Source organism: Melanerpes formicivorus, unplaced genomic scaffold (genome assembly GCF_026170545.1).
Source record: "Melanerpes formicivorus ecotype bairdi unplaced genomic scaffold, bMelFor1.0.p_v2 SCAF_181, whole genome shotgun sequence".
NCBI lineage: Eukaryota > Metazoa > Chordata > Aves > Piciformes > Picidae > Melanerpes > Melanerpes formicivorus.
In genome coordinates this window covers 2,566-142,220 of record NW_027142533.1, presented here as the reverse complement: position 1 = coordinate 142,220, position 139,655 = coordinate 2,566, and the positions used below count along the sequence as shown (strand labels likewise).

The window sequence follows — 139,655 nt, the reverse complement described above, 5'->3', positions numbered from 1 at the left end:
TATCTCCAGAATAAAGTGGGGGGAGAGGCTGAATGCAGATCAAAGGTTTGCCCTCTGGTTGGTTTTAAATATAGCATGAAGCACATCTCTCGATAAATTTAGCCAAAGCTCTTGCTTCTAAACTCCTGGCACTTTTCTCTCAGGGACAATAGTGCAGATGAAGCCCACCTGGGTCAGGCTAACCACCTCTAAGCATCACTGCCCCAGGTGGCAGGGAGGTTGGAGCTGGGTGATCTCCAAGGTCCTGTCCGACACGAATCATTCTATGGCTCTATCAATCTGTGTCCCTGCCCATGGCAGGGGGGGTGGAATTAGATGATCCTCAAGGTCCTGTCCAACACAAATCACTCTATGATTCTATGAATCTGTGCCCCTCCTCACTGCAGGGGGGGAGGGGTTGGACGAGATGACCTTTGAAGGTCCCTTCCAACCTGCTGCGTTCGGTGACTCCCCTGAGCCCCTGCTTGTGTGATTCTACGATCCTGTGCTTGCCTTGTGTCCTGAACAAGCAGAGCTGGAACAAAAATAGAGCCTGGCCAAACGTGCACAGCAATAACCCCACCCCTGAAAGCAAGCTGCAAAGCCAGAGAGGAGCCAGCCTGCAAGCTGCAGACACAAAGAGCGGAGCGGAGGAGATAACTGCCTGGTGAGCGGCGAGGGAGAAATACCCTGAAATCCTTCTGAGCTCATTCATCACCCCGGCTTCACTGATCATCTTAGCAATAAATTCCCTTATCATCCAATTGGAATTTGACATTAATGACCTGCCTGCTATTTCAGAGGGGAAGATGGACTGTAACCAGTGGGTAATTGGAAGGAAGAAATTGCTGGTTGTAGCAAAGATCGGGTAGCAGCGGAGTAGTTACACCAGCAAAGGAGGAGATTAGGGAGCTCTGTTTATGACAAGGGGCTTATTCATCCTGAAAAAACACCCCACATTAGCTGCCCAGAGCCTTCCTCTTACAGCCTCGCTCCCCTTCTGAGGCATCTCAACATCAGCACTAACAGTTTTATCTCAGTGACGCTGGGAGCACGGGCAAGCTGGGGAGAGGCAGCTTCCAAGGGCACACAGCAATAGGGTGAGGGGCAATGGTTTGAAACTGGATTTAGGTTGGACATTAGGATAGGATAGGATAGGATAGGATAGGATAGGATAGGATAGGATAGGATAGGATAGGATAGGATAGGATAGGATGGAATAGGAGTAGGATAGGATTGGATAGGATAGGATAGGATAGGATGGAATAGGAGTAGGATAGGATTGGATAGGATAGGATGGAATAGGAGTAGGATAGGATAGGATAGGATAGGATAGGATAGGATAGGATAGGATAGGATAGGATAGGATAGGATAGGATAGGATGGAATAGGAGTAGGATGGGATAGGAGTAGAATGGAATGGAATGGAATGGAATGGAATGGAATGGAATGGAATGGAATGGAATGGAATGGAATGGAATGGAATGGAATAGAATGGAATGGAATAGAATAGAATAGAATAGAATGGAATGGAATAGATCAGATCAGACCAGGCTGGAAGAGACCTTTGAGATCATCAAGTCCAACCTATCACCCAGCACCATCTGATCAACTAAACCATGGCACCAAGCACTCCATCCAGTCTCTTCCTAAACACCTCCAGTGATGGTGACTCAGCTCTGCACAAGGAGGGTGGTGGAACACCCAGAAAGGTTGCTCAGGGAGGTGGTCAAGCCCCATCCCTGGAGACATTCAAGGTCAGGCTTGATGGGGCCCTGAGCACCCTGATCTAGTTAAAGATGTCCCTGACTCACTGCAGTGGGGTTGGACAGGATGACCTTCAAGGGTCCCCTCCAACCCATTCTGTGGCTCTGTGCCTCTTGTGAGCTTCTATGAGGCCGTTTATAACAGAGCTTTGTGGGTAGTAAAACATCATAGCAAAACATCTGCCCTGCCTGCCCAGCTCTGACTGTAACTTCCCTTCCTGCCCTGCACCTTTCTGGGAAGAACTGGGGATGGTGGTGGGGAAATTGCTTCACCAAGCCAAAGGGTGAAGTTTCACAATCCCCTTCACTGGAGCCAGGGCTGCTTTTAACCCTATGTATTCCCCATCTCTCTGGGCTCCCCACCACTGCAAGGAAGTGATGGAGGAATAGAAATGCTTCCTTTCCAGCCAAATTCTCCCTGGAGGGTCCACAGGAGATGGAGATGGCCCCAAAGCCCTCCTCTGAAGCAGACTGGTTTGCTCTGCAGGGGAAAAAAAATCATCTTGCAGGCTCTGCAAGATGTGTCAGTGTGGAGGTGTGTGCAAGAGGCTCTGCTCTGTGTCCTCTGTGCATGGCAGGGAAATGATCTGCTGCTTGTCCTTGATATCACCACAGGATGCTGTGATTTGGTGACAAGGTCCATGGCAGCAAGATCCCTCTGAAGCAGCAAAACTACCCAGAGAGAAGGATTAGCTGGAGCTCTCCTCTTTAAAAGAGAGGTTTGAAATCAGGCTTGAGGCAGAGATGGAGAGTCAGCCCCACAAAGAGGGAGCAGAGCTTGGAGGGACAGATGGAAATTCTGAGCTTCACTCTGGTAGCATCTGAAAAAAGTAGGATGCAACAGACCTGAGGCAGCAGATGGTGGCCCAGGGCTGATCCATCCCCTCTGATGGCTTTAGCAGCAGCTGAGAGTCAGTTCCCACATCTCTGGTGCCAGCCAGAGGGGAAGTTGCAGGTATAGAGCTGTGGCCATGCTTCTCCTGGAGATGACCACACCAGAGACCCAGGGGCTGGGTTTCTGTCCTAAAGCCATATAAGGACTGCTGTGGCAGGAACTCAGCCTGTGAATCCCAGCTCCTTTTCCCAGGAAGCTCTTCGTGCTGAAAGCCACCAGCAGGATGAATCAAATGCTGCTGTGGTGGCCACCTTCCCACGTGCTCCTTCTGCTCTTCCACTTGCCTCACCAATACAGAAGCCAAGATATGTTGTGGAGGCTGTTTTGAACACACTCTGATCAATTGAATCTCTAGGCAGAGCCCTCCCACCCCACTTGCTGGACATTCCCCCAGGGATGCATTTAATCCCTGCTTCCCCTGGGTCAGTGGGGATGATGTTCCCCCCCAGCCTGTTCCCTATTGGCCATGGCACCATGCCCAGGGGGAGGCTGCTTGCTGCTGGTCTTCAAGGCCAGGCACAAGAATGAATACGTTGGTGACAGCCTGGGACAAGCCTCAATTCCTCCTTGCCTTGTTGAAAGGCCTTTTATTCACCACAGACAAATTGGAGATGAAGCCACCAGGAGAGTCCAGTGGGTTCATAAAGCAAACCTCTGAACAATAGCAGTGAGAAAGAGGTTGGGGTTTTTTTCATCTTGCTTTCTTTTGGTGCTTTTCTCTCTCTCCACTCCCATCTTGGATTAATCACTACCAGACCAGCAGCCTTCAAACAGCTTTGTTTGGAGTCTTGGCATCAGCTTGTGGTAGCTGAAGCCTCCTTGCTTTGCCTACAAAAAAAAAACCCTCAGAGCCCATTTGGAGGGGAAGGAGAGCTCCAGAGCTCAGCTCAGAACCTAAACAGCACACGCTGCAAACAAGATGAGAAGCAGAAAGCTGCCAAAAACTCCATCTCTGGCCCCTTCCCTGCACATCTCCAGCAGAACTCCCTCCCCTTCAGCCTGTGGCTGCTGAGTTGCAAAGCTGCAGGGCTGAGCCCGGCAGCCTCCTGTGGTTTGTTCTTTACATGCTGCTGAGGTGGCTTCCAAAAGGAGTTTGAAGGCTGTCAGTCTTCTCCCAGACAGCCCCAGGCAGTGGTGTGTCTGGGGCTGTGTGAAAGCCTGGGGGGTCCATCTGCACCCAGCAACAGATTTAGCAGCTCTCCCCCCGGGCTCCTTGCCTGGCTTCTTGCCCCCAGTGATGGAAAACGGGGTGCTGGGAGGCAGGCTCCCTGGGATCCAGAGCAAAAAGAGGTTGAGTGGCTCCTGAAAGATGGTGAGAGAGATCCTTCAAGGGCTGCTGTGCTCTGGAGGAGCTGAGCAGCCCCTCAGGCTGGGGGAAATGGTCTCTGCTGACCAGAGCTGAAGCACAACTGGGACTATGTTTTGGGATGGGGTTGACAATCATGGCACTGACCTGAGGACCAAACTCTTGCCAAGATCATAGGATGGGTTGGGCTGAAAGGGATCTTGAAGATCACCTAGTCCCCAGGGGCAGGGGCACCTCCCACGAGCCCAGGTTGCTCAAGGAGTCATCCAACCTGGCCTTGAACACCTCCAGGGAGGAGACATCCACAGCCTCCCTGGGAGACCTGTTCCAGTGTCTCCCCACCTTCACTGTAAGATGCAGGAGACCACAGTGTAAGGTGCAGGGGATCTTTAGCTGAGGATGGGAAGAACCTTCCTGCTCAAAGGTGGAAACTGAGGATTTTAGCATCCTCCTCAGCTGGACATTTCAGCCAGTGGCAAAACCAATGGAAAGCCCCTCAAAACCCCTAAAAACTCCATCCCAAGGGGCTGTCCCTTTGGCCAGAGGCAAGGATGATGCCTGGGCAGGGAATGTGTTGTCCCTATGAGTCTGGGAGTCACAGAATCCCCAAGGTTGGAAGAGACCTCAAAGATCACCAAGTCCAACCTGTCACCACAGACCTCATGACTAAACCATGGCACCAAGTGCCACATCCAATCCCCTCTTGAACACCTCCAGGGATGGGGACTCCACCACCTCCCTGGGCAGCACATTCCAATGGCTAACAATTCTCTCAGTGAAGAGCTTTCTCCTGGTTGTGAGCAACACACTAGTCCAGAGTTGTCTCATGTGTACATCAAGGCACATACATGTAAGTGTGCTCTTCTCAATCTTTCTCTTTACCTGAACCTTCTCTTGTGGCTTTCCAGTGACTGAAGGGGCCCACAAGAAAGCTAGGGAGGGACTTTTGAGGGTGTCAGGGAGTGATAGGACTGGGGGGGAATGGAGCAAAAATAGAAATGGGTAGGTTCATATTGGATGTCAGGAAGAAGCTCTTCCCCAGGAGGGTGGTGAGAGCCTGGCACAGGTTGCCCAGGGAGGTGGTGGAAGCCTCATAGTATAGTATCAGTCAGGGTTGGAAGGGACCACAAGGATCATCTAGTTCCAACCCCCCTGCCATGGGCAGGGACACCCCACACTACATCAGCCTGGCCAGAGCCTCAGCCAGCCTGGGCTTAAACAACTCCAGGGATGGGGCCTCAACCACCTCCCTGGACAACCCATTCCAGGGCTTCACCACTCTCATGGTGGAGAACTTCCTCCTCACCTCCAGCCTGAATCTGCCCACCTCCAGCTTCATTCCATTCCCCCTAGTCCTATCACTACCTGATATCCTAAGAAATCCCTCCCCAGCCTTCTTGTAGCCCACTTCAGATCCTGGAAGGCCACAATTAGGTCACCTCGGAGCCTTCTCTTCTTCTTCTCTCATCCCTGGAGGTGTTTGCAGCCAGGCTGGATGTGGCTGTGAGCAACCTGCTGTAGTGTGAGGTGTCCCTGCCCATGGCAGGGGGGTTGGAACTGGCTGAGCCTTGAGCTCCCTTCCAGCCCTGACAATTCCATGATTCTCTGAATCTTTCTCTTGGATGGTCCCAGCAAGCATCCAAGCTGCTGACTCTCTGAGGAGGATGACGCAGCGAGCCCAAATGTTCTAGCAAGAAAGAGAGAAACGGGATCAGCATGTGTTTTGATGGGGTGTTTTTTTGTTTCTTCTGGGAAAAACATCAAGTTTTCCCTTGTCACACAATGAATGTGTTGGAAAGCAGCTTGTAAAACTCAAGGGCTGATTTAAGCACTCATTTGTCATGGGGCTGTCACCTACGCTCCTTCTGAAGGGGGCCTGCAAGAAAGCTGGGGAGGGCCCAGCAGTGATGGGATGAGGGACGGTGGTTTGGGATGGAAGAGATGAGATTGAAACTGCAGATTAGGAAGAAAGTGAAGGTGGGGAGACACTGGGACAGGTTGCCCAGGGAGGTTGTGGCTGTGCCCTCCCTGGAAGTGTTCAAGGCCAGGTTGGATGAAGCCTTGAGCATCCTGGGCTGGTGTGAGGTGTCCCTGCCCATGGCTAGGGGGTTGGAGCTGGATGAGCTTGAAGGTCCCTTCCAACCCATTCTGTGATTCATGAGGGCTCCTCAACCCTCTGCCCCAAAGGAAAGATTGCTGCTGCTCTTTGCCTGATGGTTTGATGGAAGAGCAAATCCTAGAGAAGGAAGTGAGAGGAAGGGGCAAGTGACTGGAGAAGCCTTCACAGAATCACAGAACCACCAAGGTTGGAAGAGACCTCAAAGATCATCAAGTCCAACCCGTCACCACAGACCTCACATTGGTCCTGACACTCCTTCCTCCTTACCCTCTTCCTCTGCTCCAGCATGAAGTGCTATACATAGCAGACAGTCCTCCACAAGTATCTCCAGTATGAGTCCTTCTCACAGGCTGCACTTCAAGAACTGCTCCCCTGTGGCTCCCTTACACTGGGTGTAGTACTTCAGGAACAGACTGCTCCAGTTTAGGTCCCTCATGGGATCACAAATCTTGCCCCCAAATCCACTCCAGTGTGGGCTCCTCTCTGTGGGGTCATAGGTTCTGCCAAGAGCCTACTCCGACTCAGTCTTCCATGAGGGCAAAACCTCTTTCAGGGGCATCCACCTGCTCCAGTGTGGGGTACTCCATGGGCTGTAGGCAGATATGTGCATAGGCTTCAGAGGAACAGTCAACTTCACCATGGTCTTTGCCATGGCACTGCAGAGGAATTTCTGCTCTGGAACCTCAAGTAGCTGCTTGGCCTCCTTCGCTAACCTTGGTATCTTCAGGTCTGTTTCTCTTGCATATCGCAGGGTGAGGAAGGTTTATGGAATACAGAACCACCCTCCACTTGTTGCAGAGCTGCTTTCAAGGAGGTTGGGAGCATGGTGAGAAATGACTCTCAGAAAGCCTGGGGCTTCATCTTTGCTGAGGGACAGGCTGCTGGTGTCTGTCCCAGCGCTGCAAACCTGACTTTCCGCTCACATTCCTGCTTCTAAATCAGCAGTAAATGCACTTCTGCTGACAAGCCCAGCTTCCCCTTGGATGTCACTCGGGATGCACATGCTCCTTCCACCACAGGTGATTGGATGTGATGAAGAAAGCACCGAGTGAGGTCCTCGGGTGGCTGTCAGCAGGAGCTGCAGCTCCGTGAGCGCTGTGCTGCCTTTTGCCCTCAGCCCTTCTGACTCTGCTGCTGAAGCCGATGAGAGATGCCAGCAGAGACTGTGGCCCAGAGGAGACCCAGCTGCTGGGGGATCCTCTGTCTGCAGAGAATCCTTGAGACTGTAAAAACTGGCTCGGAAATCTCTGAAGAGGGGCTTTTTTTGACTGATGTGAATTGCATTTTGGGTGTGTGAGTGTGTGTGTAGCAGAATAAAGCTTTGGTTTGTGCCCACGGCCCCGTGAGGTTTGTTCACTCTGAGCTTGCTTTGCTAACTGTGCTCAGCTCTTCCTTTTTTGCTTTCATTTAACAGAACATCCCAGTGCCTCTATTCCTTCTTGCTCTCTACTACTAACTGAAGGGAAGTCGTAGCCAGGTGGGGGTTGGTCTCTTCTCCCAGGCCACCAGCACCAGAACAAGAGGACACAGTCTCAAGCTGCACCAGGGGAGGTTTAGGCTGGATGTCAGGAAGAAGTTCTTCGTAGAAAGAGAGATTGGCCATGGGAATGTGCTGCCCAGGGAGGTGGTGGAGTCCCCATCCCTGGAGGTGCTTAGGAAGAGACTGGATGGGGTGCTTAGTGCTATGGTTTAGTTGATTAGGTGGTGTTGGATGATAGGTTGGACTTGATGATCTCAAAGGTCTTTTCCAACCTGGTTAATTCTTCCCTTCCCTTCCCTTCCCTTCCCTTCCCTTCCCTTCCCTTCCCTTCCCTTCCCTTCCCTTCCCTTCCCTTCCCTTCCCTTCCCTTCCCTTCCCTTCCCTTCCCTTCCCTTCCCTTCCCTTCCCTTCCCTTCCCTTCCCTTCCCTTCCCTTCCCTTCCCTTCCCTTCCCTTCCCTTCCCTTCCCTTCTCCTCTCTTTTCCATTCCCATTCCTATTCTATTCTATTCTATTCTATTCTATTCTATTCTATTCTATTCTATTCTATTCTATTCTATTCCATTCCATTCCATTCCATCCCATTCCATCCCATTCCATCCCTTCCCATTCCATCCCATCCCTTCCCATTCCATTCCATTCCATTCCATTCCATTCCATTCCATTCCATTCCATTCCCTCCCATCCCATCCCCACACAAGCCAAGGCCTGAGCCTGCCAACCAGAGCCACCCAAACACAACCCAAGCTGTAAGGAGGAGGAGGTGAGCGCTGCAGGCAGGCTCCTGCCAGCTACAGGAAAGGACTCCCTTGGAAACTGGGGCAAAAGCTGAACCAGGATTTCATTCTATCTGGATTGATTCATCTGTCCCTCATTAATAATAGCTTCCCAGGGCATGATGTAAGAATATGGAGAAGGTCTTTAAATGAATAACTCTCAGCCAGGATGAAGCATGGCCACTCTCAGGCAGCTCTTTTTATATGCCAATAGAGATTCGTGCAGTCAAGGATGAAAAATAGATGAGATCCCACAGCTGAGAGCTCAAGCCTTTGGAGTATGGATCCTCTCTTCTCCCCCATTTATTGTGGAAAAAAAAAAAAAAACAGTCACTTTTGCACAGCCCCTGCTTTAATATCTGCATTTTGTTTTGCTGAGCTCCCTTAAGCTCCCCAAAGTGCACGATGCGTGATGCTGCGCTGGGGGATACCACACAGGAACGGTCCCTGATGGTTCTGGGAGTCCCCAGCCCAGCTGGCAGAGAGCTGGGCTCTTGAATGACACTTCAACAAAAGAAATGAAGCAATTACTTTGATTAGAAATCCGTAGTTTCCCAGCTTTTCATGGCCATGATGGGAAGCTGGGCCACAGGCTGGCCTCTCTCGCCTCTTGATGCACAGTCCTTGCCTCTTCCCTGTCACTCCTTTATAGTATCATAGTATCAGTCAGGGTTGGAAGGGACCACAAGGATCATCTAGTTCCAACCCCCCTGCCATGGGCAGGGACACCCCACACTAGATCAGCCTGGCCAGAGCCTCATCCAGCCTGGGCTTAAATACCTCCAGGGATGGGGCCTCAGCCACCTCCCTGGACAACCCATTCCAGGGCTTCACCACTCTCATGGTGAAGAACTTCCTCCTCCCCTCCAGCCTGAATCTCCCCACCTCCAGCTTCATTCCATTCCCCCTAGTCCTATCACTACCTGAGATCCTGAGAAGTCCCTCCCCAGCCTTCCTGTAGCCCCCTTCAGATACTGGAAGGCCACAGTCATAACCATATCCTAGTCATAACTCCTTGCACCATTCCACACCTCACTCCCTTGTGCTCACACCACTGAACTCCTCCAGTGCTGCTCTGCTGTCCATTTCTCAAAGTCACCTCTCTGAGCCCATCTATACCTCCAGGCTCTAAGTCTTCCTCCTAAACCAATCCCTTCTGGGCCCTGACCACTTTCTGACTATTTCCATGAGCTGTGCAATCATAGAATCATAGAATTTTAATGGTTGGAAGAGACCTCAAGGATCAGACAGTTTCAACCCCCCCTGCTATGGGCAGGGACACCTCACACTACAGCAGGTTGCTCACAGCCACATCCAGCCTGGCTGCAAACACCTCCAGGGATGAGGCTTCCACCCCACCCCAGGCAACCTGTGCCAGTGTCTCACCACCCTCCCGGGGAAGAACTTCTTCCTAACACCCAATCTGATTCTACCCATCTCATTTCTCCTCCTCTAGGATCAATAAAGGTCTAGAAGCCAAGAGCAGAGTGAGAGGAGGAGGAAGAGGTTCCCAGGTTCAGTTTGTAACTGAAGCAAAAGCTGAGGCTGGGGGATGCTGTGGATGGTCCTCGCCGAGGAGGTGAAGAACCAGGGCATGACTCGTGGAGCAGATGGTGATTCTGGACTGCAGATGAGCACTAAATTACTGTGTTCAAATCACATCTTTGATACACTTCCAGCTTCTATCAGATGGTTCCACTCAATGTCTGGCACAGCTGATGTGAAGGGAAGGCCAGGAGAGGAATCAAACAGCGTCAGCAGCTGAAGCAGCCCAGAGCAGGAGAAGGGCCCCATCCCCAGGGTGCTCTGGTCCTTCCCCACCTCCCAGGCAGCAGCACGCTGAAGTGAGGACTCCCTTGACTTCTCCCACTCTTCCAGCACCTGCAGAGCTGTGATATTTACCCCTAGATGCAAAACCCCTCCCAGCTGATCACAGGCCGTGCAGGCTCTGCTCCCTCCTGCCACATCACTTCACGTTGCGAGCAGCTCGCCCAGGCGAGGAGGATCCAAGACAAAATATCTGAGAGGATTGATGGCTTGTGAGCAATTTCTCAGAGCTGAAAGACTCTCTTCCTTGGGCTTTGGCTTTGGATGACCCATGCTCCTAATTCACTCCTCACTTAGTTCACCCCTGCCAGTGCAAATGCTCTTATTTATGAGGTCAGTAACCACTTTCTATCAGCATGCTCTGAAAAGCTGCTCATGCTGCAGGACTTTCCTCCAAGTCAATCCTTCCCCATGGATCTCCTCAATACCAGCCAAGTCCCAGGGCCTGCTCAGGACATAGGAGAGGGCTTTCAAAGGACTGCCACTGAGTTCAGTTGGCTCAGGCCCCAGGAGAAGACACAAAGCTCTGCAGGCACTTCAGGAGGAGCCTGAAGTTGACATAAGATCTTGTTGAGTGAGTTGAAGAAGTGGGAGACTTTGTGCTGAACTCATGAATCTCCTGGGTTAAAGAAGGGCTCCTGCTCAGCTCTGCACCTTGGGGTTGACCAGTGCAGGAGGCTTTTCTGTCCCAGAGGGTGCAGAGGTGTTGCTATGGGCAGGTAGACTTCTCTCCTGCCACGGCTGCTGAGAAGTGTGGACTCCATCCCCATTGCTGTCTTCTGCCACTGCTGCAGCAGCCTCTGGAGGAGGTGCTGACTGCTGGATGTTTCATGGGCAGCCAAGTCTTTGCTGCTAAGCCCTGGCACACAAATGTCTCCAAGCAGAGTCTCCTGGCTATCAGCACTTGTTCCAACCCTACTTGGAACAGCCCCAGATGCTCTGGAGGGTCATGGCAGCAATGAAATCCAGTGGCTGTTCTGGTGGGGCTGTCAGAGGGCAGCAAAGCTCCTGCAGCTCTCACTGTGTTTGGAAAGCACAGTGCCCTCAGATGACCCTGGCATGCTCTCATCTGTCTCTGCCCTCCTTTCCCTCTGAAAGCACAGGGATGGATGGAAGGGTGGGTCTGGGTCTGGTGGATCAGGTCAGAGCATGTTTCCTCCAGGCTTGCAGCAGCTGGCAGCTGCAGGAGGTATGAGCTGCCTGTGGGCTGAGCCCTGCACGGAGCTCCCCACCAAATCCCTGCACCTCTGAGAGCAGACTCAGAACGCTGATAGCTCCAGGTAAGGTTCTGCCCAGTGCTGAGGACAGCAAAACCTTCTCCAGCACTGAAATCTCTTTTAAAGTCATCAGGCAGTGGGCTTGTCAGCACTGCCTGCTGTGACATGATGATCTGAGGGCTGGAGCACAAAGATGGTCAGAGGGCTGGAGCACAAAGGTGGTCAGAGGGCTGGAGCACAAAGGTGGTCAGAGGGTTGGAGCAGAAAGGTGGTCAGGGGGCTGGAGCACAAACGTGGTCAGAGGGATGGAGCAGAAAGGTGGTCAGGGGGCTGGAGCACAAACGTGGTCAGAGGGATGGAGCAGAAAGGTGGTCAGGGGGCTGGAGCACAAAGGTGGTCAGAGGGCTGGAGTAGAAAGGTGGTCAGAGGGCTGGAGCAGAAAGGTGGTCAGAGGGCTGGAGTAGAAAGGTGGTCAGAGGGCTGGAGTAGAAAGGTGGTCAGAGGGCTGGAGCAGAAAGGTGGTCAGAGGGCTGGAGTAGAAAGGTGGTCAGAGGGCTGGAGCAGAAAGGTGGTCAGAGGGCTGGAGCAGAAAGGTGGTCAGAGGGCTGGAGCACAAAGGTGGTCAGAGGGCTGGAGCAGAAAGGTGGTCAGAGGGCTGGAGCAGAAAGGTGGTCAGAGGGCTGGAGCACAAAGGTGGTCAGAGGGCTGGAGTAGAAAGATGGTCAGAGGGCTGGAGCACCTCTCCTGTGAAGACAGTTTGAGGGAATTTGGTCTATTCAGCCTGGAGAAGAGAAGGCTCCAGGAAGACCTTAGAGCAACCTTCCAGTATCTGGAGGGGGCTACAGGAGAGCTGGGGAGGGACGTTTGTAAGGGCCTGCAGTGGTAAGACAGGGGGAAATGGCTTGAAACTAGAGCAGGAGAGGTTTAGATTGGCCATGAAGAAGTTCTTCTTTACTATGAAGGTGGTGAGACACTGGAACAGGTTGCCCAGAGGACACCTGGAGGTGTTGAAGGCCAGGCTGGATGAGGCTTTGAGCAACCTGGGCTAGTGGAAGGTGTCCCTGGCCACGGCAGGGGGTTTGGAACTGGATGATCTTGAAGATCCCTTCCAACTCAGGCCATTCAGTGGGTGGTTGTCACTGCACAGCAGCAGCTGCTCACCAAGCCTGTGTGGAGCTGCTGCTGTGGGGTGGTTTCCTTAAAGAAAACTGCACTCATTTCAAGACAGGCTTGCAAAAAAATGGGGAGACCATCACACTAATCCACCTATGATGGATTGCTTGGGCTAGGAGGACCTTTGCTTGGCCAGGGCTGACAGCCAAGTGCCTTGGGAAGGTCAGGGCTTGGCTGCAGCTCTGCCTCCAGCCCATGTTTTGAGAAGGTAGATCACGTTCCCTGGGGACTGGGCTGATCTCAGCATGCCACGTCCCTCTCTGGTACCTCCAGGGTGGACTAAGCAGTGGCCCAGGGGCTGAGGGCTCACCCCAGTAAGACAGCCCATGATAAAGAATCACAGATGTTTAATATTTCTGATCCCTGCTCCAAGGAGAGGGAGAGAGGAGCTGCAGAAAACACAGCAACATCTTTTCAATACATTCCATATGTTTCCTCCATAAGTCAAGATTAAACTGTGGTGCTGGTGGAATAGCAATCAGCCTGCCTGCTGCTCTGCTGCCTTTGGAGGATCAATGAGCCCTAGCACGGGCTCTGACCCGGCTCAGGAAGGCATTTCCACGGGGACAAGTGGCTTTGGCATACCCACTGTCACCACTCTTGCCTTTGCCCCTCTCATTTTGGCCCAGCAGCTTGGAGGCCCTGCACTGTCCTCATGCTGCAGCCCAGTGTGGCACTCCCAGGCAACCTGTGACGCCCTCCAGATCCCCCAGCCCAGTGGGCAGGCACAAAGGTGGCATAATGGCCCCTTGGCACCCTCAGCCAGCTGGCCCAAGCCCTTGGTTATCCACCCTCCCACAAGCACACACCAGGGCCACAAACTACCTTTTCTTGCCCCCCTGCTTCTTTCTATTTCTGTCATAGAATCACAGAATCATTGCAGTTGGAAGAGACCTTCAAGCTCACAGAGTCCAACCTTCAACCCACCACCACCAGGGCTGCTAAACCATGTCCCCTGTGCCATGCCTACATGTCTTTTGAACACCTCCAGGGATGGGGACTCCACCACCTCCCTGGGCAGCCTGTCCCAATCCCTGACCACCCTTTCCCTAATCCCCTTCTGAAGCCCATCCTGGAAGAGATGCCAGGCAAGCATCTTACCAGGAGCTCCTCCCTCACCCAGATGCAGTGTTCCTCTGGAGGAAGGAGAGGCCATGGCCCATGAAGGTTCTCATAGTCTCATTCCTGAGCTTTGTAGCCTTCAGAGGGGACTGAGACCAGGTGGAAGCAGTCTTGCCAGTGGTGAGCCACTACCCAGCACTCCAATCCCTCAGCAGCCTCCTGCAAAACTCGGAGCAGGGAGTGACCACAGCAGATGCAGCTCTGTGTTGCTAAGGGACAGGATGGAAATAAAGGCATGGTGCTACCACAGCCCTTTCCTTGGAACACAGGGAGCCTGTTTGCTCTATTTTCCCTTTTTCTTAATGCCCTTTCTATTTGGCTTCTCCCTCTGCTCCGGGAAGCCAAATTAGCTCATGGTCTGAGGCTCCAGAGCTGAACAGAAGCAGAAACAAGATGACATTGGCCTGAAATAGAAGCAGCAATGGAGCTGTTTACCATCCTGTTTCACTTTGACACTTGGAGGGAGTAGGAAATAATCTCAGGGCATGGGCACTCACACACCAGCCACCAAAAATACATCTGCAAGGGTGATTGTTTGCCAGGCAGCAGCTGCTTTATGGCTGCTGCTTATAGCCACTCTGAAATGCTACGGGGAAGGACATCACCTACAGAATACAGAATCCAGAATTAACCAGGTTGGAAAAGACCTTTGAGATCAATGAGTCCAACCTACCACCCAACACCACCCAACTGACTAAACCATGGCACCAAGTGCCTCATCCAGGCTCTTCCTAAACACCTTTAAGGATGGGGACTCCACTTCTTCCCAGCATGCAGCCTAAACCTCCCCTGATCTCCAGAGGTCCCTTCCAACCCCAAGGACTCTATAATTCTAGCTTTCAGACCATTTGTGTAGCTTAAGATCCCCAGTCCTGAGTCCAGGACTGCCAACATCAGGAAGAGTTTCTATACCCAGCGTCCACAAAACCCTCCAAAGGGAACTGCTGTCACGCAGGAATGACTGCCCCAGGGGGACTCCATGTGGCCACTAAGTCTTCCTGTTGGAAAATCAGCTTGCTCTGATCCAAGCCATGCTGGCAGCAGCCTAAGGTTGCAGCAAGTTTGCTGCTGTGGGCAGGACAAGTTTCCTAATGGTGAGAACAAATCCAACCTAGGAGCAATTTACTCTGCCTGTAGCAAAGCATCAGGACCTCAGTCAGCCATGCTGCAGGGAGCTGTCAGAGCACAACCCCCACCCTGGTTACTGAAGGCATCACTGCAATGAGTGCTGGCACTCAGCTTGATCTGGAAATCAAGTTACCCAACAGCCCTCTTATTTGAACTTGGTGAGCAGACCACAAGTTGAGTCTGCAGTTTCCATCCCCACACCATCAGCTTAAGGGTTTTTAGCATCTGCACCACTCAGCTGCTCGTGAAAGCTTGAGGGAAGAGGAGCTCACCACCAGGCACAGCTCTACTGAACACCTCTACAACGATTTGCCTCTCGAATGCAGACCCAGTCAACAGCCAGGGGTAATTTTACTGGGCTGAAACCCTTTGGACTCCTCTAAGAACAAAAAGAAGTGACATTTGGGTGGAGATGTAGAGAAAAACAGACTCTGGAGTGCTTGGGTCCAAAATTGCTTCTGCCAAGCTCTGTTTCTCCTGCAGAAGAACCTGGTGATGGTGGGGGTAGGAGAGCTGGCTCAGCACTGCAGAAAACAGGTTTCCAAATGGCCACTTTCTGAGCTGGTGACCTAAACAAAAGGGAAAGGAAAGGAGACACTGGCTGAGATGTGATGGAGTTCAAATTCAATCCTAAAAGGGCTTGAAGGAGCAAAATCAGAGGAGCTTCTTGTCCAGGGAGGTGGTTGGGGCCCCGTCCCTGGGGGTGTTTAAGACCAGGCTGGATGAGGCTCTGGCCAGGCTGATCTAGTGTGGGATGTCCCTGCCCATGGCAGGGGGGTTGGAACTAGATGATCCTTGTGGTCCCTTTCAACCCTGAATGATACTGTGATACTATGACACCTGGCAGAGGCTTCCATGACCAAGAGCATTAAAAAGATTACAGGGGGAGAAAAATGAGAGCTTTTGTGCCTTTCAAACCCTTCTGGTTGGTTTGCTTTGATGGCTCTTTCTTTTCAAGACCTGCTGCACCCCATGGATGTGGAAGCAGCATGGAGCAGAGGATGGCCTTGAGCACCTGGGACGACTCCACATGGCAGCCTCCTCTGGGGAGCTGCTGGGACTGGGCAAAGCTAAGGGGAACCAGAAGCTTGCAAAAAGTGGGTGGGAGGAAGGGTTGGAGGTACAGCAAAGTGGTTTGCATGCAGATTGCAGGAACATTTAATGACTCAGTGTGTGTGCTGAATTCTGAGCTAGGGATGTTGTCAGCCCCTTAATGGTTTCTCCATCCATGGGCCCACTGTGATGGGACTGATGTGCTTAAGCCATGAGTCACTACTGCAGCCCTTAAAAGGCAAAGAAACACAGAGGGAAAAGCTGAGATGGAGCCTTGTTACATCTGTGGATCACTAACCTCAGGAACCCTCTGTGTCCTCTGAAGGTTGTCATTCCAAACCAGTATGGGAACCCTCCCACTGCCACACCACAAGGGTGACTGGGCAGGCTGTGCCACAGACAAGCTTTATTTTTGGCTGTGGGTCCTACTTTTGAGGGCCATGATCCCTGCCTTCCATCTGCTGGCAGCATCCTAGGCTCCTTCCAGCCTGGGACCATCCCTGTTCCTTGGAGGAGAGCTCATTTCAAAAGCAGACAAAGCTTCCCACAGCTATTGTCCTGTGGCTGTCTGCATATTTCAGCCCTTCACTACCCCTGCTCCCAGCAAGCATCTGACCAGAAGCTCTGATCTTCATCTGAGAGCACACAAGCTAAACTTTGAACTAAAGAAGATGACACACATCACCCCCTAACCCCTCCCTCCCCTCCTCCTTCCCCCTTCTCCCCATCCCAACCTTTACTGAAATAACTCTTTAAAAAACAATTCCTTATATATTCTAAGCTCCAAACCATCTGGGTTTCCAAGCCTCAGGAAATTACAGCTCCCATTCTGGAAATAAAATACATGCTTGGCCATACATCACATTAATTAAGCCCCATAAGATGGGAAGAGGGCAGCAAAATGCTTTCCTGATGGCTGGCAGATTTGCATGTCACTTACTGGTAATAAGGCTAATAATAGCTCTGATAATGCCACTAATAGTAATGATAGTCATAATAATAATGATTGTTGTTGTTGCTGCTGTTGAGTGTAGCTCTGAAGAAAGGGACTTGGAGGTGTTGGTTGGTGAGAAGCTCACCATGAGCTGGCTGTGCCTTCACGCAGCCCAGAAGGCAAATCCTCTCCTGGGCTCCATCCAGAGGAGTGTGGGGCAGCAGGGCAAGAGAAGGGATTCTGCCCCTTGAGTCTCCTCTCCTGAGACCCCCACCTCCAATCCTGCCTCCAGTGTCCCCAGCAGAAGAAGGACACAGAGTTGTTGGAGTGAGGCCAAAGGAGGTCACAAGGATGATCCAAGGGCTGGAGCAGCTTTGCTGTGAGGACAGGCTGAGGGAGCTGGGGCTGTGCAGCCTGGAGAAGAGAAGACTCTGGGGGGACCTCAGAGCTGCCTGCCAGGACCTGAAGGGATCCTGCAGGAAGGCTGCAGAGAGACTTCTCATGAGGGTGTCTAGAGACAAGCCAAGGGGGAATGGTTTGAAGCTGAGGTAGAGCAGGGTCAGACTGGAGCTGAGGAAGAAGTTCTTCAGTAGGAGGGTGGTGAGACTCTGGCACAGGCTGCCCAGGGAGGTTGTGGCTGCCTCCTCCCTGGGGGTGTTGAAGACCAGGTTGGATGAGGCATTGAGCAGCTGAGTCTAGCTGAGAGGTGTCCCTGCCCATGTGGGGAGGTTGGAATAGATGCTCTCTGAGGTCCCTTCCAACCGGAGCCATTCTAGGCTTCTATCACCATCATCACCATCACCACCATCATCATCATCATCATCTTTTCCTTCATGTCAGCTGTGTGCAGAAAGATGCTGTGTTCTTTGGTGAGCAAGTAAGAAGAGTGTTTGCTCTCAGAGTGACCTGATCACTATTTGTCTGCCTTGTCCCACACTGGGCAATCCCAAAGCCTTGAAGCTGTGTCAGCTCCTCGACTGTGGGATGTGATCTTTAGCAAGGAAGAAGACTCAAAGCTGAGTTATGACACTAGCCATTCACAAAACCAAGCTCTGACAGGCTGAGGCAGGCTGCAGAACTGCCCTCCACTGGAAGAGCTTTGGTTCTGTTCCTCAACTTCTGCCTCAAAGACAACCTCCCATCTGCCTCTGTGGACGGGGAAAGCCCTCGGAGCTGAAGCGCGCTGGGTGCCACCGGTCCCGCTCCCGAGCCATGCTCCTGCAGCCTGTGAGTGGGATGGGAGGAAATGCCACATCAGAAACATTCCAGCTACTGGGGAAGATGATTTGGGGACTGGGAAAACTGCAGACTTCAGTTGTTCTTTGTGGCTTGTGCATTCTTTCCTGCTGAGGTACAGGGCATGGAAAGCCACCGTGGACTATGTGGTCACAGGTTCTTTTTTTCACCCAAAGCAGAGCAGTTGCACATTGTTAAATTATTCTTAGCTCTGCTGCCACTGGGAAGGTTCTCTCAGCCTTCTCCAGCAGGACTGAAGCAAACACCCATGGGTTGCAGGAGCTCTGGTGCTAGTATGGATGCACAGCACCCCCACAGCGTGCCCTGTCTCCCATCTGCCCCCTCAGCCTCTGCCCTTTCTCCCCCCCCCCAGCAGCCAGAGGAGAGAAGTCCATGCCTTGGTCAGGGGGAATGCTTTGCAAAGAGATGGGTTGGACCTGTGGATTCTGAGCAGGGTCCAGATTGTCTCAGACTTCAATGCATGCCTTCATTCCCCTCTTGTGTCAGCCCATCTGAAGCTGAGGAAGTGGCTGCCAAAGGAAATCTGGAGACAAGCTTTGCATTCCAACCTCTGAAGCTGGCAATATTTGTGTGAAGAAAGCTGACACATTTAGGAAAGACTCATGGCTAATTTCTGGTTGTTTTTATTTCTGCCTGGACAGAGCTCATGCCATTCAGCTGTGCCAACATCAATACCAGCTCTGTGATGTATTTCTGATGGCATTTTGCTGTCACAGGGGAAAAGGCATCACTTTATCTGCAGAAAGACCACGCAGCAAGGCCAGCTTCTCATCCTCATCCAAGGGGCATCCATTAGAATAGAGTTTGAACTAGAAGCAGCCCTGAGTCTCATCCTGAGCCTGGAGTGACCATCCTGCTGTCAAAGGAGGAGGATTCAAAGTCCTGCTGAAGGGAGTCTGCCAAGAAACGTGGCAGTCTGCACCAGTAATCTCCCTGCCATGAAGATCTGCTGCTGAGACAGCTGGTACCAGTGTGTTCCCTCACCAGTCCTGGGATGGGAATGTGTCCTGCAGCCCAGCCTCAGTTCGTTGACCTCCCCAGAGCTCCTCAGCCTGTGCAAGGAGCTTAGGGCTTCCAACTCCCTCGGCAGCCCAGGCAGGCTTCACTCCCTGCAATTACCAGCAAGGTTATTGTCAGCCAAGTAACTTTACACCCCGTGTGTGATGTGCAGGAGATCTGGTGACAGCTCCCTCACCTCACAGAGCAGGGGATGTAGAACGAGACAAAACATCCCATTCCCTCTCCTCCCTTGCTCAGATGAATGTCATAGGCTGTGATCAGCTTCTGTGTACATGAACGAAGCCAGCAGGAGAAAATCAAACATCAAAAGGGGGGGGGGAGGAAAAGAAAGAAAGAAAGAAATCCACCCTCACAGGATATTGACATCAAGAGGAGCTGTGTGAATGGAGATGAAATGGAAAACCGAGTTGCAGTTTGGCTGAGGGAAGCTAAAGATGCTGTTAACCCCCGAGCAGATCTGCTGCTGACAGGAAAGGGAGGAGGGCTGTGAAGTCCCAGGGCTCCTTGTTCCTACACAGGCACCTGGGATGGGGTTTTCCTCAGGAAATCTGGAGGGAATTTGCCACCCAAATCCCTTGGAGAGTTAGACACACATAGCCACAGACTCCTTGGACCACTGCTACAGACCCAACACATCAATGGGGAGAAAAACAGTTCCCCTCATTATGGCTTTTTTTTTTTGCTTGCAATAATTTCCCCCTTGGCCAGCACTGAATAAACTCCCAAGGGAGGTGGTGGATTCCCCTGCAGTGGATAGTTTCAAAGCCCAGCTTGCCAGGGTGCTGGGCTAGCTCACTTGAATGTGTCCAGAGATGGGCAACAAGGCTGGTGAGAAGCCTTAAGCACAAGCCCTGTGAGGAGAGGCTGAGGGAGCTGAGATTGTTTAGCCTGGAGAGGAGGAGGCTCAGGGGAGACCTCATTGCTCTCTACAACTACCTGAAGGGAGGTTGTATCCAGGAAGGGGTTGGTCTCTCCTCTCTAGCAACCAGCACCAGAACAAGAGGACACAGTCTCAAGCTGTGCCAGGGGAAGTTTAGGCTGGAGGTGAGGAGAAAGTTCTTCCCAGAAAGAGAGGTTGGCCACTGGAATTTGCTGCCCAGGGAGGTGGTGGAGTCCCCATCCCTGGAGGTGTTCCAGAGGGGACTGGATGTGGCACTTGGTGCCATGGTCTAGTCATGAGGTCTGTGGTGACAGGTTGGACTTGATGATCTTTGAGGTCTCTTCCACCCTTGGTGATACTGTGATATTCTTACCCTGGAAGCTTGGATTAGAGGATCCTTGAGGTCCCTTCGAAGCTGTGCGTCTGTGAGGGGGCACAAAAAAAGGGTGGCAAAGGAGAAAGAGAGGGAAGATGCAGGGCAAGATTTTTCTGCCTGTTTTGTTTTAGTTTGGGTGAGAAATCCAAGAGAGAGAACTCAAAGACCCTCCTGATGATGAATTCCTAGCAGCATTAATGTCACAACCCCTGACCTTTGACCACCTCAAGCATAAAGCTCCTGCAGACACCCTGACGCGTTCCCAGCGCCGTGGGCTGGACTCAGCCACCCTTGCCAGGAGGAAAGCTCAGTTTGGGAAATCAGACCTCCCCCCCCAAAAAAAAACCCAGTTCTGAGGAGTCAAGAATTCAACTTCACTCCCCCCCCTGGCTTGGACATCCCAGCTCTGACCCCTACCCAGAGGCCGTGCCCTGAAGGGCTGTGTGTGGATTCGTTTGCACCCCTTAGGAAATTCCATTTATTCCCTTAACATCTTCTTATTTGTTTACTTTAAGAACTAGCCAGACTTGGAGGTTGCACTAAGGACTGCCTGCTCTTGCCCATTTTTTATCTGAGAGGACAAAGGGATTTGTTTCTGCAGTGAAGGAAGAGCCAAACTACTTGGGAAGGCACGCTCTAATTCCATCCATTGGAAGCTGGTTCCCAGCTCTGCAGCAGCCCCAGATAGCTTAAGAAGCTGAAGGCCAGGAGGGATTTTTATCTGGCTGCCTGGGAAAGCATCTCCATGACTTTATCAGTCTCATCTCCACACAAAGCTGTTGGTTAAACAAGAGGAAGTGGGAGCAGTTGTTCCAGGATTTGGGATGAAAGCCTGGCTGTTTGCTGGAGGACCTCCTTTCCCCACAAGAGATCCATCCCCCAGGCTTCTGTGGCATGGGTGAACGTGGGAGAGATGCACAAGACCTGCTGTTTTGATGGGAATGGGCACCACCACTTCAAGGGACCTCAGCTGTGATGGAAGGAAGCAGAATAACTCCATGCTGAGGTTTCCAGGACCCTGGCAGAGTGAGCAGGTCCCACCCTGGACACAGTCAGGCACCTCCCCCACCAGGGTAATGGATATAAACTACAGCACAGGAGGCTGCAACCTCAACATGAGGAAGAACTTGACTGTGAGGGTCACAGAGGACTGGAACAGCGTCCCCAGAGAGGCTGTGGAGTCTCCTTCTCTGGAGCCTTGCAAGACCCATCTGGATGTGTTCCTGTGCGACCTGTGCTGGATTCTGTGATCCTGCTCAGGCAGAGGGGTTGGCCTGGATGATCTTCAGAGGTCCCTTCCAGCCTCTGACATCCTGTGATCCTGTGCCCCGGCTTTGACTCTCAATTCCTCTGTCTGCTCTGAGGATGCCAGCTGCTAACCAGCACCATTTGCTTGGCCCGAGCTGACCCAGCTGGTACCTGGAAGCAATGAAGTGGAGAGGCCACGAAAGCAAAGGGGCTTCTTATCTGATGTGTTTCAAGCCCCGAGCAATGCACCCATCAGCAGGCCCCCGGCGTGGTGGCACTCAGGAGGAGGCAGGGGCAATCTTGCAGCATCACTCTGAGCGCTGTCACTCAGCAGCTCCTGGGGTGATGAACCCGTGGAGCCCAAAGGCTGAAGCTCCGGTCCCTGTGCCCCGTGCAGAGGTGCCTTCAGGGCTTGCCGTTGCTAAACTTCAGGGGGTTTAGCTCCCATTTACATCTCCTCTTTTATAGAAACAGCCTTAATTATTCCCTGTTGCAGCAGGGTTAGGACAGAGTCGCTGGGCTGCAGGTTCTCCTGCACACAAGCTCAGGCTGAAAGCAACTCCCACCCCTGTGGTGCTGCAGCCCTGGGTCACAGCAAGCACAGCAACTGAGCTTGGCACTTGAGCTCCACTTGAGACAGACCTTTGAGGGCAAGATGTGCAAGAAGGGGCAGACAGGAGGCTGTGGGTGCTCATCTCCCAGCGGGGTTGGGCAAAGGCTGAGTCACCAGCCCAGCTCTGCCCTTTGGAGCTGGGCTCCTGGCCGTGTGGTATCTCACAGAGGTGATGACACAGGACATATGGAGCTGTGTGTTTCAACATCCATCTCCAAAAAGCTATTTAAGACATTCCTTTGCCTCCAGTAATGCCTTGGAAAGGAGCCAGGCTTGGGGATGTTTCTATAAACACATCATCTCTTGCTGCCCTTCAGCCTAACTTCTGCTGGGAGCTGAAGGATGTGGTGTTTCCCCCTCCTCCCCCCCAACCTCTTGCTGTGCAAACCTTGGATGGTGCTGAAGAGCTCTCTGGCCCATTAAAGGCTGATCTTTCCTTCTTGCCCAGCTATCAAGGCAGGCAAGCCCACATCAGAACACCTCACAGCCTGTCACGTTTCATACAGTCTGTGCCTGCAGGAGATGATTTCCTAGAAGCAGCCTTCTCCTTCTCCAGCTATGAAAACACTCCCAATACATCCTGGATGTGGAGATGATGATACACAGCCCACACCTGTCCCCTTCCCCCCCTCCCCCAGCCCATCATCAGCTTTTTGGGGTGTTTCTAGGTGTTTGAATTGCTACTGGAGCGAGGTGACATCCCCTCACACAGCTTTCTCAAGCAGAAAATCCAAGCTGCAAGACACTGGAGGGCTTTGAAAATGTGCATTTAAGGGAGGGTGGGGGGGGGAAGGTAAAGATTTGAAGCTGTTTTGCCTCAGAAAGTTGCTAGCAACACGTTGAAGATCTCCATTTCCATGGATCAGATCTCTCTGGGGTTGGTTGGTTTTTTTTTTCCCCCCCTCCCCATAGGACACCAGCAAGCACAGCTCTGTGAGCTGCTGGAAACATCCAATCTGCTAGAGTGGGATGTTTCCCTTTGAGAAGAGCAAATCTTTTCGAAGCTTGGGCTCAAACCTGGCTGCTTTGTTCAAACCCAGGCAAGATGTGCCTGGGTTTCTCCGGGGGACACCATGGGACACAGTTATCCATGGGACAGCAATGTGCTCTGGTGGCCAAGAAGGCCAATGGGAAGCTGGGGTGCAATAAGAAGAGTTTTCCCAGCAGATCAAGGGAGGTTCTCCTTCCCCTCTGCTGTGCCCTGGTGAGACCTCATCTTGGAGAAGAGGAGGCTCAGGGGAGACCTTATTGCTGTCTACAGCTCCCTGAAGGGAGGTTGTAGCCAGGTGGGGGTTGGGCTCTTCTCCCAGGCAAGCAGCACCAGAACAAGAGGACACAGTCTCAAGCTGTGCCAGGAGAGGTTTAGGCTGGTTTAGGACTGTGCTGCCCAGGGAGGTGGTGGAGTCCCCATCCCTGGAGGTGTTCAAGAGGGGATTGGATGTGGCACTGGGTGCCATGGTGTAGTAGTCAGGAGGTGTTGGGTGACAGGTTGGACTTGATGATCTTTGAGGTCTTTTCCAACCTTATTGGTTCTATGATTCTATGATGTTACAGATCTTGAAGGTCTTTTCCAACCTGGTTAATTCTATTCCATTCTTTATGACGTGGAGCCAGTAGTGTGGGGTGGGAAAGGTGACCCAAAGCAGCTCTATTTTCTGTGACCCTCCTGTGGCCTCTGCTCCAGAAACAAAGCCACCCAAACAACCATACTTGGCATCCCTAAGGAGCAGGGCTTTGATTGAAGGACGTTTTAATTTGGGGCACATTAAAGCAGCCTGTTTCCCATCAGCCATCTCAGCACAGCCAGGGAAGAGGAGGCTCACAAGCCGCTCTCCAGCTCCAGAGTCCCAACGTGTGCCCCAGATGCCATCAGGACATCTCTGCTAGGCAAGGCCAGTTGATTTAAAGGAGGGCAGGGGGTGGGCTTAATTGAAACCATTGTGTTGTGATAAGCAAATGTCCTCCAGCTTCTGCCTCTTCTCCCATAGATGGGCAATGCATGCTGAAAGCAAGGAATAAGAATGCTATGTCCGTTTGCAGGCAGAGATCAAAGGATCTCCTGGAAAGAGGAACTCTCTTGTCCCTTGAATGCAGCTGGGCTGCAGACAGCCTCTGGAAAAGCTGATTGCCTTCCTTCAGGAGGCAGAGGAATGCAGACTGGATGCTTTGAAAAGCGCAGGGGCTGCTGGAGGGAGGCAAAGGCTCTGTGTCATAATGGGAGCTGGGGGGTGGGGGGGACTGCAGCCTGGCTTTTGTGGCCAGACAGGACCAGGTCATAGCACCCTGGAATCCTTCTGAAGAGACCTTTAAGATGCATAGAGTCCAGCTGGTAACCCCACACTGCCAGGTCACCATGGCCCTCAGCACCACATCTACACAGCTATGAAACTCCTTCAGGGAGGGGAATGCTACCTCTGCCCTGGGCTTGGCAACCCTCTGGGGGAAGAAATTGTTCCTCATGTCCAACCTAAACCTCCTCTAGTGCAACCTGAGGCCATTTCTCTTGTCCCATCCTTCTTCCTTAGGAGAAGAGCTCAACCCCCACCTGGCTCCAGCCTCCTTTCAGGGAGTGGTAGAGAAGGTCTCTCCTTTTTGTGGCTCTCATGTTCTTGGCAGAAATTTATCCCTTCACCCAGACCATGGCCTCAGAGGCAGCTCTGCCTCCCCCTACCCCCCTTGCTTTCAGCTTGGATTTGAACTGGAGTTGGTGAATGCAGTGAAGCTTTCTCTGCAGCTAAGGAGATGCTGTCCAGATGAATCAGAATCATCCCAGCCCTGGCAGAGGCAAAAAGCAGGCGGCCTTTGCCTCTTGGGATCGCCCTGACACGTTCCTCTGCAGAACATCTGCTCCTGCACACCCCAGCTGCTGCTGCTGCTGCTCCTGCTGGGGCTGGTGCTCACCTTCCCTGCTCCTGGTGCTCCTGCCTGACCCAACAGCTCCCTACGTCCAGGAATCACTCCTGTAGTGGCTTTTGGCACTGAACCAGGGAGAGATCTTCTCCATTTACAACTGATCACTGGTGCTGCAGGAAGGCAAATGGCAGTGCTGGAGAATGATATGGTCTGAAGAGGTTTAGGCTGGAAGTGAAGGAGAAAGTTCTTCACTGAGAGAGTCATTCACCATTGGGATGTGCTGCCCAGGGAGGTGGTGGAGTCCCCATCCCTGGAGGTGCTCAAGAGGGGATTGGATGTGGCACTTGGTGCCATGGTTTATTCACGGGGTCTGTGGTGACAGGTTGGACCTGATGATCTTTGAGGTCTCTTCCAACCTTGGTGATTCTGTGAAGGCTCTGGGGTGACCTTATAGTGACATTCCAGTACCTGAAGGGGAGCCTACAAGGAAGCTGGGAAGGGACTTTTGACAAGGGCTTGTAGTGATAGGAGGAGAAGGAATGGATTAAAGCTTGAGGAGGGCAGATTTAGACTGGAGATGAAGAAATTCTTTACAGGAAGGGTGGTGAGACTCTGGAACAAGATGTCCAAGCAGGTTGTGGAGGCTCTCTCCCTGAAGGTGTTCAAGACCAGGCTGGATGAAGGCTTCAGCAGTTTGGGCCAGTGGGAAGTGTCCCTGCCCATGGCAGGGGGTTGGAGCTGGATGATCTTTAGGGTCCCTTCCAACCCAAACCCTTCACGAATCTATGAACCTTGCTGTGCTCCAGAAGGGTTGGACCTGCTTCCTGCTCCCAGAAAGGCAAAGAACCATCAGTGTAGCTGCAAATGAAGCTCAGGCGACCTGAGGCCTCTTTCCCTGCTGTAACCATGGGATCATCCAGCCTCAGCACAGGATGAATTAATGACCTGTACATAATTAGTGCAAATGAGAAACAGAATATGGAGGGGAAAGGAGAGGTGATGTGTTCCTCTGCTGCAATCCGGCCATGCTCTGGCTGGCTCCAAGGACACCTCTGTCCTTTGCTCAGGAAGAGATTCCTGAGGAAATAAGGGGTGGGTTTGGCTGCTTTTGCCTTGCACCAGATGGTCAAGAGATATTTTCTTCTTCCTCCTGGGAGGATGCCCTGTGAGTCACCCCACAGAGCTTTATTGCTTTCTGCTGCATCCCCTGGCAAATTTCTAGAGTGCAAAACCTGGTGTTTTGTTTGCATTTATAATGAGGCCTTTGGAAACATCTGCCAGCAGCTCAGCTTCCCAAGCAGACTAGAAACCCAACCCCCCCCCAAACACACTTTCATTTAGGGGGCTTTTAAACAGCAATTAAAATCCCAGCCCATCTCCTTCTCCTCCTCCTCACACTTCCACAAGCCTCTATGAACTCCTGGCTCACTGGGAGCAGAACTTGCTTGCCTCTGTCTCCTCCAGCCTCATCCTGAAGCCCTGAAGGACAACACAACAGCAGCAGAGCCTGATTGAATGCACACCACCGAGGGGATGGCTCTGCTAAACATTTATGAGGTATTGGAAAATTCAGCTCCATGTTTCATCAGCTGCAGCTAAATGCCTCAGTACAGATGGACAGAGCCCAGATGGCAACCTTGGCTGTGGAATTTGTCTCTGCTCTGGACCATATGCTGCTCACAAGTGAAAAAAAAAAGGCAAGAACAAGAGCTGGCTTTGAAGCCTGGGGCTGTGGTGCTCCGTGGGTGCCACATGGGGACTCAGAGCTCCTCATCTGCATGTGACCCACCTCTGAACTGAGCCCTGGTGACATGGCAGTGCCATCAGCATGCACCCCTGGGAGCAAGAGGTGTCCCAGGGGGCCAGGGACATTCATGTTGGGACTTGGTGAGCCCAGGGGAGTTGCAAAGATGCTGAGGGACCTCCCCTCTGTGAGGAGCAAAGGCTGAAAGCCCCTGGGGCTGAGAACCTGGAGAAGAGCAGCCCCAGAGGGGATCAATGCTTAGACAAGAGGTCAAGTCTGGGGGGCAAGCAGATGGGGCCAGATTCTGCTCAGTGGTGCTCAGTGACAGGACAAGGGGCAGTGGGCACAAACTGGAACCCAGGAAGTTCCACCTCAACACGAGAAGGAACTTCTCTTGAGGGTGCTGGAGGCCTGGAGCAGGCTGCTCAGAGAGGTTGTGGAATCTCCTCTGTGGAGAGCTTCCAACCCCCCCTGGCCATTGTGCTCCTGGGCAAGCTGCTGTGGGTCACCCTGCCTGAGCAAGGGGTTTGGGCTGGGTGGTCTCCAGAGGTGGCTTGCAACTCCCACCCTGCTGGGAGACTTGGTTCTGTGACAGTGAATAAGACAGCTGAGGAGGAGGAGGTCATCAGGGCTTGTGGGATGGTGTCAACAGAGTGGGAAAGTTTGGATAGTTTGGGGCATCCCCTTAGGAGCAGGGAGTCCTTTGTGGAGAGGGAGAGAGCTGAGCAAGCATCTTCAGCAAGAGTCTGTGCAAGTCTGCAGCTGAGTTTTTTTCCCCTTCCTCCCTGAAGTGCTGCTCTCTGCCTGCAGAAATCAGCCTCCTTCATGTCTCCCCCACTCCCTGCCACACTCTGCTGAAGGTGCCAAGCTTCAGATGAGTGGCATTCCCCAACTGTGCATCGGGTTTTGTCAACACCTGATTAGCCAACCAGCAGAATCAGAGTGAGGGGAGGAGGAGGAGGGGGGCTCCCAGACATGTGCCTAATTGCTAAGGCTCACTTTTCATCCTCAAGCCTTGGTGCAGAGTGACAGACTGGGGACAGGGCTGGCTTGCTGCAGCACGCAGGCACAGTTCTAATGAGCTGCTCACTCAGCCTCCAGATCAGGAAAATGGTTTGGGGGATGACAAGATGCAAGAAGCTGCTTGAGAGAGGCACTAAATGGCTGGTGGAGAAGCCATGAGAAGGGGTTGGAACTAGAGGATCTTCAAAGCCCCTTCCACCCCAAACCATTCTATGATTCTATCATCCTGTGAATAGATTTAATCCAGCTGTGGTTTCTCATCAGGATTTGCTCTGACTGGGGAGGCCACACCTCAAATACTGGGTTCAGGTTTGGGCTCCTCACGCCAAGAAGGACATTGAGGTGCTGGAGCAGGTCCACAGAAGGGCAATGAAGCTGGAGAAGGGTCTGGAGAACAGGGCTGGGGAGGAGCAGCTGAGGAAACTCTGGGGTTGTTCAGCCTGGAGAGGAAGGGGCTGAGGGGAGACCTTATTGTTGGTCTCTTCTCACATCCATTTACCTTTGCTCTTGGGCATGGGGTACAGCTCATGGCACACTCCAGGTGACCTTCTCCATCAGCACTATCTCCATCACACTGCTGCCCTTGCAAAGAGGAGAGCAGGACAGCAGAGTGGCCTCCATCCAACCCTGAGCCACGATTCCCTGAGCACCAACTCCCTTCCATGAGCAAGGACCAGACAAGACCCTCAGCGTGTCCTGGCCAGTGCTCACGTTTCAGAGAGAGAGTTTTAAAGGCAGCAGATGTTTGAGAATGCCCTTTGCCAATTCTCACTGCTCTGGGAGCCTTTTCCTCACTCATTACCTCTGAAAGCAGGAACATGGTGTCAGCCTGCCTGGAGCTGCAGTTTACTGAGCTTTCCAAGCAGCTTCACACAGAATCACACAATCACCAAGGGTGGAAGAGACCTCAAAGATCATCAAGTCCAAGCTGTCACCACAGACCTCATGACTAAACCATGGCATCAAGTGCCACATCCAATCCCTTCCTGAACACCTCCAGTGATGGTGACTCCACCACCTCCCTGGGCAGCACAGCCCAACAGCGAACAACTCTGGTCTGAATCTTCCTCTTTCAGTTTCAAACCGCCCCCCCTTGTCCTGCCACAACAGGCTCTGCTCAAAACTCTGCCCCCAGCTTTCTGATCAGCCCCTGAAGCACTGCAAGGCCACCAGTAAGTCTCCCTGGAGCCTTCTCTTCTCCAGGCTGAACAACCCCAACTCTTTCAGCCTGGCCCTTAGAGCAGAGGGCTCTTCCAGCCCTCCCAGCATTGCTTGGGCTTCTTCTGCACCTGCTCCAACAAGCTCAGGAGGGGAGTCTCACATCTGCTCCCACCCTACCTTCAGAAGCAGTGGAGGCAGAAGCCCTGGGTTCAGGTGGCTGCTGCTCAGCAGGGCTTGGTGGCCTTGTCTGCTCTCTCTTTTATTATTGTTGCTATTTTCCTGAGGCACTCAGGCTTTGGCATGTCCAGCACTGCAGGTGCAAGGCTGGAGAGGAGCTCTTGCTGCTAAAAGACCACAAGCTCTGCAGATGGGACCTGAGTGTTTCACCCATCAGGCTTCCAAGATCACAGCAGCTGAACGTGCAAAGAGCAGAGCGCTCCCCAGACCCCCAGGGATGGCCAGAGCCTGATGCTCTCCTGCATCAGCTGCTGTGATCAGGGAGCCAAGCCTGCCTGTCCCTGTCCCCCACCCTCTCACACCCCTCCACTGCCAGAGCCTTCCCTCCAGGGCATGTGTCAAAAAGCCTCCTTCATTTTCCTGACGTGCTTTTCCTGCTCCCAGGGCGAAATTAACACTGACTGAGACCAGGATTCCTCTGTAATTAAGGGCCTCTGCTCCACACCAGCCTGGTACTGGAGATCCTCCTCCATCACAAGGAAGTTTGCCTGTTGCTTCTCCTTCACCTCACCCAACCCCAACTCTCCCAGCTCCCTCTTTTCCTTTACACCTCCTGGTCCTATTCCCCTGGGCTGCAGCTTCCTGTTCCCCTTTCCACTGGCAGCAAGGGCTGTGAGCACAGGGGGCTGCTGGGTTTCTCCCACTGCTTTCCCTGTTCTTGGAACTGAGTGTTTTTTTATAGAATCATGGAATTGGTTTGGCTGGAAAAGCCCTCCAGGATCACCCAGTCCAACCAGCAACCCAACCCCACCATGGCCATCAAGCCACGGCCCCAAGTGCCATGGCCACAGGTTTCTTGGACCCCTCCAGGGCTGGGGACTCCACCACCTCCCTGGGCAACCTCTGCCAATCCCTGACCACTCTTGCAGCAAGGAAAGAAATTGTTCCTGATCTCCAACCTAACCCTCCCCTGGCACAGCTTGAGGCCATTCCCTTTCATCCATTTTCATGACTCTGAAAGCAACTTAGAACAGAATAGAATTAACCAGGTTGGAAGAGACCTTTGAGATCATGGAGTCCAACCTATCACCCAACACCATCTGATCAACTAGACCATGGCACCAAGCACCCCATCAAGCCTCTTCCTAAACACCTCCAGGGATGGGGACTCCACCACCTCCCTGGGCAGCACATCCCAATGGCCAATCTCTCTCTCTCTATGAAGAGCTTCTTCCTGACATTCAGCCTAAACCTCCCCTGGCACAGCTTCAGACTGTGGCCTCTTGTTCTGGGGCTGCTTGCCTGGGAGAAGAGACCAACCCCCACCTGGCTACAACCTCCCTGCAGGGAGTTGGAGAGAGCAAGAAGGTCTCCCCTGAGCCTCCTCTTCTCCAGGCTAAGCAACCCCAGCTCCCTCAGCCTCTGCTCCCAGGGCTGTGCCCCAGACCCCTCCCCAGCTTTGTTGCCCTTCTCTGGACACGTTGAATCTCCTCTGCATTGCTTCTTCATGTGAGATTTCCTGAATAGAATAGAACAGAATTAACCAGGTTGAAAGAGAACTCAGAGATCATCCAGTCCAACCTATCACCCAGTACCATCTGATCAACTCAACCATGGCACCAAGTGCCTCATCCAGGCTCTTCCTAAACACCTCCAGGGATGGTGACTCCACCACCTCCCTGGGCAGCACATCCCAATGGCTAACAACTCTTGCTGGGAAGGATTTCTTCCTCCCATCCAGCCTGAACCTCCCCTGGCACAGCTTGAGACTGTGTCCTCTTGTTCTGGTGCTGCTTGCCTGGCAGAAGAGACCAACCCCCACCTGGCTACAGCCTCCCTGCAGGGAGTTGGAGAGAGCAAGAAGGTCTCCCCTGAGCCTCCTCTTCTCCAGGCTGAGCAACCCCAGCTCCCTCAGCCTCTCCCCCCAGGGCTGTGCTTGAAGCCCTGTGGATAAAAATAGCCCCAAGAACCAAACTGCCCAGAACAACCTGGAAACAAAAAAGGCTTGGCCAAGGTCAGAAATATTTGTTTTCCCTGTTCCCATGCAAGTTTGACTTCTTTCCAGCCTTGTCATCTCCCACTCTCTCCAGCTACCAAGGCTTGAGGAATCTCAGGGAAGGGTTGAGCCCACAGAGGCCCAAAGTGAAAAACTTCCCCAGCAAGCTCATGTGCAAGAGAATGCTTCCCCATCCCTCTGCTTTATGCACTTTGTGGCAGGACTGGGGTTTGCCTCCTCCTCTTTAGCTCCCTGGCTCCCATGGAGGCACCACTGGACAGCCCAGGCCAAGCAGCACGCCAGAAACTTGACCTCCTCATGAACTTTGGGGCTCTTTTCTAGTCTGCCCCCAGCTCTTTGCAGGCAGAGCTGTCTGGCCAGTGGATTCTGGCCCTTTTGCATGGAAAATGAGATGTGTCAGCCTGCATGGACGGGTGGCTTGCCAGCTGTGTCCCTAGCAGCACTTCCCAGCCTCCTCCTGCTCCTCCCTGCCTTGTTCAACAAGTTGCCTTGGCTCACATTCACTTTGTGGCTGCAAGGGTCTGCAAGGAGGGGACCTGGCAGCAGGTCCTTGGGGGGGCTCAGCTGGCTGACCCCCAGCTTTCCCACTGCAGCCACCAGAATGCTCCTTGACTCAACAGAAGTTAATGCAGGACACTTTCCCCAACCCCCCCTTCTCCCTTCCTCTTCCCAGACTTCATCTCTCCCCTTTTCCCAGTGCAGGAGAAGGGATGAGCCTTACCCTCTGCCCTCACAGCAGTTGAATCTTCACTTCCCAAGGCCCAGCTTGTGCTGGAGCTAAACCCAGCAGCACTCCAGACTCAAACCCATGTTTTCCAGCCCAGCTTATGCTGATATTCACATGGAGACATCAGGTTCCAGCACTAAGGATCTGCCTGGAGCTCAGTGCTCAGGACTTCAGTTGGCTTTCAGAGCAACCTCTGCTTCCTTCCCTGGGCCACCAACATTTGCAGGGGCTCCCATATCTCACCAGGCAAACCTTTGCCTCCCTCAGTGATCAGGGACAACCTCAGTACTCCCAGCCCTCTTCCTTGCTCCTTCTGCACTTACATCAGGAGGACATCCTTACTTAAGTGGTTAACTGACATTTCCAAGCCAGCTGGAACTATTTCCCCCCCCCCCCCCCCCTCTGCATTTACCACCATGAAACTTAAGCACAGTGGAGAAGATGCAGTCTTTTCCTCTCTGCTCTTTATGACATTTGCCTTGTGCTGCCCAGGGAGGTGGTGGAGTCACCACCCCTGGAGGTGTTCAGGAGGGGATTGGATGTGGCACTTGGAGCTATGGTTTAGCAGTCATGAGGGCTTGGGTGACAGGTTGGAGTTGATTAGCCTTGAGGTCTTTTCCAACCTGATTGATTCTGTGATTCTCACTTTCCAACCTGCCCCTTCCTGAAGGCTTCCTGTTCAGAGGTGGTTGAGGTCTCCAGCACAAGCCCTGTGAGGAGAGGCTGAGGGAGCTGAGGTTGCTTAGCATGGAGAAGAGGAGGCTCAGGGGAGACCTTCTTGCTATCTACAACTCCCTGAAGGGAGGTTGTAGCCAGGTGGGGGTTGGTCTCTTCTCCCAGGCAAGCAGCACCAGCACAAGAGGACACAGTCTCAAGCTGTGCCAGGGGAGGTTCAGGCTGGAGGTGAGGAAGAAGTCCTTCACAGAACAAGACATTGGTCATTAGGATGTGCTGCCCAGGGAGGTGCTGGAGTCACCATCCCTGGAGGTGCTCAAAAAAGGCTTGGATGTGGCACTTGGAGCCACGGTTTAGTTGTCAGGAGGTGTTGGGTACTAGCTAATAGGTTGGGCTTGATGATCTCTGAGGTCTTTTCCAACCTGGTTGATTCTATAAATGAGAGGGACCAGGGAGTTCTGATTGACAGCTGATTAAATATGAGTCAGCAGTGTGCCCAGGTGGCCAAAAAAGCCAGTGGCATCCCAGCTTAGAGCATGGTTTAGTTAGTCAGGAGGTGTTAGGTAAGAGGTTGGACTTGATCTCTGAGGTGTTTTCCAACCTTATTGATTCTGTGATTCACAGGGAGGTGGTCATCCCCCTGTGCTCAGCACTGGTGAGGCCACACTTGGATTACTGTGCTCAGTTCTGGGCTCCTCACTAGAGGAAGGACATTGAGGCTCTGGAGCATGTTCAGGGAAGGACAACAAGACTCATGAATGGCCCTGGAGCAGATGGACTATGAGGAGAGCCTGAGGGAGCTGGGATTGCTCAGTCTGGAGGAGAAGAGGCTGAGGAGAAGCCTCATTACTCTCTACAACTACTTGAAGGGAGGCTGGAGTGAGGAGGGGGTCATGCTCTTCTCCTTGGTGTCAAGCAACAGGGCTAGAGGAAATGGTTTCAACAAGCTGAACCAGGGGAGGTTCAGGCTGGGTGCTACAGAATACTTCACAGAGTGTGTTGTCAAACATTGGGATGGGCTGCCCAGGGCAGTGGTGCAGTCACCATCCCTGGAGGGGTTTAAGCAGCATGTGGAGCTGGTGCTTAGGGACGTGGTTTAGTATTGACCCTCCAGTGCTGGGTCAAAGGCTGGGCTGGATGAGCTTGGAGGTCTCTCCCAAGCAGATGTTTGCTGTGTTTCTCTGGCTGCATTTTCCAGATCTGCTTTATTTTAACTCTTTCTTTCCTTCTTTCTGAAAGGCAGAGGGAAGAAATGGTCTGTAAGTGAGGCACAAAAGCAGAGATTGGTTGGAGGATGAGAGCAGCCCCCAGGGGCCTCCAGGTCAAAGCAATTTAGTTAGCATCATATCCTATGAGCAAACAGCTCCTGCTCCACCACCACCACTCCTGCAGCCAGCCCAGAGCCAGGGGCAAGACCCTCACCAGCCAAGACACCACCCAGAGGAGCTCAGCCCCAGTGAGGAGCCCCAGCCATGGAGGATATTGGAGGAGTCATCAATCAGAGCCCTAACAACCGGGGGGCCACCAGGCCCCCCGGCCTTTGTAGTCACCACCACCATCACCCAGTGTGCACCAGGGGCACTCACCAGCGATGAGAGGAGGATCCTCCAGCCCAGATGGGCTCAGCTTGGGGCTCCTGCCCTTCCTGGAGGGGATTAAATAGGGGAGTGGGTGGGGAGGGCCAGGTGGCCACACCTGGGGTGGGAGGAGACTCCAGCAGAGCCCAGGTGCTCTGGGTTTGAGGGGAAAAGCTAGAAATGGGGCAGGGGAGGGACTGCTGGAGTGTCAGGGAGATAGGACTGGGGGGAATGGGGAAAATTAAGAGATGGCTAGATTCAGCTTGGATGTTAGGAAGGAATTCTTCCCCATGAGGGTGGTGAGAGCCTGGCACAGGTTGCCCAGGGAGGTGGTGGAAGCCTCCTGCCTGGAGGTGTTTGCAGCCAGGCTGGATGTGGCTGTGAGCAACCTGCTGTAGTGTGAGGTGTCCCTGCCCATGGTAGGGGGGTTGGAGCTGGCTGAGCCTTGAGCTCCCTTCCAACCCTAACAATTCTATGATTCTGAACCAGTTTTGCAGTTCAGGCTGGATGTGAGGAAGCAATTCTTCCCAGAGAGGTTGACCTTTGGAATGTGCTGCCCAGGGAGGTGGTGGAGTCCCCATCCCTGGAGGTGTTTAAAATAGGACTGGATGAGGCACCTGGAGCCATGGTTTAGTTGATAGATGGTGTTGGGGGATAGGTTGGACTTGCTGATCTCAAAGGTCTTTTCCAACCTGGTTAATTCTCTGAGTCACCCTATTCATGAGCTTTTTCTTTGTCTCCCCAGCCACCCCATTAATGAGCCTTTTAATTAGTATCTGTTTGTTTTGCTAATTGCTACAGTGTCAGATCCACCTGGGAGATGCTAATGAACTGGAAGCAGGATGGTGCAGAGGAGTGGAGGAGCTGCACACTGCTGCTAACTCCTTCTGACAGGCTGCATTAGGAGGAGCAGTGACAGCCCTGGGCAGGCACCTACCTGCTGGGGGTTGCCCAGTTTCCTCCTCCACCACCCACCTGCCCAGCAGCCCCTCTGCCTGCCATGCCACACTGACAGCTCCCAGGCAGCTGCCTGCTGCCTCCTTTGCTGCTAAATTCACATCACTGACCTGGAAAGACATTGTGCAAGGGAGTGGAGTCGTTTGAGCTGCAGGACTGAGGATGCATTTTGCTTGCAGGAACCACTGCTGTAGGCAGGGGACAGGTGAAGGCACAGAAGGATCTGCAGAGATCCTTACCATTAGGGGCAAGGGCTTGAAAGTGGAGAAGGGCAGATTTAGGATGGACATCAGGAGGAGCTCTTCACAATGAGGGTGGTGGAACACTGGAACAGGTTGCCCAGAGATGGTGGAGACCTCATCCCTGGAGACACTCAAGGTCAAACCTGAAGCCCTGAGCAACCTGTCCTGGTTGAAGATGTTCCTGGCTGGCTGCAGGGGAGTTGGGCAAGATGACCTTGGAGGGTCCCTTCCAACCTGCTGCAATCTGTGACCCTATGATTGCAGCTTTGTGTGCTCTTAACCCTCTCTGAAGTCCAGCATGGAGGTGCAGCCATCCCTGCTCCAGAGGAGCCAAGGTCTACAAAAGGGCTTCCCAGGCAGCACCTGGGCTCTCCAGCTCAAGCTGCAGGGCTCAGCCTGCTGCTGCAGCCTGTTAAAGCTTGCAAGGAAAAGCAGGAGGAGGGATCTGAAAGCCCAAGGAGGAGCTGGGGCTGGCAGTGCTGCTTGCAGGTAAAGATCTCTTTGGGAAACTTCCAGCTCAGCTGAACTCAGCTGGTGCACAATAAATGAGGACCTTTGTAGCAGTGCTTTAAGAGCACATTTTCCCCAGCACCATGACCGATGTTTCCTTTGTCAACACAGCAAGTTCCCCACGAATCCACAGCTCCCTTCCTTCTCCCTGAGGCAGCATCCACGTGGCCATCAGCCCTGCTTGCTTGCTTGCTTGCTGCTGCTGCCTTTCATCCTCTGCATCCCCCAGCAGAGCTCACAAGCGATGCTTTGTGCCAAAGCTGGGAGGAAAAAAATGAGAGACCTGTGCTCTACCACACAAAAGAAAGGGAAAACAAACAAACAAGCAACAACAACCAAGTTCTCATCCCTGGCCTGGTGTTTTTCCTGGAAGTGTCACTGTGCAATGCATCAAACGATCAGAATCCCTTCTCCCCTCTTGTTTGCCTTGGCCCTCCCGGCTCACGTGGAGCATGCCAACGTAAACCTGCCTGCACCACAGGAATTTGGGGCACAGCCTCAGTGCTGGGCTCTGAGAGGGGAAGGGCTCCCAAACCCCATCCCCCTGGCTCTGCTTTGTGGGTCCCAGCTAAGCCCTGGGTGCAGCTGGTCCCCGGCCTGCAGAGCATCCAGGAGCGTGCCGGCCACTGTCCTCCTCCTGCTCCGTTGTGAGGCTTGGCCACACCTCTCCATCTGCTAATATGCACTGCCAGAGGCCTGCCTGGAAGAAAACCTTTTGGCCCTGGCATCAAGGAGAAGAAAAGCAGGAAATATGTTGGGATGTGTGGGAGATTTCAGCTGGGAGCAGCCCGGGCTGAGGAGCTGGCAGAGGTACATGGGAGAGGTGTGGGATGCACCCAGCCTGCAGCACATGGCAGCTGCTGCTCCCCTTCTCCTTGCACAGATGCTGCTGACTCTTTCATTTTGGCTGTCTTTGCCCCCAGGTACAGATCAGAGCCTGGGTTGGCACTGGAGGGTGAAAGGCTCACAGGGAAACCCCTGATGCTGACTGCTGGGGAGGAGAAGGTGCAGCTGATGTTCATTTTTGGTGCCAGAATTGTGGCAGCCCCCCCAAAAAAAAGTCTAAGTGAGATTCTCATGGCTCAGAGGGCAGAGATCCCCCTGAATTCCTGATGGGACATGGAATGAGTTGCTTTGTGTTTGGAACTGGGAGTGTGGAGGAAGGTTCCATCTCCTCTGGGTACTGTGGAGGTGGTGATAGAGAAACCATAGGTGGTGTTCCACCAGTCTGAGTTGCTCAACATCCCTTTGGCATCCAGTGTGCCAGCCATGATGATGCAGGTAGGTGGATGGAGGGAGGGAAGGAGGGAGGGAGGGATGGATGGAGTGATGCAGCTAGGGAGGGAAGGTTGGATGGATGGATTGAGGGAGGGAGGGATGGATGGATGGATGGATGGATGCAGGGAGGGAAGGATGGATGGATTCATGGATGGATTGAGGGAGGGATGGATGGATGCAGGGAGGGAGGGAAGGATGGATGGATTCATGGATGGATGGATTGAGGGAGGGAGGGATGGATGGATGGATGGATGCAGGGAGGGAAGGATGGATGGATTCATGGATGGATTGAGGGAGGGAAGGATGGATGGATTCATGGATGGATTGAGGGAGGGATGGATGGATGCAGGGAGGGAGGGAAGGATGGATGGATTCATGGATGGATGGATTGAGGGAGGGAGGGATGGATGGATTCATGGATGGATGGATGCAGGGAGGGAGGGAAGGATGGATGGATTCATGGATGGATGGATGCAGGGAGGGTTGGAGGGTTGGATGGCTGCATGGATGGATGGATTGAGGAAGGGAGGGAAGGATGGATGGATGCATGGAGGGAGTGAGGGTTGGAGGGAGGGATGCATGGAGGGAGGGAGGGATGAACTGATGGATGGGTGGATGGGTGGGTGGATGGATGGACAGCAGAGCCAGTAAGAGACACAGGGAGGAGCAGCCAAGGGCAGCAGCTTGGGCCCTGCATGCTGAGCTCCTGCCTGCTCCCAGCAGTGGCTGTGGTGGCAGGTTAAATACCTGTCTAGAGATGGTTAAAGACATTTCTTGAGGGCTAGCTGTGCTGTAGGTAGAGACCCTGCTCAGATTTGCTGAGTTTCAGCAGGTCTGTTTCCTCTTTTAAAGAAATGAATAAACCCTCTGCTGCTAAACCCAGCCCCTCTCATTAGGAGACATTAACTGCATGCTCAGGAGCAGATGTCTCTAATAGCAGAAGCAAAGGAAGGTAGTACAGAAGGGATCTCTCCTGGAATGCATGCAGTCATCATCCCAATTATTGGCTGTCATCAAGCATCCACTAATGAAGTAAAGGAAATCCTCTCATTAGTCACTTTGCACCAAGAAACAAAGACAAATAGAGGCAAGAAATAGGAGCAAGGGAGGTGGTGAAGGGCCTTGAGCACAGGTCTGAGGAGGAACAGCTGAAGGGACCTGGAGTGGTTTAGTCTTCAGAAGAGGAGGCTAAGGGAAAACTTCATCACCTTAGAATCATAGAATCAATAAGGTTGGAAAAGACCTCAAAGATCATCAAGTCCAACCTGTCACCCAACACCTCCTGACTACTACACCATGGCACCAAGTGCCACAGCCAATCTCCTCTTGAACATCTCCAGGGATGGGGGCTCCACCACCTCCCTGGGCAGCACATCCCAATGGCTAACAACTCTCTCTGGGAAGAACTTTCTCCTCACCTCCAGCCTAAACCTCCCCTGGCACAGCTTGAGACTGAGTCCTCTTGTTCTGGTGCTGGGTGCCTGTGAGAAGAGACCAACCCCCACCTGGCTACAACCTCCCTTCAGGGAGTTGGAGAGAGCAAGAAGGTCTCCTCTGAGCCTCCTCTTCTCCAAGATAAGGTCTCACCAGTAGAGGGGGAGGAGAACCTCCCTTGATCTGCTGGGCACACTCTTCTTATTGCACCCCAGCTTCCCATTGGCCTTCTTGGCCACCAGAGCACATTGCTGTCCCATGGATAACTGTGTCCCATGGTTCTACAACTACCTGAAAGGAGGTTGCAATGAGGTAGGAGTTGGGCTCTCCTCACTTGCCACAAGTGACAGGACAAAAGGAAGTGGCCTCAAGTTGCACCACAGAATCGTACAATCAGTCAGGGTTGGAAGGGACCACAAGGATCATCCAGTTCATGGGCAGGGACACCCCACACTAGATCAGGCTGGCCAGAGCCTCATCCAGCCTGGAGTTAAACACCTCCAGGGACAGACCCTCAACCCCCTCCCTGGACAACCCATTCCAGGGCTTCCCCAGGGGAGGTTTAGGTTGGAGATTGGGCAAAATCTCATCCCACCAAGGGCACTGGGAGGCACTGGAACAGGCTGCCTAGGGAAGTGGTGGAGCCTCCATTCCTGGAGGTATTGAACAGACTGATGGATGTGCTGCTGAGGGTTCCCATCTGCTGCAGAGTCCAGCCTGGGACTTCCCCAGTGCCTGCCCCCAGCATCAGTGGTGCCAGCGGTGATCTCACTGCCACCGTGGGCTGGGCTCCGTATCCATTTGTGTCTCTCTGGTTCATTTTGCTGCTCTGATTTCCATCCCAGCTGGTTTACTTTCTTTCTCAACCCATCTGTCTCCTTCCCTTTTCCCCTTTCCCTTTCATTTGGAAGCAGAGGGCTTCACAGAGAGCCTCTGGCACTTTAGTAGCCAGCCCAACTCTGCCCCTTGACAGGAAGCTGTGCAAACACTTTTGGTCTTGCTCCTGATTCCTGGTGATTATCTTCCCTTGAAAGACTCAGACTGGAAAACTCCCTTGCTGCTGCTGCCATGGCAGAGCTATACTGGGAGTGTGTGTGTGTGTGTGCAGAGCTGCATCCACCTCCTGCTTTATTCATCACAGAGGCACCAACTCTGCCTTTCACCCTGTGGGATTGTCCAAGCTCTTGGTGAGAAGAGCTGCTGTGCTTGCCAAAAGGTTTTTTGGTCAGAGAACACAACCAGCTCAGCTCAGTCCTGCTCCCAGAGACCTGGGCAAGGCTCTTAAATGTTAGCCAGGGAGTTATTTTCACCCAGGAGGAGAGAAGCTGGCCCCAGCTGCGTGCTTCTGCCTAATGATCTTCACAGCACTTTGTTCACCTCTGCTCTTCCTCCTCCCTGCACCACCCTGAAACACACACAGAAAATAAAAGCTGGAAATAGGTCAGCCTCTTCCTACAGTGAGCACAATTAAACTTTGGAACAGGTTCCCCAGGGATAGAATTGCATCCTCAATTGCTTGGAGAATCTGGAGCAAGCCTGGAGCTGGAGAGGTTGGCTCGCTCAGAGCAAACTGCATGCTATGGGCTCCCCCTGTGGGACTCACCATTGGGGCCTGGGGGCTCTCAGCTGGCTCTCACTGGGGCCTGGGGGCTCTCAACTGGCTCTCACTGGGGCCTGGGGGCTCTCAACTGGCTCTCACTGGGGTCTGGGGGCTCTCAGCTGGCTCTCATTGGGGTCTGGGGGCTCTCAACTGGCTCTCATTGGGGTCTGGGGGCTCTCAACTGGCTCTCACTGGGGTCTGGGGGCTCTCAGCTGGCTCTCACTGGGGCCTGGAGGCTCTCAACCGGCTCTCACTGGGGTTTTGGCAGCTCTTTGGACACCACCACACTCAACTGCTTGGTTTGGCTTCCAATGTAATGACTCAAACAGAATACAGAATTAACCAGGTTGGAAAAGACCTTCAGGATCATTGAGTCCAGCCCAGCACCATCTGATCAACTAAAGCATGGCACCAAGGGCCTCATCCAGGCTCTTCCTGAACACCTCCAGGGATGGGGACTCCACCACCTCCCTGGGCAGCACGTTCCCATGGCCAAGCTCTCTTTCTGGGAGGAATTTCTTTCTACCATCCAGCCTGAACCTCCCCTGGCACAGCTTGAGACTGTGTCCTCTTGTTCTGGTGCTGCTTGCCTGGGAGAAGAGCCCAACCCCCACCTGGCTCCAACCTCCCTTCAGGGAGTTGTAGACAGCAATAAGGTCTTCCCTGAGCCTTGTAGGGTTGGGAGCTGGAGCAGAGCCTTCTGCTTCCACAGCAACTTCTGCAGAGTAAAAGTTGTTACAGAAGGACAGGGAACTGCTTGAGAAGGACCTCTGGGGGTCACCCAGTCCAATCCCCCCTGCTAAAGCAGTGGTACCCCCAGCAGCTTGCCCAGGAGCACAATGGCCAGGTGGGGTTGGGATCTCTGCAGAGAAGGAGCCTCCACAACCTCTCTGGGCAGCCTGCTCCAGGGCTCCAGCACCCTCACACCAAGGAACTTTCTCCTCCTGTTCAGATGGAACCTCCTGGATTAAAGTTTGTGCCACTACTCCTTGTCCTGTCACTGAGCACCACCAGAATGAGTCTGGCCCCAGCCTCTTGTCCACCACCCTTTAGCTCAGATCCCCTCTGGGGCTGCTCTTCTCCAGGCTCAACATCCCAAGGTCTCTCTGCATTTCCTCCTCACAGAGATGCTGCAGGCCCTCTCAGCATCTTTGTAACCTCTGCTGGACTCTCTCCAGCAGTTCCCTGTCTCTCTTGAACTGGGGAACCCAGAGCTGGACCCAGTACTCCAGCTGTGGCCTGACCAGGGCCATAATAATTTGTTTGAGTGCACAAGATGCTAAGAGGTGCTCTCTGAACCCTGCTCCTTTGAGATCTCTTTAAGAAGCAACCAAAACCACCAAAGGAAACCCATCCTTCCCCCCATCCCAGCCCCTCACTGAGCACAGTGCCAGCGACCCCACTTCAGACTCCCATCAATCCCAGCTCCTTGGTCAGGAATCGGTGCTCTGGGTGACCCCAGAAGAGGGCCAGCTGGATCCAACCCTTTCAGAGCCACTTTAGACCCTGCAGCAGGGGGATTGTTTGTTGATCCTCCAGCCCTCTGATGGGGTGGTGTGTCAGCTCAAGCTGCTTCTCTGCTTCAACATCCCTCTGAGCTGAACAGAAGTCACCCTTCCTGCAGCCACAGGAGCCAGGGGGAGCGGTGCTGCTTTGTCACATCTCATCTCAGACAGCTCTTCTCCTCAAGCTCCTCATGAACAAGTTGAGGATAAATGGAACACATAACTCCTTTGGAAAATGATTCTCCCACCCTGAGCCCTCATCTGCTGCTGTCTGAGGCACTTTGCTCAGCAGGATGCCAGCTCTGGCTCAAAAACTCCACAGGAGCTGCAGCCACGGAACTGGATGTGATTTGCATTCATCCTGCTGGCTCTGAGAGCTGTCACAGGGGCTGGATTCTGCTCTCTCTGGCTGCCACTGATGTCTGCTGAGGAATCCCATGTTATCACTGCTGTCACCTTCCAAGCTGCCTGCTAGATGGAGAAGGAAAGCTGCCAGGTTGCTCTGCGAGCCAGCAGGTATTCTTGGAGACAACAACCTGAGCCTGGTCCCAAAGCTGTTGTTGAAGCTTGACTTGGGTTTTGTTTCCTTCAGAGTTGGACTCTTCTTTCCTTCTGTCAGCTCACAAACCTGCAGCCTGGGTCAGGCCAGCTGTGTTCTGCCTTTCAAACCAAGGACCTGCTCCAGAGCTCAGCAGAGCCAGAGAACCAGCTCCTGTTGTCAGTTGCCTCTCTTCAACTGGACCCAGTACTCCAGAGGCCTCGAGATGTGGCCCTTTCCCACTGCTTATTCCCAGGGAATGGGTGCACAGCCCCCTGTTCCCTTCAGCCAACACCCCCCAGCAGCCAGGTCTGGAGCTGGGGCACTGCCATGCTTTGCTCTCAGCACATCCCAGCTCCCCAGAGGTACCTCCTCTGTCCTGCTCTGCTGGGCTGCACAACCTGATCTGCTGTAGCAAGGGAAGGTCTTCACCTGCAGGTGACTCCTCTGTTCTTCTCCCTTAGGAATTGAAATTGGAGCACATCTTGTGGAGCCACAGTCAGAAAGAGCTGCTGGCCCCACATTAGAAGTGAGTTAGACAAGTGAGATAAGGAGAGGCAGAAGAGAGACTTGGAGAGGCAAAGGAGAGACTTGGCTGGAAGGTGTCCAGAGAAGGGCAAGAAAGCTGGGGAGGGGTCTGGAGCACAGCCCTGGGAGGAGAGGCTGAGGGAGCTGGGGTTGCTTAGCCTGGAGAAGAGGAGGCTCAGGGGAGATCTCATTGCTGTCTACAACTCCCTGAAGGGAGGTTGGAGCCAGGTGGGGGTTGGTCTCTTCTCCCAGGCAAGCAGCACCAGAACAAGAGGACACAATCTCAGGCTGTGCCAGGGGAGGTTTGGGCTGGAGGTGAGGAAGAAATTCTTCACAGAGAGAGTGATTTACATTGGAATGTGCTGCCAGGGAGGTGGTGGAGTCCCCATCCCTGGAGGTCTTCAAGGAAAGCCTGGATGAGGCACTTGGTGCCATGGTTTAGTTGATTAGATGGTGTTGGGTGAGAGGTTGGACTCCATGATTTCAAAGGTCTTTTCCTACCTGGTCTGGTCTGGTCTGGTCTGGTCTGGTCTGGTCTATTCTATTCTATTCTATTCTATTCTATTCTATTCTATTCTCTTAGCTCTTTTGCAGCCAAACAGCCCCAGCACAGAGCAATTACACAGCTTGACAGAGGTCATGCAAAGAACAGGTGGCAGAGCTGAGATGGAATCCAGGTCTGAGCTTTTCCCCAAGTGGCTGCTCTCCTGCACAAGTCCTAAGTGCTCCTGAGCCTTGTCCTGATCCCAAGTGGAATCATAAAAGTTGATGGGTGACATTCATGCCCCAGTCCTGGAGAAGGCACCTGTGTGCCCCTGGGACAGCAAACAGCAGGGCTGAAGCCTCCACACTCATCTCCCTCAGCCAGAGTAACTTCTCCAGGCTGGAGGACTGAGAGCTGGACAGATGTCTGTCTGATGTGAGCTCCAGGGGAAGACAGAGGTTGGACAAGCGTGAAGAGGACTGATGTGATCATCACAGCACTTGCTGTGGCTGGGCAGAGCAGGAGGTGCAGCCCAAGGTGCCAGGCAGGCTCTGAACCCATCTCTGAGGACAGGCTCCACCTTCACATCTCACCTACGTCAAGGATGACCTCATGTCCATAACTCCAGCACTTTCCAGCTGGTTCAGCCAAGACTTTAGCTGCTAAATTAAAGTTTCTACCTCTCCCTGGAGAGTTATTTCCCCTCCTTTCTTTTTATTAATACATTAGTAAGAATGTTCTGTGTTGGAGAGACACAGTGGCCCCTGGTCCAAGCACGGCAGAGAGGCTCAAACGTGAACATCAGCTTGTTTGTAAGCACTGCTGCCTGCAGGGCTTGGGGAGCAGGCACCAAATCCTCTGCTTAGGACTTGACAGAGCAACTGAAAGGTGTGGTGGATGTTTTCATGGGAAGGAAGCCTCCTTCTTTCTGCACACACCGTGGCTAAGCTCATCCGAGCAGGCAGCCCAGTCCTGCCCCCATGGTGGGGTCTGATGCCTGCCTCTTTTTCCCCAGCCTTTGGGTGATTTACAAGGACCACAAGGTGACTCCACAAAGGCTTTCTGGGTTCTTTTAACATTAGATTCATAGAATGGTTTAGGTTGGAAGGGACCTTAAAAGTTATCTAGTTCCAACCCCCCTGCCATGGGCAGGGACACCTCCCCCCAGCCCAGCTTGCCCAAGGCTTGATCCAACCTGGCCTTGAACACCTCCAGGGATGGGACATCCACAACCCCCCTGAGCAACCTGTTCCAGTATCTCCCCATCCTCACTGTCAAGGATTTCTTCCTTAGCTCCAGTCTAAATCTGTCCTTCTCAAGGTTAAAGCTGAGCCTGAAAGCCATCTTTGGACCTGAAAGCCATGCCATCATGGACCTGAAAGCCATTGTGGACCTGAAAGTCATCTTTGGACCTGAAAGCCATCATGGACCTGAAAGCCATCTTTGGACCTGAAAGTCATCATGGACCTGAAAGCCATCATGGACCTGAAAGTCATCTTTGGACCTGAAACCTATCATGGACCTGAAAGCTATCATGGACCTGGAAGTCATTATGGACCTGAAAGCCATCATGGACCTGAAAGCTATCATGGACCTGAAAGCTATCATGGACCTGGAAGTCATCTTTGGACCTGAAAGCCATCATGGACCTGAAAGTCATCTTTAGACCTGAAAGTCATGGACCTGAAAGTCATCTTTGGACCTGAAAGCCATCTTTGGACCTGAAAGTCATCTTTGGACCTGAAAGCCATCTTTGGACCTGAAAGCCATCATGGACCTGAAATCCATCAGGGATCTGAAGCCATCACTGGGCTGGGCTGCAGCAGGGGTTTAGTGATGAGAGGCAGAATGGATGAATGCTAAAACCTGGCAGAAGGGAAGGGAAGGGAAGGGAAGGGAAGTGCAAAGGATCAGACACTCCTTGAACCTGTGAAGCTGTGACAGAGGCAGCTCTGGAGCTGCTCTGCCCTGGAATGGCAGCCCATGATGAATTATGAATGTGGTGTTAGAGGGAGGCACTTGCCATCAGGTGGCTGGGGATCAGACACAATTCATTTACACTGCAGTGGGAGTTTGGGGCTGCAGAAGCTGCATCCCTGATGTGAGATGCAGGAAGCCAGCCAGCAAAGTGGTGGCTGACACCTTTGCTCACCCTGACAGCACAGGAGTGCCTGGCTGGGAGCAGTTCCCTTTCATTTCCCAGCAAGACACCTGCAGCACAGCATCTGTTTGCCTGCTCCAGGGCACTCAGGACAAGTCCCATGGCACATTATCCTGTCCTGCTGGCAAAGGTCTGGGCTCTGCACAGGGCTGCTGTGCAAGTCTTGCCCTGCTAGGGCATTGCCACCTCTTAGCAATGATTGGCAGCTTCTCCTCCAAGATGAGCTGAGTTTTGTAGGCTGCAGAGCTGGCAGTTGCAGCTTTCTCCCCAGCTTCCTCTTGCCTTCTTTTTGTGTGTGCTTCCATTCATGTGCAGGTGAGAAGCTCTTGTCAGCTCATGCTGCTTGTGCAGGCACACTGAGGTGCACTCACGTTCCCCCTCCAGTTAGAGCAATGCAGGAGCCCTGAGTCCAATCTGCTCCTCTTAAGTGCCTGACATCTGAGAAGCTTCTTCTCTTCACCCACACCAAAGCATAAGGTCATCTCCTACTTGGAGGTGCTCACTCAGTACTTCTTTTCAGCCTGTAAGTCCAAGCTGGTTTGAAAGGGGAAATGATGGAACAGTGGAGTTCTGAGCTCTGGTTTTAAGGGGAAGGAGATGGAATAGTGGAGTTCTGAGCTCTGGTTTTAAGGGGGAGATGGAAAAGGGGAGTTCTGAGCTCTGGTTTTAAGGGGAAGATGGAATAGTGGAGTTCTGAGCTCTGGTTTTAAGGGGAAGGAGATGGAATAGTGGAGTTCTGAGCTCTGGTTTTAAGAGGAAGATGGAAAAGGGGAGTTCTGAGCTCTGGTTTTAAGGGGAAGATGGAACAGTGGAGTTCTGAGCTCTGGTTTTGAGGGGAATATGGAATAGTGGAGTTCTGAGCTCTGGTTTTAAGGGGAAGGTGGAACAGTGGAGTTCTGAGCTCTGCTTTTAAGGGGAAGGAGATGGAATAGTGGAGTTCTGAGCTCTGGTTTTAAGAGGAAGATGGAAAAGGGGAGTTCTGAGCTCTGGTTTTAAGGGGAAGATGGAATAGTGGAGTTCTGAGCTCTGGTTTTAAGGGGAAGATGGAATAGTGGAGTTCTGAGCTCTGATTTTAAGGGGAAGGAGATGGAATAGTGGAGTTCTGAGCTCTGGTTTTAAGGGGAAGGAGATGGAATAGTGGAGTTCTGAGCTCTGGTTTTAAGAGGAAGATGGAAAAGGGGAGTTCTGAGCTCTGATTTTAAGGGGAAGATGGAATAGTGGAGTTCTGAGCTCTGATTTTAAGGGGGAGATGGAATAGTGGAGTTCTGAGCTCTGGTTTTAAGAGGAAGAAGAGGGAACAGTGAGGCTTTGACCTCTGGGAAGACTTCCCAATCCCTGAGGCAGCACAGGGAGGTGGTTGGGTGTCTGCTAGGCAGCCAGGGAGGTGAGGCTGGTGGGCCCAGCACTGCTGTGTGCAGTGAAAAATGCTAATGAAAGGAAACAGGGTGACATTACTTGCAGCCTGCCTGATATTGTTGGCCAAAAAAGGCTCCTGAAAGTGGTGCTAAAAGCCTGGGGAAACTAATTGAGAAGTTATGGGGGGAAATGTGAAGCCAGTGGAAAATGTGCAGTTGAAAAGCACTTCCTGCAGTACTGCTAAATAGGTGGAAATGGAGCTGTGGTGTCAGGTGGAGCTGCTGCTTGTCAGGAGGCTCTCTGGGTGTGTGGCTGCTGTGCCAGTGCCTGGGCTTGCAGCAGGGTTCTGCCTGGGCTTGCAGAAGTCAAACCCACTGAAGTCTGCTGGATCCATCGCCCTGGTAGAGTCCTGCTGGGCTCTGGCCCTCTGCAGCCAACTCAAGTGGGAGATCTGGCAGTTCTTGGGGGTTTTTCCAGGCTCTGTGCCCAGAGCAGGGTGGCCTGGGGTGTGTGCACGGTGGGCAGGGAAGAAATGCTGCAGAAGTGGGGGTGACACTAGAAATGGGGCTGGTTGCTGGTGCAGGACAGCAGGTCCACCCAGGCTGGGGAGAAGGAGGGGTTTTGACCTGCTAGGAGCAAGGAGGGAAGGTGAAAGGATGGGCTGCCAGGGAAGGTGAAAGGAAGGGCTGCTCTGGGTCCAAAATCCTGTCCAGGCTACAGCCCTACCCTCTGAGCTTTTGCCTTTCTCTGCTTCCTATCTCCTGTAAGATGAGAATTGCAGATTTCTGCTGCTTTTTCACTGGGAAGTTGTTTTTTTCTGTCCAGGACTTTGGGGTCAGGTCCTGACCCATGAAGTGTAGCTGAAGTCACACCATGCACTTCATGTCAGGCAGAGCTTTCCTCACCCAGCCAGCCTCCCCCCCCACTCCCTGCAGTGTTCCCTTTCCCTTTGGCTGATTCACAAGGACCACAAGGTGACTCCACAAAGGCTTTCTGGGTTCTTTTGACAATAGATTCATAGAATGGTTGAGGTTGGGAGGGACCTTCAAAATCATCCAGTTCCAAGCCCCTGCCATGGGCAGGGACACCTCCCACCAGCCCAGCTTGCTCAAGGCTTCATCCAACCTGGCCTTGAACACCTCCAGGGAGGGGACATCCACGACCTCTCTGGGCAACCTGTTCCAACATCAAAAAGCAGGAGCAGGGTTTTGAAACCCCACCTTTAGATCCCACCACAGCTTGCAGAAGTGTCCCCTTGTAGTCTGCAGCCAAGAGAGAGAAGAATGTGGGCAGCTGAGAGCAAAAACCCCACTGGGGCAGCTCCTCAGCTCAGGCTGGTGGTTCCCAGCCCCATGTGTTTGCCATCTCTGAAGCTGCTGAGAGCATGCTCCTGGATCTCTGTTCTCCCAGTGTCAGCTCTTTCCACTGTGTGTGGGGAGCTTGGGATGTGTGTCCTCTCCCTCCCCAGAAGGAGAGAACCAAGTGAAAGCAGCCACAGCAGGCACTCTCTAGACCCTGCCAGTGGAATGGAAGAACTAATCAATCTGTCCTGCCTTGCTTGTTTAATGTTCCTCCTCTGCAGAGAAGTGAGACAGTTACTTACACTTTCCAACACGCTGGGACACTCTTTTGGCCTCAAAATGCTCCAGAATAATGAAACAGTCTATTTACAGTAGCAAAAAAAAGAAACCCCACAACCCCTCAGTCTGTTACCTCTTGGGAGTAATTTATCACAGTGGGATTTCTGAGGAGGCTGTTTCCTGTCTTGAAAAGGAGAGGGCCTGGGCAGCTCCTCACTAATGCCAGGTATTAAGTTCTCACAGAGGCACCACCTGAGTGATTTCCTGGAGATTTGTGGCACCTTTCTTCAGGCAGAAGGGGTGAGGAAACAAAAAAACCCCAAACCCCTCTGTTCTCCTGAGGTGACAAGAGCAGCAGAGCTGCTGTGGGGCTGCAAAGACATCTGGAGGAGCTAAGAGCCCTTTGGGCTGCAAACACATCTGGAGCAGCTAAGAGCCCTTTGGGCTGCAAAGACATCTGAAGCAGCTAAGAGCTCTTTGGGCTGCAGACACATCTGGAGCAGCTAAGAGCTCTTTGGGCTGCAAAGACATCTGAAGCAGCTAAGAGCCCTTTGGGCTGCAAACACATCTGAAGCAGCTAAGAGCCCTTTGGGCTGCAGACACATCTGAAGCAGCTAAGAGCTCTTTGGGCTGCAGACACATCTGGAGCAGCTAAGAGCCCTTTGGGCTGCAAACACATCTGGAGCAGCTAAGAGCTCTTTGGGCTGCAAACACATCTGGAGGAGCTAAGAGCCCTTTGGGCTGCAAACACATCTGGAGCAGCTAAGAGCCCTTTGGGCTGCAAACACATCTGGAGGAGCTAAGAGCCCTTTTGGGCTGCAAACACATCTGGAGCAGCTAAGAGCTCTTTGGGCTGCAGACACATCTGAAGCAGCTAAGAGCTCTTTGGGCTGCAAAGACATCTGAAGCAGCTAAGAGCTCTTTGGGCTGCAAAGACATCTGCAGCAGCTAAGAGCTCTTTGGGCTGCAAAGACATCTGAAGCAGCTAAGAGCCCTTCAGCTGGGGCTGGAAGCATTTGTGGAAGGGTCAAGCTGTGGCAGAGCTGCCCAAACCCTCCTTGCCCAAAGGCCACTTGGTGTTAGCAGCCTGATGGTGAAGCTCTCCATCCAGCCGTGTGCAGCAGGCAAGGGCAGCCCCAGCCCTGGGGCTGGAGCCAGCGTAGCCACAGCAATCCTCCAGCTTTGCTTGGCTTGATGGCTGGCCAACCTTTCTGGGAGCCAGGTTTAGCCCAGCAGCTCCTGGGCCACTCTCCTTTGGAAGTTCCCTGCTGTTCAGGCTGCCTCAGGGAGGTGGGAACATGGCATTTTGCAGGGCTGCTTGCTCTTGAGAAGTTTGCTGCTGCTGGCAGTCCTGTGCCTCAGGTTGTGCAGGTGAAAAACTGCCACAACCCTGGCCAGGGAAGGCTCTTCAGGAGCAGCAGACCCTTGTGGGGGGAAATTGACCTGTGGAGGGTGTTGGAAACATCCCAGGAGGTGGTGAAGCTGTTCTTTGTTGAGGTGGTTGGATACTGTGTAATACCAGAGGGCTGGAACTCCTTCCCTTTGAGGACAGGCTGAGAGACTTCAGGTTGGTCAGCCTGGAGAAGGCTTCAGGAGACCTCCTTGTGGCCTCTCAGGACCTAAAGGAACTGAGAAGAAAGCTGGGGACAGACATTGTGACAGCACAAGGGGTGATGAGTTTAAACTAAGAGAGAGATTTAGACTTAGAAGGAAGAAAATCTTGACAGTGAGAGTGGTGAGAGCCCGGCCCAGGTTGCCCAGAGAGGTGGGAGATGCTCCATCCCTGGAACCATCCCAGGGCAGGTCTGGGGCTCTGAGCAACCTGCTCTAGTTGCAGATGTCCCTGCTGACTGCAGGGGGGTTGGATTAGATGAGCTTTAAAGGTCTCTTCCAAGCCCAACCATTCCACAAGGGCAAGGTCTTGCATGATCTTGTCTCAAGTTTTTGGTGGCTAAGGGATGAGGACAGCCCTGTGAGCTCCAGACACATCCTATTCCCTGAGACTGCTTCAGTTTGTCCCTTTTGGAAGCTGCTGGGTTTATTACAGTTATTGTTTTGCTATGGAGGAGGACTAGGGGAGGATCTGGCACTCAACTGCATCCCCGCTCAGCGTAGCACTGACCTGTGCTCTTTGCTGCCCTGACCTGCAGGCTGTATTTATTCTTCTGCAAAGTGGTGTCTGGAGGAGGGCTGCAAAGGAGGCAGAGCTACCTTTGACTCATCCCACACTCACTTGCTGTGGATGTGGGGAGCTGAGGTTCAGCCCAAGCCTGGCAGCTCGTCCTGCTGTAGCCCCATTCCTACCACAGAAGGCTGCTGTTCGCTGGTGAGAAACGATGAAAGCCAACCAACCACTAAACCAAAAGAAGCACAAAAATGTCCTTCTCCTCAGGCATTCCTCTCACTCTGGATGCAGGCTGTGACCTTTTCCCATCTTTGGCTCCCTGGGCTTCTTCCCTCCCTCACTGCTGGTGCCTCCCCACACCGGCAGCTTCGCTCGTGGCCTGACGTTCTTCGAACCAAAACTGGGCTGGGAGCTGCTGCTGCAGCTTTGATTCACCAAGCTCCAGGCTGCTGCTGCTGCAGGCAGTTAGGAAAACAAAAGCAGGGGAGCAATGAAAAAGCCAGCTGTGGAGTGGTGTGGAAGAAGCACTGGGAGTTTGCTATTCCAGCTCACAAGTGGGATTTCACTTCCCCATCGCGGTGCCAGTTGTTGGTACAGCAACTCCCTGGCCTACCCAGAGGGGTTATGAGTTTCATTCCTTGCAGCCTATAGATCCTGGAGGAAGACAGCTGATTTTCCATTACTGAGAAGCCCTCTGGATCCCAGAGGCTCCCTGAACTTAATTATTCCTAAAGCTGACCAGCTCATAAATTTCCCCTTGCGTTAAATCCCTTGCTCTCCTTTGAAAAACAACATCCCAGCTGCTCCTGCTGTCCACCCTCAGCCTAGCAAGGGGAAAAACTCAGCTTTGTCCAACAGCCCCAAGGACTGCAGCTTTTTCCACAGGAGATCTCCTCAAGCACTGAAGGGCTGCTAGACTCATTATGGTGTCTTCGAGCTGCAGGGTGTGTTTGGCTGAAAGAAATCCCTTTCCCCCCTCACCCCCTCCTCTGCTTGCATCAAAAGCAAGCCATGGGATGTTGGAGAACTGCAAATAGCTTGGCTCCTTCTGGAATGCAGCAGCTAAGAGGATGGCCTGCATCCCACAGAGTGGGATCAAGCCTGGGCCCTGCTTCTTCACGCCCTGTGTGCTGTCAGCTGTGCCTGCACTGCTGTCAAAACCTCTGGACAGAGTAAGTGGTGAACGTGGTCAAGCCAGAAGCAGTTCAGCTCCTAGGAGGAGGCTGCTGCACTGTGCTGGTCTTCCCCTTCCAAGAGATTCATTTTCTGCTAAATATCCTGCAAGTGTTCATAGAATCCTAGGATGGCTCAGGTTGGAAGGGACCTTAGAGATCATCTCCTCCAACCTCCCCACCATGGGCAGGGACACCTCTCAACTGGACTCAGCTGCTCAAGGCTTCAGCCAACCTGGCCCTGAACACCCCACAGGGAACAGGCAGCCACAGCCTCCCTGGGCAGCCTGTGCCAGAGTCTCACCACCTTCCTACTGAAGAACCTCTTCCTTGGCTCCAGTCTAACCCTGCTCTGCCTCAGCTTCAAACCATTCCCCCTTGGCCTGGCTCTAGACACCCTCAGGAAGTCTCTCTGCAGCCTTCCTGGAGGATCCCTTCAGTTATTGGGATGCTGCTCTAATGTCTCTCTTGAGTCTTCCCTTCTCCAGGCTGAACACCCCCAGCTCCCCCAGCCTGACCTATTAGCAGAGTTGCTGCAGCCCTTGGATCATCTTTGTGTCCTCCTCTGGCCTCACTCCAACAGCTCTGCCTCCTTCTTCTGCTGGTGAAACCAGACCTGGGTGCAGTATTTGACCTGGGTGCAGTATTTGAGGTGTGTGTGGGGGGTGTCTCACGCTTAACTGTCTCCTGGGTGCATTGCACACAGCTGCTCCTTCCTGCATGTTGCCAGCTCATCACAGAATCATAGAGGTTGGAAAAGACCTCTAGGAGCATCAAAGCCAGCCACCAGCCCAGCACCAGCTGCCTCACTAAACCATGTCTCCAAGTGACACCAATTTTACCTTCAGATTCCAAATGAACAAGCAGGGTGTGAGCAGGAGAAGGCTCAGGAGAAGGAAAAAAACACCTTTGGGATGGCACTTCCCTGATTTCACTTCCCTGATGGTAATTTCCTGATGGCACTTCCCTGATGGCACTTCCCTGATGTCAGTTTCCTGATGGCACTTCCTTGATGGCACTTTCCTGATGGCACTTTCTTGATGGCACTTTTCTGATGGCACTTCCCTGATGGCACTTCCCTGATGTCAGTTTCCTGATGGCACTTCCTTGATGGCACTTTCCTGATGGCACTTTCTTGATGTCAATTTCCTGATGGCACTTCCCTGATGTCAATTTCCTGATGGCACTTCCCTGATGTCAATTTCCTTGATGGCACTTCCTTGAAGGCACTTCCCTGATGTCAATTTCCTGATGGCACTTCCCTGATGTCAATTTCCTGATGGCACTTCCCTGATGTCAATTTCCTTGATGGCACTTCCTTGAAGGCACTTCCCTGATGTCAATTTCCTGATGGCACTTCCCTGATGTCAATTTCCTTGATGGCACTTCCTTGAAGGCACTTCCCTGATGGCATTTCCTTGATGGCACTTCCCTGATGTCAATTTCCTGATGGCACTTCCTTGATGTCAATTTCCTTGATGGCACTTTCCTGATAGCACTTCCCTGATGGCACTCCCTGATGGCACTTGGTGTCACTTCCCTGATGTCAATTTCCTGATGGCACTTACCTGATGGCACTTCCCTGAGGGCAACTTCCTGATGGCACTTCCTTGATGGCACTTCCCTGATGTCAATTTCTTGATGGCACTTTCCTGATGGCACTTTCCTGATGGCACTCCCTGATGGCACTTGATGTCACTTCCCTGATGACAATTTCCTGATGGCACTTCCCTGATAGCACTTCCTTGATGGCACTTCCCTCTTCTTTCCACCTCATCCCTGAAGAGCAGCAGCAGTTTTGTGTCTCACCTCTGAGCCCCAAGATGCTTCCATCCTGATCCCAGTGCATGCTGGCAAGAAGGTTACAGCATAAAGAGGCAACCCCAGGCCATGGTGGCAAGAAACTTGCCTTTACTTCAGGGTCTGTGGCAGTGATGGTTGGCATGGGGGTGTTGGTGCCACTGGCACAGATGTGCTCCTCAGCTGCTGATGTAAACTGGAAATGGTTCCCCCTAAGGCTGTTGCAGTCACTGTGGCAGGTGGACCTGGGAAAGAGGGGGAGGAAACACTGGAGCAATGTCTCTGGAAGGAACAAACGGTGAGTGGCCCAGAGGGACAATGTGTCTGGAGAGGGCCATTTGACAGCCTCGGAGCAGGGGGGGTTTGGCACAGATGCTGACAGAATTATCAAAAGCCATAGAAAGATGGAGCTCTGCAGCCTTTCCTCTCTCACAAAGCCCACAGATTATCTCCTCTTTGTGTTACTGTGCTCCAAAAGAGGAGATGGCAGGGCTGGCTCCAGAGAGCAGCTCTTTCCCTCATCCCCAGGGCGACTGATGCCGACGCAGCGGTCAGGGGAACAACAGAGCTCCTGTTCCAACTAATAATGTTAGCTCCATGCCACAGCAAAGCCAGCAAAGGAGGCATGAATAACCCTGGGCACTTCATTGCCATTCAGCTTAAGCACAGTGCTGAAAACATGCTGCTTATGTTGAGTGACCTTTAGTGTGCAGGAGAAGTGATAGCGGTGCTTGGTCCTGGGGCAGGGTGCTGATAGCTGGAGCCTTGCAAGGGAAGGGGAAAGGTGCTTAGGAATGTCACAGTATCAGTCAGGGTTGGAAGGGACCACAAGGATCATCCAGTTCCAACCCCCCTGCCATGGGCAGGGACACCTCACACTAGATCAGCCTGGCCAGAGCCTCATCCAACCTGGGCTTAAACACCTCCAGGGACAGGGCCCCAACCACCTCCCTGGACAACCCATTCCAGGGCTTCACCACTCTCATGGGGAAGAACTTCCTCCTCACCTCCAGCCTGAATCTCCCCACCTCCAGCTTCATTCCATTCCCCCTAGTCCTATCACTCCCTGAGATCCTGAGCAGTCCCTCCCCAGCCTTCTTGTAGCCCCCTTCAGATCCTGGAAGGCCACAATTAGGTCACCTCAGAGCCTTCTCTTCTCCAGACTCTTCTCCTCCTCCTGCTGGGAGGAGAGCCACAAAGAGAGGGTTGTGATGGCCGTGGTGTGGTTTGCCCTGCCCAATTGGCCTGCATGCAAGGTGCAACTATCTGAGGGGAGGTTGTAGCCAGGTAGGGGTTGGTCTCGTCTCTCAGGCAAGCAGCACCAGAACAAGAGGCCACAGTCTCAAGCTGTGCCAGGGGAGGTTTAGGCTGGAGGTGAAGAGAAAGTTCTTCCCAGAAAGAGGAATTGGCCATTGGGATGTGCTGCCCAGGGAGGTGGTGAAGTCACCATCCCTGGAGATCTTCAAGGAAAGCCTGGATGAGGCACTTGGAGCCATGCTCTAGTTGATTGGGTAGGGCTGGGTGATTGGTTGGACTGGATGAGCTTGGAGGTCTCTTCCAACCTGGCTGATTCTATGAGTCTCTGATTCTATGAATCCAGAGCTGCAACTGAGCTTGCCTGCCTTTGCACCCTGGGGGCTTGTGTTGGGGGTCAGAATAACTTTTGCAGTGGCCTCTAGACAGGATACTTTCCTCAACCTGCTTCCAACCTGTCTGAGGAATTTGCTCAGTCCACGCTCAAGCTGCAGGGCTCAGGCACAGAGCTCTTCAGAGGGATTTGGTTGCTCATTTGGGGATGCAAAAATGCAGGCTGGAAGGGTCACCCACAGAGTGTTCCTGGGAAAGGCTGGAGCCAGCAGTCTACAACTCCCTGAAGGAAGCTTGTAGCCAGGTGGGGGTTGGTCTCTTCTCTCAAGCAAGCAGCACCAGAACAAGAGGACACAGCCTCAAGCTGTGTCAGAGGAAGTTTAGGCTGGAGGTGAGGAGAAAGTTCTTCACAGAGAGAGTTGTTGGCCATTGGAATGTGCTGCCCAGGGAGGTGGTGGAGTCCTCATCCCTGGAGGTGCTCAAGAGGGGATTGGATGTGGCACTTGGAGCCATGCTTTAGTTGTCAGGAGGGGTTGGGTGCCAGGTTGGACTTGATGATCTCTGAGGTCTTTTCCAACCCAGTTGATTCTATGTTTAGTTTTGCAGCCAGGGCAGGGGTTGCTGTTGGACTTCAGTGACTGATTCACCAAAAAAAGAAATGACAGGAGGAGCTGGGAAACACTTTGAGCCTTCTTCCCCATGCCAGTGACTCAGGCAAAAGGCTCTTTCCTCTGGCTCTGGTGGGGAGCAGCCCATTCAGGCAGGAGCTGTGCACATCCTACTGCTGCCGCTGGAAGTCCTCAGCCTGCTCCCTGCTGATGTCTCTTGGTGTCTTAGAGGCTAGACTGCTTCCTGCTGCCTCAAGACAAATTAGCAGAGGATGTGGGAGAGAATGGGCTGGTTGGGGTCCCTGCCTCTGCTGCAAAGGCACTTTGCTGGGAGCATGCAGCTCGTGTGAGCGGGACAGGTGCTGCTCCCGCAGGCTGCTCCCTGCTTCCTTTCCTTGTCCTCTGCAAAGCCGATTTCCTCCACTCCCACATCTGCTTTCCACATTTGCTGCCTCCTGCTCCAGCAAGGGGCTGACAGAGCTGCTGGGTGAGATCTCAACTCCCTTCCACCCTCCGTGGAGGCTCAGCCAGCTGAGATGCTCCAGCGCCTGATGGGGGAAAGCGAGGACTGCATTGTCTGCTGCTAACCGCCTGAAATGGGCAGGGGGGGGATGCAGGACTGGGATCCTGCTTTGCCATGAGTGGCTGTTCTCACACAGAGCCCAGACCTCAGCACCTGGGCCTTTGTGCAGGAAAAAAAGCCCTCACTGAAGTCAAAATGTTAGGGCAGCAGAACTGCTTTGGCTGTGCTTCTACTGACAGGGAATCACAGAATGGCTGAGGCTGAAGAGGACCTCAGTGGAGATAGAGTAGAAATAGGGTAGGGTAGGGTAGGGTAGGGTAGGATAGGATAGGATAGGATAGGATAGGATAGGATAGGATAGGATAGGATAGGATAGGATAGGATAGGATAGGATAGGATAGGATTAACCAGGTTGGAAAAGACCTCAGAGATCATCAAGACCAAACTACCAGCCAGCACCATCTGATCAACTAAACCATGACACCAAGTGCCTCATCCAGGCTCTTCCTAAACACCTCCAGGGATGGGGACTCCACCACCTCCCTGGGCAGCACATCCCAAGGGCCAATCTCTCTTGCTGGGAAGAATTTCTTCCTAACATCAGCCTGAACCTCCCCTAGCACAGCTTGAGACTGTGTCCTCTTGTTCTGTTGATGGCTGCCTGGGAGAAGAGACCAACCCCCTCCTGGCTACAACCTCCCTGCAGGGAGTTGGAGAGAGCAAGAAGGTCTCCCCTGAGCCTCCTCTTCTCCAGGCTAAGCAACCCCAGCTCCCTCAGCCTCTCCTCCCAGGGCTGTGCTCCAGACCCCTCCCCAGCTTTGTTGCCCTTCTCTGGACACCTTCCAGCATCTCAACATCTCATCTCCTCCAACCTCCCCACCATGGGGCAGGGACACCTCTCAACTAGACTCAGCTGCTCCTGGCCTCATCCAGCCTAACCTTCAACACCTGCAGGGAGATGGTAGCCACACCCTCCCCAGGCAACCTATTTCAGAGCCCCATCACCCTCAGCCTGGCTCCTAGGAGCCAGTCTGACCTTTCTCTCTCTCAGCTTCAGACCATTCCCCCTTGGTCTATTGCTAGATACCCTCAGGAAAAGTCTCTCTGGAGCCTTCCTGTAAGCTTTCTTCTGCAAGGTAAGGCACAAGGTCTCAAAGATGAGCATTGATAATTGATTAGCATTGATAATTGGTTTTAAGCTGTTTTGGGGGAGTTTTAGTGGTGGACTTACTGCTGGCTTTGTTGTCTTTGGGTGCCTCTGGTGTGTTCAGGTGCTTGGACATGCTCTTGGAGAGCTCAGAGGGAAAGGGTGCTCAAGCCCTGGACCAGGCTGCCCAGGGCAGTGGTGGTGCCCCCGTGGCTGAAGGGGTTTCAAAGCTGTGCAGAGGTGGTGCTGAGGGCTATGGCTCTGTGGTGCCCTGGCAGTGCTGGGTTAATGGTTGGACCTGAAAGGCCTCTTCCAACGAAAATGTTTCTCTGGTTCCATCCTGTGAAAGCAGCAGCTTGTAAATTCACCATGGAGCTGTTCCCTGAAGCTCACAGTTTCCAGTGGCCTGCTGAAAGTGAAATGTTAGCTTGCAAAAGCAGCACTTTGGGGGCTCAGCCAGCAGAGAAGAAAACCCAAACCAAAACACAGCCACCAACAAACCCTCCTGCAAGTCACTCCTTGCTGAGCAGAGGCAGGCAAGAAAATGCTGGCAGGTGAAGCTGTTTGGCTGCTGAAGTGCCCTTGCAATTGAGTCTGACTTAGGGAATGGTTTGCCTGAGTCATTTGTCTTGAGGAGCTGAGCATCTCTCCCCCACTTCTCTGTTACATGTGGACAGGCTTTTCATTTGCAGTTAATGCAGCTCCAGTGGTGCAGCATGGAGGTCAGGAACGCAGGGATGGCCACAGCCCTGTGCATGAGGGGTCTGGAGCACAGCCCTGGGAGGAGAGGCTGAGGGAGCTGGGGTTGCTTAGCCTGCAGAAGAGGAGGCTCAGGGGAGACCTTCTTGCTCTCTGCAACTCCCTGCAGGGAGGTTGTAGCCAGGTGGGGGTTGGTCTCTTCTCCCAGGCAAGCAGCACCAGAACAAGAGGCCACAGTCTCAAGCTGTGCCAGGGGAGGTTTAGGCTGGAGGTGAGGAGAAAGTTGTTCACAGAGAGAGTTGTTGGCCCTTGGGATGTGCTGCCCAGGGAGGTGGTGGAGTTCCCATCCCGGGAGATGTTTAGGAAGAGCCTGGCTGAGACACTTGGTGCCATGGTTGAGTTGATGGTGTTGGATAAGTTGGACTTGATGATCTCAAAGGTCTCTTCCAGCCTGGTCTATTCTGTTCTCCTCAGTTATTAGTGTGGGAAGCATTGAAGGGGGGGAGGGAGAATAAATGTGGTAGCTGGACCCCTGCACCTTGGAGCCCAGCTTGCAGCACCTGCTTGTTAAAAGCTGGCAGGACCTGCTGTCGTGGGTTTCTTAAAGGCACAGCCTCAAACAGTCACACCTGCAGGAACTGTGTGGCTGTGGTTCCTGAGAGCTGGACTTCTGCAAGGCTGTCCCTAATTAATGAGACTGAGGGAGTTGGGGCTGTGCAGTCTGGAGAAGGGAAGGCTCTGAGGAGACTTAATTGTGGCCTTCCAGGATCTGCAGGGGGCTGCAAGAAAGCTGGGGAGGGACTTTTGAGGGTGTCAGGGAGGGATAGGACTTGGGGGGGATGGAGCAAAACTAGAAATGGGGAGATTGAGATTGGCTGTGAGGAAGAAGTTGTTCCCCAGGAGGGTGGTGAGAGCCTGGCACAGGTTGCCCAGGGAGGTGGTGGCAGCCTCCTGCCTGGAGGTGTTTGCAGCCAGGCTGGAGGTGGCTGTGAGCATCCTGCTGTAGTGTGAGGTGTCCCTGCCCATGGCAGGGGGGTTGGAACTGGCTGAGCCTTGAGGTCCCTTCCAACCCTAACAGTTCTATGAGGGTCTCCTGGACAGGCTAACACTTGCAGTTGTGAGCTTTCCAACACCCTAGAGCCTAAATTAGAATTTGCTTCCTCCCAAGACCTTTAAATGCCAAAGGAAATAACCTTCTGCTGTGCCTCTGTTCCCTTTGGAGGGAAAATGCAATTCCAGAGGTGTGAGAAGTGCAAAAAAAACCCCACCAGTAATGAAGAATCCAAGAGGGGATGGAGGGAAGAACACTTCCATGACATAATGTCACTGCTGTGACCTGCCAGTCCAAACTTGGCTGGTAGATTGATGCACTGAGCTGTACCTGGAAGTGTTTAAGAAGAGCCTGGATGAGGCACTTGGTGCCATGGTTTGGTTGAATAGATGGTGTTGGGTGAGAGGTTGGACTTGGTGATCTCAAAGGTCTTTTCCAACCTGGTTGATTCTATTCTAGCTGCTGGGTAAGCAAATGGTGTCACCCTTTTCCTGGAATCAATAAGGTTGGAAAAGAGCTCAGAGATCATCAAGTCCAACCTGTCACCCAACACCTCATGACTACTAAACCATGGCACCAAGTGCCACATCCAGTCCCCTCTTGAACACCTCCAGGGATGGGGACTCCACCACCTCCCTGGGCAGCACATCCCAATGGCCAACAACTCTCTCTGTGAAGAACTTTCTCCTCACCTCCAGCCTAAACCTCCCCTGGTGCAGCTTGAGACTGTGTCCTCTTGTTCTGGTGCTGCTTGCCTGGGAGAAGAGCCCAACCCCCACCTGGCTACAACCTCCCTGCAGGGAGTTGGAGAGAGCAAGAAGGTCTCTCCTGAGCCTCCTCTTCTCCAGGCTAAGCAACCCCAGCTCCCTCAGCCTCTGCTCCCAGGGCAGTGCTCCAGACCCCTCCCCAGCCTCATTGCCCTTCTCTGGACACCTTCAAGTGTCTCAATGTCCTTCTTAAATAGAAGAGCCCAGAACTGGACACAGGGCTCAAGGTGTGGCCTGACCAATGCTTTTCCCAGCTGCCAGCCAGCCTCCTTGAAGTGCAGGCAGAAGCTCCTGATCCTCCTGGCAGCAAACCCATCCCTCTCCCAACATGAGAGACGACACAAGCTCCTTTGGTTCCTCCTAATTGCCTTTCAGTGTCTGTGGCCCTGTGGTGCCATTTCTGCAGAGGTTCAGCCCTTTTGGTTGCTGGCTTCCTCTCCTTGCTGACCTACAAATACCACTTTTCAAGGGAAGATTTATGAGCAGCATGAAATTACCATCTTGTAGGAGCACAAATCCCTGCTATAAATAGGGGGGAGGGGCTGGAATATGCACAGGAACCTCCCCCCCACCACCACCATCACCACCAGGGACCAGCTGCCTCTTGCTTTGTGTCTGCAGGACAGCCCTGTTACCCCAGGTCGAGGAGGAGCCTGGTGCTTTGACTCTTGTAGGCTGGCAGAGGGCCAACCAACCTTCCCCCTCCCCCACAGCCTTGCAAGGGATGGGAATAACATCTGGCTGGACTGACAGTAGTCAGGCTTCAGAGGAGCTGAGAGCTCTGGGAAGTGAACCTCCTCAAAGCCTGGGGTGCATTTATCTTCCTTTCCAGAACATTAGTAGGCAGAGTTTGTGCTCAGTGAGTTGTTTAGCAGAGAGAGGGATTAGACCTTGGGCTAGCATTGATTAACCCCTGCATGTTGAGTTGTTTAACAGCATAATGGATTAGTCATGTCTGCTGGTGACCTCTGTCAGCTGAATCCTTCATCTGAGGACTCCTCTGTCTTGCTAAGCACACAGATCCTTCCAAGTGGAATCCAGGGCTGAAAGCATCCCTTGAGTGGGTCAGCAGAGCACAGGGTTGGGGTGAATGGGTCCCAGAGTGTCTGAGCTGGGGTTGCAGGAGTTAAGTCATGGAACAGTAAGATTGGAAAAGACCTCTGAGAGAGAGTTATAGAACTGTTTTGGTTGGAAAAGGCCTCTAGGATGGAGTCCAATTGTTGACCTCACACCACCATGGCACTCCCAAAGGGCCATGTCCACAGCATCAAGTCCAACCATCAATGTGCCCACCAAGCCTGAAGTGCCCACACATTTCTTGGGCACATCCAGGGATGGTAACTCCCCAGCCTCCCTGGGCAGCCTGTTCCAAGTCCTGGGAGCCCCCTGACACAGAATCAGAGTGTTAGGGGTTAGAAGGGACCTCCACAGATCATAGGATGGTCTGGGTTGGAGGGCAGCTCCAAAGGTCATCCAGTCCAGCCTCCCCTGCACTAAGCAGGGGCATCCTCAGCTAGATCAGGCTGCCCACATTGAGTCCAGCCCCAGTGTGTTGGCTGCCTGGCACTGCCCATCAGTGAGTGTGGGAAATCCACTGTGAGAGCTGGGAAGAAATTGTTTTCTGGTGGAAAGGAACTTCTGGGCAAGGATTGAGCTTTCTGTGGGGCTTGGGAGGTGGTAGAATGAGAGTCCAGTTAGCAGTAAGATTCAGGATCACCTGAGAGTCATGCTTGGTGATGCAGGGACTGGCTTTGGAAAGGAAGGTAGGAGGGCAGAGGTGCTGTGAACATAAAGGTGGGGGAACCTCCCTGCCTTGGGAGCTGAGTCAGCTTCAATCAGAGCATCTGATCTGGAGAACACCAGATGTTTGTGCTGCTGAGATGTGCTTGTGCTGCTGAAGCCAGGCACCAAGGAGAGGGGGAAAAGCTGCTCAGTGGGCACCAAACATGACCCCAAGGAAAGCAGCCAGTTCTGGGCCCCTCAGTTTAAGAAGGACATTGAGACACTTGAAGGTGTCCAGAGAAGGGCAACAAGGCTGGGGAGGGGTCTAGAGCACAGCCCTGGGAGGAGAGGCTGAGGGAGCTGGGGTTGCTTAGCCTGGGGAAGAGGAGGCTCAGGGGAGACCTTCTTGCTCTCTGCAACTCCCTGCAGGGAGGTTGTAGCCAGGTGGGGGTTGGTCTCTTCTCCCAGGCAACCAGCACCAGAACAAGAGGACACAGTCTCAAGCTGTGCCAGGGGAGGTTTAGGCTGGAGGTGAGGAGAAAGTTCTTCCCAGAGAGAGTTGTTAGCCATTGGGATGTGCTGCCCAGGGAGGTGGTGGAGTCCCCATCCCTGGAGGTGTTCAAGAGGATTGTATGTGGCACTTGGACTCGATGATCTTTGAGGTCTCTTCCACCCTTGGTGATACTGTGTGGTACTTGGTGCCATGGTTTAGTCACGAGGTCTGTGGTGCCAGGTTGGACTTGATGCTCTTTGAGGTCTCTTCCACCCTTGGTGATTCTGTGATCTCCAACACCCAGGAGGCACTGCTGGCAATGTAAGAGCTGCCAGCAGGGTATGAAAGGCTCTTAGAGAAACCAGCTTTGGATGCAGCAGAATGTGTCTGAGATGAGGATGTCTCTCCTCAGATGTTCCATGCTCTCAGCTGTGCCATGAAGAAGCTGCTGGGCTTGCCTAGGGAGCAAAACACCTCCCTGCTGCCTCCAGGAGCTCTTTCTGGGCTCATTGTGCTGTGCTACAAGCCAGGTCAAGAAGTTTGCTTGGCTTGCTGTAAAGGATACTCTAGTTCAAACAAGACTTAATTCACTGAAGCCCCTTGGCCTCTGTGAAACATGAGCCCCTCTGGCCTCATGATTTATGAATACAAAGGCAAGGGGAAGCCTTGCTGGAGGGAAAAACAGGCTGTAAGATAGGTGAGTAAAAGGCAGCAGGGTGGGAAAGGGTTAAAGACAGCCATAAAGTGGAAGCCACACAGCTGGGAAGTGTAATGAGCTGTCAAGTGCTCTGCTCTCCCAGAGAGGTTTGGTTTCTGTGGCAGTGGGAGCTGCTGGGGGTGGTGTGGAGGAGGTGACCCTGCTTTAGGAGAGGGTTTGGGACAGGTCTGCTGTATGATTTGATTGCATAGAATCCTGGAGTGTTTGGGGTTGGGAGGGACCTCTAAGAATCCTCCAGTCCAGCCCTCAGATCTCAATAGATTCACAGAATGGTTTGGGTAGGAAGGGACCTTCATCTGACTCCAACCTAGACTTGAGAAGAGAACAAATCCATAGCAGCCTGCTGAGGTCTCTTTTGTGATATTCAGAGGTGAAAGAGTTCCTGCAGGAAGGCTGCAGAGAGACTTCTCCTGAGGGGGTCTGGAGCCAGGCCAAGGGGGAATGGTTTGAAGCTGAGGCAGAGCAGGGTCAGAGTGGAGCTGAGGAAGAAGTTCTTCAGTAGGAGGATGCTGAGTCTCTGGCACAGGCTGCCCAGGGAGGCTGTGGATATCTCCTCCCTGGGGGTGTTGAAGGCCAGGTTGGCTGAAGCCTTGAGCAGCTGAGTGTAGTTGAGAGGTGTCCCTGCCCATGGTGGGGAGGTTGAAGCAGAACAGGGTAGGAGGCCATCAGGAAAGAGGCAAGACCCAGCTGAGCCTTCCTGGCTCTGAGGTGCAGCAGCCATAGTCCTATTAGCAATTCCATGCCCTCCTTATTCCATGTTCCTACTCCTGGGTTGCCCAGCAGTAAAAGCACCCTGCTAAAAATGAAAAGCTGGCCCCCATCCCAACCACCTGAATCTCCCTGCCAGCCCTAAGCTCCCCCAGATGTTCATTCTTGCAGATGTCACAGAATCACCAAGGTTGGAAGAGACCTTCTGAACATTCAGCTGTCTATGGGCAGTAAGATACTTGGGGATTTCTCTCTCTATATGTCTACAGCACCCCTGCTGAACACAGTGGCTGCCTCTCAGGGCTGAAAAACCCCCAAGGAGTGACAAAGCTGTGGCTGCAACTCAAGCTGGGGATGATGATGCAAACCCTTTTAACCCAAGGAGATAGCTATAACCTACAGGGCAAGTGTAGAGGCATGGAATAGAATAGAATTAACCAGGTTGGAAAAGACCTCAGAGATCAAGTCCAACCTATCACCCAACACCATCTGATTAACTAAACCATGGCACCAAGTGCCTCAGCCAGGCTCTTCCTAAACACCTCCAGGGATGGGGACTCCACCACCTCCCTGGGCAGCACATCCCAATGGCCAATTACTCTTGCTGGGAAGGATTTCTTCCTCACCTTGAGCCTAAACCTCCCCTGGCACAGCTTGGGACTGTGTCCTCTTGTTCTGGTGCTGCTTGCCTGGGAGAAGAGACCAACCCCCACCTGGCTACAACCTCCCTTCAGGGAGTTGTAGAGAGCAAGAAGGTCTCCCCTGAGCCTCCTCTTCTCCAGGCTAAGCAACCCCAGCTCCCTCAGCCTCTCCTCCCAGGGCTGTGCTCCAGACCCCTCCCCAGCTTTGTTGCCCTTCTCTGGACACCTTCCAGCATCTCAACATCTTTCCTAACCTGAGGAGCCCAGAACTGGAGAGATCTCCCCATGCTCTGGGGAGGGGGCTAAAGGCAATGAAAACACAAGCTGGGGTGCATGAAGGCAGAGGTCAGCAGTTTGTTTCCTGGAAGAGAACAGTTGAGGTGGGATTCCAAGCTAGGAAGCACAGCAGAGCATAGTTTGCTGCCTCTTCCAGGACCAAGCTGCCTTCTAATGGCTCAGCAAAGAACAATTAGAGCTGGTTTGAGGTGTTCTGGGGGTGGTTTTGCTGGATCAGTTTCTAGAAGGGAAGTGGAGTGTGTTGCCCTTCTGATCTTAGGGATGTGTGGGCAAAACTGCTTGGGCTTCCTCAAAAGTGTCTGAGAAATGCCACAAACACTCCCCAAAACCAAACAGAAAGCAAGCAAAAAGCAACAAACCCAAGCAAACAAACACTTCCCAAACCCCAGACTAAACAGAACCAAACATACAAGGGGGGGTGGAAAAAAGCCAAGCAAAACAGTAACCAAACAAAATACCCCAAACAAAACCCCTCAAACCAAAGAAAGGCAAATAAAAGCTCCCCAAACCCCAAATAAAAGCCCAGAAGCCCCCAAAACAAACAACCAAAACCCCAAAGGAACAAAAGCCAAACAAAACAGAAACCAAAGCAAATGCAAGGCAGAAATGGTGCCACAGCCAGCTGGAGGCCAGGCACTGGTGGTGTTCCCCCCCAGGGATCAGTGCTGGGCCCCATCCTGTTCAATATCTCTATTGATGATCTGGAGGAGGGGATGGAGTCCATCACCAGTTTGCAGATGACTCCAAGTTGGGAGCTGGAGTTGATCTGTTAGAGGGTAGAAGGGCTCTGCAGAGGGACCTTGCCAGGCTGGGCAGATGGGCAGAGGCCAACAGGATGGCATTCAACAAGTCCAAGTGCCAGGGGCTGCACTTTGGTCACAACAACCCCATGCAGGGCTACAGGCTGGGGTCAGAGTGGCTGAGAGCAGCCAGGCAGAGAGGGACCTGGGCGTACTGGATGATGGTAGGCTGAACATGAGCCTGCAGTGTGCCCAGGTGGCCAAGAAGGCCAAGGGCATCCTGGCCTGCAGCAGGAGCAGGGAGCTCATCCTGCCCTGTGCTCAGCACTGGTTAGGCCACACCTTGAGTCCTGTGTCCAGTTCTGGGCTCCTCAGTTCAGGAAAGATGTTGAGCTGCTGGAAGGTGTCCAGAGAAGGGCAAGAAAGCTGGGGAGGGGTCTGGAGCACAGCCCTGGGAGGAGAGGCTGAGGGAGCTGGGGTTGTTTAGCCTGCAGAAGAGGAGGCTCAGGGGAGACCTTCTTGCTGTCTCCAACTCCCTGCAGGGAGGTTGTAGCCAGGTGGGGGCTGGTCTCTTCTTCCAGGCAGGCAAGCAGCACCAGAACAAGAGGACACAGTCTCAAGCTGTGCCAGGGGAGGTTTAGGCTGGATGTCAGGAAGAAGTTGTGGAGGTGGGGTCTCAGCAGAGCAGGGCAAAGGGGCAGAATCTTCTCTTGCCCTGCTGGCTGCACTCCTCTTGCTGCAGCCTAGGATAGGATTTGCCTTCTGGGCTGGGTCTTGCACCCTGGAAACCCAACTGAAAGGAGAGGCTGGAGCAGGAACCAGAGCTGGGAGGTGGTGGAGTGTTTCAGGGGGGGCATATTGGAGGTACAAACACTGTGAGTGTAGTTACTAATCATCTGGCACCTCCTTTTGGCCAAGGTCTGTGTCTTTGGCCTTGCTGTCTGCCTCTCCCCAGAGCTCCCCAAGCTGGAAAGCTCATCAGTGGGGAGAGAAGGGTAAATGTGGGGACTTATGGAAAGGTGCTGGTGTGCCTGAGAAGGTGGCTTACTGGAAACACTGAACAGCCAGGAGTAAAAATTAGTCATGGTGGAGCCCACTTGGTAGCTGGATGGGATTCCTTGAGTGATTCATCCCCAAGAGTGACTCCTGTGCTTGATGTTTTCTTTCCCCTCTCTGTTTAGAAAGCAGCTAAGGCTCAGAGGCTGTTGCCTGAGTTGCCTTTTGGTAGCTGGGTGGTGCACAGAGCATCCCTGTGTTCTCATCACTTCTGAAGCACCACTTCAAGGGGAAGAAAGGACAACAAAATGAAAGGGTTGGGCAGTCCAGAAGCCCTCAGTGGAAGGGAGCTGTCATCTCAGGAGCTCCAAGGGGAATCTGTGGAATGTGCCATTTTGGGTGTAGGGAACACAGCAGAGTGATGAATGGAAAGAGCTGCCTGGGAACTGGGTGATGTGGCTGATGGAGAGAGGTCCTGGGTGCAGGAGGGGCTGAGAGGAGCTCTGAAGAATGAGGCCTGGGGGTGTTGATGGATGAGAAGCTCACTGTGAGCTGGCAGTGAGCTCATCCAGCCTGGAAGGCGAATCCTGTCCTGGGCTGCATCAAGAGGAGCATGGCCAGCAGGGCAAGAGAGGGGATTCTGCCCCTCTGAGCAGCCTGATCTAGTTGGGAATGTCCCTGCTCACTGTAGGGGGAGAGGATAAGATCATCTTTAGAGCTCCCTTCCCATCCAGTGCATCCTATGACCTTGTGATGTTCTATGGCTGCACTCAATGATCTCAAAGGTCTTTCCTAGCCTGATTCCTTGATTTCCAGCAACTTCTGGTTTGGATTCAGGGCTTTCCTGGGCAGGATCCTAGCACCTCTCTCATTAGGAAAGAGCTCTGCACAAAGAAGCTAATTGTAGCTGAACAGGGCAGGAGGAAATGAGTTGGTTTTTGCTTGGTGCAGCCCCACATGATGCTTGGGCTTGGAAGGTACCAAAGATGATCTTTCCTGAGAGCAAATAACTGTGCATGGAGCCATTTGGCAAGAGGGGCATGGAGATTGCCTGGAGAAGCAAGTCATGAGGGAAGGTTGCTGGGGATGAGCACAGCTGGCATCTGTTCTGCTCATTAAGACTGTGGGGGGGAAGAGAGTGACCTCACTTCCCAAAACTGCTCATCTGCATTCTTGGAATAGCAGAAGGAGGAGGTGAGAAAGCCTCCAACTTGACAACTGCTGGGGGGGGTGGGTGAAAAAATGGCTTGTGGAGTGTTAAGTAAACTTGTGGTCACCACTGAGGGGGAATGGAGCTTGAGGAGGGGAGGTTGAGGCTGGAGATGAGGAAGAAATTCTTTCCAGTGAGGGTGGGGAGATGCTGGAACAGGTTGCCCTGGGAGGTTGTGGGTGCCCCCTCCCTGGAGGTGTTTAAGGCCAGGCTGGATGAGGCCTTGAGCAAGCTGGGCTGGTGGAAGGTGGGCTTGATGATCTCAGAGGTCTCTTCCAGCCTCAGTGATTCTGTGTCCCTGCCTGTGGTGGGGATTGGAACTGGCTGATCTTTCAGATCCATTCCATGACTCCAAAATGGGAAGTGCAGGGGGAGCTGTCATCTGTCTGTTGCCCATCCCTGTGCATCTCTGGGGAAGGGCAGTGTGATTAAAAGCTTTCCCTGCGGATAGGCTTGAAAATGAGCACCCCAGTGGTCTGCAGGAAAACATTCTTGACAGGCACCCAACCTCAGCCCCCGGAGCCAGATGTTGGCTGATGTTATGGACCTGCCCATAAGCTTTGTGGTCAGGCCTCACCTTTTAATCTTCAGACATGATTAGGATGGACAAAGTGGAGCTAGAAAACGAACTCTGCACTCACTGAAGCCTTCATTGAGGTCAGTGGGAGTTTAACCCAAGTCACTTAGGAGAGGCTTCATCTTCTGACCCTTGTAAAGATGACAGGGTAGGTCCCAGGTCCCTGTTTGCAGGCAGCCTGGTGGTTTAACATAACACTTTCTGTAGCACCAAGGATTATCCCCCTGAAGTCTAGACAGATTATATAGGGTTTAGCCTGGGCTTTTTGACCACAGATCATAGGGCATGAGCAAATAAAGCACAGGGAGGTGAAGAGGGAATGGCAGCTCCTATCAGGCTCTTCCCAGCTCCCACTAGGCAAGGAGAGGAACCAGATGAAAGGAGAAAGAAGGTGAACTGAGTTCATCCTTCTCAAGAGGCAGCATGGTGAAATTGGCTCTCCTGCATTTAATGGATCAGTGTGGCTCAAACACATACAAGGCTTGGAGTCATTAATGTGGAGCTGGAGAGAGGGCAACAACCCTGGAAAAAGAGGAGGAGTGGAAAGTCTGCTCCCTTTATAATGCAATTTCCTCTCTTCAACAAACCTCTTTGTGTGTTTCAGTGTTTCACAGGCGAAAAAAACAAGCCCCACCTTGTGCTGGCTGCTCTTTCCAACCGATGGGGCTTGTCCTGGTGCCACCTCATGGCAAAAAGCAGCGTTGAGTTTCCACCAGAGCAGCTGGGATCTGCTGGGGGAGCTGGCTGGCCAGCTCCTAGCACCGCTGTAGCTGTTTTGTGAGGGAGCTGGCCTGCAAAGCTAAAGCAGGTGCTTAACCACGGGGGCAGTGGTGGTGCCTTTAGCTCTGTGCCTTGGTGGTGGCTTTTAATAGGAGAAACAACAAAACTAACTCCTCCAGTTGTGCATTTCTCCCTTGGGAGCTACCTGCTGAAGCTGTTCACCCTGTCACCCAGCCAGCCCTGAATCAAACTGGAGGTGTTTAGGGAGAGCCTGGATGAGGCACTTGGTGCCATGGTGTAGTTGATTAGGTGGTGCTGGGTGATAGGTTGGACTTGGTGATCTCAAAGGTCTTTTCCAACCTGGTTGATTCTGTTCTGCAGAGAACATCACAGGATCTGCTCTGCAGGGTTGCTATCTCCTGGTAGTTTGCAGGGCAGCAGAGTCAGAGGTGATGTGCTGCTACCTGTCACCATGTTCTGGAAAGCAGCTCTGTGGAGGAGGGCCTGGGAGTCCTGCTGGACAGCACACTCATCATGAGCTAGCAGTGTGCTGTTGTAGACAAGCAGGCAAATAATCTCCTGGAGTGTGTTAGGAAGAGTGCAGCTAGCAGGTCAAGGAAGGTTCTCCTCCTCCTCCTCTACTCTGCCCTAGTGAGGTCACATCTGGAGCACTGTGTCCAGTTCTGGGCTCTCCAGCTCAAGAAACACTGATGGAGTTCAGCAGAGGCTACACAGATGCTGAGGGGCCTGGAGCATCTCTGTGAGGAGGGAAGGCTGAGAGCCCTGGGGCTGTTGAGCCTGGAGAAGAGCAGCCCCAGAGGGGAGCTGAGCAATGCTCAGCATGAGCTAAAGGCTGGGGGGCAAGAGGCTGGGGCCAGGCTCTGCTCAGTGGTACCCAGCGACAGGCCAAAGGGCAATGGGCACAAACTGGAAGCTAGGAGGTTCCATCTGAACAGGAGGAGAAACTTCTTTGGTGTGAGGCTGCTGGAGCCCTGGAGCAGGCTGCCCAGGGAGGTTGTGGAGTCTCCTCCTGTGGAGAGATTCCAAACCCAGCTGGGCATTGTGATCCTGGACAAGGGGCTGTGTGTGCCCTGCCTTAGCAGGGGGGTTGGACTGGGTGATCTCCAGGGGTCTCCTCCAGGCTGGGATGAACACAAAGGGTCCTGGCTACAGCAGTAAGCCCTTTGCTCAGAGGGCAGACCACACAGAGCACTGAGGCTCGAGGCAGTGTCCAACTTTGAGACACCAGCTGTGGTGCTTCCTCTGTGGAGAAACAGCTTTATTTGTCAAGTCTCAACCCACAGTGTCTCATTAGCTGTAAAAATCTTTCTTTTTCCCTTTTGTTTTTCTCTTATTCCCTCCTTGATCTGAATTTGAGAGCAGTCACTGCCATGGCAACCAGTGTGAGATCACAAGTCAGGACTGTGACTTCAGCAGGAGGCAACTCATAACATTTGAGTCATGGAGTCACAGAATCAGAATTGTCAGGGTTGGAAGGGAGCTCAAGGCTCAGCCAGTTCCAACCCCCCTGCCATGGCCAGGGACACCTCACACTGGATCAGGTTGCTCACAGCCACCTCCAGCCTGGCCTCGAAAGCCTCCAGGGATGGGTCAAGGGTGGGGATGCAACTGGTTAACATTTGCAAAGAGTCAAAGCAGGCAAACAATATTGCAGTGGAAAGTGGCCCTTTGTAGATGTGTGGCCACCAGAAAGAGCAATTAAAATCCCCCTTGATGATTCATGCATCAGCTCAGGTGTAACTCTGAAGTCTCATCTTCAGCTGGTCAGAAGGTGTCTCTCTGGTTATCAGCAACACCCAGGGCTGCTTTCTGATTATCCCAATCCTTACTTTCAGGCTACAGAACAACAGCCTTTGGGGTTTTTTGACTCAATCCTCATTAGAGTAGAATCAACCAGGTTGGAACAGACCTTTGAGATCACCAAGTCCAACCTATCAACCAGCACCATCTGATCAACTAAAGCATGGCACCAAGTGCCTCATCCAAGCTCTTCCTAAACACCTCCAGGGATGGGGACTCCACCACCTCCCTGGGCAGCACATCCCAATGGCCAATCTCTTTCTTCTTGTGCTTCATGATTTTCATGTACTTCCAATGTATCTGGAATGACTTGGAGTTTTTAGCCCAGCTGGTTCTTCAAGCTCAGAAGTGTTTTGAAAGGGAATGGTTCCACTTTGGAATATCATAGAATCAATCAGGTTGGTAAAGACCTCAGACATCATCCAGTCCAACTTATCACCCAACACCTGACTAACTAAACCATGGCACCAAGTGCCATGTCCAGTCCCTTTTTTAACACCTCCAAGGATGGGGACTCCACCACCTCCCCGGGCAGCACATTCCAATGGCCACCAACTCTCTCTGTGAAGAACTTTCTCCTCACCTCCAGCCTAAACCTCCCTTGGTGCAGCTTGAGGCTGCATCCTCTTGTTCTGGTGCTGCTTGCCTGGGAGAAGAGACCAACCCCCATCTGGCTCCAACCTCCCTTCAGGGAGTTGTAGAGCAAGAAGGTCTCCTCTGAGCCTCCTCTTCTTCAGGCTAATGTGCTCATGCCTGGTTTCACAGCCTATAAGTGGTGTAAGTTTTGGGGGGGTTTCTTCTTTGCTCAACCTATCACTCTCAAGTCCCTTCGGACAGCTCATAAACGTGTCCTCCATCCCATAAACAACACCCAACTGGGCTCAAGGTACATTTAGCCCTGAAAACACTTCCATACAGCGCTGTTCCTTCAAGACCTCTGGCCACCTGCCAGGGCTGCACGGCGTTCTGCTGGCTGCTCAGATGTTCCTTACCTCCGCTGGCTGCTGGAGGGCTTTGGCGCTGGCGGCGGCCAGCCCAGCTCGTGCAAAGCGCACTTGGAGCTTGCCCCACCAGATGATCTGGCACCCTCCAGCTCGGAGGTTGGCCCCTCTTACACTTGGCATGCAGATGCTGGAATTTTCCAGTTTGCCATTACAAGCTCATTTCTGTCCTGCTGCTCCTCTCCAGGAGGGGCGAACAGGTCTGTGCAAGCTTCGGAGTCACCTGGAAGCTCAGCCTTGCTGCTCAGCAGGAAGCTGCCTGGGCCAAGCTCTCAACTGGTGCAAAGCAAAGTTTCAGCAAGCTGGAGCTGAGAGCCCCTGGAAAATGGGTGGTGTGTTGCTCCCAGCTGCTTTCATTTCCTTGTCTGCAGTGCTTGGGATGCTTTAGATATCCCCCTTGCTGGAGCTGGATGCCTCTGGAAGGGCAGGGAATGTCAACACTTGGGTTACAGCATTCAGGTGTCAGTGGGATTTCCCCACCACCACCCTTGCAGCTGGAGAAGACAAAACTGGGTCTCATTCCAAAACAATGAGCTGTTTGTATGACCAGAAATGCCACTCTGGGATGAGGAGACCCAGGGTCTTGGCATCTGAGCAACTGGGGCTGAAACTGGATGCCATCTCTGCCATTGAGTCTGGGGAGGGATGCTCTTAGGGGGTCAGGGAGTGATAGGGCTGGGGGGGAATGGAACCAAACTAGAGATGGGTAGGTTCAGATTGGATGTTAGAAGTTCTTCCCCATGAAGGTGGTGAGAGCCTGGCACAGGCTGCCCAGGGAGGTGGTGAAAGCCTCCTGCCTGGAGGTGTTTGCAGCCAGACTGGAGGTGGCTGTGAGCAACCTGCTGCAGTGTGAGGTGTCCCTGGCCATGACAGGGGAGTTGGGACTGGCTGAGCCTTGAGCTCCCTTCCAACCCTGACAGTTCTGTGATTCTGTGAAGAGCCTCTCTGAAGGGGTGATGAGGTGTCCACAGAAATACTGTGGAGCAAATTGTTGCTTGGTTGTGGTAATAAATAGGAAAGGGGAGAGCCTTGGCAACCCCCAGGGTCTGGAGGAGCCTTTGGGTGTCCTAGTTCCTTTACCTGCATGCCTGAGGTGCTTGACTGTCCAAAGAAAAGGAGGGAAGAGGAAGCATCTCCATCACACAGAGCTCCTGTGGGCTGGGGAATAGCTCCTCTGCTCCACACCAGAGGCAGCTGGTGGAAAGGGCTGCTGTCAGCAGTGGGATGCTTTAAGCAGGAGGGAGGTACATGGACAGCATGGTGGCTGGGCTGCCTCCAGTGGGCGCTCTGCAGGGCTGTGCAGGTGTTGCTGGTACTGGAAGTTCTTGCCTCCAGGCTCCTCCTGGATATGGAGCATCACTTAATTTGTCTGGCCAGCCTCTAGTCATCTGGTTACTCATGAAAGGCAACAAATGGAAGGGGCTTTCATCTGAGAGATTTGCCTGGGAGTGCCACTGGCACCGTACCCACCCTCCACGTGTCTGCAGCCAGCACATGCATGCTGTGTGCCTCCCCTCCCAGCTCAGGGGCTTGCAGCCAATCTGCCTTTCACCTCTCTCTCTCTGGTGAAAGGCTCTTTCAGCAGAGAATCTCTTCTTGTGTGTGGCTCATGCTCCAGCCTTTCCATTTTCACAGGGAGCCTGGTGGGAGGGAGAAGGCATCTCAGCAGGTTCAGAGGTAAAGAGAGACATTTCCTACAGCTCTTTTCCACTGAACCATTGGATAACTCCTTCATTAGGCTACAAGCTGAGCAGACTGGCAACACCCCTCTCCTCTTGCTTGGTCTGGTAGGATTTGGCTTCCTGTGCTTGTGGGTTTTGCTGTGCCAGCTTGAGATCAATTACTCAGCTAAGAAACTTCCATTGCAGGAGATTTCTGCTGGCTGAGTAGCTAAAGCTCAACATAAGTCCCTGTTCTGCTGAGTTCTTCCATCAGAAAGCCCAAAGCAGGGGCAGGATGAGTGACCTCTGACTCATCCCCTGCCCCCTTGCATGTGAGAAATGGCCAGTGGCTGCCCAGGTTCTTGCAGAGCTGAGTGACCAAGAGACTGGGATGCAGGGGAAGCTGTGTGGGAGTGCTGGTGATGGCAATGTGGTTTCTCCTGTGGAGGATGGTGGCCTTAAGGGTGCTGCTGTGCAAGGATTAGGGTGGGCTGGGATGCTCAGGGTATGAGTCTAATGGTTGGGCTTGATCTACAGGTGAAATGGCTGCTCCATGAATATCAGTACACCTCCAACCACTAAAGTCCCAGGAGCTGGGGCTGTCACCTGGGTGTGTGCTAACAATGGTGTTCAGACCTTTGATGGCACTGCCAAAGCAACTGTTGGTACCAGCAAGTGTCTTCAAAGCATTCCAGTGAAGGCAGAGGGCTCCATGTGGTTATTCTTCCTTCTCTGGTCTCCAGATGGCCTGACCTTGGTTTTGTTGAGGGGTGTGCAGCATTGTGTATCACCTAGTCCCACAGGGTGAGATCCATCCTCTTCTGGCACCTGCAGGAGGACACTGCTGGAGGAAAGGATCTGCTAGGGGGAAGCCACAACAGCTTTTATGGTTGGTTTATCTCACTGCTGTTGTAATATTGCTGCTACAGAATGCCAGAACAAGCACAATCACTTGAATTTGATGTTCATTAGTGTCATGAACCCACCAGTGTGCAAAGGTGATGGGTGCTCAGTGGTGCAGAGGGAGGAAGAGTGATGGATAGAGCCCAGGATGAGGGGGAATAGAAACATCTGGAGGATTGTGTTCAGTTCTGGGCTTCCCAGTTCAGGAGGGACAGAGAACTGTGGGACAAAGTCCCACAGCAGAGGGTCAATGAGGATGCTGAGGGGCCTGGAGCACCTCTGTGAGGAGGAAAGTCCTCTGAGAGCCCTGGGGCTGTTTAGACTGGAGAAGACCCAGAAGCAATCTGCTCAATGCTCAGAGCTTAAGGGTATGGAGGTAGAAGATGGGATGAGGCTCTTGTCAGTGGTGCCCAGCAACAGGCCAAGGGGCAATGGGCACAAACTGGAAGCTAGGAAGTTCCATCTGAACAGGAGGAGAAACTTCTTTGGTGTGAGGCTGCTGGAGCCCTGGAGCAGGCTTCCTAGAGAGGTTGTGGAGTCTCCTCCTATGGAGAGATTCCAACCCCAGCTGGGCATTGTGATCCTGGGCAAGGGGCTGTGGGTGTCCTGCTGTAGCAGGGGGGTTGCACTGGGTGATCTCCAGAGGTCCCTTCTGCCCCTCACCATGCTGGGGTTCTGTGGGAGCAGTGCAGGGCTGTGTGTGCAGCTCCCATCCCTCACCGCCCTCCTTGCTGCCCTTCCAGAGCAGGGTTTCACCAGCCCAGCTCCCATCTAGCCCATTCCCTTTCTCCTCCTTGCACTTTTACCCTTTACACCTTCTGCAGCAGCTTCACTTTTTCACTCTTTCATGGTTTTTGCCAAATCCTTGCATTCCCTTCCCCCCTCCACACCTCCCCCAAACCCCCCACCCCGGTCCCCAAATGCTTCTGCGACCCCCAGGCCCTATCTCCTTGAGGATCTGGAAGGAGCAGGGAAAAGGGAGAGGAAAAGGAAACAAATCCCTGGCTGGTGCTAACTTTTGGGGGGGTAACCCCCACCTCCTGCTTTCGGGGTGGGGGGGGGGGCCGGGGCGACCTCGCTGCCTCAGCCCTGCGAGGTTCGAACTTGCCGCGGGGCCGGGCCGGGAGTGGGGCGGGTTTTTGGGGGGGGGGGGGGAAGTTTGGAGGGAAGAAGGGGGGTGTGTGTAGGGGAGTGGGGGGGCCGGGCCGTTGTCCTGATTTGCTGCACGGCTCCGAGATTGACAAAGTTTTGCCTTGGGTTTAAAAGAAAGCGAAGGAGGGGGAGGGAAAAAAAAAAAAAGGAAAGGGGAAAAAAATAAAAGAAAAAGTAAAAAGCGGCGAGAGAGGGAGGGGGGAAGGGGGTGGGGGGGGGGGGGGGGAGTGAAAGAAAAGTTTTTTTCCGCTGCAGGAGCAGGCAGGGGCCGGGAGTGAGCGCAGCGGAGCCCCCGGCAGCCCTCCGCCCGCCCCATGGCTTTATAAAGCGGCTGCACTCCCGGGGGGGGCTGGCGGGGGGGGTCTGAGCTGCTTTTCTTCGCTTGTGTACATATATATATATATATATAAAATAATAATAATTATTATTAATTAATTTTTTTCTTTTTGCCCCACTCGAGTTTCTCCCCAGCCGTGGTCTCCTGTTTTGGTGTTTTGGGGTTGGTTTTTTTTTTCCCTTCCTCTTTTTTTTCTTTGACTTGTTGGACCATGGATACGCACACGCGGTGGAAAAGGAGAAGTTGGATACGAAATTGGTCGGGACCCGTCGCCTTGGTGCTGTTGGGTGCTTTGTGCCTTGGGCAGGCAGGTAGGTGACCCCCTCCCCCCCCCTCCTCTTCCTCCCCTTTCTTCTTCCTCACCCCCCCCCCCCCCCAAAAAAAAAAACCGTTCCCTTCCTTACCCTCCTCATCCTCGGGGCTGCGCGTCCCGGTGGGTGCGGGAGGGACGCGGGGTGTCAAGCCGGCGAGAGGGGGGCCGGGGCGAGGGGTAGCCGGGGGAAGGTGGCTTTTTGTGAGGGGCAAAACGTTTGCCTTGTTCCTTCCTCAATGCATTCCGGTCAAGAAAAGCGGGGAAAAAAGAGAAAGGATAAGAAAAGAAGAGGGGGAGGAAAAAGGCAGCAAGGCAACAACCCACCCAACCTCCTTTAGCTGCTCGGCTCTCTGAATGCCATTTGTCAGGGGGCCCGTGAAAGGGGGGAACAAAGCAAAAACCCTTAAAACAATACTTTATTCGCCCCCCTTTTTCCTTGCTTTTCGGAGCAGGGCTGCCTGTTGCTGGGCTCTTTTTCTGGAGTAAAAGTCAGGGGCCCGTGTCTCTGGAGGCTCCAGCTCTTTAGAGACCCGCGGGCAGAGCTGGGTGAATGTATATTTAGGCGGCTGCAAGCCTCTCGCCTTGCGCAGTTCCTCCTCCGGGAGGAGAAGAAACTTTTTTTCCTTGCGGCCGGCAAGGACTTCTCCTCTCCGCTCTTCGCATCCCGTCAGCCCCAGAGCTCGCCGCACAAAAGCTTTGGAGCGACCTCAACCCTGGACCCCAAGGCTCGCTCCGTCCCTTGCATCACCGGCCCCAATTAGAAGGGATTTCTCCCTAAAAAGTGCCCCCGAAGAGGAAGCTGTGCAATCCCAGATGTGCGACGGCACTAGACATGCAGCCGGGGGTGGGGGGAAGAACAAAACCCCGACAAAACCTAAACCCTTGGAATGTAATTTTGTTAGGCTCATGTAGGAGTTGGGACTAAGCACTTTTCTTTCCCTAAGTTGGATGCTGTGGGGCTTGAAGCGAGTTTTGAGAGCTCTGCTTCCCCAGTGTCTGCCTGAAATGCGGGCTCTGAAACGCCAGAGCGGGGCAGCTGGAGAGCCGAGGAGGATGGGGGGCGGTAAAACTGCTGCAGAAGTTTTGCCTGGGTGCTGGGAATCAGCTGCAGGGGTTCTGCCCCGGGGGCGCTGGGGGGCTCGGCTGCGAGGGGGAACTCTGTCCCGGGGGCGCTGGGGGGCTCGGCTGAGAGGAGGCGTTCTGCTGGGGGGCTCGGCTGAGAGGAGGCGTTCTGCTGGGGGGCTCGGCTGAGAGGAGGCGTTCTGCTGGGGGGCTCGGCTGCGACGGAGGAGTTCTGCCCGGGGGTGCTGGGGGGCTCGGCTGCGAGGGAAGAGTTCTGCCCGGGGGTGCTGGGGGGCTCGGCTGCGAGGGAAGAGTTCTGCCCGGGGTGTGCTGGGGGGGCTCGGCTGCGAGGGAAGAGTTCTGCCCGGGGTGTGCTGGGGGGGCTCGGCTGCGAGGGAAGAGTTCTGCCCGAGGGTGCTGGGGGGGCTCGGCTGCGAGGGAAGAGTTCTGCCCGGGGGCGCTGGGGGGCTCGGCTGCGAGGGAAGAGTTCTGCCTGGGAGCGCTGGGGGGCTCGGCTGCGAGGGAAGAGTTCTGCCCGGGGGCGCTGGGGGGCTCGGCTGCGAGGGAAGAGTTCTGCCCGGGGGTGCTGGGGGGCTCGGCTGCGAGGGAAGAGTTCTGCCCGGGGGCGCTGGGGGGCTCGGCTGTGAGGGAAGAGTTCTGCCCGGGGGCGCTGGGGGGCTCGGCTGCGAGGGAAGAGTTGTGCCCGGGGGTGCTGGGGGGCTCGGCTGCGAGGGAAGAGTTCTGCCCGGGGGTGCTGGGGGGCTCGGCTGCGAGGGGGAGTTCTGCCGGGGTGCTTTCAGCGTGTCTTCTGAGTTTGTAGCAGAGGCATCAGGGCTCTGAGGTCTTTTTACGTCCTGCTTTAAGGGAAAGACTTTGTTGGCAAAGCTGATTTTGCAATCAGGAAAGTTAAAGGAGCTGCAGCTCTGCAGAGTAACTTGAGAAACTGGAAAGTGCCCGGAGAGCTGAGCTGTCTGGGATTCAGCTTTCATGCCTGATTTTTGTGTGCTCTGGGAGTTGGTTTTCTTTTTCCCCCTCTTTTCTTTCCTCCTACCCTTCTCCTCCTTGCCGGGAAGCCCAGCAGTTTGCAGGGCTTGGATGTGTGTGAGCAGGGCAAACGCCTGTGGGATTCCTCACACGACAGCCTGGTTGCACGGTAGTGTCATCTCTGGGTTCTTAAAACGACCCTTAAGGAAGGAGAGGTGGGTGGGAGGGTGAGGAATGCTTGCATCAATAGTTTTGTGCTTGCAAAGGCTGAGCGAGGTGGAAGAAGGAGCTGCTAAGCAGGGGAGAAAATGTCTCTAGAACATCACTGCAGGAAAAGTTAGCAGCAGCTGGGGAGTTGGGCTGCAAATGTGTGGGGCTGTTAGAGCAGCTTGCTGACTAGAAGAGACCTGGAATCATAGAATTGTCAGGGTGGGAAGGGAGCTCAAGGCTCAGCCAGTTCCAAGCCCCCTGCCATGGGCAGGGACACCTCACACCACAGCAGGTTGCTCACAGCCTCATCCAGCCTGGCTGCAAAGACTTCCAGGGATGAGGCTTCCACCACCTCCCTGGGCAACCTGTGCCAGGCTCTCACCACACTCAAGGGGAAGATTTTCTTCCTCACATCCAATCTTAATCTACCCATTTCTAGTCTTGTCCTGTTCCCCCAGTCCTATAATTCCCTGACACTCTCAAAACTCCCTCCCCAGCTTTCTTTAACCCCCTTAAGACAGTGGAAGGCCACACTTAGGTCTGATTCTGGCCCATCTTGAACTCCCTTTCTGTGCAGCCAGTTTGTTAGACCACTCTGTGACTTTGTATTAGCTGGCAGCTGAATTATCACCAGCCTTAGACTGCATATTAGGAATAATCTCTTTAGTGAAGGAGTGGTCAGGGTGTTGGGACAGGCTGCCCAGGGATGTGGTGGAGTCCCCACCCCTGGTTCAAGAAACCTGTGGCCCCAGCACTGTGGGGTATGGTTTAATGGCCATGGTGGTGCTGGGCTGGTGGTTGGACTCAATCATCTGAGAGGCCTTTTCCAACTGAAACAATTCTGTGATCCTGGACTATTTCAGAAGACAGATGGCAAAAGTTTTCCTTCTCCTCTTGCGTGCTGCTCACGTTCCAAGGGGCTCAGAGCATCCCTAGGCATTGTGCCTGTTGGTGTGTAGCCATCAGACAACTCCAACACCAGACCAACCTTCTTTTAAAGGTACCTGGTAACCTCTCTAGAGCTTTTGGGTGCAGAGGGCTGGCTGGAGCTGGTCCTGCAGTGGCTGGCTGGAGAGCTGTTGCAGGGCCAGTGTGCAGCTCCAAGTAATGACTCTTGCTGGGAAAGGCTTTGAGGTTTTCCCTAATGAGCCTCCTAATAGGACATCAAATGATTTGGCTGAGGGAGGAGTCAAACTGGGACTGCTGATGGCTTTGAGTAATGTTCTTTATGGCTTTAAAACATCTTTCCAAGTTCTCTTTAGCTTTAGTTCAGTTCAGATGACTTCTTTCAGTTTCATTTTACTTGGCTTCTCTCTGTGAAGAGAGGTGACTCTCCTCTACAGTCATCTTTAGAGGCAGATCCATCAGGTGGCTCCAAAGAAAGGAGGACTACAGCTTCCAGAGAGCAACTCCAGAACAATGGAGCAATGTCAAAGGCAACATGAACCAAACTCCCTCTGAGCACTGCCCTTCCAGCTCAGATTTTCCCCTGTTTTAACAGATGATGTCACCCACCAAATCTTAACCCACAGACAGAGCTGGAATCTGCCTCTGCTTTTACAACAGCTGAGTGGGGGTTTCTGGGTGAGGATTTCATGAAGCAGGAGTTGCCTTGTAGTGGCAGAGAGAAGTGCAGCAAGAATACATGGTGTGCCCTTCAAAAGGAAGAAGAAATGCTGGAAGAGGCTCCAGTTACCATCTGTTGCTTCTCCCCTTGGCTTTTCCTCAGCCATCTAGAACTAAAATAAATAATAACACACCCCCCCCTTTTTTATCCAGCCAGTTAGAAGTGTTGTGTTTCATATTCTTTGCCAGTCAAGAAGGGTCTGAGATCGTTTTACAAGGAGAAATATGACTTTCTAAGTCTGGAATTGATGGCAGGTCTGATTTCCAATGTAAAACCTGGATTATGCTGTCAGTGTGCTGCCAGATTGGAGCAGGGCTTTGTCAAAGGAAAAGCACCCAGCTGTTGGCCGTGCCCCTTCCATGAGGCTTTCAGCTGAGGTAATAGATTACCCTTCCATGGAAGCTGGGGGCAAGATGGAAACTCTCTGCTGACTGCTCCCTTCGAGGTGGGGTGTTTGGGTTTTTGACAGCTGCTCCCTGCAGTGCTGGAGCTGGATGCAGGAATTGGTTTCAGGCTCCTTGGTTGAGCTTCCACTAAAGCTAAGGAGAGCTTTAGCTCTTCTGTGGCTGGACAATAATTTGGGGGGTGGAGAAATCCCATTTGATCTCTGGGTCTCTAAGCAGAAGCTGCTGAAGAGCTGCTGGGTTTTGGTGGCCAGAGGGACAATAGTGTGGACTTGTGTTGGCTTCCACCAAAGCTCATGAGGACTTGAGCTGTTCTGCCTGAAACATCAGTGTTGGCTGGGCAATAATTTGTTTGGGGTTAGAGAAATCCCATTTCATCTCTAGGCAGCAGCTGCTGAAGAGCTGCTGGAGTTTGATGGACAGAGGGACAACAGTGTGGACTTGCTAGCTGGGAGCTTTAATGCTGGCTCCTCACCTACAAAAAGCTCTTTTTAAGAGCAAAGTAGCCCAATAATAGCAATGTCTTGGCATTACTGCCACTGCTTGCAGACATGGCATGCCCTAGAGGAAACAGTGACTGTGAAAGGGATGGGCATCCCTGTTTTAAATGGATGCTGTCCCTGCCCCTTGCATTTTGATGTTGGAAGTTGACTTTTCAGGTCAGTTCCCTCTTGAAATGTAGAGCAGGTCCACCTAGTAATTTACCCTGAGACTGGTAGTCTACCAGGCACACCGGGGTGCTGTAGGGGATGAGAAGTATGTAGATACAGAGGATGCAGAAGATGATGATGATGTAGGGGATGTAGAAGAATATCAAAAGCCATTGGGGTGTGAATCAGGTTGAATCAGTTAGGTGGCTCCTGCTCTGGTCTTCCACCTCTGTGCTATGGGAGGGTGATGGAGGGGTGGAGGTGGAAGCTTTACTTGCAGTCATAGAGTCATTAAGGTTGAAAAGGACCCTTTAAGATCGAGCCCAGCCCTCAGCTTCATGGGGCATACCCTGCTGGTGGTTCCCAGGTGAAGCTGATTCCCATTTCTCTGTGTGCATGGCCCCAGCAGCTGCACTGAAGGTGATCTTCAGGGTAGCAGTTTTAAGCTTGGATTATCTTCTCCTTCTCTCACAGCTCCAAAGTGAAAAGCTTTACCTTTAATGGCATGTAGATGGATGTTCTGTCAGCCTTGGTGGAGTTTTGGCTCTGGCTTTGCTATACAGTTTTGGCCCCAGCTTTGGTAGAGACATAATGGTTGGATTCCACCTTAAATGTCTTTTCCAGCCAAAATGGTTCTAGGGTTCTGTCTGGTTGCTTTCCTTCTAACACCAAGATCTGGTCCTGGTGCTGTCTGCCCATCTCTGGGGACTGCTTTTACCCTTCTGTCTTGCAGCTTGATTTCAGGACACAGGCTTCATAGCATCATAGTGTCAGTCAGGGTTGGAAGGGACCACAAGGATCACCTAGTTCCAACCCCCCTGCCATGGGCAGGGACACCCCACACTAGATCAGCCTGGCCACAGCCTCATCCAGCCTGGGCTTAAACACCTCCAGGGCTGGGGCCTCAACCCCCTCCCTGGACAACCCATTCCAGGGCTTCACCACTCTCATGGGGAAGAACTTCCTCCTCACCTCCAGCCTGAATCTCCCCACCTCCAGCTTCATTCCATTCCCCCTACTCCTATCACTACCTGATACCCTGAGCAGTCCCTCCCCAGCCTTCCTGTAGCCCCCTTCAGATCCTGGAAGGCCCCAAGGCTTAGAGTGTGTGTGCTCATAATTGCTTTTGAGTTACTGCTACGATCTCTGAGGTGACACCAAGTGTGGCAAGAGATGCTGGGAAGCAGAAGGTGCTGCTGTGGCATCTGCCAGCACTGCAGAGGCATTGGAGTGCCATTTGCAGATGTGCTTTGGGTAATTTGAGTTTTGTCTGGACTTCAGTAAGTCTCTGGAACTACTTTCCAGGAAACTGCTCTTCAGTCTGAAGTTTTTCCCCCTGTAGTTTGAAGGCTTGCCAAGATGCATTACAAGAACTACTTTTTTTTCCCCCTCCATCCTTTTCTCACATTCTGATTCTTCAGCCTGCTTCCTCTGCCTGCCCTTCTCCCCATGCTGTCTGGATGCTGAGGCTGCCTTGTGGTGATGCCCTTCCCAAAGCCAGGTAGAGGATGGATGCCCACCACTGGGTGTACAAGTTTAAAGACCACCCTTGGAAAAGGCTACAGGGAGCAATGCTGCTGGGAAGGCTTCACACAAGGAGAATGAGGAGTTGAGGGGACAGGGAGCAGTGCTGCTGGGAAGGCTTCACACAAGGAAATGAGGGGTTTAGGGGGAGAGGGAGTAATCCTGCTAGGAAGGGTTCCCATGTGGGATTTAGGAGGTTTGTGGGCCAGCAAACCTCCCCCCAAGGGGTGCTGAAGTGGAGGGGGGGCCAGGCCAGCTGACAGCCCCCTGGGGAGCTGGTGTGTGTAAGAAGGTGATTGAATGAGGCATCGCTATGGTGATTAATGGGTTTATTATTTGTGTGTGTGTGGCTGCCTGCTGATCCCTCTGGAGCATGGTGGGACCCGGGAAGCTTGTCCCCCAAATTGCTGGGTGGGAGCAACCCCTGCAGGTGCTGAGATGGGTCTGGAACCTTGCTCAAGCAAAGGATAATGCCCTGGCTTTAAAGGACTGGGTTAGGAGCCTCCCCGACCTCCTGGCTGTCACTGGTGTTGGACATTAAGGACTGGTCTGTGCATGCTGTGCCTTGGAGTGGAGGTACCCAGGGTCTGGAGTGATGTGGGAAGAAAGATTCCATTTGGAGCTGGTGCTCTACTGTTGTGTGAGTTGGCTTTGAAGTGTGGCAGCTCCTGAGACAGGGAACACCTCTGCTGCCTTACAGGGATAAATTTGGGTCTTCACCTTGCCCTTGCCCAGCTAGGCTCTTGCCTGCTTTGTTTAGCAGGAGTCTCACCCTCAGGAGGCAGCCCTGGAGCTATAAACTCAAATTCACCTTGCAGGGAAAGGTTGTGTGGGCTCTGTTTGAAGATGTGATTCTGACTTCTCAGTGCCTAGATCCTGCTAAATGAAAAACTGCTGTTTGAGGTGAGAGACTTGCCTGGGAACCAAACCAGGAAGGAAGCACAACACACAGCTCTTCCCAGGCTGCTTTCATGGGGAGGAAGACTTCTTCCACTCTGCTCTGTGTAGGCTTCACTCATCACTTACTTAGGAAAGCCCTGAGTCTGCTGCAGGTCTCTGCTACTCCTGAGGATGTTTTGGGAATGCTGAGGCCTGCTGGAATTGGGTCAAGTTGAAGACCTTGCAGGATTTGTCCTACAGCAGCAGTGTCACTACTTAGACATGAGTGAGCTTGAGAATCTCCACTGGTTGCTCTGCACTGCTTGGAGGTCTTTGGCTTTTAGCTTCTGGCTAGTGTGGAGGGCAACCATGCACCCTGGAGCCTGTGTGATAGAAGCAGAGGGGTATGGCACTAGCCTCATGCTGGGAAGCATCATCCCTGCAAAGGGGGAGCAGCTGATGTGGTAGGTAAGCTCCAAGAGAGAGTTGATGCAGCCACAGGCTCTGCTCTTCCTGTCCTTCCTTCCCAGCTCTGGTCCTGCTGAGGTGTGGAGGCTTCTTACTGCTTGCTTGTGCTCATAACTGCTCAGTGCCTTTTGGGTGGTGTTTTCATGTGGATTTCTCTCTAGTTGTGACCCCTCTGGAGTGCAGCTGTTGTCCAGAGCAGCAGTCTGCAGAGCTTTATACGAAGAGAAGGCTCTGAGGAGACCTCATTGTGGCCTTCCAGGATTTGAAGTGGGCTCCAAGAAAGCTGGGGAGGGACTTTTGAGGGTGTTAGGGAGTGATAGGACTGGGGGGGATGGAGCAAAACTAGAAGTGGGGAGATTGAGATTGGATGTGAGGAAGAAGTTGTTCCCCAGGAGGGTGGTGAGAGCCTGGCACAGGTTGCCCAGGGAGGTGGTGGCAGCCTCCTGCCTGGAGGTGTTTGCAGCCAGGCTGGAGGTGGCTGTGAACAACCTGCTGTGGTGTGAGGTGTCCCTGCCCATGGCAGGGGGCTTGGAACTGGCTGAGCCTTGAGCTCCCTTCCCACCCTAACAGTTCTGTGGTTCCTTGCTAACTTCATGGTGGTTTTCTGGGGAGACTTTAATGTATGTTTGTTGGAAGGACAACCCTTCCAGGTGGCCTCTGTCTTGTGTTTCCTGGAGGAGGCAGAGAGCCTCCCATCTGTAGCAGGAAAGTTTTGTTGCTGGAATTTGGATGATCCTCTTTGGCTCAGCATTGTCAACAGCTTCATTATTTGGCTGTGGATGCAAATTGTTGACCAGTGACCAACCGGATAATGAACATTCATCAACTTCAGGCCCTTGAATTAAATAATAAACCCATTAATCACCATAGTGATGCCTCATTCAATCACCTTCTTACATACACCAGCTCCCCAGGGGTCAGCTGGCCTGTCCCCCCCACCCTCTTCATCACCCTTTGGAGGTTTACTGGGCCACAAAGCTCCTAAATTCCTCATTCTGCTTGTGTGAAGCCTCCCCAGCAGCACTGCTCCTTGTCCCCTCAACTCTTCATTCAGCTTGTGGGAAGCCTTCCCAGCAGCATTGCTCCCTCTCCCCTCAACTCCTCATTCTCCTTGTGTGAAGCCTCCCCAGCAGCACTGCTCCTTCTCCCCTCAACTCCTCATTCTGCTTGTGTGAAGCATTCCCAGCAGCACTGCTCCTTCTCCCCTCATCTCCTCATTCAGCTTGTGTGAAGCCTTCCCATCAGCACTGCTCCTTGTCCCCTCAACTCCTCATTCTGCTTGTGTGAAGCCTTCCCAGCAGCACTATTCCTTCTCCCTTGATGTTCTTTCCTGCCTCCTGCTGTTGGCTGAAACCTCCTTCCAACCTTCAGCTGCTGCTAGCCTGGGGCAGTGCATTCCCTCTCCCTTTGCCCTCCTGCCTTGCTTGAGAGAGCTTCCTGGGACTGCCCTCTCCTACCTTTACTGCCCCTCAAAGCCTTTCTCCTTGCCCCTTCATATTGGCCCTTCTCTGACAGGTCCTGAATTTGCAGGCTTGGCAGTTTCCCCTTCGAACTGAAACAGAAGGAAACCTTTGTGTGAAACAAAGTGGTGGTGGGGGGGGGGGTGGGGGGAACCTCAGTGTGGGAAGAATGAGCAAAAAAAAAATAGCAGGAAAGAAGGGGGGGGGACATAAATAATAAAAGTTGAGACGTGAAAGAATGGAAAAACTTTGTTCAAATGCTCTGCTAGATGGAAAAAAGCTGAAGCTGGCAACGTGGTGCAATTAGCCACTGGGTTACTGTTGGCAGGCTTCAGGGGGGCCTTGAAATGCAGCCTAGCACTGAGGGAAGCAGCCAAAGGATGCCGTGGTTTCTCTGTGGATGTGTCTGGAAAAATCTTTGGGAGCTAAAATAAATAAAGGAGGCAGCTGCACAAAAGGCATTTTTGAGGTTGGGTGCTCTGAGGCTGGGCTGCTTTTCCTTCTTCCCTCTCCAGCAGCCAAGAGGGTTCTCTGACATCTCTCAGCATTGTGAAAGCTTCCAGATGATCCTTAGAACCATAGAACTGCCAGGGTGGGAAGGGACCTTAAGGAGCAGCCGGTTCCAGACCCCCTGCCATGGGCAGGGACACCTCACACCGCAGCAGGTTGCTCACAGCCACATCCAGCCTGGCTGCAAACACCTCCAGGCAGGAGGCTGCCACCACCTCCCTGGGCAACCTGTGCCAGGCTCTCACCACCCTCCTGGGGAACAACTTCTTCCTCACAGCCAATCTCAATCTACCCCTTTCTACATTTGTTCCATTCCTCCCACTCCTATCCCTCCCTGGCACCCTCAAAAGTCCCTCCCCAGCTTTCTTGTAGCCCCCCTGGGTCCTTGGGTGAAAGGAGGAAGATGGAATTGAAGTATTTATAATGCTGGAGTTTTCCTGCAGGATAGACTATAAGAGAATAAACCAGGTTGGAAGAAGCCTTAGAGATCATTAAATCCAACCCATCAACCAACACCACCTAACCAACTAACCCATGGCACCAAGCACCCTATCAAGTCTCCAGGATTGTGTAATGAGGAGGAGGGGGGGAAAGGATGGTTTGAGGACTGAATGAGTGCAGTGAGCTGCATCAGTGCTCATTCCTGTCCTCTGCTGCTGCCTTTCTCCCAGCCTTTAGGCAAGTCCCTGCTTCCCATGCCCATAGGGCTGCTCTCCTATGGAACTTGGTGTTGAGCTGTGGCTTTAACACCAATTTAATGCTGATGTTGGAATAGAATTAACCAGGTTGGAAAAGACCTTCAGAATCATCAAGTCCAACCTATCACCCAGCACCATCTGATCAACTGTCCACCCTGTTTGCCTCCTGAGGGATGGGGATGCACATTTAGAGGACCTCTTGCTCCCCTCAGGAGGGAGACTACAGCTTGTTGAAGCCCTGAGTGAGCTGCCCAGCTTAGAGACAGCTAAATCTTCCTGTTAGCTTGGGCTGACCCTGTCTGGATCCATCCCTGCCTGGATCAAGCTGTGCATCTGCAGCCAGGGAGATGCTAATTCTTCCAGAGTAAATAAAGGAATGAGGGTTTTATTTTCCCCTCTGGCTCAGCTTTTAAGCCCTGTTTCAAGCCCTTTCCTATCCCTTGCCTTCCTGCACTTCTCTTCTGTAACTCGCAAAGACCAGGGGGGAGTTTGCAGCTCTGCTGGAAAGGCTGCAAAGAAGCTGACGTGGAGGGGGGAGGAGGGGAACCTCCTGGAGAGAAGAGGTCACTGAGGGGGGCTGCTGGAGCCCCTGCTTGAAGGGGGCTGTCAGGCAGTTGGAGTGGCCAGATTTAGAGTTTCATTTGTGTGTCAGCTGGAGTTGCTATTTTTTGTGGGGGGATGGAGAGGAAAGGAGCTGTGCTTTGGCTGAGTTCATGGAGAGCCTTGCTGGCCTCTTTTCCACTGCTGGTCCTCCCTCCACTCCCTCCTCTTTTTTTTTTGGGGGGTGTTGGTGGTGTGGTTGTTGTTGTTTCCAAGACAATACTTAAGGAAGAATTGGTTGCAGTTGAATTCCTGGAGCTGACACTGCCGCTTTCCCAGGAGCATCTTCTACTCCTGCAGCATTTTCACAGCAATCTAAGTCTTGGGTTTTTTTAGTTTAAGATCATTTTTCTTGGGGGGAGGGGGGGGTGCAACCCATTGAGCTGCACCCTTCCAATGTGCCTTGAGCAGTGGGTTTGTGTGTGGGCTTTGAAGGGGCTCCCCCTGGACGGGCTGCAAGGAGGTAGCCGCTCGGCGCGCTCCTGCCGGCCGCGGGGCAGAGCTTGGGGCTGAGGGCTGCAGTTCACCAGCTGAATAATGAGGGCATTGTTTGCGTGCCCTTCTTTCCAGCTTGCACCATGAGAAGTGAATGGAAAGGTCAAGGAGATGAGTCAGAGTGAATGCAAGTGTCAGGCTGCTCAGAAGGAATGGAAAAAGGGAGCTTCCAAGTGAGGTGCTTCAGCCGGTGCCAGGCAGCTCTGCTTCGCTGTGCTGTCAGGGGGTTGTCAGAGGGAAATCTCAGCTGAAGGGTTTGAGCACCCAAAAGTCAGCAGGAGGCTGGAGCCAGGGGTTGCCAGGGGCTGTAAAAGCAGCTGGTGGTGTTTCCTGGGTACAGAAAATCAGGGTGAGACCCTGGAACGTTGGGCTCGTTGCTGTTGCTGTGTGAAGCACACAGCTGGAACTTGAAGAGTTGGTGAGCTCTGGTTCTCAGCTTCTTGATGTACCTAGGGGGGGAAAAAAGAACCTTCTCCAAATCTGGAACCTCAGTGTGTGAGGCCAGGCTGAGAGAGTTGAGGTTGTTCAGTGTGGAGAAGAGAAGAGAATAGAATTGACCAGGTTGGAAAAGACCTTTGAGATCATTGAGTTCAACCTATCACCCAACACCACCTGATCAACTAAACCATGGCACCAAGTGCCTCATCCAGGCTCCTCTTAAACATCTCCAGGGATAGTGACCCCAGGATGGCTTCCTTGTGGCCTTTCAGTTCTTAAAAGAGCTGAGAAGATTGGATGTGGCACATGGTGCCATGGTTTAGTAGTCAGGAGGTCTTGGGTGACACCTTGGACTTGATGATCTTTGAGGTCTTTTCCAACCTTATTGATTCCATGATTCTGAGAGAGATGGGGACAAACATTTTAGCAGGTCCTGTTGTGACAGAACAAGGGGGGGATGGTTTGAAACTAAGAGAGTGAGAATTTGGCTGGACAGAAAGGAGAAACTTTTGATGCTGAGGGTGGTGAGACCCTGGCCCAGGCTGCCCAGAGAGCCTTCTTAGGCTGGGTGTTAGAAGGAAGCTCTTCATAGAGAGAGAGATTGGCCATGGGGATGTGCTGCCCGGGGAGGTGGTGGAGTCACCATTCCTGGAGATGTTTAGGAAGAGCCTGGATGGGGTGCTTGGTGCCATGGTTTAGTTGATTAGATGGTGTTGGGTGATAGGTTGGATTTGATGATCTCTGAGGTCTCTTTCAACTTGGTTTGGCCACTCCTATCCCACTCACTCCTATCCCACTCACTCCTATCCCACTCACTCCTATCCCACTCACTCCTATCCCACTCACTCCTATCCCACTCACTCCTATCCCACTCACTCCTATCCCACTCACTCCTATCCCACTCACTCCTATCCCACTCACTCCTATCCCACTCACTCCTATCCCACTCACTCCTATCCCACTCACTCCTATCCCACTCACTCCTATCCCACTCACTCCTATCCCACTCACTCCTATCCCACTCACTCCTATCCCACTCACTCCTATCCCACTCACTCCTATCCCACTCACTCCTATCCCACTCACTCCTATCCTCTTGAAGTGCTGGTGAGGCAACCTGTTCCACCTGAGCACAGGCTGCCAGCAGGGACTCAGCTTGCTTCCTGCCCCATCCTGGGGCAAGGAGCTGCAGCACTGCAGCAGGGAGGGGTGGGAATGGTGACCACAGGGTGCCCGGAGGTAAGCCTGGGCCCATCTCCTGCCCTGGCAGCAGTCAGTGCCCAGCTGTAAATGAAGCTCTTTTAATTTCCTGCCCAACAGCCTCATTCAACAGGCCCCAGGCAGCTGGTTAACCACACTGGCACGGCCCTGGAAACAGAGCTGTGGCTTGTGGGTTGCACGTGTGGGACGGGGAGCGGCGAGCTGTGCGTGGGTTCGTGCCAAGGGGGTGGGGATGGGCTGGGGACTTGGCCAGGATGTTCCTTCAGTTTGATACTGCTGGGGCAATGTCACTCAACCAGCAGTAGTGGCCAGAGAACAGAAGCCAGTTTGGAGTTTGCTGGTGCCTGGGGGTTTGTTCTGTTTGGGATTTTAATGGGATAGGGTTTAAGTGATGAGCTCCTGCACCTGTGGGGTTCCTCTTTCACAGGAGCACGGGGTGTCAGGGGTTGGAAGGGAGCCAAAGAGATCAGCGAGTCCAACCCTCCTGTCAGAGCAGGATCATAGAATCCAGCTCAGGTCACAGAGGAACACATCCAGACAAGCCTTGAAAGTCTCCAGAGAAGGAGACTCCACAACCTCTCTGGGCAGCCTGCTCCAGGGCTCTGTGACCCTCACAGTAAAGAAGTTCCTCCTTGTGTTGAGCTGGAGCCTCAGAGCATTTGAGATGGCAGTGGGAGCCTGCAAGGAGGCTGCAGGGGCACTGATTACAAAAGCCTGGAGTGACAGCAAGAGAGGGGCAATGGTTTGAAATCAGAGAAGGGTAGGTTTAGGATGTCAGGAACGAGTTCCACACCATGAAGGTGGTGGAGCACTGGAACAGGTTGCCCAGGGAGGTAGCTGAGGCCCCATCCCTCAAGGTCAGGCTTGACAAAGCTCTGAGCATCCTGGCAGAGGATGTCCCTGCTCGCTGCAGGGGGTTGAGCTGGACCTTTTGCAGGTCCCTTCCAACCCAGACCATTTCTGTGATTATTATGGGCTGTGGGCAGATTCACCTCCACATTACCTAGCACTGCTGTGGTGTTCTGGCAGGAGCTGAGTCCAGAAAGACAATGCACAGAAATCTCCTCCTTGGTTGCTAGCCATTGGATTTTTCTCTTCTGAAGTCACCCCAGCCACTCCTCCCAAGAAACAACTGAAGCTTTAGCATCTTGATTCATCCTCCCCCATCACCAGGAACCTTCAGCAGGAAAACCATAGAATGCTTTGGGTTGGAAGGGACCTTAAAGGAAGCCAGCTGGTTTCCTTGCCCACCCAGTGCAAGATCCTCTCCACAGACAGCTTCCAAATGAATCTGCCAGCAGAGGTCTGCTCCAAAGTGGCCCCCAAAAAAAGCCCCATCAGCAGTGATTCCATTTGTGGCCAGCAGGTCGAAGGAGGTGATCCTCCCCCTCTGCTCAGCTCTGGTGAGACCCCACCTGGAGTACTGTGTCCAGTTCTGGAGCCCCTATTGCAAGAGGGATGTGGAGGTGCTGGAAGGTGCCCAGAGAAGGGCCACAAGGATGAGCAGAGGGCTGGAGCACCTCTCCTATGAGGACAGACTGAAGGAGTTGGGGCTGTTCAGTCTGCAGAGGAGAAGGCTCCCAGGTGACCTAATGGTGGCCTTCCAGGATCTGAAGGGGGCTACAGGAAGGCTGGGGAGGGACTGCTCAGGATCTCAGGGAGTGATAGGAGTAGGGGGAATGGAATGAAGCTGGAGGTGGGGAGATTCAGGCTGGAGGTGAGGAGGAAGTTCTTCCCCATGAGAGTGGTGAAGCCCTGGAATGGGTTGTGCAGGGAGGTGGTTGGGGCCCCAGCCCTGGAGGTGTTTAAGCCCAGGCTGGATGAGGCTGTGGCCAGGCTGATCTAGTGTGGGGTGTCCCTGCCCATGGCAGGGGGGTTGGAACTAGATGATCCTTGTGGTCCCTTCCAACCCTGAATGATGCTATGGTACTATTTGATATCCAATGTCTGGGAACTGGGACTCCTTTACCCCTGGTGCCATAGCATGATGCTGCCTGAGGGCTGCACGCAGCAAGGCAGGAGCTGCTGGCTTGCAGGCTCGTGTGCGTGGGGAAGCCTGGGTCTGCTTTGTGGGGTGGAACATTGAGTCTGTGACCTTTTGTGTTTGGTAATTAAAGGTTTTTGCAGCTCAGTGAGGCATGTGGAAGCTGGGTTTGGTCACTGACAGGCAGCATGAGATGCTCCAGGGAGGTCTTGTGTTACGGTTGAACTCGGTGATCTTCAGGTCTTCCCCAACCGGGAGGCTCTAGGAGATGCTTGGGCCCAGCAGAACTGCTCTGTGCTTGCTGCTGGGGCTGGCTGGCTCCCTGCAAGCCTGCTGCTGCAGGGCAGGAGCCGTGCTGGCCACGTCCCTCAGCTGGTTTCTCTTAGGAGATAGGAATCTGGCCGTCCCCTCAGCACAGCATCTGCTCCCTGACCGTGGGCTGCTCAGCATCTCCTCTTGGAAAGCTGTCGATTCCTTGAAGGATAAGGATTGCTTGCCTGGAGGCCCAGGCCTGCAGATGCTTTTCTTGAGGCCAGTGTTGGTTGGGGTTTTGTTTTCCTCCCCCCCTCTTGATCCCCTTGGGGGCTTTCTGCTTTCTGTAACAGGGAAGGCAGAGCATGAAGAATCCCCTCCACGTAGCTGTGCTCCAGAGGCGAGGGAGGGGGGGAGGAGGAGGAAGAGGCTTTCATCCTGGTCACTGCCTCTGGCACAGGCTGGCCAGTGTTCATGGAGGGGAAAACTGCTAGGAATGTTCTCTGGGAAGGGCTTAGGAGGGTTGGGAGAGGCATTTTATCACGTCTTGTACACTTTGGGAGAAAGTCCCTCGCTCTGCCTCTCTCCAATGTTCAAATTAAAACAATCTGTCCTTCTGCAGCTGTTGGATGCTTTCCCTGCTGACCTCAGGAGCTGGGGCTGGGAGGAGCAAGCAGCCCCCAGCACTTACAACTGGCTCTTTTAAACTCCAGGCCTGGTTCCCTGCAGGATGCAAAACCAGCAAACCCATAAGGGCCATGTCTGCACTGGAGACAGCAGATTCCCCAGTGCTCTGTAATTACAGAGCTATATCAGGAAGCAGCAAAGCCCCTGTGCAGTGCAGGCCATTGTCTTACAGGGCTATGTATAGAGAAGGCAGCAGGGCATGGCTGGACCCTCTGCCAGAGCTGGCATGGAGGGTTCAAGCCTCCGTAGTGTCTCCTCTTTTCCTCTGCCAACCACGTTCCAGCAGCAGGGGCTGTGAGATGCTGCCTGTGAGCAGAGCTAAGTGCTGGGCAGGATCAGTCCTTTACTCCTTAAATGGGAAAGCACAGCCAAGAATCCCAGCATGCTAGGGCTTGGAAGGGACCTCTGGAGATGATTCAGCCCAACCCCCTCTCCCTGCTGAAAAAGGGGCACCCACAGCAGCTTGCTCAGGGTCACAATGGCCAGGTGGAGCTGGAAGCTCTGCAGAGAAGGAGACTCCAAACCTCTCTGGGCAGCCTGCTCCAGGGCTCAGCACCCTCACAGGAAAAGCTTTTCCTTATGGTCAAGTGAACCTCCTGGGTTCCAGTCTGTGCTCATTGCCCCTTGTCCTCTCACTGGGCACCACTGAGAAGAGCTCAGCCTCATCTCCATCACCTCCACCTTCTAGCTATTGATGAGCACTCAGGAGATCTTGTCTCTTCTCCAGGCTCTCAGCCCTAGGGCTCTCAGCCTTTGCTCCTCACAGAGCTGCTCCAGGCCCCTCAGCATCTTTGCAGCCTCCACTGGGCTCTTTCCAGCAGTTCCCTGTCTCTCTTGAACTGGGGAGCCCAGAACTGGCCCCAATACTCCACCTCAGTGACCTAATTGTGGCCTTCCAGTAGTTGAAGTGGGCTACAGGAAGGCTGGGGAGGGACTGCTCAGGATCTCAGGTAGTGATAGGACTAGGGGGAATGGAATGAAGCTGGAGGTGGGGAGATTGAGGCTGGAGGTGAGGAGGAAGTTCTTCCCCATGAGAGTGGTGAAGCCCTGGAATGGGTTGTCCAGGGAGGTGGTTGGGGCACTGTCCCTGGAGGTGTTTAAGCCCAGGCTGGATGAGGCTCTGGCCAGGCTGATCTAGTGTGGGGTGTCCCTGCCCATGGCAGGGGGGTTGGAACTAGATGATCCTTGTGGTCCCTTCCAACCCTGACTGATTCTATGACACCATAACCTCCTCTGACCTGGCTGCCCACACTTCTGATGCACCCCAAAAGCTTGGCAGACCCTGCAGACAGCAGTGCCCAGGGATGTTGGATGTGGTGCTCTGTGTCCAGCCATGGTCCCTGCTGCAGGCATTCCTGTGCACTGAGGGGGAAGTCATCTCTTGTGCAAGGACCAAGGCTTCAGGTCTGACCCTTTGGCACTTGAACACCGAGTTCTGTCTTGGCCCAGGGCCCTGTGGCTGGGCAGAGAGAGGACTTTTGCTTCTTGGCTGCAGATGCAGCCCTTGCAGCCCTGTTAGGGAGTCTGTCTACGTGGAGCTGTGGGTGGATGCATGCCTAGGATCTGACTGCTGTTGACCTTGGGAATTCAGACAGTGAGGTAGCATAGCATCATCAGACCTAAAACACAAAACCACCCTTCAGCTCTTTCCTACCCCTGCTTCTGACTTGCTGCCTTCACTGCCCATAGGCCTGCAGAGTTTTGGCAGCCCGTGGAGCATTTTATGGTCCTGGCTGGGGTTCAGCCTAGGAAAATGAGATGTGATGTCTTGTGGCAATGAGGAGCAGGCTTGGATAACACCAAGCTGATGAGGCTTTTTTCCTGTGAAACAAACCCAAAGGCAGAGCTTGCTTTGGGTGTGGAAATGCCTGTAGAGGACTTTGGGTTCCTTAGTGGAAGGTACTTGAAAAACCTCACAGCCAGAGAGTGAGAGATGCTGCAAGACTTGGGAGCCTCAGAACATCAGTTGGAGAGCAGCAGAGCAACCCAGGCTGCTTCCCTCCCTGCAGCTCCCTGCTGTCTCCAAAGCCTTGGCCAGACAAGCTGGGGCCCTCCTTGCCCTGGGGACACTCATCCCAAAGAATGGACAGCTCTGCTGCTACCAGGAGCCCCAGCCCTGCCTGCTGCTAGCAGCTGAGCCTCTGCTGCTGGGGCAGAGCTGGCCAGTTGGTGTGGTGCCCTGGGACTGCACTTTCCATGGGTGAAGCTGAAACATCTGCTTTGTTGGAGGGGTGGGAGGAGTAAAATCTGCTGCAGCTTTGCTTTTATAGCTCAAGGGACCACTCAGGCCATACATACCTGGTGGGCTCCACACCCACCTCCTGGTGGGCTGCTCCTCCACCTCCTCCTCCACCACCTCCTGGTGGGCTGCTCCTCCACCTCCTCCTCCTCCTCCACCACCTCCTGGTGGGCTGCTCCTCCACCTCTTGGTGGGCTCCACCTCCTCCTCCTCCTTCACCTCCTGGTGGGCTCCACCACCACCACCTCCTCTACCTCCTGGTGGGCTCCACCACCACCACCTCCTCTACCTCCTGGTGGGCTCCACCACCACCACCTCCTCTACCTCCTGGTGGGCTCCACCACCACCACCTCCTCCACCTCCTGGTGGGCTGCTCCTCCACCTCCTCCTCCACCCCCTCCTGGTGGGCTCCACCTCCTCCTTCTCCACCACCTCCTGGTGGGCTTCTGCACCACCACCACCTCCTCCTGCATCACCACCACCACCTCCTCCTCCACCACCACCACCACCTCCTGGTGGGCTCCTCCACCTCCTCCTCCACTTTCCATCTTAGCAGTGGCTGGCAGCAGAGGGGGTGTCAGTGGGGGCAGGGATGTCAGGTCTGTGTAACATCAGTCAACACAGGATTAAACAAGGCATGTGGAAAATTCTCTTGGGAAGTCTAGTGAGAAATAGTCAGTGGAGGACTTGGGAGGTGGAATAACCTCCTGCAGGCAAGCCCTCATCCTCATCTGTGCCCCTGGAGAGCTGCCAAGGGATGGATCAGCAGTTTGGAAGTGGCCTACTTGGCAGGGGTGAGGCTTGCTGGTCTGAGAGCAAGTCCTGCTCTGCTGGGAGGACACTGCAGCTCCCAAGGGCCTTGGCATGGCTGTGCAGAGGAGGGGATGGATGTGGGGCAGGAGCTGTTTTATGAGGCAAGCTGTCTCTTCTTGGAGAGCAGGTGGTTGCTGCTGGAGGAACCACTGTTCCACAAAGGGTTGGGTGTGAAAGGCAGAGGCCCTCTTCCTTTCCACTGACTCGTTTGGAGGTGCTTGCAGAAACAAGAGTGGAGCCTGGTGGCAGGAGTGCAGGGCTGGAAGGAGGAGGCATCAGTGTGTGCACTGCAGCCCCAGCCCTGGGGGCAGTGCTTTCACAGGGCTTGGCTGGTCCTGCTCAGTGGTAAGCTCCTGTTTCCTGCCACCCACCTCAGCAACATTAGGCTGGGGTTATGGCTGCTTTGGATTGGCAGGGTGGTGAAGTTGGCTAATTATCTCCTGGTTTAATAGGAAATGATTCTGTTACTCAGGCACCTTGTGAGGGGCTTGCAATGGGGACTGCCCTGCCATGCATACCCAGCTGGGGTGCCATGCCTGTGCAGCTGGGGGCTCCCCTGCCATGCCTGTGCAGCTGGGAGCTCCCCTGCCATGCCTGTGCAGCTGGGGTGCCATGCCTGTGCAGCTGGGGGCTCCCCTGCCATGCCTGTGCAGCTGGGGGCTCCCCTGCCATGCCTGTGCAGCTGGGAGCTCCCCTGCCATGCCTGTGCAGCTGGGGTGCCATGCCTGTGCAGCTGGGGTGCCATGCCTGTGCAGCTGGGGGCTCCCCTGCCATGCCTGTGCAGCTGGGGTGCCATGCCTGTGCAGCTGGGGGCTCCCCTGCCATGCCTGTGCAGCTGGGGTGCCATGCCTGTGCAGCTGGGGGCTCCCCTGCCATGCCTGTGCAGCTGGGGTGCCATGCCTGTGCAGCTGGGGGCTCCCCTGCCATGCCTGTGCAGCTGGGGTGCCATGCCTGTGCAGCTGGGGGCTCCCCTGCCATGCCTGTGCAGCTGGGGTGCCATGCCTGTGCAGCTGGGGGCTCCCCTGCCATGCCTGTGCAGCTGGGGTGCCATGCCTGTGCAGCTGGGGGCTCCCCTGCCATGCCTGTGCAGCTGGGGTGCCATGCCTGTGCAGCTGGGGGCTCCCCTGCCATGCATACCCAGCTGGGGTGCCATGCCTGTGCAGCTGGGGGCTCCCCTGCCATGCCTGTGCAGCTGGGGTGCCATGCCTGTGCAGCTGGGGGCTCCCCTGCCATGCCTGTGCAGCTGGGGGCTCCCCTGCCATGCCTGTGCAGCTGGGGTGCCATGCCTGTGCAGCTGGCAGCTCCCCTGCCATGCATACCCAGCTGGGAGCTCCCCTGCCATGCCTGTGCAGCTGGGGAGCTCCCCTGCCATGCCTGTGCAGCTGGGGGCTCCTCTTCCATCCAGACCCTGATGGTTTGTGACAGGAATGGGCAGGAGTAGCCAGCATGGCCCAGCAAAAAGGCAAAGTCCCTCTTCAGCTCTCATGGCTTTGAGTCTTGAGTGCAGCTGTAGATCTGATTTCTAGGATGCCTGTCTGAATGTCACAGGGAGAGCCTCCTCCCTCCTCGCCCTGGCAGGGATAGTTCAGGACTTTAGTGTAGCTAAGAAAAGTCTGTCTGTGAGTACTAAATGAAGCCTAGCAAATGTCCACAGATGCCTCTGAGGCTATTGTGCCTCCCCTGGTAGAAAAGTGCTCCATTGTATCCCTTCTTGCAGCGCTGGAGAGAATCTCAGGCGTGCTCCACATAGAAATCAGGCTTCTCAAAATATCCTGATAACTCCTCCTGCTATTTTGCCTCCTCTCCGGTTTCCCAAGTATTTCCTTCCCTCACTTGGCTGTCTTCCACCCCTCAGCATGCCTTCTGCACATCTGGATGATGAGTGGTGTGAGGCTGCTCTGCCTGGCTGCATGGCTGGCTGCCTTGATGTGTCACTTACCTTCCCTCCCTCGCCGCCCGAGTAGCGAACGTTTCTCCTCCAGGTTCACGAGTGGGTGCACAGATGATTGGAAGTGTCAGCATGCACTTTTCCAGATGGTGGAAGCATGTTCCTGCCTTCATTTATCCCAAATGTCAAACTCAATGAAATTAATTGCTCCCAGGCTTGAACTGGAGTGACAGAGTGCTGCTTGTCTCCGTTTCACCCGGGCAGGGGGAAGCTGCAGGCTCCAGAGCAGGACCTGCCTTCGGGACTTGAAATGCAGTCACCAGGCTGTGGCTCCAAGATCACAGAGTCATGGAATGGCTTGGGTTAGAAGGGAATCTTAAAGCTCATCCACTTCCAACCTGCTGCTGTGGGCAAGGTCACCTCTCACCAGCCCAGGTTGCTCAAGGTCTCATTCAACCTGGCCTTGAATACCTCCAGGGAGGAGGCAGCCACAACCTCCCTGGGCACCCCAGGGAGTCTCCCCACCCTCACTGGAAAGAATTTCTTCCTCATCTCCAGTCTACATCTCCCCTCTCCCAGCTCAAAAGCTGTTGCCCCTTGTCCTATCACTACAAGCTCTTGTGCAAAGTCCTCCTCCAGTTTTCCTGTGGCCCCTTTCAGGTACTGCAAGGCTGCTCTAAGGTCTCCTTGGAGCTTCCTCTTCTCCAGGCTGAGCTGGGTGTGCAGCAGCAGGCTGAGCTGGGTGTGCAGCAGCAGGCTGAGCTGGGTGTGCAGCAGCAGGCTGAGCTGGGTGTGCAGCAGCAGGCTGAGCTGGGTGTGCAGCAGCAGGCTGAGCTGGGTGTGCAGCAGCAGGCTGAGCTGAGTCTGGAGCAGCAGGCTGAGCTGAGTCTGGAGCAGCAGGCTGAGCTGAGTCTGGAGCAGCAGGCTGAGCTGAGTCTGGAGCAGCAGGCTGAGTCTCTCTTTGGCTGCATGGCAAGCTGGGTTTGGCCATGGTATAGAGGGATATCTCCTGGGGCAAGAATGGCTTAGTGAGCGAAAGACTTGACTTTGCCTTGGATCTCTTCTCCACTAAGCATGGCACAAGTGCAGCTTACTGGGAAGTACCTTGTGACTGCAGTGCTGGTATCCTGGTGCTTGCCCTGGCCTCTCTCATTGCCCTGCAGTGAGCTCTAAGTCTACCCTTTATCTTTTGCCTTTCTATTTTATCTGCAAGGTGATGTTCTTGAGGTGTTCCTTTCTGTTTGCACAATGTCTTGGTATGTTCTGACACTCCCTGGGAACAGGAACTGTGGAATCATGGGCAAGCTTGCAGAGAAGTTGCTGTGGGCAGACGTTGGTAGAGCTCCAGGGATGGCTGCTGGGTTTGGATGCCCAGGTTGGGGCAATGAAGGACTGAATGTCAGCCTGACAGCTCTCTGAATGGAAGCTCTGAGCTCTTGGGCACTCTGGACCCCGGGGTGGATGAATCTCAAGATAATCCTCAAGTCAGAGCAGTAACAGCAAATGGAGTTGTTGGTCTTGCTCCTGGGCTCTGTTGGCTGCCCTGGCCCTGGGAACCGTGCAGAGCTCCAGGGAGCTGCTCAGCACTTGGTGCAGCTCCTGGGGCAGAGGCAGAGCTGAGATGCTTCAGAGAAACAATGAAATGTTTGATTCTGCTTCATAGGCAGAGGGGGGACAGGTTCTCTAAAGGCTTTTCTACCTAACTCCTCCTAGCACTCTTTTGCCTTTCTCCACCATCCTTATTCCTCCTCTCAGAAGTCACCTTGCAGCAGTTCTCTTTGCAGCTCCCCCCACTGCAGCCCCCCACCCTGCAGCCCCCCACTCTTCAGCCCCCCACCCTGGGCAAACAGCTATTACCAGGGAATTTCTCTCCATGCTTCATTTAGGATTCCCTCCCCCCCCCCCCCCCCCAGTTTTTAACCTCTCAGGCTGATCTCTGGGCTTGCTCCTCTCCACTCTCCCTCAGTGGCAAACACATCTCTCCCAACACTAGCTGTGAGCTCTCCTTGGCCTACCCATACCCAGAAAAATAAACAGCCCTGGTCTCCTTTTGCCCTCTATTGTTTCTCTCTTTTGTCCTAAGTACAGTAATGCCTCTGAGCTACCCCAGGGCTCCTGCTTTCCCATGCTTCCCCATCCCTCTCACAAAGGGACTCTTTTCTCCCTGCCTTCTGGGTGCTGGGGCTCTGCAAATCCAAGCCAGCGACCCTTTGCTCTGTATGAACATAGCCCCTGCCTTTTTGGAGCTGTCACTTATTTTTTTGCTCCTTTAATTAGACTTGATCCTGCTTGTATTTGAATTTCCTTCCCCCCCTCCCCTCCCTCCTCTGACCCTGCCTTTGGGTCAAGCTTTGGTAAAGTTTTGCAGCCCTCCCTTTCCTACCTGCGCGCCCCCCGGCCGCCCTGGGCTCACACAAATCTTCCCCCCTTGGCATGAAGTTTAGCAGGAGATTTAATTGCAAGGCTCCAAGAGCTCCCAAAAATATTTCCTGCTTGTGTGTTGTAAGCTCCCCTGGGCTGGGGCTGAACACTTTGGAGGTCAAGGTTGTCGTTCATTTAGAATGGAATTAACCAGGTTGGAAAAGACCTCAGAGATCATCGAGTCCAAGCTATCCCCCAGCACCATCTGATCAACTCAACCATGGCACCAAGCACCCCATCAAGCCTCTTCCTAAACACCTCCAGTGATAGTGACTCCACCACCTCCCTGGGCAGCACATTCCCATGGCTAATCTCTCTCTCTATGAAGAACTTCTCCCTTATATCCAGCCTAAACTTCCCCTGGCACAGCTTGAGACTGTGGCCTCTTGTTCTGGTGCTGCTTGCCTGGCAGAAGAGACCAACCCCCACCTGGCTACAACCTCCCTTCAGGGAGTTGGAGAGAGCAAGAAGGTCTCCCCTGAGCCTCCTCTTCTGCAGGCTAAGCAACCCCAGCTCCCTCAGCCTCTCCTCCCAGGGCTGTGCTCCAGACCCCTCCCCAGCTTTGTTGCCCTTCTCTGGACACCTTCCAGCAGCTCAACCTCTTTCCTAACCTGAGGGGCCCAGAACTGGACACAGGACTCAAGGTGTGGCGTCAGCAGTGCTGAGCACAGGGCAGAATGACCTCCCTGCTCCTGTTGGCCACACTGTTCCTGATGAAGGTCAGGATGCCATTGGCCTTCTTGGCCACCTGGGCACACTGCTGGCTCATGTTCAACCTATTGTCAACCAGTCCCCCCAGGTCCCTTTCTGCCTGGCTGCTCTCAGCCACTCTGACCCCAGCCTGTAGCACTGCCTGGGGTTGTTGTGACCAAAGTGTAGAACTTGGATGTATTCAATCTTCTGCCCATCTGCCCAGCCTGTCCAGGTCCCTCTGCAGAGCTCTCCTACCCTCTAACAGATCAAGTCCTGCCCCCAGCTTGGAGTCATCTGTGAATTTATTGATGATGGACTCAATCCCTCATGCACATCATCAATAAAGATCATCAATTCCATCTGCTCTTGCCTGGAGCTGGGGGCTGTTTGTGTGCCTTCCTCAAGCTCTCACCTCCGGGGGTGTTTTGGTGCCGCTGTCAGCCTTGGATTTGGGCTTTCATACTCAGTGGCATCTTCATTCATCCCAGCTGGCTGCTGTTCAAGGATCTTGTCCAAACACAGGGCCTGCTCACTTCTCATCTGCCAGCTGTCATCTGCTGAGACTGGGCTTTCTCTACAGGGAGGAGAAATTCACTCCTCTTCCTCCCTGTGCCTTCCTCCCTGAGCTGCTGCCGCGAGCTGGTGCCTGTGGTGCCTGCTGCCGCGTGGTGTAGATGTGATGTAGACTGGCAACGCTTCTGAACACGTCTTGGAGCCCTTCCAGAGCATCCTTGTACCTCCCTCCACGCTGTGAAGGGCTCATTCATTGCCTGGGTGATGCTCTTATTGATTTCTGAGCGCAGAGGTTTGCTTGGCAGAGGCGAGCAGGGCTGGATGCTGTGTAACTGTGGTGTTGCCCAGGCTCCACAAACTTCAGATGCTGCCCAGTGTCTCCAGGAGAAAGAACCAGAAGGTGAATTTGCCCTGCAGTTGAAGGGCCTCAAAGGGGATGTCAGCACCCTGCCCCCTGCAGAAATGTGAGGAGGAGCCATGGCCATGAGGGGTTGAACTGTGGGGCTAGAAGCTCTGGTTCTCCTTGCAGCTCTGCTGGAAAGGGACAGACTCAGCCAGGGGATGGAGCTGGGAGGAAGGGTGGATGTGGCAGGGCTGAGAAGTGGCTTCCAGGGCTTTGCTCTGAAGGACAGGTGTGTTTGCTGCTTGATCATCATGCCCAAAGTGGGAAGAAGCAAACTAATTAGACTGGAGATGAGGAAGAAATTCTTTCCAGTGAGGGTGGGGAGACCCTGGGACAGGTTGCCCAGGGAGGCTGTGGTTGCCCCCTCCCTGGAGGTGTTCAATACCAGGTTGGATGAAGCCTTGAGCAAGCTGGGCTGGTGGGAGGTGTCCCTGCCCATGGCATGGGGGTTGGAACTGGATGATCTTTAATGTCCCTTCCAAACCATTCTGTGAGATTCCCCACCTGGGCCAGGGGGTTAGAGCTGCCCAGCTGAGCTGTGTGGATGGAAGTGGCCAACAGCTGCTCCTCATAGAGCAGATTCCTGCCTCAGGAGCTTGTCTGCACAAAACAGCCTGGGGTCTTGTTAAAGACTGTTAAAGGGCAAGAGGGCAAGGCTCCAGTCATCCTTGGAGGGTGACTGACACCTCATTATGGAAGCTCTGCTGAGTGCCTTGGATGTTGAGGCAGGTTCTGGTGCCTGTGCTGGGTAGGGGGGCAAGGTTATGATGTGTTTGGGACTGAACAGGAGTGACAAGGGGGAAAAAAAAACCCAGTTTAAGGCTTATAAAGCAAATCACATCCTGGGCTGCATCAAGAGAAGCATAGACAGCAGGTCAAGGGAGGTGATTCTCCCACTCTACTCTGGTGAGACCACAGCTGGAGCTCTGTGTTCAGTTCTGGAGCCTCTGTCACAGGAAGGATCTGGAGGTGCTGGAAGGTGTCCAGAGCAGGGCCATGAGGATGAGCAGAGGGCTGGAGCTGCTCTGCTATGAGGACAGACTGAGGGAGGTGGGGTTGTTCAGTCTGGAGAAGAGAAGGCTCCAAAAAGACTTCATTGTGGCCTTCCAGGATCTGAAGTGGGCTCCAAGAAAGCTGGGGAGGGACTTCTGCAGGTGTCAGGGAGGGATAGGACTGGGGGGGATGGAGCAAAACTAGAAGTGGGGAGATTCAGATTGGATGTGAGGAAGAAGTTGTTCCCCAGGAGGGTGGTGAGAGCCTGGCACAGGCTGCCCAGGGAGGTGGTGGAAGCCTCCTGCCTGGAGGTGTTTGCAGCCAGGCTGGATGTGGGTGTGAGCAACCTGCTGTAGTGTGAGGTGTCCCTGGCCATGGCAGGGGGGTTGGGACTGGCTGAGCCTTGAGCTCCCTTCCAACCCTGACAATGCTATGATTCTATGCTTAATTAACAGGTATTTTCTACCATAGGTGATGAAGGGGAAGTTTATTGGTTGGTGAAGTTAGAGCTGGGGGTGAGACGTCTCTTCTAGCTCCAGGACTCCCCTGACCTTGCTCCAGGACTCCCCTGACCTTGCTCAAGGCCCTTTGGCATCTCCTCCTTATGGGAAAGGAAGAAGAGAAATGGGACAAATGCTGTGAGCCTTCCAAACAAGTGAGGGGGAGGATGTCAAGGGAAATGCCTGATGGTGCAGAGGGAACAGTTTGACAAAGTGGTTATTAGGTCATGGAATTGATCTCTGTGCTGCTCTTTCCTCACCATTCCTCACCTGCTGCATTTGTTTTGCACCCTTTGGAAGGGTGAGAATGAAGCAGCTCTGCTCCTACTGTGGCAGAGAACACATCAATACCAATCCACCTTCTGCCCAGCTTTGCTGGACTGATCATTTGAAGCCAAATAACCTTCAGGAGCTGCTGAATTTCACAGAGTCATAGAATCAACCAGGTTGGAAAAGACCTCAGAGATCATCAAGCCCAACCTGTCACCAAACACCTCATGAATACTAAAATATGGCTCCAAGTGCCACATCCAATCCTTTTTTGAACACTTCTAGTGATGATGACTCCACCACCTCCCTGGGCAGCACATTCCCATGGCCAATCTCTCTTACTGGGAAGAATTTCTTCCTCACCTCCAGCCTAAACCTCCCCTGGCACAGCTTCAGACTGTGTCCTCTTGTTCTGGTGCTGCTTGCCTGGGAGAAGAGACCAACCCCCACCTGGCTACAGCCTCCCTGCAGGGAGTTGGAGAGAGCAAGAAGGTCTCCCCTGAGCCTCCTCTTCTCCAGGCTAAGCAACCCCAGCTCCCTCAGCCTCTCCTCACAGGGCTGTGCTCCAGACCCCTCCCCAGCTTTCTTGCCCTTCTCTGGACACCTTCCAGCATCTCAACATCTTTCCTAACCTGAGGGGCCCAGAACTGGACACAGGACTCAAGATGTGGCCTCAGCAGTGCTGAGCACAGGGCAGAATGGCCTCCCTGCTCCTGTTGGCCACACTGTTCCTGATGCAGGCCAGGATGCCCTTGGCCTTCTTGGCCACCTGGGCACACTGCTGGCTCATGTTCAGCCTACCATCATCCAGTACGCCCAGGTCCCTCTCTGTTTGGCAGCTCTCAGCCACTCTGACCCCAGCCTGTAGCTCTGCCTGGGGTTGTTGTGACCAAAGTGCAGCCCCTGGCACTTGGACTTGTTGAATGCTATCCTGCTGGACTCTGCCCATCTGTCCAGCCTGTTGAGGTCCCTCTGCAGAGCTCTCCTACCCTCTAACAGATCAACACCTGCCCTTAGCTAGGTGTTGTCCACAAACTCAGGTGGGCTCAATCTCCTCATAGAGATCTCACCCTTGGGGCACTGCCTGACTTCTGCTGCTGGTGCCTGACTGGGAGAGCACTTAAGGGCTGCAGCTAATATTCAGTTCACCTGGATGCCATTAGTCATGCAAATGCTGCACAGCCAGCTTGGATGGGGCCTTGAGCAACCTGGTTTGGAGGGAGGTGCCCCTGCCCTTAACAAGGGGGTGGATCTTTAAGGTCCCCTTCTGAGCCAAACCATTCTGTGGGGTTGCTGTGTGTGGTCCCTGCTGTGACTGCATCGCTTCAGCATCATGGAGATGAAGGTTTGTTGTGTTCTCCTCTCCAGATCTGTTTTCATTGCCTGTCTCTTAGGGGCAGATTCTGCCAGCCCTATCACTTTGCCTTAAGCAAATTGCTTTTGAACAATCCTCATCTATTATCCCAAAGTAATATCCCTCTGCTCAGGGGGAAGAGGGTCTGGCAGAGTTATGGGGGAGCAGATGGCTGAGTTGGGCTTCTAGAGGGATATCTCAGCCCTGCTGAGCAGTTGGATTTGCATAGCTGGAGGTGAGTTGTTTCCCTTTAGAGAGCTCAGTTGCCTAAGGGGAAAATTGGTGGCAGAAATCAAACTAACCCCCCCAAAAGCTCAGCTTTTAGCGGTCAGTGTATCAGGAGTGGTGTTCTTGTGCCCTTCCCTGGCTTGAAATGGAGCCATCTCTGTGCAGCTGTTTGTGACTCGAGCCCTGGAAACTGAGAACAATTGAAGAAGTGTTTGGTCCTTGCTGAAATTCTGAGCTCCTCCCCACATGTAGCCCAGTTTTAGCTTGGGGGACAGCAGGAGAATGGCCCTGCAGTGAAATTAATCTTTCAGCATCTCTTTAATCTGTTTTCTGGTTTAGGTCTGGGAGGTGATGGAGGGTTTGTGTTTGGGATGAAAATTGCTTTTCACTTCTGCTGGCAGCCAGCCTCAATTTCCTTTGATCCTTTCCTGAAGCAGCACCGAGGCTTTAGTTGGTGTTTGTTGTTGTAGCTGACCCCTGACAGAGCTCTGAAATAGCTCAGACCTGGATGAATCATCACTCTTTACACCCAGAGTCCCCAAGTGTCTGCTTTTTTCCGTGCTGGTAATTGCTCTTGGCTTTAAGGTGCTACATGAACCACCCTCTGAAGAACAAGAGCTGGCAACCTGGGAGAGGGGAAACTTGCACTGAAGGACAACATCCTGCTGGGCTTCCCTCTCCTGCCCACTGATCATGACTGAAAAGGCAGGGGGAAAGAGGAGGTGTGTGGGAACTGCTGCTGAGTGTGCAAAGGGAGGGCCAAGTTGCCCTGCAGAGGTGTGCAGGATGGAGCTTGGCCCCCCTGGCTCCCTTTGCCAAGAGCATGCCCATGCCACCCTTCCCTATCACCCTGTTTGTTTGGGACTTCAATCACTCTCTTTTTTTTTTCCTTTCCTGCCTGGGAATGAGAATTTGCCCAGCTGACCTGTCAGGAGCAAGCCATGCTGCTTTGAAGGTCTCAGCATCCTGCTGCTGCCAGGCCCTGGCTGCCCTCACCCCTGGTGGCGCTCGCCCTGCAGCGGTGCCAAGCACCTCCTCCCTCTGCCAGACTCCTTTTCCAATGTCAGCTGAGTTAGTTCCTTGCAGTTGAAGAAGCTGGAAGCAGCATTTTCTGAAGGCCCTTGGGGGTATTTGTGTATTAGGACACAAACAGCATCATGATAGCAGCCTGACTCATCAAAGTTGTGATGGAGCTCTTTAAACCCCCAGCTAAGGCTGTGCCGTGAACCAGTTCCAGGCAAGTGCAAGTAAGACTGGAACTGACCTTTGCCAGCTGCAAGATTTGGGGTGGGCTTTGCTGCTTTTATGCTCACAGCCTGAGAAAAGATGCTGGAGATGGAGCTGCTAAAAATCCCAAGCCCTTTTCTTGCCTGGAGGCAGCAGTGCAGCACTGGTCACAGGGCTAGCTGCAAGGAGAGCCTTAGCTGCTGCCATGCACTAGCTGGGGAAGGGTCAGCAAAGGAAAGAATATGTATATATATATTTATTGGTGCTTTGGGGCTGGTTCATAGGGAGGTTGCTTGGTATTTTATCTACCTTTGGACTGGGAGGGAGCACTAATTGCTTCCCTGCTCGAGTTGAATGGCTTTGCAGTGCTTCAAGCCCTCCCTGTGCATGCAAATAGGAAGGGTCACCTTTCCAGCAGGCTCCCCAGGAACGTCCTCAGGGACTTGTGTTTGGCCAAGCAACCCATGATGAGGCATCAGGTCTCAGGGGCACCTCCCTTGTGAAGGCAGCAGCTTCTAAAGATGACATTTGCTGCCTTTTCCCCCCGCCCCCCCCCCCCCCCCTCTTTTCACATCTGCCCTGGGGGGTGGAAAGAGTAATAGGAGGGGTGAGGAATTTTCTCCCTCGCTGTTCTGGCTGAGCTTTATGGCTCTGGACAGCTTCATTTTTATTCTTTCTCAGCCCTGCTCTGATGGATTGCCTTGCTTCCAGGAACTTGAATTCTAGCTCAAAAGGCCTCAGGAGCACAATAAAACTGTGAGAAAAGAGAAAGGGGGGAAAAAAAAGATATTCAAGGTAGTCAGCAAGTGGCTGAGAGTTTCAGTTCTCCGTTGCTGGATGTCAGCTGGGGGCATGGTGCTGGCAGAAGGGGTGAGGGTGAGGTGGGCAAACAAGCCTGAGCTACAGCTGCAAGTCAAGGGTCATGCTCAGGGGCACTGGTCCCTCCCTGCATGCTGTGAGCAAGGCTGTGACAGGGATATTGGCTTCTCAGCTGCTTTCAGAGGAGAGCTGGCAGGGGTTTAAGGACCAGCAGTTGGAGCAGTGATAGGGCTTGGAGGCTGGATGTGGAGAGGCTCAAATGAGTCCCTAGGGAATGGTCCTTTCCAGAGGCTCAGGAGCATGGAGGCACTGAGGTGCTGAACTTGAGTGTTTGCTGGGATTGAGGTTGAGAGCTGAGTGCCTGAGCCAGGCCACAGGGAGAAGGGGCCACGTAGAGAAGTCCTGCAGGACCTGCTTTGGGGGGGGCCTTTCCAGCCACTGCACAAAGCAGAGCTGGAGAAATGCCCAGAAGGAAGAGTGCCCTGGCAGGAGAGGGGCTGTAGGCCAGCAGCTCCTGCAGCTTGTGCTCTGCTCTGCTCAGCTCCCTATTGAAGCATGGTCCCTGAGGAGCTGGACATGGTGCCACCAGATTGGTTCCTTTCCAGCCCTGGATAGAGGCAGCTTTGCTGATGAGATTGAGGAGATCCTCTGTGTGCAGGGAGCTCCAAGGATCTCCAGTGGTGTTTCCTGGAAGTGTGCACAGAAGTGGCTCCAAACAAATCCCCTGCTTGTCTGTTCCTGCAAGCCAGGAGAGGTTTTCCTTCTCTCCCACTTCATCAGAATGTTTGAAGCCTCACCTTCAAACTGGGTTCTGCACATTTTTATCCTCTCTAAGGCCTACCAGAAGTACTTTGGCATGCATTTATCTTGCTCTTTCTGTGCTGAGTGGGTTGCTTTTAGCCTTGTCTGTGGTGGAACCTCAGAGTGGAGGTGCACTTGGGGTAGCCTCCATGGCACTCAGGTGCCAAAAGCTGCTGTGTAGAACACAGAGGCAGAAAAGTGCCTGGTTCAGGGTCATAGCACAGGGCTGGTGTCAGAGCCTGAGGAAGAAACAGTGTCTGAGTGGTCATGGTGTAGTGACAGGACAAGATGTGATGGTTCCACACTCAGAGATTAGATACTGGGGGGGGGGGGGGGAAACTCTTTACCATGAGGGCAAATGAAACAATAGAACTGGGTGCTCAGACACATGGTAGAAGCTCCAAAGATTCAAGGACAGGGCTCTGAGCAACCTGATCCAGTTAAAAATCTCCCTGCTCACTGCAGGGAAGTTGAACCTTGGGAGGTCCCTTCCAACTCAAACCATTCTATGATTCTGTGGTAGGGTTGGGCTGGAGCTGGGAGTCTTAGAGGTCTTTTCCAACCTCGATGCTCTTGTGTGACCCACCTTAAGTGATCCTGCTTTGGCAGGGGAGTTAGACTGGATGAACTCAGGGGGGTTGGAACTAGATGATCCTTGTGGTCCCTTCCAACCTTGACTGATGCTATGATAACTCCAGGGGTCCCTTCCAACCCCTACCATTGTGTGATTCTTCTAGGTGTGGACATTTCTACCAGGAGACCTCTTTCCCATCCTTTTATTCATTTCCCTGGCTGGAGAGCAGCCAGGCAGAAAGGGACCTGGGGGGACTGGTTGATAGTAGGCTGAACAGGAGCCAGCAGTGTGCCCAGGTGGCCAAGAAGGCCAAGGGCATCCTGGCCTGCATCAGGAACAGTGTGGCCAGCAGGAGCAGGGAGGTCATTCTGCCCTGTGCTCAGCACTGGTTAGGCCACACCTTGAGTCCTGTGTCCAGTTCTGGGCTCCTCAGTACAGGAAAGATGTTGAGATGCTGGAAGGTGTCCAGAGAAGGGCAAGAAAGCTGGGGAGGGGTCTGGAGCACAGCCCTGGGAGGAGAGGCTGAGGGAGCTGGGGCTGCTTAGCCTGGAGAAGAGGAGGCTCAGGAGAGACCTTCTTGCTCTCTGCAACTCCCTGCAGGGAGGTTGTAGCCAGGTGGGGGTTGGTCTCTTCTCCCAGGCAAACACCACCAGAACAAGAGGACACAGTCTCAAGCTGCGCCAGGGGAGGTTTAGGCTGGAGGTGAGGAAGAAATTCTTCCCAGCAAGAGAGATTGGCCATGGGAATGTGCTGCCCAGGGAGGTGGTGGAGTCCCCATCCCTGGAGGTGTTTAGGAAGAGCCTGGATGAGGCACTTGGTGCCATGGTTGAGTTGATCAGATGGTGCTGGGTGATAGGTTGGACTCGATGATCTCTGAGGTCTCTCCCAACCTGGTTCATTCTGTCTTCCCTCTGTGCAGTCAGCCAGATCCAGAATCCATCCCTGCTCCATCCTGTTCCCATCTGCAGGGAGGTTGTCCCTTTTCTGGCTGTCCCTTCACCTGCTGCCCCCTAGGCCAGCAGGAGGAGGGCAGCAGCTCTGGAGCTGCCCCATCCCTCAAGAACCATTTCTGCTTGGCAAGTGCTGCTGGGAGAGCTCACAGGGGATTTTTTTATCACTGCTATTTGCCTCTCATTAGCTGCCTGATGCCAAAGCAGTGATAATAAAAGGCTCTTTATTTAAAACAAACCCATGTGAATAATTGAGTAAATATTTGTCTGGGCCAGTGTTAGGTTTGAGTCCTGGGAAAGCTTGTTGGATGGGTGTCTTGGCTAGCTCTGGGTGAGCTTTTATAGCAGCACATTTCAATGTAGATGCTATCTTTGGGGTTGAGTTCTCCTCCACGGATAAAGGAGGACCTGAAATGACATCTCAGCTCTCACATGCTGCAGCTATTTGCTTTCTCTTCAGCTGGTTACAGTCTGAGGTGGTTCTTGGGGTGGGGAGGCATTGGCTGTTCTTGGAAATAGCTGCACTGGGAAGGGAAATGATCATGCAGCTGTGACCCAAATTTTTTCCTCCAGTCAGTTCTGGTCCCTGCATGACTGCTGCAGGGCACCAGAGAGGCAGCAGTGAGTTTCAAGCAGATCATAGAATCAGTCAGGGTTGGAAGGGACCACAAGGATCATCTAGTTCCAACCCCCCTGCCATGGGCAGGGACACCCCACACTAGATAAAGGCCTGGTCTTGCAGGAATATTGGTACATGGAGAGCAAAAGTCATAGAATAGAATCATAGAATCAATAAGGTTGGAAAAGAGCTCAGAGATCAACTCCAAGCTGTCACCCAGCACCTCCTGACTAACTAAACCATGGCACCAAGTGCCATGTCCAATCCCTTCTTGAACACCTCCAGGGATGGGGACTCCACCACCTCCCTAAGTAGCTTGTTCCAATGCCTGGCAACCCCTGCAGTGAATTTGTTTCTTAATGCCCACCCTAAACCTCACTTGTGCAGCCTGGGGGCATTCCCTACCAGAAATCATCTCACTGCTGTTCCAGGAGTTGGTTTAAGAGATAAGTTGTGGCTGCCCTCTCCCTGGAAGCATTCAGAGCTGGGTTGGATGGGGTTTTGAGCAGCCTGGTCTAGTGGAAGGTGTCCCTGTTCATAGCAGGGGGGTTGGAACCTTTGGAATCTTTAAGGCCTTCTCCAATCCAAACCATTCCATGAGATGGGCACAGTCTCAAGTTGTGCCAGGGGAGGTTTAGGCTGGAGGTGAGGAGGAAGTTCTTCCCAGTGAGAGATATTGGCCATTGGAATGTGCTGCCCAGGGAGGTGGTGGAGTCCCCATCCCTGGAGGTGTTTAAGAAGAACCTGGCTGAGGCCCTTGGTGCCATGGTTGAGTTGATCAGATGGTGCTGGGTGATAGGTTGGACTTGATGATCTCTGAGGTCTTTTCCAACCTGCTTAATTCTGTACTGGGGGTATGGCTTAGTGGTGGACTTGGTGGAGTAGGGTTAATGGTTGGACTTGATCTTTGAAGGTCTCTTCCAGCCTTAATGATTCTCTGATTCTGTGGTGGGAGGGTGCAGAGAGAAGCCTGGTGCTGGGTGATTAGCTCCTGGTAGCTGTTGATAATGGAGATGCTCCTCTGAGGGTATGAAGGAGGGGGGTTTGGGGGCTTGCCTTTCTCCCCTAATGACCAAGGGTCAGAGATCACAAGGCTCTGTCAAGGCTGAAGAGGAGCTTCTTGCTGTTCCCCTAATGGCCCTTGATGTACTCTTGCTAATGGCAATCAATCCCCTTGCCCCAGTCGGTGCTGCTGGGCCCTGGGGGTGTTGTGGGCTGGGCTGGGGAAGGAGTTTTGTGCTTTTAATGCCACATGAGCCATTCCTTAACTGGGGCAGTGATGCACCATGGGCTTGTGTTATTTCTAATGGGCCTGGGACTGGAATGGGAGCTGGAGTGTTGTGTTTGGATGAGCCTCTCCTGCTTGTTTGCAGAGCAGCAGATTCCATATTATAGCTGGTCCATGGAAAGGGTAAAAAATCCTTTAACTGGCCTAAACCAAAGTGATGCTCACTCCCTGGTGGTGTTAACAGAGACATTCATTCAAACACTTGTATTTGGGCTTAAGATCTGCTGAGTAAATGTGGATTAGAACTTGGAAGATCAGTAGGAAGTGGTAACTCCCAGGGTGAATCTCTCCCTGCTTGCAGCCTTCCCCTGAGGCCATCCCAGCTCTCTGGGTGGTTTGTGGCTCTGGCTGGGAACTGGGGAAGCTGTGGGTCGTGAATTCAGGTCTACATCTTCCTTCTGCTCTCACAGAATCAGAGTACTGGTGTTTTAGAATAGAATAGAATTAACCAGGTTGGAAAAGACCTTTGAGATCATCCAGTGCAACCTATCACCCAGCACCATCTGATCAACTCAACCATGGCACCAAGTGCCTCAGCCAGGCTCTTCCTAAACACCTCCAGGGATGGGGACTTCACCACCTCCCTGGGCAGCACATTCCCATGGCCAATCTCTCTTGCTGGGAAGAATTTCTTCCTCACCTCCAGCCTAAACCTCCCCTGACACAGCTTGAGACTGTGTCCTCTTGTTCTGGTGGTGTTTGCCTGGGAGAAGAGACCAACCCCCACCTGGCTACAACCTTCCTGCAGGGAGTTGGAGACAGCAATGAGGTCTCCCCTGAGCCTCCTCTTCTCCAGGCTAAGCAACCCCAGCTCCCTCAGCCTCTCCTCCCAGGGCTGTGCTCCAGACCCCTCCCCAGCTGTGTTGCCCTTCTCTGGATACTCATGAAGGCTCCAATGCTCCTGAGAGAGATTTGGTCAAACATTTGCAGTGGAGCCCAGCAGAATTTCAATTGAAATTTGCCTGTTGGCCACATTGTGGCTGAGGAGAAATCAGATGCAGGCAGAAAGTAAAGGCGAAGAAGTCATCGATTCCAACACCTGGGGAAGAATTGATTTTCCACTTCTGGCCTCCAAATCAACTGTACAGCAGTGCAGGGAAATGATTCTCTGCTGGGCTGCTTTAAAATCATCCAGTTAAATATTTAACCAAAATCAAGATTATGCTTTGTCCTATTGACTTGGGGAACAGCTGAAAGCCTGGAGCGCAGGGCAAGGAGCTTTTGGCTCCTCAATGAGTGTCCCTGGGCTCAGCACTGGTTAAGGCTTGAGTCCGGGGTCCAGTGCTGGGCTCCTCAGGTTAGGAAAGATGTTGAGGTGCTGGAAGGTGTCCAGAGAAGGGCAAGAAAGCTGGGGAGGGGTCTGGAGCACAGCCCTGGGAGGAGAGGCTGAGGGAGCTGGGGTTGCTTAGCCTGGAGAAGAGGAGGCTCAGGGGAGACCTTCTTGCTCTCTGCAACTCCCTGAAGGGAGGTTGTAGCCAGGTGGGGGTTGGGCTCTTCGCCCAGGCAAGCAGCACTAGAACAAGAGGACACAGTCTCAAGCTGTGCCAGGGGAGGTCTAGTCTGGATATAAGGGAGAAGTTCTTCATAGAAAGAGAGCTTGGCCATTGGGATGTGCTGCCCAGGGAGGTGGTGGAGTCCCCATCCCTGGAGGTGTTTAGGAAGAGCCTGGATGTGGTGCTTGATGCCATGGTTGAGTTGATCAGATGGTGTTGGGTGATAGGTTGGACTGGATCCCAAAGGTCTCTTCCAACCTGGTTTATTCCATTATATTCCAGTCACCCAGGAAGGCATCCAGGAGGGTTTCAAATGTCTCCAGAGAAGGAGACTCCACAACCCCCCTGGGCAGCTGCTCCAGGGCTCCAGCATCCTCACAGTGAAGAAGTTTTCCCTTCTGTGCCCATGGTACCTCCTCTGCTCCAGCTTGCCCTCAGTGCCCCTTGTGCTGTCCTTGGACATCCCTGAGCAGAGCCTGGCTCTGTCCTCCCCACATTGCCCTGGACAGCTTTATCAGCATGAATGAGGTCACCCTCAGGCTCCTCTGCTCCAAGCTCCCTCAGCCTGTCCTCACTGGGAGATGTTCCACTGCCTGCAGCAGCTTTGTGGCTCTCTGCTGGACTCTTTCAAGCAGTTCCCTGAGGCCCTTCTTGAACTGAGGGGCCCAGAACTGGACACAACATTCCAGATGAGGTCTCCTTGGTTTCATCACAGGCTGATGCTCCTCCTGTTCTTGATGCAATGCCAAGTAACTTGGGATAGCAGAAAGAGGAGGAAAGGTGCCCTCTGATGTGCTGCAGCATGTAGGAGCAGCAGGCTGGAGCAGATGGTGGCCCTGGCAGCAGCTGAAGGAGGATGCTCACACTTCTCTGACAAAGAGGCTCTTCTGTCAGGTCTTCTTGTGATGTTCCCCCTGTCTGGAAGGTGACCCTGCCAGATTCTCCCTCCCTTGCAGGAGCAACTCTTCTGCACCCCATTAAAGCTGCTTGCAAATCTTCCTTTGACTTCAGGGTGCTGCAAGATCCAGGCCCTAATGAGACTGTGTACAGCTTGATCATTACCAAGTGGTCTGAGAACGCTGCCAAGTCAACTGGGGGCACATGGTCCTCCTCAGAGCAAGCCCAAAAGGTTGAGCTCTCCTTTGCCCCCTTCAAATGCCCCTGCTTGGGAGCTTCAGCAGCTCCTGAAGCTGGCTTAGATGTGAGTTCCATGGCAGCCCAGTGGAACAATAGGGACATGCTGGACCCCAGGAAGCTCCACCTGAACAAGAGGAGAAACTTCCTTCCTGTGAGGGTGCTGAGCCCTGGAGCAGGCTGCCCAGAGGGGTTGTGGAGTCTCCTTCTCTGGGGACTTCCAAAGCTTGCCTGGATGTATTCCTGTGTGACCTGCCCCAGGTGATCCTGCTCTGGCAGGGGGGGTTGGACCTGATGATCTCTGGAGGTCCCCTCCAACCCCTAGCATTCTAGGGTTCTGTGGTCATGGTGGAGAGTGACTTAGAGGTTCCCAGATGATGCTGATGTCTGCAGGCCCTGCAGCACTGCTCTGCACACGTGCTCCTGGGCTTGAGCTGTGAGCCTTGAGTTGGGACAGCTCAGGGTGAAAGGGATGCTGCGTGCAGACCTCAAGTCCTCCTTGTCCCCGGGCTGGGCCATGTGGTCAGCTGTCTGCAGAGATATTAGCTGGCTCCCCATCACCTTCTGCAGCTAGGCAGAGAGAGGAAATTCCCACACCTCTTCCCACCTCATCCTAGAAGACCTCAGCCACCCCTAGAGAGCTGCTGTCCAAAAGGCTGTGCCAAGGGGAGAGAGCAATGAGCTCTTTGGATGTGGCTTTCATCTCTTGCTGGGACATCTCCCTGGCCTTCCTCAGGGCTCATGCAGGGATCTGAGTCAGGGCTTTGAGTAAAGCAACCAGAGATAGGAGACAGGTGGGAAGAGGAGGAGGAGGAGGCCCATTCCTTTGCACATAACTTGGATCTCTTTATGGCTGTCTGGCTTTCAGACACTGCCCCTGAAGCTGAGCTCGTTGAGAGCTTTGAGAAGACGGAGTCATGCTCTGTCCCACTTTCCTCCTGCAGATCTGCTGAGCCTCTGAGCTGGGAGTTGCAACAACCTAAAGCTTTTTAGGGCTCTCTTCACTCTTAGGGCTGGGTTTGGAGGTGGGGTGGTTTGCTTTTCCACTTTTATTCTTGAAAGGGCAAAACTCCAGCCAGTAATCCAAGTTGTGCTGGAAACCATCCCAAAATGTCCCAGTGACCCAGCAAGGCTTGGTCTGACCGGCTGGGGAGTGGAAAGCTCTGCCAGGCTCGGGGCTGGGTGGGCAGGGAGCAGCGTGGGGGCTGTGGGCAGGGTGGTATGTGAGGCATCTCTGCTGCAAGCCTGGCTCTGGGTCTGTGTGAGCAGAGGGCCACTGGAGCTGGTGACTCACCTCCTTCCCCTGACCCTGCTGTCAGGATGGGCTCATAAAACCTCCTTGGATGCTGAACAGTTGCACTGATGTGGGCTGGGGGGGGATGGCAGAGCTTGACGTGGGCTCTGCCTTAAAAGGTCTGGAGCTTGTCTCTTGGAGCTGCTGCACAGTGGGGAGGTGGAAACTGCCTTGCTGTGGCCCTCTTCTTGGGAGCAACCTCCAGGTTCAGGTTTGGGCCCTGCACTCTGAGAAGGACATTGAGGTGTTGGAGAAGTTCTAGAGCAGAGCAGCTCAGCAGGTGAAGGGTCTTGAACAGAGGTTTTATGAGGACAGCTGAGGGAAGTGGGGGCGTTTAGCCTGAAGAAGAGGAGGCTGAGGGGAGACCTCATTGCTCTCTGCAGCTGCCTGAGAGGAGCTTGGAGCGAGGTGGGGGTTGGTCCCCTCTCCCTTGCAGCAAGTAACAGGGCAAGAAGTGGCCTCAAGTTGTGCCAGGAGAGGTTTGGGTTGAATATTAGGGACAATTCCTTCACAGCAAGGGGTTCTGAGGCACTGGAGCAGGCTGCCCAGGGAGCTGCTGGAGTCCCCACCCCTGGAGGTACTCAGAAGACTTGTGGATGTGGTGCTGAGGGATGTGGCTGGGTGGTGGTGGCTCAGTGGGAGTTGTGGGACTGTGAGCTCTAGGTGAGTGGTTGGACTTGAGAAGTTCAGAAGTCTTTTCCAACCCCCCCAGTTCTGGGGGTCCATGAAATCCCCTGCACATCCCAAAGATCCCTGCTGGGAGGGAGCAGGCTGCCCAGCAGCAGGGAAGGGCACCCTGTGTGTTGGCTTTGCCCCCTCAGAGCTGCCCTTCTGGAGAGCCCACTGCTGCCCTCTCCCTGTGCTTTGACTTTGTCCAGCACTTCTTTTTGCTCTGGGATTTGAAGGGCTGGGGCTCAGTAGCTCCTGAAGAGGGGCAGAAAGCCCTCTGTGCTCCATCCCTCTGGTGCTCCAGGTGTGCAGCAGTGAGCTGCCCTTAACTCCCCAGTGCTGGGATGTGTCACTTGGCCACTTTCTGATCTGTGGGGATCCATTCCCTGGCTCCCATGTTGCCAGGGGGCAGGAATCACCCTAGCTAGAGCTGCCCCTAACTTCCCAGTGCTGGGATGTGTCACTTGGACACTTTCTGACCTGTGGGGATCCCTTCCCTGGCTCCCATGCTGCCAGGGGGCAGGAATCACCCTGGCTAGAGCTGCTGTGATGTGCAGCAGTGAGCTGCCCTTAAATTCCCAGTGCTGGGATGTGTCACTTGGTTACTTTCTGACCTGTGGGGACCCATTCACTGGCTCCCATGCTGCCAGGGGGCAGGAATCACCCTGGCTAGAGCTGCCCCTAACTCCCCAGTGCTGGGATATGTCACTTGGCCACTTTCTGACCTGTGGGGATCCATTCCCTGGCTCCCATGCTGCCAGGGGGCAGGAATCACCCTGGCTAGAGCTGCTGTGATGTCTGAAGAAAGCTCACCCACCTCCTTGACCCTTGAGCTCCCTTTTTCCCTGCCCTGAGCCATCCCTCTGCTCACAGAGCCAGCCCTGCACCGCTGTGCTTTCCTTTCCCCTGGACCTGGGGAGCATCCAAAGCTCCTCAGCTCATTCAAACTGAATGAGATGCTGGCTGCTCTTGGCCAGGGCTGGGATTTCCTCCCCCCCCGACCCCCCCAAGGAAAATTCCTGGAAGTTTACCTGTTTTCTCTGCTTTGTCTCTTTGATGCTTTGCACAGAGAAAAGGATTCTTTCTTGCCCTGTGGTTTTAATTCCACCCTGTGGAGGAAAGGCTTTGCTTGCTGTCAGCTGCTAACACCACTGCTGCTTTGTTAGCAACCCAAATGATTGATTATTTGGGGTGGGGGGGAAGGAAAGAAGAAAGATTTCCACTCAAAAGAACAAAGATGATTTGATTCTTTGAGTTCAATGCAGTCTTGCAGGGCTGCTCCAATATCAGGTCTGGGTTGCTTGCTTTCCCCTTTTGGGATTGTGCAGGGAGATCTTGCAAATCTGACTCTGCATAATGGTTTCCTTTGTTCACAGTGGGGACTATTTGGGCCCTGGAAAAAAAGTAAGAGAGAGACACAGAGAGAGAGAGAGAGAAAACCCCAGAAGGGGATGACATGAGTCACTGGTGAAATATTCAGCTATCTAGAGCAGTGGGAATTGACACAGCTCTCCTTTGCAAGGAGCTGATGTGCACCAGATGAGTGGCTGACCCCTTTCTGCAGCCTGCCTTTTCTTTGGGGTGCTGTCCCCCCTCTTTCTGCAGCCTGCCTTTTCCCTGGGCTCTTGTCCCCCCTCTTTTTGCAGCCTGCCTTTTCCCTGGGCTCTTGTCCCCCCTCTTTTTGCAGCCTGCCTTTTCCCTGGGCTCTTGGCTCCCCTCTTTTTGCAGCCTGCCTTTTCCCTGGGCTCTTGTCCCCCCTCTTTGTGCAGCCTGCCTTTTCCCTGGGCTCTTGGCTCCCCTCTTTTTGCAGCTACCTTTTCCCTGGGCTCTTGTCCCCCCTCTTTTTGCAGCCTGCCTTTTTCCTGGGCTCTTGTCCCCCCTCCTTTTGCAGCCTGCCTTTTCCCTGGGCTCTTGCCCCCCCTCTTTTTGCAGCCTGCCTTTTCACTGGGCTCTTGCCCCCCCTCTTTTTGCAGCCTGCCTTTTCCCTGGGCTCTTGTCCCCCCTCTTTTTGCAGCCTGCCTTTTCCCTGGGCTCTTGGCCCCCCTCCTTTTGCAGCTGCCTTTTCCCTGGGCTCTTGGCCCCCCTCTTTTTGCAGCCTGCCTTTTCCCTGGGCTCTTGCCCCCCCTCTTTGTGCAGCCTGCCTTTTCCCTGGGCTCTTGTCCCCCCTCTTTGTGCAGCCTGCCTTTTCCCTGGGCTCTTGTCCCCCCTCTTTGTGCAGCTACCTTTTCCCTGGGCTCTTGTCCCCCCTCTTTTTGCAGCTACCTTTTCCCTGGGCTCTTGTCCCCCCTCTTTTTGCAGCCTGCCTTTTCCCTGGGCTCTTGTCCCCCCTCTTTTTGCAGCTACCTTTTCCCTGGGCTCTTGTCCCCCCTCTTTTTGCAGCCTGCCTTTTCTTGGGCTCTTGTCCCCCCTCCTTTTGCAGCCTGCCTTTTCTTGGGCTCTTGTCCCCCCTCCTTTTGCAGCCTGCCTTTTTCCTGGGCTCTTGCCCCCCCTCTTCTTGCAGCCTGCCTTTTTCCTGGGCTCTTGCCCCCCCTCTTCTTGCAGCCTGCCTTTTCTTGGGCTCTTGTCCCCCCTCTTTTTGCAGCCTGCCTTTTCCCTGGGCTCTTGTCCCCCCTCCTTTTGCAGCCTGCCTTTTCCCTGGGCTCCTGTCACCCTCTTTTTGCAGCCTGCCTTTTCCCTGGGTTCTTGTCCCCCCTCTTTCTGCAGCCTGCCTTTTCCCTGGGCTCTTGTCCCCCCTCTTTTTTCTTCTGGCCTTTTCCCTGGGCTCTTGTCCCCTCTCTTTTTGCAGCCTGCCTTTTCCCTGGGCTCTTGTCCCCTCTCTTTCTGCAGCCTGCTTTTTCTTCCAGTATTTTGCCCCTTCCTGGGCACCAGGACTTGGATATCTTCACTCCTGCAGTTCCAGCCCCTCAATTCTCCTCCTTAAAATGCCTTTTCTCTTTGTCCAAATAGATCATTTTGTTTTATTGGGCTGCTGGGATGCTGAGGAATTTAAAGGGCTGTGTTAAACCCATCCAGAAGATGCTTGAGCAACCAGAGCTTTATGTTCTTAATTTTGCTGTCTGCTTTTTATCTTGGCCTCTGCCATCTTCTCCTTTCTTCTTTCTCAAGTCACTTAGCCAAGGGCTGCATCCTGGGAGGTCAGCAGCGGTGAAAAGTGTTTAGATAGAGTGGAAATGGTTGCAGTCCCACAGCCATGACCTGGAGACTCCAAGCTCTGTGAAAACAGTGCAGCAGCTTCCAGTTCTCATCTGTGTTTGCCTTTCTCTTGTGGCTCTCAGCACAGGGATGTTTACTCCTTGGTGTTTAATCCAGTTCCAACATCTGGGGAGTAAGAAACCCCCAACACAATGGAAGGAGCATCCTCCTTCCTGCACACTCTGCTCCACCTTACTGCTCAGACTTGGCTCCTCCAAGGACCTAATCGAGTGTTTGTTTAGCACTGAGAATAAACTGCCTTGGGAAGCATTGAAAGAAGCAAAAGCTGATGGAGATGGGAAGGGAGAAAGGTCGGTGTGGTGTGGTGTGGTTTCCCTTGCTGGTTTGGCTCAGGGCAGGAAAGCACCCAGCACATTGCCCTGCCAGTAGCTCTGTCTGCAGAGGCTCAGCTCCCTCCTGGAAGGACCTTAGGTGGGTTTCCTGGGGCAGGACTGAAGCGTGGTGCTGGGTCAGAGCTGGCTCTTCCTGTCCCCTCTCATGGCAAGTGCAGCCTGCTCTGACCTCTCACAGCTCAAAGGCTTTTGGAGCTTCAGTTGGGATTCAGCTTTCCCCTTGAAAAGCTCCTCCCAGGAGCGGGGTTTTGCTGTGCATTCAAGGCAGCCCTGTGGAATCTTCCTTTCTTGGTTGAGAAGGTGATGCAGCGAGCCAGGGCAGTGCTCTGCTTCATGTGCTGGGCAGGACAGGTTGATATTAACTGGGGAGAAATATGGTGGTAGCTTCATGCTTGGCATCTGAGCACCTGAAAACATCTCAGTACCTTCCAAGCACCTTCCCAAATCCTCTCCTTCATCCCTCACAACACAGCTGCTGCTGATTCTCTGGCTTAAAGGTGACAGAAGATGAGAGCTGGGGATGCTCAGGAGTGGGTTCCCTGGTGGTGTAGCTGGACCTTGTTTTATTCAAGCTGGGAGTTTTAGATCCATCTTATGTCCACTGAGTTACCTGCCTCTAACTGGCTTGGCCAAGGCTGGGTTGGGGAGACAGCAGCCAAGGAGCTGGCTCTGCCCATGCTTGGGGTTGTATTCTGCCTTTGGAGGTGGTGGTGGTGGTGGGGCCAACTCTCAGATCTCTGACTTCACTTTGGTCTGGGTGAGCCCAGGAGCCAGCTCTTCATTCTTTCAGATGTGAATTAAAGTCCTCATTCTTCACCTCTTGAATGCATTTCCAGTTACTCACTGGGTTCTGTCAGCTCACAGTGATCCTCTTTGGCTTTGCAATGTGTGCCACTGCCCCTCTGGCTCTGCTGTGAGGTGAGATGGGCAGTTAAGGAGGCTGGGAAAGCTCTTGCAGGTATCTCAAGCACCACGCTGCTGTGCACAGCCATGGGGCTGGAGCAGGGGGCCAGGTCTTTAGGGTCCAGACACTCACTTTGCTGGCTCTGAGGAGTCAAGGCAGCAGGGTGGGTACAGCAGAGCCACTCCAGCCAGGCTGGATCATGTATCACAGCATTGCTTTGGTTGCAAAAGACCTTTAAGCTCACCCAGTCCGACCATCCTCTAACTCTACCAAGTCTGGGGCTAAAGTGTGGCTCTCAACACCACATCCCTGCCTCTTTCAAACACCTCCAGGGATGGGGATGCTGTTAGGGATCTGTGTGCAGGAGGGAGGAGGCAGCTTTGAGGCAGCTGGTTGGTTGTGGGCAGCCTAACTGGGCTGTATCCATCTGCTTTGGCTGTGGTGCTGATTCTTTCCACCTTTCTGTGGCACTCCTCAAGGAGATGCTGCTCTTGAGAGGATCCTGCTGCAGTTTGCTGTCACTGCTGGCTGGGGGGCAAGCTGACAAGCTTATTTGCTGGTGCTTGTTCCTCCAGGAAGGTTTTTGCTTCCCCATAAACCTGCTCCACTGGTGATGTGGCAGGGGAAGGTTGCAGAGGGCACCTAGAGGGAGCTGGGAACACCAAGTGCTTTGTCATTCTTCACCTCATGACCTCCAGTCTTTGGCAATTATTGCACACAAGCTCCAGTATGACTAAGTGCTGTGTCATTAAGTCCTGAAGGTCTTTGGATGACCTCTGGAACCCAAATATAGCAGAATGGTTCTCCACCAGTGGAAGGAGGTGACCTGTACCTCTCCAGACATCCAAATGTCTGGGTTGTTAACGCAATGACTGCTCAGCTGAGCGCAGTGTGTGTCCCAGCAGGCTGGGGAGGACTTTTTGTCCACTTTGGAGGGTGTTACAAGGCAAGAAGTTGGAGAAAGGGAGTTTCTTGACTCCCCTAGCTCTAGGAATGTGTGTGGTGACTAGGCTGAAGGTGTGCTTGATGCTGTCAGATAAGGCTGAACAAGCTCCAGATGCACTTTAAGATCACAGAATCCTAGGATGGCTCAGGTTGGAAGGGACCTCAGAGATCCTCTACTCCAACCTCCCTACCCTGAGCCTTGGCCTCTCAGCTATATTTGGCTGCTCAGGGCCCCCTCCAACCTAGCCCTGAACACCCCCAGGGAGGAGGTATCCACAGCCTCCCTGGGCATCCTGTTCCAGAGTCTCACCACCCTCCCACTGAAGAGCTTCTTCCTCAGCTCCAGTCTAACCCTGCTCTGCCTCAGCTTCAAACCATTGCCCCTTGGGCCTGGCTCTAGAACCCCTCAGGAACAGTCCCTCTGCAGCCTTCCTGCAGGATCCCTTCAGGTACTGGAAAGCAGCTCTAAGGTCATCCTGGAGCCTTCTCTTCTCCAGGCTGAACTCCCTCAGCTCCCTCAGCCTGTGCTCACAGCAGAGCTACTCCAGCCCTTGGTTAACTCTCACCTCCATCAGCTGCTGTTGGGGAGAGGAGACCAACCTCCATCAGCTGCTGTTGGGGAGAGGAGACCAACCTCCATCAGCTGCTGTTGGGGAGAGGAGACCAACCTCCATCAGCTGCTGTTGGGGAGAGGAGACCAACCTCCATCAGCTGCTGTTGGGGAGAGGAGACCAACCTCCATCAGCTGCTGTTGGGGAGAGGAGACCAACCTCCATCAGCTGCTGTTGGGGAGAGGAGACCAACCTCCATCAGCTGCTGTTGGGGAGAGGAGACCAACCTCCACCTGGCTCCAGCCTCCTTTCAGGGAGCTGTAGAGAGCAATGAGGTCTCCAGGCTAAACAACCCCAATCCCTTCAGCTGCTTCTCACCAGCCCTGTTCCCCAGCCCCTTCAGCAGCTTTATTACCTTTCCCTGGACCCATCCAGCCCTTCAAAGTCCTTCTTGGAGCCAGGGCCCTGAAACTGGAGCCAGGATTCAAGGTGTGCCAAGCACAGGGGCACAGCTGTCAATGAGTGTTGCTTGATTTGCTTTAGCACTGATGTACAAGAAAGGCACAAGAGGCTTCTGGCCACTGCTGAGTGGGGGTGCAGACTTAATGCCAGCTGCCTCTGCTGCAGGCTTTAACAGGTAATTAAATAATCACTAATCAGATTAACACAGAGTTTGGGGTTTGTGGTTAAAGCCTTGTTCAGGCAGGGAGGAATTAGGGCTTTGATTCCTCCTTTGGCCACTGTTGGTTCGTCCCTGACTCATTCACCTCCCCTCTGAGCATGGGAAGCGATGCTCCTGTCCTGAGCACGCTCAAGGGCTTTGCCCACTGCTGGCTGCAGGCTCTGAGGGCAGCTCCTGGGCTCATTTTGGTCGGATTTGGGCTGTTTGGAGCTTGCCTCTTTGCCTGCTGGGTAGGTTGCCATCCCCCTCTGACACAGGAGATCTGTTTGGGGAGCCCCTTGTGCATCTCAGGTGAAAGAAGGATGCTGTGTGATGCTGCATAGTGATGTTATTCATCAACCTCCACTTGAAACCCAAAGCTAATTCAGTTCTTGGATGGAGGCCAAGGGCAGTGCAAGCTTCCAAGCAGTCCCCTGCAGGGCCTGATTTGGGTCAGTTTGGTCTCTGTCCTCCCCTGCACGATGCTGCCTCAACTTCTCACAGGAGATTGCCGAGTTCAGATGTGGCTGAAGAATCAAGGGGGGGATAAATGAAGTGATTAGCTGGGCAGGAGGAAGAGCTGCTGCTGCGTGGAGCTCAGCTTTCTGCAAGGAGCTGGAGGCTTTCATGCTGCTTGAGCCCTCCTCAAAGTGATGAAGTGCAGCATGAGTGGTCTGTAGGGGCTTCAGCTGGCTCCTCACCTCCTCTTTGATTTCCAGGAGCAAGGCAGAGCAGAGACACTCATGCCCATCTGAGCAGAGGTTATTTCATCTCCTGCTGGTCACCTGTGTGGTTTTGCAGCTTGCTTGTGCTGTTCTTCTGCTTTAATGATCTCACTTTGACCTAATCCATCATAGTTATGGAGGTGCAGAGCAGCTTCCTTCAAAATGAAGATGAATTGCAGGTTGTGTTTGGAGGCTCACAGCAGCCCAGGGAGGCAGGCAGATGCTTGAATCATCCTTTACAAATGAGAAGTGCTGCACCAGAGCACTGGTGGTGGGTGGAGGTTGCTCAGAGGGGGCTCTAAGCAGGGGGTGGAGCACTCAACCTGCTCCCTGCTCATGGCCAGTCGCTTCTGGAGGAGATCCGAGTCCCCTTGGGTGTCTATCACTTTGCTATAACCCCAGCAGGAGCTTTGGGCAAGCAGTTGCCATGTGGCTTGCAAGTGTCTTCATCGTTCTGCCACTACAGAGCTGGTGCAGTCTTCTTTTCCTGCCAGTACAAGGCTCAATTTTAGCTGTGAGAGCATGGCAAGGAGCAGCACTTATCCAGCACCATACACTCCATTCCTATAAGATCACAGCACCCCAGGCTGGTTTGGGTTGGAAAGGACCTTTAAAGGTCATCTAGACCAATCCCCCTGCAGTCAGCAGGGACATCACCCAGAGCCAGGTGACCAGGGCTGGCTCTGGTGTCAGCCACAGCTCCCTTGCCAGAGGGGATGATGCTCACACAGCTTTTATCCTAACAGCACCTAACAGTTTTTTTGGGTGGTGAATCCTTCTGCAGACCTTTCTCAGTCCCTGCAAACACCTCAGCCCTGCCATGGCCACTCTCTTGACAGAGATCTTTACAGAGAGTGGCCACTCTGCTTTACAGAGCTCTTCACACCCCCCCCGGATGTGCTCCTCTGTGACCTGTCCTAAGTGGTCTTGCTTGGCAGGGTGGACTCAGGGAGCTCTGGAAGTCCCTTCCAGCCCCTAGCATTGGTTCTATGTGCAGTGCTGTGAGGCTCAAATCCCCTGTGTGGGGACCAAGCTGATGTCAGGAGTCTGGAATCCACATCCCCTCCTCCTTGCCTTTTGCCTTTCTTCCCCCTTTTCCTCCCTGAATAACTGGTGGAGCCAGCTTAGGAGCTGCCTGATTTGAACCTCCTGGAGCACAGGGAGGTAACTGGCAGCAGAGGTGGAGTTTTGTTGTCCTTTTAGATGCTGAAACAGAGCCTGGGCTGTGTGTGTGGAGCCATCTCTGTGTGAAACACGACAGGGCTAAGAGCAGTGGGGAAGGTGCAAGCAGCAAGGACAGCTCAGACAAGGGTCTGGCATCCATCTGTTGTCTAGCAAGGAAATATTACAGCTGTCCCCTGCCCAGGCCAGGCTCTCTCAGCTGGTTTATCACCTGCAGCATGGGCTTGGCCTTGCCATGTGTCTGCCATCTCTCACTGAGAGCTCAGCTTCACAGGGCTGTGGAAACCCTCTGAAAGCTGCCTACCAATGCCCATGAATTTTATTTCCATGCAAAGATTAGGCTGATGAGCTTGGTAGCCAAAGCTTTGTTGTGGTGTTGTGAAAGATCTGCCCCTGCTGTGTGTTGCCATTGCTGGGGGGGGTTTGTCTGCAGTGCTGATGTCCATGCTGCAGCCAGTTGCACATGGCACATCCCTTGCAAAGCTTTGCCCTCTGGTTCTCCCAGTCATGTGTTTGAGCCCAACATGAGGCCAAACTGTAGGGGGGGTCCTATGTTTTTCCTGCCTTTTGGGGTGATTGTTAGGATAGAATAGAATTAACCAGGTTGGAAAAGACCTTTGAGATCATCAAGTTCAACCTATCACCCAACACCATCTGATCAACTAAGCCGTGGCACCAAGTGCCTCATCCAGGCTCTTCCTAAACACCTTCAGGGATGGGGACTCCACCTCCTCCCTGGGCAGCACATCCCAATGGCCAATCTCTCTTGCTGGGAAGAATTTCTTCCTCACCTCCAGCCTAAACCTCCCCTGGCACAGCTTGAGACTGTGTCCTCTTGTTCTGGTGCTGTTTGCCTGGGAGAAGAGGCCAAACCCCACCTGGTGACAACCTCCCTTCAGGGAGTTGGAGAGAGCAAGAAGGTCTCCCCTGAGCCTCCTCTTCTCCAGGCTAAGCAACCCCAGCTCCCTCAGCCTCTCCTCCCAGGGCTGTGCTCCAAATGCAATGTCTTTCAGTTCCTGAAGGATGCCTACAAGAAAGCTGGGGAGGGACTTGTGGTGATAGGATGAGAGGCAATGGCTTTGAGCTGGGAAAGGGGAGATTTAGACTGGAGGTTAGGAAGAAATCCTTGACGGTGAGGGTGTGGGACAGGTTGCCCAGGGAGGTTGTGGATGCCTCCTCCTTGGAGGCTTCATGAGGCCTGGAGTAACCTGGGCTAGTGGGAGGTGTCCCTGCCCATGGTGGGGGAGTTGGAGCTGGGTGCTCTTTGAGGTTGGACTTGATGATCCTCGGGGTCTTTTCCAACCTTAGTTATACTGTGATACTGTCTCTCCCAACCTAAAGCATTCAATAGTTTTGTTAGAGGGGCACTACTGCCCTGCACCTTCCTGAGTGCACTTGGGCTGTCTGTGAGCATGGAGAGCTGGGAGCTTTGCAGCCTGGCCCACTCAGCATGACAAGATGCCCTGAGATGCTGCTGGAAGCTGGAGCAGCCAGCCCAGGGGTTAATCTTGGCCATCATTGCAGACATCAGAGTGTCTAATGCATGGCTGTCCTTGAGCAGCTGAATAATATCACTCCTAGGGAAAATGATGGCTAAAGTGGCAGAAGAAGCCAGCTGTGATGGATTTATTGCCCAGGCAAGGTTAAATGAAGCTGTCAGGCAGATATTTGCTGTGAGCCCTGCTAGAGGTTTGTTGGGGTGGGTGCTTCCTGTTTCTGACAGCACTTTGCTCCAAGTACCAAGTCAAAATTCACCCTAATTTCCTTCAAGCATGTGAAGTCAGCTCTGGTTATTGCCTTTCTGGAGACACCATCTCTCCTGACAACAGCCAGAGCCAAATTAGCAAGTTAATGAGATGTATCACTTGCATTTCTTAGTGGATGTTCTACAGACCTGAACATCTTGGGGTGAACCAGCCTGGGCTTTGCTGCTGTGAGGAGCACTGGGTGTCAGATGAGCTCTCTTCATTGACTGCTTTAATGCCTCCAGCAGCCACAGCCTCCCTGGGCAGCCTGTGCCAGGGTCTCAGCACCCTCCCATCAAAGAACTCCTTCTTAAGCTCCAAGAAGAGACCAACCCCCTCCTGGCTACAACCTCCCTGCAGGGAGTGGGAGAGAGCAAGAAGGTCTCCCCTGAGCCTCCTCTGCTCCAGGCTCAGCAACCCCAGCTCCCTCAGCCTCTCCTCATAGGGCTGTGCTCCAGACCCCTCCCCAGCTTTGTTGCCCTTCTCTGGACACATTCCAGGAGTGTCTGCTCCCTTCTGCCCTGCTGCTGCCAGCTGCTGGGCTGTTTCTTTCTGTGTTGTGTTGAATTGGTCTCTTTGACCAGCAGCTAAGCTTTGAAGCTGGTACTGCCACGGTGTTTCCAGGTGGGCTGAACTGGTATTTCACAGGATCACAGATCCCAGGATGTCAGGGGTTGGAAGGGCCCTCTGGAGGGCACAGGATCACAGGATGTCAAGGGGTTGGAAGGGCTCTCTGGAGAGCACAGGATCACAGGATGTCAGGGGTTGGAAGGGCTCTCTGGAGAGCACAGGATCACAGGATGTCAAGGGGTTGGAAGGGCCCTCTGGAGAGCACAGGATCACAGGATGTCAGGGGCTGGAGGGGCCCTCTGAAGAGCCCAGGATGTCAGGGGTAGGAAGGGACCTGCGGAGATCAAGTCCAACCGCGCTGCCATAACAGGACAATAGAATCTGTTGCAGGTCGCACAGGAATGCATCCAGATGGGTCTTGAAAGCCTCCAGAGAGGGAGACTCCACAACCTCCCTGGGGAGCCTGTTGCAGTGTGCTCTGTGCCCCACCTGGGTGTTCAAACCGTGCTGATTGCGCGCTGTGGCCTCACCCCGACCCGAGCAAGCGCCGGGTCCCGTTGCCTGCTAATTCTCCTTCCCTCCTTTTCTCTTCCACAGCTGAACCTGCAGACCTCTTGAAGGTGTTAGATTTTCACAATTTCCCTGATGGGATAACAAAAACCACGGGGTTTTGCACAAGCAGAAGGTCTTCAAAAGAAGCAGACGTTGCTTACAGAGTCACGAAAGACGCTCAGCTCAGCGCCCCGACAAAGCAGCTGTACCCTGGTGAGTCCACAGCTTGGGTTTCCTTTCTCTGGGAACAGCTGAACCTTCCCTCAGGTTCTGCAGGCACCCAGGGGACACCAAGGAATCTCTTTTTCCAAGTGGTTTTCCCTTGGGCAGGGAGAGGTTTGGCTGTTTCAAGGGGGGGGGGGTCGAGTGGGGGGCGAGGGGGCTGCAAAAGCAGCACCGCAGTGAGTTGTTCCTCACCCACTGCACTTGCAGCTGGTGGTTTGGGTTCTCTGCAGATGATGCAGCCAATGTCTACATCTGCTCCCTCCTCGAGGAGGAAGCTTCTGCTCTCTCATTATCACACTGTGGCATCCAGCTGGGGAGGTAGACTTGGAAGAGGCAGAGGAATGCCGAGCGTGTTTTGCTCTGGTTGTGGAGCGCCAAGCGCAGTAGGGTCTTCTTCTGTGGCCCTGGGGTCTCTCTTCACACAAACAATCACCCTCCTAAAAATAACAGCCTTGCCCCACCAGAACAGATGGCCCAAGGAAGGGTGTTTGAAGGGTCCTTAGGCAAAGGCACTAAGATGCAGGAGTTCACAAAGCCCTCCAAGAGCAGCGCGTGGGCTGCTGACTGTGCTGTTTGTCACCGAGGGTGCTCTGAAGCTGCTTTTTCAGCCCAAGGGATGGGGCAGTCACTAGAGTAGAGTAAAATGTGCCTGTAGAAAGGCTTGGACACATCATGGAGCCAAACTGCTCGCTGCTGGAGAGCTTCAGCCTTGGACCTGTAGCCACCACCAGGAGTCTTCCTTCCAAAGCCACGCAGGAGCACTGCTGCATCCTCGGTCTTCATGGGGGGAGCAGGAGTGCTGGCAGTAGGCATGGTAGGACTTTGGGGCTTTGAGAGAAGAGCCTTTGAGGGAGGTTCATCAGTCATAGAATGGTTTGAACTGGAAGGGACCTCCAAAGGTATCACAGTATCACCAAGGGTGGAAGAGACCTTAAAGATCATCAAGTCCAACCTGTTACCTCATGACTAAACCATGGCTCCAACGGCCACATCCAATCCCCTCTTGAACACCTCCAGGGATGGGGACTCCACCACCTCCCTGAGCAGCACATTCCAACAGCTAACAACTCTCTCTGGGAAGAACTTTCTCCTCACCTCCAGCCTAAACTTCCCCTGGCACAGCTTGAGACTGTGTCCTCTTGTTCTGGTGCTGGGTGCTAGAGAGAAGAGACCAAGCCCTTCCTGGCTACAACCTCCTTTCAGGGAGTTGTATAGAGCAATGAGGTCTCCCCTGAGCCCCCTCTGCAGGCATTGGGGACATCCTCCATTAGATCACATTGCCCAGAGTCCCATGGATCCTGACCTTGACTCTCACCAAGGATGGGGCTTCAACTACCTCCCTGGGCAACCTTAGTGAAGGAAATATAGGACAGAAGGATGCAAGCACCTCAGCAGCCCAGCTTCCAAGTCCTCTCTTGGGCTATTGACAGGCCATGGCTGCCAGGGTGCTTCTATTGATGTAGCCTTAGAGCCATAGCATTGTCAGGGTTGGAAGGGAGCTCAAGGCTCAGCCAGCTCCAACCCCCCTGCCATGGCCAGGGACACCTCACACCACAGCAGGTTGCTCACAGCCACCTCCAGCCTGGCTGCAAACACCTCCAGGGATGAGGCTGCCACCACCTCCCTGGGCAACCTGTGCCAGGCTCTCACCACCCTCACGGGGAAGAACAACTTCTTCCTGACATCCAATCTGAATCTCCCCATTGCTAGTTTTAATGAGGGTTGTTCTGGCCCAGGTGCAGGACCCTGAACTTGGTCTTGTTGAGCCTCCTGAGGTTCACCTGGCCCCCCAGCACCTCTCCAGCTTGGCCAGAAGAATGCTGCATGTGCCTTGTCCATGAAGCAGCAGATGACTTAAGCAAAGCAGACAGACACACACGTCCCCCCTTGGTGTGGGAGAGAGAATTAATGACACAAAAGGCATTAGCTAAATCGAGGGTAATGTGGCATGTCACTACCAGTGCTCTTTAATTAACATGCTGTACCCATCAGCCATGGCCTGTCAAAGGCCCAAGAAAGGACTTGGAAGCTGGGCTGCTGATGTGCTTGCATCCTCCTCTCCTATCGTTCCTTCACTAAGGCTGCCCAGGGAGGTGGTGGAAGCCTCCTGCCTGGAGGTGTTTGCAGCCAGGCTGGATGTGGCTGTGAGCAACCTGCTGTGGTGTGAGGTGTCCCTGGCCATGGCAGGGGGTTGGAGCTGGCTGAGCCTTGAGCTCCCTTCCAGCCCTGACAATTCCATGATTCTATTTTCAGCCTTCTTCGAGTCCAACCTGTCACCTAACACCTCATGACTAACTAAACCATGGCTCCAAGTGCCACATCCAGTCCCTTTTTGAACACCTCCAGGGATGGGAACTCCACCACCTCCCTGGGCAGCACATCTCTATGGCCAATTTCTCTTGCTGGGAAGAATTTCTTCCTCACCTCCAGCCTAAACCTCCCCTGGCACAGCTTGAGACAGTGTCCTCTTGTTCTGGTGCTGCTTGCCTGGGAGAAGAGACCAACCCCCACCTGGCTACAACCTCCCTTCAGGGAGTTGGAGAGAGCAAGAAGGTCTCCCCTGAGCCTCCTCTTCTGCAGGCTAAGCAACCCCAGCTCCCTCAGCCTCTCCTCCCAGGGCTGTGCTCCAGACCCCTCCCCAGCTTTCTTGCCCTTCTCTGGACACCTTCCAGCAGCTCAACTTCCTTCCTAACCTGAGGAGCCCAGAACTGGACACAGGACTCAAGATGTGGCCTCAGCAGTGCTGAGCACAGGGCAGGATGAGCTCCCTGCTCCTGCTGGCTACACTGTTCCTGATGCAACTGTGGAGGACTTGAGAGCTTCCTGGCAGCTGCTGTATCCACTGGGACATCTCACCTTGATCACCATTTGTGTCATGGAAGCCAGCAGACAGTGGTGACCTCCAGATACCAACCCAAGAATGGAGTTTTTTGGCTAATGAGCGTAGGAAGGGGGCTGAAGGACACCACTGGTGACAAAGGTGAACAGAAGAAGACAGGATGCAGAACTGAGCCATGGTCACAGGAGAGAATTCATCCCTGGAGATTTGCCCTGCTTTTGGCCCTCCTCATTACTTGAAGTGGCCTCACTGAGTTGTTGGGTTGCATCTGCTGCCTTGGGTGAGAAGATCTCTTAATGCCATGATGGGGCTGATTATATTTTGATGGTTGGGTTTGATCTTCAAGGCCTGTCCAAACCAAAAGGATGCTGGTTCTGTTCTGAGACTCTGGCTGGGTGGTGTTTCCTTGGTGTCACCCAACCACTTCTCCATCATTTCATCATCTGGACAATCCTGGAGTGATTCAAGCAGCCCTGCCCTACTCTGGAGACTTCCAAAGTTGTTAAAGCCTTCTCTGCTGCTTGCCAAGGAGATAAGAAGGGAAGAGCAAAGGGAAGGAACCCCCAGGGTTTGCCATCAGCTCCACAGATGTTCCCCTCGGTGCCTCTGCATTCCTAAAGGTGACTTCAGCTCCCACCACCAAAGCAATGAGAGGGGAGATCAAGATAACAAAGTCACTGCAGTGCAGTGCACCAGGGGGAAAGTGGCTTCGGTGATCTCCCATCACCAAGTGGATGAGTTGTGACTTTCCCTCCCTGCTCTGGACCCCCCCTGGCTGCACTCTGCATCATATTTTCTGCTAACTAGGAGCTGGTGCCTTTCTAAACTGGTAACTTGATGGCCTTTGCATCCTGCAGCCACAGCCAGCAAAGCAAGCCAGACAGCCTCATCTCTGTGTCTCTCTCTGTATTAAAGCTTGTCTGGTTGTGTTCAGCTCAAGCCCACAAGAGTGAGGAAAATCTGCTGAGATGCTCTTTGTCCTTGCTGCCTTAAAGAAGTTCTGCTTCCCATCCCAAAGTGCTCTTCCAGCAGAGGCAGAGGAAGGCAAAGTTTCTAGTGGCAGCCAGCAGAAGGTCCTTTGCATTCTCCCAGCAAGCTCTGTGCTCTCCAGGCTCCTTGTGGGTGTCTGCACATAGAGATAGATAGATGCAAGAGCTCAAAACCCCCCCTCTGTGATAGCCTGAACAGTCACCTCTGAGGGAAACAAAGCATTCCAAACCTGAGAGGCTTCCCAGGTGAAGACACACAAAAACAAAGAGCAGAAGTTGGTGACACTGTGGCAGAGATCTTCTGTCCCTTTGAAGGGTGGCTCTGGAAATGGCAGCACCTCCCAGGGCACCTCTGCTTTGTGCTGGGAACTGGATCATCTGAAGTTTTTCTGTCCTTACAGACCAGCATCACAGGGATCTTCACTTCAGGCTCTTGGGATACACCTGCAGGATCTTCCCAGAAAGAGGAATTGACCAGTGGGATGTGCTGCCCAGGGAGGTGGTGGAGTCCCCATCCCTGGAGGTGCTCAAAAAGGGATTGGATGTGGCACTTGGAGCCATGGTTTAGCTGCCAGGAGGAGTTAGGTATTAGGTAATAGGTTGGACTTGATGATCTCTGAGGTCTTCTCTTCTATGATCTGGGTTAGGAAGAAGGCCCCCAGCTAATCCCTGTTTTGAAGGACCATGAGACCAAAAGCCTTCAGTTCTTGCCCATGGTGCTCAGGAAAGAAGAAACTCAGCCTCACTCTGCTGCTTTGCATCTTGAGGCATTCTGGTTCCAGATGCAGCCTGCACAAGTGAAGCTAATGGCACCAGGCTGCTGTGGGAGGAGCTGGGTGGGGTGGGGGCACCTGTGCCCACCCTGCATGCCCTCAGCTCTTTCCATGGCTTCATCTGCAAGAATCAGGGTCTTAACCCTTTGCTGCCTTGCAGGAGGTTGCACATAGTGAATTTGAATGGATTTGGCCAGAGGGGGAGGGCAGGGGAGGGAAAAGATGCTGAGTCAAACCCAGCATCATTAAGTGAAGAGATGGATGGGCAACATCTTTCAGCATGAGCTCATTTGAAGCAGCAAATAGACTATGAGGCCTTAACCCCAACCACACTGTTTGGGGTGGGAGGGGAGGGGGTAGGAAGGGGGAGATCTCCATTGTCTTTGAGGGGGATTTGGGTCAGTTTCTCTGTGCTTCATATCTTGATGCTGATGTATTTGTTAGCATTGCTGGGGTTGCAGCCACCATTCCCCCCACAGCCTGGGTCACTTCTGGCTGTGACAGTGAAGGCATTGTTGTTTTGCCAGGACTGCAGGGCAGTAAGAGAGTAATGTCAGCTATAATCCATCCATCCTGATTATTTGGGTTGAGAAAACTCCCCTCACCATGTTAATAATAATGAGGGGTGGGGGGTGGGGGGGAGAGGAAATCAAACTAAAAGCAGCTCTTTAATGAGTTTGGCAGCCTGTCCAAGTTGGAAGGTGCTGCACTGTGGCTCCACAATGACACTGTGGCTCCACAATGACATGTGGGACATGAACTGCTTCACATAAAAGCTCCAAATCTGCAGCCCTGTCATTGGAAGCAGGAAGGCACAGGGTCTTGATTCAGCTCTCCAGGATTTGTGTACAGCTAGGAGGGAGGTAAAGCTCAGGGCATCCTTTGGGAGACACAATTGGATGCTTCTTGCACTTGCCAGCTCTCTGGCTCCATGTCCTGGGGGGAGGTGAGGGGGGAACCCAGCTATAGTCATGGCATTTAATTACTGACTGGGAGTCTTCTACTCAGACTCTCCAAATGTTGTTTAATTAAGGTTGAGGAGTCTTCACTTCATGCAGACTGTGTGTGCCTCTGCAGTCCTCTTCCAGTGGCCATCCTGCCCTCTTCCTCTTCCTCCTCCTCCTCCAGTGGCCATCCTGCCCCCCTCCTCCTCCTCCTCTTCCAGTGGCCATCCTGCCCCCCTCCTCCTCCTCCTCTTCCAGTGGCCATCCTGCCCCCCTCCTCCTCCTCCTCTTCCAGTGGCCATCCTGCCCCCCTCCTCCTCCTCCTCTTCCAGTGGCCATCCTGCCCCCCTCCTCCTCCTCCTCTTCCAGTGGCCATCCTGCCCCCCTCCTCCTCCTCCTCTTCCAGTGGCCATCCTGCCCCCCTCCTCCTCCTCCTCTTCCAGTGGCCATCCTGCCCCCCTCCTCCTCCTCCTCTTCCAGTGGCCATCCTGCCCCCCTCCTCCTCCTCCTCTTCCAGTGGCCATCCTGCCCCCCTCCTCCTCCTCCTCTTCCAGTGGCCATCCTGCCCCCCTCCTCCTCCTCCTCCTCCAGTGGCCATCCTGCCCTCCTCCTCCTCCTCCTCCAGTGGCCATCCTGCCCTCCTCCTCCTCCTCCTCCAGTGGCCATCCTGCCCTCCTCCTCCCCCTCTTCCAGTGGCCACCCCCTCTCCTCAGTCTATTTGCCCAAGCTGGAGTACCCCTGGGGTTTGCTGCATCCCAGTCCGCTCCTGCCTCTTTCCTTGCCCACCATTTAAACCCCTGGTTTATTGATAAGAGTTAAAGCACCTCCCAGGCAGCAGAGGAGAGGGTGAGCTGATGGCCTCCTCTCTTCAGCTGAACTTGCTGCCTTTGCTGTGGCTGGAAGGATTCCCCACTCCCATCTTCCTGCTCCCATCAAAATGCTTCGTGCAGCCCCAGCTTACCATCTAAGAACAGCCTAAAGGGAGGGTGGTAGTGGGGGGGGAAAAATCAATTAGAAGCTTATGGGCATTGAGTTGGACTCTCTTCTGTTGCTGCTGTGGTTTGCAGGGCTGTGCATCCGCAGGTTAGAGCTAGAGCTGCTCCCTTGTGTCTCGCCTCCCTCCCCTGCCTGCCCCCGGCTGCCGCACCGGCGGAGCGGCCCCGGCCCGCACCCCGCGGTGCCCGCGGCTGGGCTGTGCCCGCGGCTGGGCTCTGCCCCACTTTGCTCTGCCCTCCTGTGGTTTAAGATTTCCCAAGCAGATACCCAGGGACACAATGCCATCCTTGTTTGGTAGGAAAGGCCTGGACCTTAAAGGAGAGATGTCCTGCAAGCCTCGGGCTGCTGAAGTGCAGGTTATGCCCTGCAGGTGCCCTCTGCTTTCGCAGGTCCCACATCCAAGCATGATTGGATCAAGAAAGCCTCTGTGCTAAGGCTCCTGGTGGATTAAGAGGTCCTCTTTGGGATGTGCCTCCAGGCTTTTCAGGCTGGGCTTGTCTTTCCTGTTCTGAAGGGCAGAGAAAACCCAATTAGATTGGGATAGGATAGAATAGGATTAACCAGGTTGGAAGAGACCTTTGAGCTGTACCCTGCACAGGATGGGGCTTGAAACTTTGTTGGCTGCACTTTCAGGGGATTGCTCCTTCTCCTGTGCAGAGCTTAGAATCAGAACCACAGAATTGTCAGGGTTGGAAGGGACCTCAAGGATCAGCCTGTTCCAACCCCCCTGCCAGGGGCAGGGACACCTCACACTGGATCATGACTGACAGCTGGTTGAATATGAGCCAGCAGTGCGCCCAGGTGGCCAAGAAGGCCAATGGCATCCTGGCCTGCAAAAGGCTTTGGGGGAAAGCCAGGTCTTTGCCTGGCTCTTTGTAAAGGGGGATTGCTGGTGTGCACACATCTGGAAGGACAAAGCAGAGGCATCCCCAGGGGCTGCCAGACACCAGGAGGATGTGTTTTCGAGGAAACCTGACTAACCTCTTTGCTTCTTTCCACTCCAGCTTCCCCCTTCCCAGAGGACTTCTCCATTTTAACCACTGTAAAAGCGAAGAAAGGAGGTCAGTCCTTCTTGATCTCAATTTACAATGAGCAAGGGATCCAGCAAATTGGTGTGGAGATGGGTAGATCTCCTGTATTCCTGTATGAAGACCATACAGGAAAGCCAGGCCCAGAAGACTATCCTCTCTTTAGAGGCATTAACCTTGCAGATGGCAAGTAAGTGACATTTTGTGCCCCCAGGACAACCCCATTCCTTGTGTGACTTGATGGCAGCATGTTGAACCTTGTGTGAAAGAGGAGTCATGCTTACATCCCAGCGTGGTGGGGGTTGGAAGGGCCCTTCCAAGATCATCCACTCCAACCTCCCTGCTCAGTCAGGGCCACCCCCAGCAGCTTGCCCAGGAGCACAGTGGCCAGGTGGGGTTGGAGTCTCTGCAGGGAGGTGAGGGGTGGGAGCTGCACACACAGCCCTGCACTGCTCCCACAGCTATGCCAGCATGGTGAGGGGCAGAAGGGACCTCTGGAGATCATCCAGTCCAACCCCCCTGCTACAGCAGGGCACCCACAGCCCCTTGCCCAGGATCACAATGCCCAGCTGGGGTTGGAATCTCTCCACAGGAGGAGACTCCACAGCCTCTCTGGGCAGCCTGCTCCAGGGCTCCAACACCCTCACACCAAAGAAGCTTCTAATCCTGCTCAGATGGAACCTCCTGGGTTCCAATTTGTGCCCATTGCCCCTTGGCCTGTCCCTGGGCACCACTGACAAGAGCCTGACCCCAGCCTCTTGCCCCCAGCCCTGTAGGTAGTGATGAGGACTGAGCAGGTCCCCTCTGGGGCTGCTGTTCTCCAGGCTCAACAGCCACAGGGCTCTGAACCTTTCCTCCTCACAGAGGTGCTCCAGGCCCCTCAGCATCTTTGTAGTCTCCTCTGGGCTTTGTTCAGTAGTTTTCTGTCTGCCTTGAACTGGGGAGCCCAGAACTGGACTCAGTACTCCAGATGTGGCCTCTCCAGGGCAGAGTAGAGGAGGAGGAGAACCTCTCTTGACCTGCTGGCCACACTCTCCTCAGGGAAATGCATCTAATAACAGATAAATATACATACACACCTGAGACTGCTTCCAGGTGTCCCTTTCTTGAGCTTTACCCTTTGAATAAATACAACATATGTAAAAAATGTGACTCTCAGGCTAGTCAATGGAAATCATCTGACACAAGCATAGGAACACCATTGACTTGCTGCAGAGGGTGTTAAGAAACCACTTGGGCTTGGAAAAAGTCCCTACTGAGCCTCTTGCAGGCCCAGGTAGCCAAGAGGGCCAAGGGCATCCTGTCCTGCATCAGGAACAGTGTGGCCAGCAGGAGCAGGGAGCTCATCCTGCCCTGTGCTCAGCACTGCTCAGGCCACATCTTGAGTCCTGTGTCCAGTTCTGGGCTCCTCAGGTTAGGAAAGATGTTGAGATGCTGGAAGGTGTCCAGAGAAGGGCAAGAAAGCTGGGGAGGGGTCTGGAGCACAGCCCTGGGAGGAGAGGCTGAGGGAGCTGGGGTTGCTTAGCCTGGAGAAGAGGAGGCTCAGGGGAGACCTTGTTGCTCTCTCCAACTCCCTGCAGGGAGGTTGTAGCCAGGTGGGGGTTGGGCTCTTCTCCTAGGCAAGCAGCACCAGAACAAGAGGACACAGCCTCAAGCTGTGTCAGGGGAGGTTTAGGCTGAAGGTGAGGAAGAAAATCTTCCCAGTAAGAGAGATTGGCCATGGGATGTGCTGCCCAGGGAGGTGGTGGAGTCCCCATCACTGGAGCTGTTTAGGAAGAGCCTGGATGAGGCCCTTGGTGCCATGGTTGGGTTGATCAGATGGTATTGGGTGGTAGGTTGGACTTGATGATCTCAGAGGTCTTCTCCAACCTGGTTAATTCGGTGTTGTGTATGAGGTGGGTGAGCAAGGGAGTGAGCAGTGTGATTTGCCTTGTCCCAGATGGAATCTTTAGCTCTGCCCTTGGATGCTTTTCCCGTTTGCTGGCATCGAAGGTGTGCCGAGCGTCGCTTTGTGACAGCTTCATTGTCAGCTGCTGCTCGGAATCCCCAGGCTCTGTTTGACACATTTCATGCCTGTCTTCTTCTAGGTGGCACAGGGTAGCTCTCAGTGTGCAGAAGAAAAATGTCACCTTGATTTTGGACTGTAAAAAGAAGATCACCAAGTTCTTGGACAGGAGCGAGCACCCCATCATCGACGTCAACGGCATCATTGTCTTTGGAACGAGGATACTGGATGAGGAAGTCTTTGAGGTGAGTCAGGACAGTGAGCCAGCTCTGGAGATGGGCCACAGAGATGATGAGTTGGCTGCTGGCTGGTGAAGTTGTTTGCAGCTCGTTTCTGGAGCTGCTTTTGGATGTCTGTGTCCCAGAACGCCGTCCTGCATCGTTTCTCCTCAGTTTAAGGTTTGATTGTGACCAGGCAAACTGGTTCTTGTGGTAAGGGTGGGAGCAGTGACCCAGACTGCCTGTTGGAGCAAGCTCCTCTGGTTCTGTGGTTTCATGGCCTTCCTGGGGTTCTAGACCAGCCCCTGTGCTGGGATCTTGCAGGCCTGTAGCTCTGATGCTCTTGGCTTCTTTAGTGTGGGAAGGGCTCCCAGAGGCTTTTGTTCACCCCTGGGCTATGAGTTAGATGAACTCCATTGCAGGGGCAGCAAATGGAGGCTGAGGGAAGCAGCTGCCTTGCAAGCCACAGCTCACTCTGAGGCTGGAGGGAGCTGCTCTTTCCCCATGTGCTGGCCACTGGTTCTTGCCTTCTTGCACTGTGACACAAAGGGACCCTCCTCAGCAGCTTGCTTGGCAGGCCTGTCACCTCCCACACAGCAACTGCTTTGATCAAAGCCAACCAGAAGCCTGATGGGTGGAATGTTCCCATGAGCTGCTCTGATTTGAGCAGAGAGATAGGGGATTATTTATAGATAAGGTACATATGGCAGAAAGCTCTTTCCCATCCTTCAGCAGCCCCTTTAATGCATGCATTTCACCAGCAAGCTCAACTGCTCTGCTCTGCTGCACTTCTGAGGCTTTCATGGGGAGGAGGAGGAGGAGGAGAATCTTGTCCCTGATCCTCCTTGCAAGCTACAATTGCTTGCCTGAAATCAGCACCCGTGCAATGGAGTGTAAACTAAGACCCATTGATCCTTATCTCCTTCCTTTCATTGTGTGTGTGGGGAGGGAAGAGCTGCAGCTCGGTGTGTGGGGAGGGAAGAGCTGCAGCTCGGTGTGTGGGGAGGGAAGAGCTGCAGCTCGGTGTGTGGGGAGGGAAGAGCTGCAGCTCTGTGTGTGGGGAGGGAAGAGCTGCAGCTCGGTGTGTGGGGAGGGAAGAGCTGCAGCTCGGTGTGTGGGGAGGGAAGAGCTGCAGCTCGGTGTGTGGGGAGGGAAGAGCTGCAGCTCGGGGTGTGGGGAGGGGAGAGCTGCAGCTCGGGGTGTGGGGGAGGGGAGAGCTGCACCTCGGTGTGTGTGGGGAGGGAAGAGCTGCAGCTCGGTGTGTTTGGGGAGGGAAGAGCTGCAGCTCGGTGTGTGTGGGGAGGGAAGAGCTGCAGCTCGGTGTGTGGGGAGGGAAGAGCTGCAGCTCGGTGTGTGGGGAGGGGAGAGCTGCAGCTCGGGGTGTGGGGAGGGGAGAGCTGCACCTCGTTGTGTGTGGGGAGGGAAGAGCTGCAGCTCGGTGTGTTTGGGGAGGGAAGAGCTGCAGCTCGGTGTGTGGGGAGGGAAGAGCTGCAGCTCGGTGTGTGTGGGGAGGGAAGAGCTGCAGCTCGGTGTGTGGGGAGGGAAGAGCTGCAGCTCGGTGTGTGGGGAGGGAAGGGCTGCAGCTCGGTGTGTGAGGAGGGAAGAGCTGCAGCTCTGTGTGTGGGGGAGGGAAGAGCTGCAGCTCGGTGTGTGTGGGGAGGGAAGGGCTGCAGCTCGGTGTGTGTGGGGAGGGAAGAGCTGCAGCTCGGGGTGTGGGGAGGGAAGAGCTGCAGCTTGGTGTGTGGGGAGGGAAGAGCTGCAGCTCGGTGTGTGGGGAGGGAAGAGCTGCAGCTCGGTGTGTGTGGGGAGGGAAGGGCTGCAGCTCGGTGTGTGTGGGGAGGGAAGAGCTGCAGCTCGGTGTGTGTGGGGAGGGAAGAGCTGCAGCTCGGTGTGTGTGGGGAGGGAAGAGCTGCAGCTCGGTGTGTGAGGAGGGAAGAGCTGCAGCTCTGTGTGTGTGGGGAGGGAAGGGCTGCAGCTCGGTGTGTGTGGGGAGGGAAGAGCTGCAGCTCGGTGTGTGGGGAGGGAAGAGCTGCAGCTCGGTGTGTGGGGAGGGAAGAGCTGCAGCTCGGTGTGTGGGGAGGGAAGAGCTGCAGCTCGGGGTGTGGGGAGGGGAGAGCTGCACCTCTGTGTGTGTGGGGAGGGAAGAGCTGCACCTCCTGGGCCTCCCCCCACCCAGCAAAGGGATGGGGAACATCCACTGCTGGATAATTAAAGCTGTAGCAAAGCCAGCTCTCGTCTGCAGCTTGCTGTCACTTGGAAGGAAAGTTCCAGTCTGTTTAACATTACCAGCATCTGGGAGCTGGTCTGCTGTAAACAGAGCAAGAATGCATGGGCTGAGGGCTGCTGCCAAAACCCCACTGCTGGAGCAGTCAGAGCTGGATCTCTACATTGCATGGAGCTAACTGAGGTTCCCTGGGAAGCTGAACAATTAAAAAGGGAAAGTAAAAGTTGGGTTGAGTGGGCACTGGAGTGTCCCTTTGTAAGTGCTGCAGCCTCTGGCAGGCATTTCAGCACATGCTGGGTTTGTTGCAGGAAAGGAGAGCTGCATGGACCCAGAGATCTAACAGACCCACTTAAAGGGTTTGGTATCACATGCAAGCTGGATGAGAAACCTGCACTGCAGACTCCTTCCTTTTGCAAAGTAACTGCACTTCCATGACTGCTCCTGAAGCCTGAGCTGCTCCCAGCTGGCTTTTAATGCTGCCCTGGCTTCAGGGCTGCCTGAAAAGGGAACAGACAGAGGTGACAACAGGAAGGAGCTGGAGGTGCTGGAAGGTGTCCAGAGAAGGGCCACGAGGATGAGCAGAGGGCTGGAGCTGCTCTGCTGTGAGGACAGACTGAAGGAGTTGGGGTTGTTCAGTCTGGAGAAGAGAAGGCTCTGAGGAGACCTAACTGTGGCCTTCCAGGATCTGCAGGGGGCTCCAGGAAAGCTGGGGAGGGACTTTTCAGGGTGTCAGGGAGGGATAGGACTGGGGGGGATGGAACAAAACTAGAAGTGGGGAGATTGAGATTGGCTGTGAGGCAGAAGTTGTTCCCCAGGAGGGTGGTGAGAGCCTGGCACAGGTTGCCCAGGGAGATGGTGGCAGCCTCATCCCTGGAGGTGTTTGCAGCCAGGCTGGATGTGGCTGTGAGCAACCTG

At 53.6% G+C, this 139,655-nt stretch overlaps 1 protein-coding gene across 1 annotated transcript; it reads left to right on the top strand.

Annotated features, from left to right (window-relative positions):
• Nucleotides 1-75,373: 75,373 nt before the first annotated feature.
• LOC137457517 (collagen alpha-1(V) chain-like) lies at nt 75,374-137,485 on the top strand. The gene is made up of 4 exons (XM_068169388.1): nt 75,374-75,781; nt 126,545-126,712; nt 134,270-134,483; nt 136,381-137,485. The coding sequence occupies exons 1-4, from the start codon at nt 75,682-75,684 to the stop codon at nt 136,610-136,612; spliced, it is 714 nt and encodes a 237-aa protein (XP_068025489.1). The 5' UTR covers nt 75,374-75,681; the 3' UTR covers nt 136,613-137,485.
• The last annotated feature ends 2,170 nt before the right edge of the window (nt 137,486-139,655 follow it).

Coding starts and splice junctions, on each gene's coding strand:
- LOC137457517 (XM_068169388.1), top strand. CDS start 75,682: ATGGATACGCACACGCGGTGGAAAAGGAGAAGTTGGATACGAAATTGG. Junction 75,782..126,544: donor TTTGTGCCTTGGGCAGGCAG/GTAGGTGACCCC, acceptor TCTCTTCCACAG/CTGAACCTGCAGACCTCTTG. Junction 134,484..136,380: donor ATTAACCTTGCAGATGGCAA/GTAAGTGACATT, acceptor GTCTTCTTCTAG/GTGGCACAGGGTAGCTCTCA.